Source organism: Pan paniscus, chromosome 3, assembly GCF_029289425.2.
Source record: "Pan paniscus chromosome 3, NHGRI_mPanPan1-v2.0_pri, whole genome shotgun sequence".
Classification (NCBI taxonomy): domain Eukaryota; kingdom Metazoa; phylum Chordata; class Mammalia; order Primates; family Hominidae; genus Pan; species Pan paniscus.
This window is the reverse complement of record NC_073252.2, coordinates 145,450,298-145,584,812: the sequence shown is the minus strand read 5'-3', so window position 1 is coordinate 145,584,812 and position 134,515 is coordinate 145,450,298. Positions and strand designations below refer to the sequence as shown.

The 134,515-nt window shown below is 40.0% G+C and overlaps 2 protein-coding genes and 1 long non-coding RNA gene across 6 annotated transcripts; 2 read left to right on the top strand and 1 right to left on the bottom strand.

Annotated features, from left to right (window-relative positions):
- Positions 1–26,616: 26,616 nt before the first annotated feature.
- PRMT9 (protein arginine methyltransferase 9) lies at positions 26,617–73,873 on the top strand. Of its 4 annotated transcripts, XM_003815854.7 has the most exons (12): positions 26,678–28,449; positions 31,782–31,930; positions 38,383–38,619; positions 39,131–39,298; positions 41,514–41,616; positions 43,617–43,723; positions 51,210–51,402; positions 54,271–54,454; positions 57,656–58,370; positions 69,312–69,465; positions 73,164–73,286; positions 73,503–73,873. In XM_003815854.7, exons 1-12 carry the CDS (start codon positions 28,261–28,263, stop codon positions 73,716–73,718), a joined length of 2,538 nt encoding a protein of 845 aa, XP_003815902.1. In that variant the 5' UTR covers positions 26,678–28,260; the 3' UTR covers positions 73,719–73,873. The 4 variants fall into 4 exon arrangements, 3 of the variants coding, with proteins under 3 accessions (XP_003815902.1, XP_008967130.1, XP_034815115.1); XR_004671224.3 differs by lacking the exon at positions 69,312–69,465 and having other exon boundaries at positions 26,617–28,449; positions 73,503–73,528; XM_008968882.5 differs by lacking the exon at positions 31,782–31,930 and having other exon boundaries at positions 28,311–28,449.
- A 681-nt stretch (positions 73,874–74,554) lies between these two features.
- On the bottom strand, positions 74,555–94,858 carry TMEM184C (transmembrane protein 184C). The gene is made up of 11 exons (XM_008968881.5): positions 94,645–94,858; positions 94,073–94,376; positions 88,188–88,318; positions 88,054–88,090; positions 87,145–87,350; positions 83,808–83,882; positions 82,543–82,636; positions 80,746–80,858; positions 79,245–79,344; positions 78,311–78,482; positions 74,555–78,078 (listed from the first exon to the last, which is right to left on the bottom strand). Exons 2-11 carry the CDS (start codon positions 94,193–94,195, stop codon positions 77,813–77,815), a joined length of 1,317 nt encoding a protein of 438 aa, XP_008967129.1. The 5' UTR covers positions 94,196–94,376; positions 94,645–94,858; the 3' UTR covers positions 74,555–77,812.
- A 48-nt stretch (positions 94,859–94,906) lies between these two features.
- Positions 94,907–109,525, top strand: LOC129397636 (uncharacterized). Its single transcript, XR_008625240.2, has 2 exons — positions 94,907–95,064; positions 102,194–109,525. It is a non-coding gene; the product is annotated as an uncharacterized LOC129397636 (long non-coding RNA).
- Positions 109,526–134,515: the final 24,990 nt, after the last annotated feature.

Genomic DNA, 134,515 nt, shown 5'->3' with positions numbered 1-134,515 from the left:
TTAGAACACAGCCACTTTGCTCTTTTGTAACATAAAACAGAATTTACCAATCAACGGTCCCCATGAAAGATGGAAAGATCTGATTATGTGCTTATGAAAGCTTAAGACTTTTTTTTTTTTTTTTTTTGAGACGGCGTTTCACTCTTGTTGCCCAGGCTGAAGTGCGATGGCACGATCTCAGCTCACCACAACCTCTGCCTCCTGGTTCAAGTGATTCTCCTGCCTCAGCCTCCTGAGTAGCTGGGGTTACAGGCATGCGCCACCATGCCTGGCTAATTTTGTATTTTTAGTAGAGACGGGGGTTTCTCCATGTTGGTCAGGCTGGTCTCGAACTCCCGACCTCAGGTGATCCACCTGCCTCCACCTCCCAAAGTGCTGGGATTACAGGCATGAGCCACCACGCCCGGCCAAAAGCTTAAGACTTTTGTTGTTTTTTGGGGTTTTGTTTTCTTGGATTTTTGGGTTTTTTTTCCAGACTATTTTGGCATTCTTTGAAAAGAAGTTAAAATTCTATTATTTTCTGGGGAGACAGAAAAGTAGAAATTGCTAACATAAAATACGAGTTTCTCATCAGTATCAAAGCAACATTAACTGTAGGCTTACTTGGTGTGTGTGAAATAAGAGGAATGCCTGTTTTGGTCACCTCCAAAGAGATGTATATCGTGTATGTTTATTGAATTTAAAATCTGAATGTAATGACAGATTAAAAAAAAAAACCTCTAAAGAGTATAACAAAGAGACAATCATCCTCTCCTGGAGCTGTATTCAAATCTAAAGTGGAATTTTCTGAATTTATACTGTGGTTTGCAATTTAGGAATTGAGAATTCCTAAGAAATTTAGGAATTTCTTAGGAAGAAAACTACCCTGAAGTCTAAGCTGTTGCTGTTTTATTTGTGATAGTTAATTTTAAAACTATACTTAGCACAAATATGCAGTAGATATTTCATTGCTTTAAAAATGGACATGCTTTTCTAATTCAATAAGTGTAAAAAATAAAAATAAAATTGGACAGACTGCAATCTGTCTAACTACATAGGGGCTGAAAATTGCCATTATCAATAGATTAGATGATCAATGGATTAGATAATGGCAATTTTCAGCCCCTATATAGTTAGGGGCTACTTCAGTGGTATTTGCAATCACACAGAAGTAAAAGGAGCACTTGTTTTCAATACATAGTCATCAAAACTACACAAATAATTAATCCTGAACAAACTAAACTGCTGATATTTGACATTAGGTACTCCCTGCGAATTTAAAGGGCTTAAATAAAGAGGGGATAGGCCAGGTGTGGTGGCTCACATCTGTAATCCCAGCACTTTGGGACACCTGAGTTCGGGAGTTTGAGACCAGCCTAACATGGACAAACCCCATCTCTACTGAAAATACAAAAGTAGTTGGGTGTGGTGGTATGCACCTGTAATCCCAGCTACTCGGGAGGCTGAGGCAGGAGAATCACTTGAACCCGGGAGGCGGAGGTTGCAGTGAGCCGAGATCATGCCATTGCACTCTAGCCTGGGCAACAAGAGCGAAACTCTGTCTCAAAAAAATAGTCATAATAAAAATTAAAAAAAAAAAGATGGTATAAATACTCATTGGTATATTGAGGATAAATTTCATGGACTCTTTATGTCCTTAGTACTGCTCTTGGTTGCTAAGCCTCTGCTATGGTTTGAATATTTGCCCCCTCCAAAACTCATGGTGAAACGTAATCCACAATGTGGCAGTATTGAGAGGGCCTTTAACAGGTGACAGTCTCTTAAGAACTCTTCCCCTCATGAAATGATTAGTCCATTCATGAATTCACAAATTCATGGCTTAATCGATTAATGGATTTTCATGCAAGTGGGACCAGTGGCTTTAAGAGAAGAGGAAGAGAAACCTGAGCTGGCTCAACTCCTTCACCATATGATGGCTCTTTTAAAAAAAAAGATAAATTAGGCCAGGCACAGTGGCTCATGCCTGTAATCCCAGCTCTTTGGGAGGCCAAGGTGGGTGGATCACAAGGTCAGGAGATCGAGACCATCCTGGCTAACAAGGTGAAACCCTGTCTCTACTAAAAATACAAAAAATTAGCCAGGCGTGGTGGCAGGCGCCTGTAGTCCCACCTACTAGGGAGGCTGAGGCAGGAGAATGGCATGAACGCAGGAGGAGGAGCTTGCAGTGAGCTGAGATCGTGCCACAGCACTCCAGCCTGGGCGACAGAATGAGACTCCTCAAAAAAAAAAAAAAAAAAAAAAGATAAATTATAAAAAGGCTTTATTTAAAAAAAAAGATATTCATTTTCAGGTATTCTGTTAAGCATAGAAAATGGACTAAGTCAGTTCCTTTCCCACAAAAACTTAACCTTCTATGAGAACTTTGCAATTTACATATTTAAATTCAGTTGGTCCAAGGTTTCGCCCATCTTTCTTTTCCTTCTTTTTTCCTGGGGATTTATGTTGTATAGACCTCAGAGGCATCTGACTCAGGATGTGCTGGCATGGGCCATTCCCACTAGCCTTTGGCAGTCAGCCCCTTTCCCTGCAGCTCCCTGTCTGCTAGCCTCATTCCCACCACAAGGCCCTGCCCACTTTTACCCACTTCTGTATTGCTTTGGTGGGGAGGCTCCTGAAACTGTGGGATGTTCAGTGTCCTGGAGAGTGGGGAGGAGTATCTGTTTGAGACACCTTCCTCCGTGTGTGGTGAGTGGGGGCCTCTCAGTGAGGCCTGCTGGAAGCAAGGCGAAGACCCTCTCTGCTCTAAAGTCTTCACTATCCCCCTGGGGAATTTCCTGCCTTCTTAGCTGATTGAGGAAAGTGGGAAGGGGGTACAGTTCTTTCCTGGGCACCTACCAGCATCTACATTCTAGTCACATTGTTAGAAAGGGGTCCCAATCCAGACCCCAAGAGAGGGCTCTTGGATCTCACGCAAGAAAGAATTCGAGAGAAATCCATAAAGTGAAAGCAAGTTTATTAGGAAAGTAAAGGAATAAAGAATGGCTGCTCCATAGGCAGAGCAGCCCCATGGGCCGCTGCTTGGGCTGTTCTTATGGTTATTCTCTCTCTCTCTCTCTCTCTCTCTTTCTCTCTCTCTCTCTCTCTCCCTCTTTCTTTCTCTCTCTCTCTCTCTTTCTCTCTTTCGAGTGTCACTCTGTTGCCCAAGCTGGAATGCAGTGGTGCAATGCAGTGAGCTCACCACAGCCTCTGCCTGCAGGGTTCAAATGCTTCTCGAGCCTCAACCTCCCAAATAGCTGGAATTACAGGCACGTGCCACCAGGCCCCATTAATTTTTGCATTTTTAGCAGAGACGGAGGTTTCGCCATATTGGACAGGCAAATCTCAAACTCCTGACCTCAAGTGATCCGCCTGCCGCGGCCTCCCAAAGTGCTGGGATTACAGGCGTGAGCCACTGTTCCCAGCCTTATTTCTTGGTCACATGCTAAACAAGGGGTGGATTATTTATAAATTTTCCGGGAAAGGGGTGGGCAATTCCCAGAATTGAGGGTTCCTCCCCTTTTAAAATCATATAGGGTAACTTCCTGACATTGCCATGGCATTTGTAAACTGTCATGGCACTGGTGGGAGTGTCTTTTAGCATGCTAATACATTATAATTAGCATATAATGAACAGCGAGGATGACCAGAAGTCATTCTCGTCACTGTCTTGGTTTTGGTGGGTTTTGGTGGGTTTTTACCAGCTTCCTTACCACAACCTGTTTTATCAGCAAGGTCTTTGTGACCTGTACCTTGTGCTGACCTCCCATCTCATCCTGTAACTTAGAATGCCTAACCTGTTGGGAATGCAGCCCAGTAGCTCTCAGCCTCATTTTACCCAGCCCCTATTCAAGATGGAGGCACTCTGGTTCAAATGCCTCTGACAACATGCCCTCAGATTCTCTTTCAGCAAGTTGAACTTTTATTTTCTTTTGGTAAACAACTTCATACCTCCTGATGATGTGGTTTATGGTATAATCACTCCGCCCTGAGTCCTCCCAGCTCTAACTTATTTAGAACTTTGAAAACTTGTTTCCTCTCTTAAAACAAAACAAAACAAAAACCTGGCTCTTATAATAAAAAGCCTACTGTTTCACCTTTGATTTTAAAATTCCATTCAGAAACGCAGTTGTCATCTTCGTTCTTGGCTATGTCACCCTTATCCTGAAGCAACCAATTGCTTTGATTTAGTGGGTGAAGAGGGATGCCTGGTGGTTGGGAGAGAAACTGTAAAACCTGTGAAGAAGAGAAATATTAATTATGATATCCGATTGTATCCCACTACATTAATCAGGAAGTGTGTTTATTAGCAAATATGTGATAAATGGCAATCAAGGGTGATACAGGCCCCCTAGTGGGCATTTGGAACTGTGCATGACATTTCTAGTCACAATGACTTCAGGATTTAGTGGCATTTAGTAGGCATAGGGCAGGGATAGTAAATATACTGAAATGTGCAGAACAAGTCCATATACAATGTCAATAGCTCCCTGATAAAAATACGAAAAACATTCTTCTCTGCTGGGGCTTTTCCAGTCTCTGGCCCCATCCATGTTACTATAGGACACAGCCCCAGGGCCCTCTGCTTAGGCATCAGGTCCTACTTGCTTACTTCTGAGACCTGACTCTTCCTCTCCACAATTCCCTGGGACTAGCCTGACTCCCCCACACCGCCCCGCCCCATGACATCTTTGTGTCTGTCCAGCCTGAGTTGTTTGGGAGAAAAGCAAGGTGTCTCACCAGGAGGTATGTTTAGGTGTTCCGTCCTTTAACTTCAGGTTCCTCTTGTATCCTAAATCCATGAAGTGGCTTAAGGATTTTGACTCTGAACTTGCTTAGCCAGTTTCCTATAGAAATGCACAGAAATGGCCGGGTGCGGTGGCTCAAGCCTCTAATCCCGGCACTTTGGGAGGCCGAGGCGGGCGGATCACAAGGTCAGGAGATCGAGACCATCCTGGCTAACACGGTGAAACCCCGTCTGTACTAAAAATACAAAAAATTAGCCGGGCGTGGTGGCAGGTGCCTGTAGTCCCAGCTACCTGGGAGGCTGAGGCAGGAGAATGACGTGAACCCGGGAGGCGGAGCTTGCAGTGAGCTGAGATCACGCCGCTGCAGTCCGGCCTGGGCGAAAGAGCGAGACTCTGCCTCAAAAAAAAAAAAAAAAAAAAGAAATGCACAGAAATTATTCTCCTGGTTCCCACTGTCATTCCGATCATTGCTATGTGCAAGAGAAAAATGTGAAAGATCTTAAATTTCAGGCTGGGCGCAGTGTCTCATACCTATAATCCTGGCACTTTGGGAGGCCAAGGTGGGCAGATCACCTGAGGTTGGGAGTTTGAGACCAGCATGGCCAACATAGTGAAACCCCATCTCTACTAAAAATACAAAAATTAGCCAGGCGTGGTGGCACGTGCCTGTAGTCCCAGCTACTCGGGAGGCTGTGGCAAGGGAATCACTTGAACCTGGGAGGCAGAGGTTGCAGTGGGCTGAGATCATGCTATTGCCTGGACATTCATGAAAAGAGATCAAAATATGAACACTAACAGGAGTTTGAAAGAAGTTCATTTCAGTCCTCATAGATGACTTTGGGGGGATGGGTTCAAGACTTCATTAAAGGAAGTCACTGTAGATGTGGTGGAAATGGCAAAATTGGAAGTGGAGCCTGAAGACGTGACTGAATTGCTGCAATCTCATGACAGAACGTGAACAGATGCTTCTTATAGATGAGCAAAGAAAGTGGTTTCTTGAGATGGAATCTACTCCTGGTGAAGATATTGTGAACATTGTCAAAATGACAACAAACCATTTAGAATATTTATGAAATATTATCTAAATATTCTAACTTGGTTACTAAAGGAGCAGCAGAGTTTGAGAGGATTGACTCCAAGTTTTAAAGTTCTACTGTGAGTAAAATGCTATGAAACAGCATCATGTGCTACAGAGAAATCTTTCTCGAAAGGAAGAGTCAATTAATATAGCAAATTTTATTGTTGTCTTATTTAGAAATTGCCACAGCCACCCCAACTTTCAGCAACATCTACCATGATCGATCAGTCAGCAGCAATCAACATTGAGGCAAGAGCCTCCATGAGCAGAAATTGCGACTTGCTGAAGGCTCAGGTGATGGTTTGCCTTTTTTTTTTTTTAGCAATAAAGCATTTTTTAATTAAGGCATGCACGTTTTTTTAAAGACATAATGCTATTGCATACTTAATAGACTACACGGTAGTGTAAACATAACTTTTTTTTTTTTTGATACAGAGTCTTGCTCTGTCACCCAGGCTGGAGTGCAATTGTGATCTTGGCTCACTGCAACCTCTGCCTCCCAGGTTCAAGCAATTCTCCTGCCTCAGCCTCCCAAGTAGCTGGGATTACAGGCATGCACCATCACGCCCGGCTAATTTTTGTATTTTTATTAGAGATGGGGTTTCACTATGTTGGCCAGGCTTGTCTCAAACTCCTGACCTCAGGTGATCTGCCCACCTTGGCCTTCCAAAGTGCTGGAATTACAGGCATGAGCCACTGCACCCGGCCAGAAATTTAAGATCTTTCACATTTTTCCCCTTGGCTGGTCTTGAACTCCTAGGCTCAAGTGATCCTCCCATCACAGCCTCCCAAAGCGCTGGGATTACAGGGGTAAGCCACCACACCTGGCCTAAAAATGATATTTTAAAACAATAATGACCAGCCTGGGCAACATAGGGAGACCTCATCTCTACAAATAATAAAATTAAAATTAAAATTAAGATGTCTTTTTTTATTATTGAGGTATGATGAAACCAACAGAGCAGGAGATGATTTGCAATATAGTGTCAACCTAAAATAGTCAAAAAGCTTAGGATCTAGTTAAAAGAGTTTATTTAAAAGCCAAGTGTGAGGGCGGCCATCTGGGTAGCAGAGCTACACCAAAGAATGGTGATTGGCACTTGTAATCCCAGCTACTCAGGAGGCTGAGGCAGGAGAATCACTTGACCCTGGGAGGCAGAGGTTGTAGTGAGCCGAGATCACACCACTGCACTCCAGCCTGGGTGACAGAGCACTACTCTGTCACACACACACACACACACACACACAAAATGGTGATTAGTTGCTGGGTGCCGTGGCTCACACCTGTAATCCCAGCACTTTGGGACGCCAAGGCAGGTGAATCACCTGAGATCAGGAGTTTGAGACCAGTCCGGCCGACATGGAGAAACCCCATCTGTACTAAAAATACAAAAATTAGCTGAGTGTGGTGGTGGGCCCCTGTAATCCCAGTTGCTTGGGAGTCTGAGGCAGGAGAATTGCTTCAACCCAGGAACCTGGGAGATGGAGGTTGCCATAACCCGAGATTGCACCACTGCACTCCAGCCTGGGGGGGAATAAAAAAAGAATGGTGATTAGTGACCTGATGTGGAGAAAAATGAGAAATGAGGATGGTTTATATAGGCAAAATAGAGGTGTTGAACAAAATAACATTTTCTATATGAAGACTAACATATAGATATGAGATTTGATGGGCTACTATTGATTACACTCTAACAGGTTTGTTTAACATTTTATTGTAACAGTCATAGGGTCTCTATTTTTACAGCATTTAGTCTAGGTTTGAATTAAGAATAGGGATTCTGGTTAATGTATAACATCTCAACACAAAGTTTAGAAAGCAATGGTCATGCACCAGAGAAGAAAAACAGTCGTGTTATGTGAGTCAGATTTTAGGGTTTAACTTTTCTCTTTATCAAAATAAATTTGGAAAGTCCTAAACTTTTATTTATTTATTATTTAGTATTTATTTATTTTACAGTAGGTTCATTGATGGTAACAAATGCATTACTCTGGTATGGGATGTTGATATTAAAAGAGGCTGCATGTTGCTGGGTCAGGGTCATGTGAAAATTTTCTGTACTTTCCATTCAATTTCGTTGTGAACCTAAAATTGGTCTAAAGAATAAAGTCTTAAAAATTGCCAATTCCAAGGTCATGATGATTTGCACCTATGTTTTCTTCTATAAGTTTTGTAGTTTTTGTTATTATATTTAGATTGTTGATCCACTTTGAAGTTTTGTATATTTGTAAGGCAAGTTTTCAACTTCAGAATAATTTTGGATATGGATACCCACTTGTTTCAACAGCATTTGTGAAAAAGACAACTCTTTCCCCACCAGATGGTTTTGGTACCCTTGACAAAAATCAAGTGATCAGGCCGGGCGCAGTGGCTCATGCCTGTAATCCCAGCACTTTGGGAGGCTGAGGCGGGTGGATCACGAGGAGACCATCCTGGCTAACATGGTGAAACCCCATCTCTACTAAAATACAAAAAATTAGCCGGGCGTGGTGGCGGACACCTGTAGTCCCAGCTACTCGGGAGGCTGAGGCAGGAGAATGGCGTGAACCCGGTAGGCGGAGCTTGCAGTGAGCTGAGATCGTGCCACTGCACTCCAGCCTGGGCCACAGAGCAGGACTCCATCTCAAAAAAAAAAAAAAAAATCAAGCGATCGCTGGCTGGGCATGGTGACTTATACCTATAATTCAAGCACTTTGGGAGGCTGAGGTGGTAGGATCACTTGAGCCCAGGAATTTGAGACCAGCCTGAACAACATGACAAAACCCTGTCTCTATAAAAAATAACAAAATTAGCCGGGTGTGGTGGCATGCACCTGTAGTCCCAGCAACTTGGGGAGCTGAGGTGGGAGGATTGCTTGAGCCTGGGAGGTCAAAGCTGCAGTGAGCTGTGATTGTGCCTCTGCACTCCAGCCTGGGTGACAAAGCAAGACCCTGTCTCAAAACAAAAACAAAAACAAAAATCAAGTGATCATAAAAGCATGGGTTCATTTATGAACTCACAGTTTTATTCCATTGATCTAGCCTTGTGTTAGTATCACACTCTCTTGATGGCTATAGCTTTGTAGTAAGCTTTCAAAATGAAGAAGAGTGAGGACTCCAACTGTGTTCTTTCTCAAGTTTTTTTTGGTTATTCTGTGTCCTTTCCAATTCCATATGAATTTTAGGATCAACTTTTCTATTTCTTAACAAGACAATTGGCATTTTTGTTGTTGTTGTTTGAGACAGTCTCACTCTGTCACCCAGGCTGTAGTGCAGCCTCTGCAGTGAGGTACAGTGAGGTACCTGAACCCTCCTGGGTTCAAGTGATTCTCGTGTCTCAGCCTCCCAATTAGCTGGGGTTATAGGTGCCCGCCACCATGCCTGGCTAATTTTTGTATTTTTTACTAGGGACGGGGGTTCGCTATGTTAGTCAGGCTGGTCTCAAACTCGTGACCTCAGGTGATCCACCTGCCTCAACCTCCCAAAGAGTTGGGATTACAGGTGTGAGCCACCGTGTCTGGTCGACAGTTGGAATTTTGACAGCGATTGCACTGAATTTATAGAACACTTTGGAGTATCACCATCTTAACAATAGTAAGTCTTATAATCTGTGAACAGTAGATGGCTTTCCGTATATTTAGATCTTTAATTTCTTTCAGCAATATTTTTTAGTGTTTAGTGTACAACCCTACTATGTTAAATTTATTCCCAAGTATTTTATTCTTTTAATGCTTTCATAAGTGGGATTGTTTTATTATTTCATTTTCAGATTGTTCATTATTAATGCATAGAAATGCAACTGATTTCTAAATATTGTATTCTGCAACATTCTTGAACTTGTTTAGTAGCTCTAAGAGTTTTTTTTTGTAGATCCTTTAGAGTTTTCTCTATGTAAGATTATTTCACTTGCAAACAGTGATAATTTTATTTCTTCCTTTCAAATCTGTATACCTTTTATTTCTTTTTCTTGTTTAATTGCCCTAGCTAGAATCTTCAGCACAATGTTGAATAGAATGGTGACAGTTGACATCCTTGTCTTATTTCTGATTTCAGGAGGAATGCTTTTAATGTTTCACTATTACATATGTTATCTCTGGGCTTTTTATAGATGCTATTTAGCAGACTTAGAAAGCTTTCTTCTATTTCTAGTTTCTTATGTGCTATTGTCATAAAAAGGATTTAGATTTTGTCACTTTTTCTGGGTCTATTGATAGGATTGCATGGGTTTTCTCCCCCTTCATTCTATTTCTTTGATATGATACATTGATTAAGTTTTATAAGTTAAATCAGCCTAGCATTCCTGGGATAAATCCCACTTGATTATCATGTATAATCCTTTTTATATGCTGCTGGATTTGGTTTGCTAGCTTTTTATTGAGAATATTTGCGTATATACGCATAAGATATATTATTCTCTAATTTTCTTTTCTTCAAATATTGTGTCTGGCTTTAGTATCAGGGTATTACTGGACTCATAGACTGAGTTCTGTGTTCCTTTCCCTTCTATTTTTTTGGAAGACTTTTAGAAAAACTTGTGTTAATATTAAATTTTTTTAAATTGACACATTGTAATTGTACATAAGGATTGGGTATGATTTGATAGTTCAATGCACGTATATATTATATAATTATTACATTAGGGTACTTAGCACATCCATCATCTCATGCATTGATCTTCTTTGTGCTTATTACATTTAAACACTCTCTTCTAGCTATTTTGTAATATGCAATACCCTATGGTTAACCCTAGTTACCCTACTGTGCAATAAAATACCAGAAGTTATGAAATTATTCCTCCAATCTAATTGTAGCTTTGTACCTTTCGACCAAAGTCATCCCCTCCTCCTCTCTTCCTACCCTCCTCTCTTCCTGCCCATCTCCAGTTTCTGATAACCACTGCTCTACTCTCTCCTTTTTTTTTTTTTTGAAATGGAGTCTCACTCTGTCACGCAGCTGGAGTGCAGTGGTGACCTTGGCTCACTGCAATCTTCGCCTCCCGGGTTCAAGTGATTCTCTTGCCTCAGCCTCCTGAGTAGCTGGGATTACAAGTGCCCGCCACCATGCCCAGCTAATTTTTGTATTTTTAGTAGATATGGGGTTTCACCATGTTGGCCAGGCTGGTCTCCAACTCCTGACCTCAAGTGATCCACTCAACTTGGCCTCCCAAAGTGCTGGGATTATAGGCATGAGCCACCGCGCCCAGCCTTCAACTGTGCAGATTCATCTTTTGCGGGGCGGGGTGAAACATGGGTTTGTGTGCCCCCATGTCTCAGTCATTCTGTCAGGCCTAGACTCCAGGCAGCTGGTGTAGTGGTGTTGTAGGCACCTGTGTTTTTGTGGTAGAATGATGACAGGGCCTCAGGGATAGAGAGAGGCAGTGGATATTGGCCTCCAGGGCAGGACACACTTTAGCAGTGGGTCCATATTCAAGATGGCACCATGCTGTAGCACTTTAGGTTGTGGGGATGTGGGTGCACAATATGGGCTCCTACTCTGGAGCAATGCAGCCATGTAAATTCCTGGCAACTCTCTAAACTGGATATGGAACCTGTGAAAACTGGGGGACCCTCCTGTAGGAAGGACTACTGACATCTGTGGTGGTAATGAAGTCTCCAGCTTATCCTTTCCCCATAGAAAGACTTCCCTGGCTCTGAGCCAATCCTGTTGATGGAGAGAGTGTTGTAGATGCAAGGTGCCTTGTGCTTTCCAGTGTACTTCTTCAGTCACTTGAGTTGAAATAGTGCTGTTTATTTATTGTTCTATTCCTTTTTTTTGGAGACGGAGTCTCGCTTCGTCACCAGGCTGGAGTGCAGTGGTGCGATCTCAGCTCACTGCAACCTCTGCCTCTCGGGTTCAAGAGATTCTCCTGCCTCAGCCTCTCTAGTAGCTGGGACTACAGACAGGTGCCACCACACCCATCTAATTTTTTGTATTTTTAGTAAAGACAGGGTTTCACCGTGTTAACCAGGATGGTGTTCTATTCCATTTTTATGGGGAATATGAGCATCAGGCAACTCTTGGCTGTCTTGCTGATGTCAGTTTGTGTTAATCTTATTAAACTATTTGATAGAGTACACTAGTGAAGTCATCTGGTGCTGGGATTTGTTTTTTGAGACACGATCTCACCGTATCACCCAGCCTAGAGTGCAGTGGCATGATCATGGCTCACTCCAGCCTCAACCTCTTGGGCTCAAGTGATCCTCCCACCTCAGTCTCTTGAGTAGCTAGGGACTACAGGCACGTGTCACCACGACTGGCTAATTAAAAAAAATATATATTTTTGGTAGAGACAGGGTCTTGCCATGTTGCCCAAACTCTTGAACTGAAGCAATACATCCACCTTGCCTTCCTAAAGTGCTAGGATTACAGGCACGAGCCACTGTACCAAGCCGAGTCCTGGCTTTTTTTGCTGAAAGTTTTTAAAAATTAGCTTTATCTCTTTCCTTGTTATAGGTTTATTTAGATTTTCTATTTTTTCATAGGTCAGTTTTGCTAATTTGTGTATTTCTAGGAATTTGTACATTTAATCTAGGTTGTCTAATTTGTTGTCATACAATTTTTTCCTAGCATTTCATTATAATTATTTTTATTTCTGTAAGACTGGTAGTAATGTCTCATATTTCATTTACGATTTTAGTAATTTGACTCTTTTCTCTCTATTTTTGTTCAGACTAGCTAAAGGTGCCAGTTTTGTTAATCTTTTCAAGAAATTGGTTTTTAGTTTCATTTATCTTCTCTATTGTTTTTCTATTTCCTAAATAATTTATTTCCACACTTTTGCTTGCTTTGGATTCAGTTTGCTCTTGTTTTTAAAATTTATTTTTTTTGAGGTAGAGTCTATTCTATTTTATTATTATTTTTCTGTTCTATTATTAATAAATAATTCTATTCTATTTTATTGTTAATTTTCATCTCTTTTTTTTTTTTTTGAGACAGGGTCTCACTTTGTTGCCCAGACTGGAGTGCAGTGGCACAATCTCGGCTCACTGCAACATCTGCCTCCTGGGTTCAAGTGATTCCCCTGCCTCAGCCTCCCAAGTAGCTGGGACTACAGACGCATGCCACCACATCTGGCTAATTTTATGTATTTTGGTAGAAATGGAGTTTCACCATGTTGGCCAGGATGGTCTCGATCTCCTGACCTCATGATCCTCCCGCCTTGGCCTCCCAAAATGCTGGGATTACAGGTGTGAGCCACCACCCCCGACCAGTTTATGCATTTTTAGTAGAGATGGGGTTTTGCCACGTTGGCCAGGCTGGTCTCAAACTCCTGACCTCAAGTGGTCCACCCGCCTCGGCCTCCTAAAGTGCTGGGATTACAGGTATGAGCCACCACACCCAGCCTGATTTTAATTTTTAAATCTTATTTAGACTTATTTTATGAGCTAATTATAGTCTATTGCAGAGAATTTTCTATGTGCACTTGAGAAGTGTGTATTCTGTTGTTGAGTGGATCATTACACACATGTTTAAGTCCAGTTGATATATAGTGATGTTCATATCTTCTATTTCTTTGTGGGTTTTCCGTCTAATCGTTGTATCCATTATTAAATGTAAGGTATTGAGGTCCCCTGACTATTGTTTTAAATTGTCCTTTTCTTTTTTAATGTAGTCAGTTTTAGCCTCATGTATTTCAGGGCTCTCTTGTTGGGTGCATATATACTTATAATTGTTATGTCTTTTGATGAATTGACCCTTTTACCATTATATAATGTTCTTCTTTGTCTAACAATTTTTGTTTTAAAGTCTATTTTGTCTGGTATTAGTATAGCCACAACAGCTCTATTATCAGTACTGTTTGCCTGAAATACATTTTCCATTCTTTTGCTTTCAACTGATTTGTGTATTTAATCTAAAGTGAATCTCTTGAAGATAGCATATAGTTGGGAGTTGGGTTCTGTTTTTTTTTTTTTTTTTGAGACGGAGTCTCACTCTTGTCACCAAGGCAGGAGTGCAATGGCGCAATCTCGGCTCACTGCAACCTCCGCCTCCCAGGTTCAAACGATTCTTTTGCCTCAGCCTCCTGGGTAGCTGGGATTACAGGTGCCTGCCACCTCACCCAGCTAATTTTTGTATTTTTAGTAGAGATGGGGTTTTACCATGTTGGCCAGGCTGGTCTCAAACTCCTGACCTCAGGTGGTCCACCCACCTCGGCCCCCCAAAGTGCTGGGATTACAGGCATGAGCCACTGAGCCCGGCCTCTGGTTTTTTGTTTTGTTTTTTTGAGATGGTGTCTCGCTCTGTCGCCCAGGCTGGAGTGCAGTGGCAAGATCTTGGCTCACTGCAAGCTCCGTCTCCCAGGTTCACACCATTCTCCCGCCTCAGCCTCCCTGGTAGCTGGGACTACAGGTGCCCGCCACCACACCCGGCTAATTTTGTTTTTGTATTTTTAGTAGAGATGGGGTTTCACCGTGTTAGCCAGGATGGTCTCAATCTCCTGACCTCGTGATCCTTCCGCCTTGTCCTCCCAAAGTACTGGGATTACAGGCGTGAGCCACTGCGCCCAGCCCAGCCTGTTTTTAAAAATCACTGTGACGTGACAGTTTTATATTTTTATCTCTTCATTGATATTCTCAATTTGACAAGACATGATTCATATATTTACTTTAGTTCTTAAGACATGGCTTAGCTATTGATCATATTTGAAATAGCCAGTTTAAAGTCTGTCTAAAAAAGCCCAAATGTCTAGGCTTTCTCAGGCATAGTTTCTATAAATTTATTTTTCCTGTTTATAGACCATATTTTTTTTATTTCTTGGCATGCCTTATAATTTCTTGTTGAAAACTGGACATTTTAAATATTATAATATGGCAATTCTAGAAATCAGCTCCTCCCCCTTCCCTGGGGTGTGTTGTTGTGCTAGTATTGTAGTTATAGTTTGTTTAGTGACTTTTCTGAACTAATTTTATAGTCTGTTCTTTGTTACATGTGGATCCTGAAGTCTCTGTTACATTAGCTTACTGGTCAGCTGATGGGAGAACAGAGATTTTCTTAAATACCTAGAACCAAAAAATCTTCCAGTCTTTGCAGTGGGGCTCTGTGTATTCGTTGTGACATGCTTTCAATACTCACCAGGCATTTTATAATTCTGCCTTAGCCTTCATATGCTACTTTTTTAGAGCCTCATGGTCAGGAGGAGGGGTAAGTTTAGGGTCTTTTCCAGCTTTCCCAGGGCATTTGCATAGCCCTAAGCATGCATTTGACCTTCTTGATTCTCAGGAATCTGTCAGAACTTTTGAAAACCCTTATAGACCATCTCATTCTCCAGCCTTCCCTCCCAAGCATTTTGATTAGTCTATTGATTGACCTAGCTATTGTCTATCACCACAGGCAGCAGGAACCTATTTAGACATCTTAGGAAAATATTTAGACGTTAGACTAAATATTTTCAGCAAATGCCCTGTGGCAAAAAGCTTTAGCCCTAGGCTAGTTAGAAGTTAGGTGAAATAAAGACAAGCCTTTCAATCAGTATTCCAGGGAGCCACCAAACAGGTCAGAACAGATAATTTGTACATGATGTGCATATTTCCACCTCTGGTACCAGGAATGTGGGCTGTTATTTTCATGCTACTACTGATCTGAGGAGTGGGAGATAGAACAGAGCTTAAGCTGACAGAGGAACAGTGTAGTAAATTGTAATATCGTCCTCTAGTATTCACTCTGTTCTTTCCATGAATATGCAAACTGAAGTGCCCTCTTCCTTGCAGGGAGAGTGTATATCCCTTTCCCTTTGGGGTTGGACTTAACCACAATAATATGCTTTCACCAATAGAGTGTGAGAGGACATTTTTATTTTATTTATTTATTTATTTATTTATTTATTTATTTATTTATTTATTTTTTGAGATGGAGTCTCGCTCTGTTGTCCAGGCTGGAGTGCAGTGGCGCGATCTCCTCTCACTGTAACCTCTGCCTCCCTGATTCAAGCATTTCTCCTGCCTCAGCCTCCCGAGTAGCTGGGATTACAGGTGCGTGCCACCACACCTGGCTAATTTTTTGTATTTTTAGTAGAGATGGGGTTTCACCGTGTTAGCCAGGATGGTCTCGATCTCCCGACCTTGTGATCTGCCTGTCTTGGCCTCCCGAAGTGCTGGGATTACAGGTGTGAGCCACTGCACCCGACCTAGAGAGGACATGACATACATACAGTTTTGCAGAAACTTTAAGAAGCATCATGATTTTTTAGCAGTTCCATGGCTTTCCCTCTCTGCCATGAGAATGAGCAGGTTTCACATAGGAACTGCTTTTTTAATCTGCAATCCAGGATGAGAGAATACATGGTGCAGAGTCATAGCCTTCTCAAAATCTGAGCAGCATTGTAGGCAATTTGTAGTCTACATGTAATATAAGCAAGAAATAGTCCTTTCTTTTCTAAGGTACTTGTTATGGTCTAAATGTGTCCAAAATTCATGTTAAAATTCACTCACCTGTGTTATAGTATTCAAAGTTGAGGCCTTTAGGAGATCGATTAAGTCATGAGGACTTCTGTACTTGTAAATACGATTAGTGATGCTTTAAAAGGGCTGGTGGAGGACAGGTGCGGTGGCTTACTCCTGTAATCCAGCATGTTGGGAGGCCAAGGCAGGCGGATCACCTGAAGTCAGGAGTTCGAGACCAGCCTGGCCAACATCGTGAAACCCCGTCTCTACTAAAAATACAAAAATTAGCTGGGCATGGTGGGGGGGCGCCAGTAATTCCAGCTACTTGGGAGACTGAAGAGATTCGCTTGAATCCGCGAGGTGGAGCTTTCAGTGAGCGGAGATCGTGCCATTGCACTTCAGCCTGGGCAACAGAGCGAGACTCTGTCTCAAAAAAAAAAAAAATGCCGGTGGAAACAACCCAGGCCATTTTTGGCCTTTTCCATCCTTTCTGCCATGTGAAGACGCAGAGTTCATCACTTCTACAGGATACAGCATCGAAGGTGCCATCTTGGTAGCAGAGCCTGGGCCCTTACCAGACACCAAAGCTGCCATCAGTCTGATCTTCAACTTATCAGCCTCCAGAACTGTAAGAAAGAAATTTCTATTATTTATAAGTTATCCAGTCTCAGCTATTTTTTACCAATTGACTAAGACAGCACTGAATTTTCAGAGTTGTTTGTTATGTAGTATAATCTAATAAAAGCTGACTAATGTAAACAGTTCCCAGAAAAAGAGGGAAAGATACTGGCTGGTAAAACATTAAATTACTTAAAACATTGCCTACTATACAGAATGCATTCAATAAATATCAATATATTAAATTATATTTTTATATAGATAACTAGCACTTTTTATTAGAATCAAAACACAGACTGTCCTGGAGAAAAACCACAAAATTCTAACTTTCCAACTTTTACTTTTATCAAGTCATTAAAAAATCCTTATCGTAAAGATGAATTATAATATACAGTAGATCCCCCCTTTCTGTGGTTTCGGTTACCCATGATATAGTGCAATAAGATATTTAGAGAGAGAGAGAAAGAGAGGCCATATGCACATAACATTTATTATAGTATATTATTATAATAGTAATATTAATTTCTTTTGAGACACAGTTTTGCTCTTGTTGCCCAGCCTGGAGTGCAATGACACAATCTCAGCTCACTGCAACCTCCGCCTCCCGGGTTCAAGCTATTCTTCTGTTTCAGGCTCCCAAGTAACTGGAATTACAGGCATGCACCACCATGCCTGGCTAATTTTATATTTTTAGTACAGATGGGGTTTCACCATGTTGATCAGGCTGGTCTTGAACTCCTGACCTCCGATGATCCATCTGCCTCGACCTCCTAAAGAGCTGGGATTACAGGTGTCAGCCACCGGGCCCGCCCTATTATAACTATTCTATTTTATTATTATTTTTCATCTCTTTTTTTTTTTGAGACAGGGTCTCACTCCATTGCCCAGACTGGAGTGCAGTGGTGCGATCTTGGTTCACCACAACCTCTGTCTTCCAGGCTCAAGCAATTCTCCTGCCTCAGTCTCCTGAGTAGCTGGGATTACAGGCGTGCACCGCCATGCCCAGCTAATTTTTGTATTTTTAGTAGAGACAGGGTTTCACCATGTTGGCCAGGCTGGTCTCGAACTCCTTACCTCAAATGATCTACCTGCCTAAGCCTCCCAAAGTGCTAGGATTACAGGCAGGAGCCACTGCGCCCAGCCTAATTTTCATCTTTTACCGTGCCTAATTAAACTTTATCATAGGAATGTATGTATAAGAAAAAACATAGTCTATATAGAGTTTGTTATTATTCGTGGTTTCAGGCATCACCTGAGGGTCATGGAATGTATCCTTCATGGATAAGGAGAACTACTATATTGAGAAAAATGTAATCATTCACATTTTTTATATTTATTTATTCTATATGCTATTGCTCTAACTAGATTTATGAGAGACCCTGGTCCTACTGGCAACTCATTTATAAGCCATTTCTTAAGATTGTTCATTTCTATAAAATCTTATTCATTTTATCCAATATCTTACTTTCTTCTATTAGCAATTTCAGAGGAGGCTTTGCCACTCTTTCCTCATTCTGCATTTTGTGATGCATATTTCCTCCTTCTACACACTTTTCCAGGAGAATTATAATCATTGCTACAACTTCAACCTATCAACTTAGTTAAAACTTCCAGCTGGGTGCAGTGGCTCATGCCTGTAATCCCAGCACTTTGGGAGGTTGAGGCAAGAGGATCACTGGAGCCCAGAGGTTCCAGACCGGCCCATTCAACGTGGAGAGACCACATCTCTACAAAAACCACAAAAATTAGACAGGTGTGACGGCGTGTTCCTGTAGTCTCGGCTACTCTGGAGGCTGAGGTAGGAGGATTACTTGAGCCTGCGAGGTTGAAGCTGCAGTTTGCCATGATTGCACCAAGCCTGTGCAACACAGCAAGATTCCATCTCTAAAAACAAACAAACAAACAAAACCCATCCAAATACTTATATCTAGACCAGATATTTCCAGTGAGGTCTAAACATACTTTCTTACCTGCCCACTGGACATCTTCACTTGATGTCCAGATACCTCAAACACAGCCATTTAACTGATAAGCTATGGGTCGCATTTGTTAGTTTTCTTTAAGGTCTTGTGATTCATGGTGACATCTGTCCCTGAATAAAGAATCTTATGACTTCCTCAAATTGTTGACCTACTGATTAATGTATAACCTACTAACACTAAAAAGAATGCCGATTTATTTTTCAATCATAAAGTTTTTTTTTTTTTTTTTTGAGACAGAGTCTCGTTCTGTTGCCCAGGCTGGAGTGAAGTGGCACGATCTCCACTCACTGCAAACTCCGCCTCCCAGGTTCAAGCGATTCTTGTGCCTCAGCCTCCCCAGTAGTTGGGATTACAGGCACGCCCCACCGTGCCCTGTTGATTTTTTGTATTTTTAGTAAAGACGGGGTTTTGCCATGTTTCCCAGGCTGGTCTCGAACTCCTGAGCTCAGGCAATCCATCCGCCTCAGCCACCCAAAGTGCTAGGATTACAGGTATGAGCCACCGTGCCTGGCCAGAATCATAAAGTTTTACTGATTGTATTGCACGCAGACATTTTAGCCTATATGTTGCAGTCTGTGGCCAATGATTATAACCTCTGTGTTACACCCATCAATGAAAAAACACAACTCCGGTATGAGAAGTCCCCCTACCTTCTCCTACACTGTCTTATAAAAGCTTTCCAACTTGTAACAGACTCTGGAACACTCCCAACTTTGTTGATGTGTCTTCCTGGGTCAATCTTCATATTTGGCTTTCAGTAAACCTTTATCAAATTATTTCTCTCTCAACAGCCTTAATTTTGGTTGACATAACTAATCATTTTTCTCTTCAAATCTGTTCATCTCCCTTCTCTACACTTCATATCCTGGTTAATGGCACCACCTGGTTGCTTATGCCAAAAGTACTGGCATCATCTTCAATTTTTCCCTTTTTCTTTTTTTTTTTTTTTGAGACAGAGTTTCAGTGTTGTTACCCAGGCTGGAATGCAATGACACAATCTTGGCTCACTGCAACATCCGCCTCCCGGGGTTCAAGCGATTTTCCTGCCTCAGTCTCCCAAGTAGCTGGGATTATAGGCTCCCGCAACCATGCCTGGCTAATTTTTGTGTTTTTAATAGAGACAGGGTTTCACCATGTTGGTCAGGCTGCTGTTGAACTCCTGACCTCAGGTGATCCACCTGCCTCAGCCTCCCAAGGTGCTGGGATTACAGGCGTGAGCCACTGCGCCCGGCCTAATTCTCCCTTTTTCTTATGTCCCTGCTACTCCTATCATGTAGTTGTTTTAAGTCCTGCAGTCTTTGTTTTTGTCACATCTTTCAATTCTTCCTCTTTTTCTAGTTCTCCTTAGCGCCTCCATTTCAGGTTAATCAGATATTTAATGATTTCTTTTGTTCTAGTTATTATTTTGAATGCTAGTGGTGAAAAATGAATAAGACATACTTCCTTGAGGCCTAGGAACTCACTTTCTAGTCAGGAGGACAAACAGACCATTTGGACATAATAGGTTAAGTGCTGAGACAGCATTATGATCAGGGGACAATGAGAAATTTTAAAAAGGATGCTTTGCCTAAACCAGGTGATCTGGTTTGGCTCTGTCTCCCCACCCAAATCTCATGTTGAATTGTAATCCCCACATGTCAGGGGAGGAGCCTAGTGGGAGGTGATTGGATCATGGGGGCAGATTACCCCCTTGCTATTCTCGTTCTCATGAGATTTGATGGTTTAAAAGTGTGCGGCACTTCCCCTTTCGTTCTCTCTCCTGCCTCCACGTAAAGAAGGTACTTGTTTCCCCTTCATTTTCTGCCATGGTTATAAGTTTCCTAAGGCCTCACAGTGATGCTTCCAGTTAAGCCTGTGGAACTGTGTGTCAATTACATCTCTTCTCTTCGTCAATTACCCAGTCTCAGGTAGTTCTTTATAGCAGAGTGAGAATGGACCTGGTACAGAGTAGCGCTCAAGTGGATTTTCCCTCATATCGTCTCTGAACTCTGCTGTCATATTATTACAGGACCTTGTACACTGAGAACACTCAGATTCCAAACCCAGCATTGGTCTGGCCATTATTACAATTTTATATTTAAATTGACTTCTAGATTTTGAAATTGCATATGGAACAATTAGAAAAGGGCTGTTATAAAACAACAAAGTATCCTAATTTTAGTTAAATATATTGAATAAGCTGGAAATACTTAGCAGTGAGAATGTATCAAAGTAAATTTCAATCCCAACAGTTGGTCTGTAGCCATAGTATTTTGTTGATCCAATTATAAAATTTTCTCTTCAACAGGTAATTCAGTAAGATGAACATTCTATTCCTCATCGTATAATAATTACTTAAATTCAAAATAATTCAATTGAGAGAATCCTCACAATTCTAACAGGTCATAAAAATTATATTTTCACTCCCTACATTGGCCTTATGTCTTATAATATATCTCTTAAAGAGAGTATCTTTAATTTTTTTTTTCGAGACAGAGTCTCACTCTGTCTCTTTTTCTTATGTCCCTGCTACTCCTATCATGTAGTTGTTTTAAGTCCTGTAGTCTTTGTTTTTGTCACATTTTTCAATTCTTCCTTTCTCTAGTTCTCCTTAGCGCCTCCATTTCAGGTTAATCAGATATTTAATGACTTCTTTTGCGGTGGTGCGATCTTGGCTCACTACAACCTCCACCTCCCAGGTTCAAGTGATTGTTGTGCCTCAGCCTCACAAGTAGCTGGGACTACAGGTGCGTGCTACCATGCCCGGCTAATTTTTGTATTTTTAGTAGAGATGGGGTTTTGCCTTGTTGAACCAGGCTGGTCTCCAACTTCTGACCTCAGGTGATCCACTTGCCTCAGCCTCCCAAAGTACTGGGATTACAGGTATGAGCCACCACACATCTTTAAATCTATAGATAACCATAGCAAAAATACTCATGCCCAGCCCTGTTCCAGGCTAGTTAAATTAGCATCTCTGGGGATGAGGTCTAGGCACTGATACTGTTTAAAAGCTCCCTAAATAATCCTAAAATGCACAAAGGGTTGCGAACAGGGCTCCAAACCAAAAATAAAACAAACCAGATCACAGAAAAATGTATAAACCTCACAGGGCACAGTGGCTCACACCTGCAGTCCTAGGACTTTTGCAGGCTGAGGTGGGAGGATTGCTTGAGGCCAGGAGTTCGAGGGCAGCCTGGGCCGCATGCTAAGACTATCTGTACAATAAATTAAAAAATTAGTTGTGTGTGGTGGTGTGGACCTGTAGTCCCAGCTACTCAGGAGGCTGAGGTAGAAGGATCACTTGATCTAAGAGTTTGAGGCTGCAGTGAGCTATAATCGTGCCACTGCACTCCATCCTGGGCAGCAGAGTGATAGATACCTTGTCTCTAAAAAGAAAAAAGAAAAAGAAAAAAAGAATGAACCAGGCTGGGCGCAGTGCCTCATGCCTGAAATCCCACCACTTTGGGAGATCAAGGCGGGTGGATCATGAGGTCAGGAGTTCAAGATCAGCCTGGCCAAGATGGTGAAACCCCTAAAAATACAAAAAAAAAAAAAATTAGCAGGCCATGGTGGTGGGCGCCTGTAATCCCAGCTACTCGGGAGGCTGAGGCAGAGAATTGTTTGAACATGGGAGGTGGAGGACACAGTGAGCCAAGATCGCGCCACTGCACTCCAGCCTGGGTGACAGAGTGAGACTCCATCTCAAAAAAAAAAAAAAAAAAAAAGAACTTCCACATTTATAAACACAGGATAGTTTGTGTCCAACAAGCTGTTTGTCCCTTGTTAATATGCTATATTTTTCTTTTTTATTAATTAATTTATTTAGAGACCGAGTCTGGCTCTGTCACCCAGGCTGGAGTGCAGTGGCATGATTGGGGCTCACTGCCACCTCCATCTCCATCTCCCAGGCTCAAACAATCCTCCCACCGCAGCCTCCCGAATAGCTGGGACTACAGGCTCATGCCACCACGCCCAGCTAATTTTTGTATTTTTAGTAGAGACAAGGTTTTCACCATGTTGCCCAGGCTGGTCTTGAACTCCTGACCTCAAGTCATCTGACCACCTTGGCCTCCCAAAGTGCTGGGATTAAGGCATGAGCCACTGCTCCCGGCTCCTTTTTAATACACTTTCTACGAGCATTTTTCCCACCTGTTAACCTTAAACTTTTGCACATTGGAAATTTGACTAAGAGCCCTTCAGCTGGTTTTACTTCTGTGTTTGGCATGTGTGGTTTGCTGACAAGGTGCCCGGAATATGATGAAACACAACCACATTTGGACCTGCCTCCCAGTCAGCAGTGGTCTTCTATATCATTGAGGTTTTTCTTAGAATCCTAAAAGAGGGTAAAAAGGAAATGCAAAGGAAGGAACCAAATAGACTCTCAGAGGTAAAGATAATAGTTGTGAGGGGCAAAACGGCTATTGTCAACAAAAAAGTGATGCTTTCAATGTCTCTAAAGAAATCTTTGATTTAGAATAAAAAAGCAGGCCAGGCACGATGGCTCATGCCTGTAATCCTAGCACTTTGGGAGGCCGAGGCGGGTGGATCACAAGGTCAGGAGATCGAGACCACCTTGGCTAACACGGTGAAACCCCATCTCTACTAAAAATACAAGAAAAATTAGCCAGGCATGGTGGCGGGCGCCTGTAGTCCCAGCTATTCCGGAGGCTGAGGCAGCAGAATGGCGTGAACCGGGAGGCAGAGCTTGCAGTGAGCCAAGATCGTGCCACTGCACTCCAGCCTGGGCAATAGAGCAAGACTCTGTCTCGAAAAAAAAGAAAAGAATAAAAAAGTATAACCTACATTCTGCCTTTGTTTTTCATTGTACTTCTGGGTTCTTTGAATATAGGGCTCTTCCAAAAGGCATGAAAGGTAATTACAATAAATTCAGTTAATCTTCATAAAGATGAAGAATCTTAAGTAATTCAGCCTCAACCAGTACTGAGGTAATAAAGGAACAAAAAATAGTAATCAAAATATATTTACTATTCCAGTTTATCTACTTATTTGAGACACAGTCTTGCTCTGTTCCTAGAGTGCAGTGGTGCAATCATAGCTTACTGAAGCTTTGAACTCCTGGGAGATCCTCCCATTTCAGACTCCTGAGTAGCTAGGACCACTGATGTGTGTCACCACATCCAGCTAACTTTTTTATTTTAAATTTTTTGTAGAGGTGGAATCTTGCTATGCTGCTCAGGCTGGTCTTGAACTCCTGGCCTGAAGTGATTCTCCAGCCTTAGCCTCTCAAAGCTCTGGGATTACAGGCATGAGTCACCGCACCCAGCCAATTCCAGTTTCTTTTTTTTTCTTCTGTTTCTGATTTGCTCTGTTTTTTTTATTTTTTAATTATACTTTAAGTTCTAGGGTACATGTGCACAACGTGCAGGTTTGTTACATATGTATATATGTGCCATGTTGGTGTGCTGCACCCATTAACTCGCCACTTACATTAGGTATATCTCCTAATGCTATCCCTCCCCCGTTCCTCCCACCCCACGACAGGCCCAGGTGTGTGATGTTCCCCTTCCTGTGTCCAAGTGTTCTCATTGTTCAATTCCCACCTATGAATGAGAACATGTGGTGTTTGGTTTTCTGTCCTTGCAATAGTTTGCTCAGAATGATGGTTTCCAGCTTCATCCATGTCTCTACAAAGGACATGAGCTCATCCTTTTTTATGGCTGCATAGTATTCCATGGTGTATATGTGCCACATTTTTTCTTTCTTTTTTTTTTTTTGAGATGAGTCTCGCTCTGTCACCCAGGCTGGAGTGCAGTGGCATGATCTCGGCTCACTGCAAGCTCCGCCTCCCGGGTTCACACCATTCTCCTGCCTCAGCCTCCCAAGTAGCTGGGACTACAGGTGCCTGCCACCATGCCTGGCTAATTTTTTATACTTTTAGAAGAGACGGGGTTTCACCGTGTTAGCCAGGATGGTAGCGATCTCCTGACCTCGTGATCCGACTGCCTTGGCCTCCCAAAGTGCTGGGATTATAGGCGTGAGCCACCGCGCCCGGCCATGTGCCACGTTTTCTTAATCCAATCTATCACTGATGGGCATTTGGGTTGGTTCCAAGTCTTTGCTATTGTGAATAGTGCCGCAATAAACATACGAGGGCATGTGTCTATAGCAGCATGATTTATAATCCTTTAGGTGTATACCCAGTAATGGGATGGCTGGGTCAAATGGTATTTCTAGTTCTAGATCCTTGAGGAATCACCACACAATGGTTGAACTAGTTTACAGTCCCACGAACAGTGTAAAAGTGTTCCTATTTCTCCACATCCTCTCCAAGACCTGTTGTTTCCTGACTTTTTAATGATCGCCATTCTAACTGGTGTGAGATGGTATCTCATTGTGGTTATGATTTGCATTTCTCTGATGGCCAGTGACAATGAGCATTTTTTCCTGTGTCTGTTGGCTGCATAAATGTCTTCTTTGGAGAAGTGTCTGTTCATAGCCTTCGCCCAATTTTTGATGGGGTTGTTTGATTTTTTCTTGTAAATTTGTTTAAGTTCTTTGTAGATTCTGGATATTAGCCCTTTGTCAGATGGGTAGATTGCAAAAATTTTCTCCCATTTTGTAGGTTGCCTGTTCACTCTGATGGTAGTTTCTTTTGCTGTGCAGAAGCTCTTTAGTTTAATTAGATCCCATTTGTCAATTTTGGCTTTTGTTGCCATTGCTTTTGGTGTTTTAGTCATGAAGTCCTTGCCCATGCCTATGTCCTGAATGGTATTGCCTAGGATTTCTTTTAGCATTTTTATGGTTTTAGGTCTAACATTTAAGTCTTTAATCCATCTTGAATTAATTTTTGTATAAGGTGTAAGGAAGGGATCTAGTTTCAGCTTTCTACATATGGCTAGCCAGTTTACCCAGCACCATTTATTAAATAGGGAATCCTTTCCCTAGTTCTTGTTTTTGTCAGGTTTGTGAAAGATCAGATGGTTGTAGATGTGTGGTATTGTTTCTAATGGCTCCATTCTGTACCATTGGTCTATATCTCTGTTTTGGTACCAGTACCTCGCTGTTTTGGTTACTATAGCCTTGTAGTATAGTTTGAAGTCAGGTAGCATAATGCCTCCAGCTTTGTTCTTTTGGCTTAGGATTGTTGTGACAATGCGGGCTCTTTTTTGGTTCCATATGAACTTTAAAGTAGTTTTTTCCAATTCTGTGAAGAAAGTTATTGGTAGCTTGATGGGGATGGCACTGAATCTGTAAATTACCTTGGGCAGTGTGGCCATTTTCACGATATTGATTCTTCCTATCCATGAGCATGGAATGTTCTTCCATTTGTTTGTGTCCTCTCTTATTTCATTGAGCAGTGGTTTGTAATTCTCCTTGAAGAGGTCCTTCACGTCCCTTGTAAGTTGGGTTCCTAGGTATTTTATTCTTTTTGAAGCAATTGTGAATGGGAATTCACTCATGATTTGGCTCTCTGTTATTGGTGTATAGAAATGCCTGTGATTTTTGCACATTGATTTTGTATCCTGACACTTTGCTGAAGTTGCTTATCAGCTTAAGGAGATTTTGGGCTGAGATGATGGGGTTTTCTAAATACACAATCATGTCATCTGCAAACAGGGACAATTTGACTTCCTCTTTTCCTAATTGAATACCCTTTATTTCTTTCTCCTGCCTGTTTGCCCTGGCCAGAACTTCCAACACTATGTTGAATAGGAGTGGTGAGAGAGGGCATCCCTGTCTTGTGCCAGTTTTCAAAGGGAATGCTTCCAGTTTTTGCCCATTCAGTATGATATTGGCTGTGGGTCTGTCATAAATAGCTCTTATTATTTTGAGATACATCCCATCAATACCTAATTTATTGAGAGTTTTTAGCATGAAAGGCTGTTGCCAATTCCAGTTTCTTAAGGTGACCAGACGTTCCATGTTATTTGTGTCATTCCATTTTTTCAAAGGACTTATTCTATGTACAGAAAGTCTTGGAAGTTATAGATAAACCACGAAAAAATGCAAATAATTGGCCTGGCGCAGTGGCTCATGCCTGTAATCCCAGCACTTTGGGGGGCTGAGGCGGGCGGATCACCTGAGGTCAGGAGATTGAGACCAGCCTGACCAACATGGAGAAACCCTGTCTCTATTAAAAAGACAAAATTACCCGGGTGTGGTGGTGCATGCCTGTAATCCCAGCTACTCAGAAGGCTGAGGCAGGAGAATCGCTTGCACTTGGGAGGTAGAGGTTGCAGTGAGCCGAGATCGCACCACTGCACTCCAGCCTGGTGTGAGTGAGGCTCTGTCTCAAAAAAAAAAAAAAAAAAAAAAAAAAAAGAAAGAAAAGAAAAAGAAAGAAGAAAAAATCAAAGTCCTTACTTTGCATCATAATCCGCTAGGTGCAAAGGTCACAAAAGTGATTAAGAATAGCTCACAATGTAGTGAACTGGAACCTGAAAAACGGATTAGGATTTACACAGGCGAGTGCTCAGAAAAAAGGGTAGTTCAGATAATTGGATCAGAAGAGAAGGCAAAAATGCATGACGTGTTTTTGAGAATTAGAGGAGCCCTCAAAATGTATTAGTGTGATATGCAAAATGCTCGATTTAAGATATTATCCATTAATGAATTTGAAAATGGGGACAAAAATAACTTTTCAGCCGTAATAACTATGCTCCCCTCCCTTTGAGTTTCGAATCTGTATCTTAGAGGCCACACTTGAATGTGGAAAAACTTTGTATTAATGTAAACACTATACAGTGATAAGACACGGAACAGTGAAATAACCCCTAAGCTCATCTTATAACTGGATAGGTGGTCAGAGAACTTGGATTTGAACCATGCCTATGCCACTAGCTGGTTGTGTGACCTTGAGCAAGTCACTTCTCAGGATATCACGTTTGCCATCATTAAGACGAGTGTGATCCAAAGGTCCACCTAGCCAGGTTTTGTGAGAATGATTTGAAATGCCTGTGAAAGCATTTCCTCTACCACGTCTGAGATGCTTTTGTTATCTCCAGGTTCTTTCAGGTCTTGAAATTTTGTGCATCACGATCCAAAATGTCTTAAGCATCATCACAAATGCTTGACCGTCCCTCATGAGCGGGTGGCGCTTCGCGCTGCCTGGGTCTGTACAACAGGGTCTTGCAGTCGAAAGCCACACACTCCCGGAGTGCAAGAGGGAGAGAAAGCTCTGCTTTCAGCCGGGAAAAAAAAAGGGCGCGAGACCGGACAGGTCCTGCCACAGACGTTCTCCTATGCCCACGCACAGTGGTCGCTCCTGCGGGAATGGGCGGCAGTGACGTGCCCACGTCGGGCGCGCTGACGTTCGCGTAGCGTGCGCCGCTGGCCAGGTGCGCAATAGTGGGGTATGCGTCACCGTCTGCGCCGCCCGCGGAGCCAGGACGGGGCGGACCTTCCGCCTGGGCTGGGGTTGGCGAGTTCACCCGCGGCAGAGGGTAACTTTGCTGTACTGTTTTTTGAGCAGTTGTCTGGTCCCTGGAAGTGTAGCATCGAGAGTTTTCTAATTACGTTTACAAAATATCTTCCCTTTGGCCATACAAGTGGTGACTGCCATGTCGAACTCGCGGCCCAGGTCCCGCCGAGACGCCGGGGGTGGCGCTGGGGCAGCCGGCCGGGACGAGCTGGTGTCGCGGTCCTTACAGAGCGCAGAGCACTGTCTGGGCGTCCAGGACTTCGGCACTGCCTATGCCCACTACCTCCTCGTGCTCAGCCTGGCGCCGGAGCTGAAACACGACGTGAAGGTGAGGGTCCTTTTTTCTCACTTGCTGGCAGATCCAACGTCCTCGTAAAAAAAAAAAAAAAGAAAAAAAAAAAAAGCGGAGGGGCTAGGGTGCCTGGGTGGGTGGTTGCTGTTAATATTTAGGGCCCTTTTTTCTCACTTGCTGGCTGATCCAACGTCCTCGTAAAAGAAAAGAAAAGAAAAGAAAAAAGGCGGAGGGGCTAGGGTGTTTGTTTGGGTGTTTGCTATTAATGTTTACTGTTCACCCTTGACACCTTTCGTTTATTCACACCTACGACCAGCCCAGAGGAAAATCCTGCCGTCTTCACCTTCGAAATATGTCCAGAATCTTACCAGTTCTCACCATCTTCCCCTTTACTACCCTGGTTCGACCTTCAGTCATCTGCCAGCTGTTGCAGTCGGCTCTCAACTGAGCTCTCTCCTGCAGTCTGTGTCAACATAGCTAGCTTTTTGCAACAAAAGTCAAATGTTGTCATTTCTCAGTTTCAAAACTTTCATCTCATTTAAAATTTTAAAGGCCCTCGAATTGGAAATGAGGTCTCACGTGATCCTCTTCTCCTTATATCTAATTTAAGCATGCCCTGGCTTGAGGGCTTTTGGATTTGTTATATTGTGTGTAGTAGGAATATAGTGGGCCTCTAGTTGAATAAAGTGTGTAATTAGCCTAAAGTGATTATCATTTAATGATGCGTTCTTTAAACTTCAATTATTGGATTATTTGCAACAATTACTCTGTTGAAATGCTGTTCTTTTTTGAAGTACTTTTAGAATCTGAATTACGAAAAATGATTTAACTTAAAATTGCAATTACTTTGCTTCATTTAGACTGAGGGTTTGTCAACCTCAGCACTATTGACATTTTGAATGGGATAATTCTTTGTTATGGGGGAGGGGAGGTGTCCTGTGCATTGCAGTATGTTTGGCAGCATCCTTGATCTCTACCCACTAAATGTCAGTAGCATCTAGATGTTTGTAGTTCATGTAAACTTAGTGTAAATTTCAGGACAGCTGTCCTACTTGAGGAGGAGATGATATGTTGAGATACAGTTTGCTTCTCTTGGTAGGCAGCAATAGAAAAATGGATCAACTCAAGTGATCTTTCCTCAGTTACTTGTTTCTTAGTTTCCTCTTCTGTGAAACAGGGATGCAGCCTCTCTTAAAAATGTTTACTGGGTATTAAAAGTATATTTAGACTGGGTGTGCTGGCTCACGCCTGTAATCCCAGCACTTTGAGAGGCGGAGGCAGGTGGATCACAAGGTCAGGAGTTTGAGACCAGCCTGGCCAATATGGTGAAAACCTGTCTCTACTAAAAATTAAAAAATTAGGCTGGGCGCGGTGGCTCACGCCTGTAATCCCAGCACTTTGGGAGGCAGAGACGGGCGGATCACCTGAGGTCAGGAGTTCGAGACCAGCCTCAACATGGAGAAACCCCGTCTCTACTAAAAGTACAAAATTAGCTGGGTGTGGTGGTGCATGCCTGTAATCACAGCTACTCGAGAGGCTGAGGCAGGAGAATTGCTTGAACCTGGGAGGCAGAGGTTGTGGTGAGCCGAGATCGCGCCATTGCACTCCAGCCTGGGCAACAAGAGCGAAACTCTGTCTCAAAATAAATAAATAAATAAATAAAAAATTAGCTGGGCATGGTGGCATGTGCCTGTAGTCCCAGCTACTCAGGAGGCTGACGCAGAAGAATTGCTTGAACTCGGGAGGCGGAGGTTGCAGTGAGTCCAGATTGTGCCACTGGACTCCAGCCTGGGCGACAGAGTATGACTCCATCTCAAAAAGAAAAAATAAAAAAGTATATTTAAAATTTGTAGTGCAATGCCTGACATTCAGTAGGGTAAGCAACTAGTCTGTTTCCTGCCGAACAAAGTCTGTGTTTGTTTGTATGGGCCCCCTGTAAAATGCTCATTGCCTGCTACTCTATTCCCCATACCCAAACTCCGGCCACACCAAGCCACTTATCTGTAGACCCTCTGATCCATTTCATATAATCTGTGCGGGGTTTTTTTTTTTTTTGATAGAGTCTCACTATATCACACAGGCTGGAATGCAGTGGTGCGATCTCGGTTTACTGCAACCTCCACCTCCCGGGTTCAAGCAATTCTCCTGCCTCAGCCTCCTGAGTAGCAGGGATTATAGGTGTTCGCCACCATGCTTGGCTAATTTTTATATTTTTAGTAGAGATGGGGTTTCACCGTGTTGGCCAGGCTGGTCTTGAACTCCTGACCTCAGGTGATCTGCCTGCCTTGGCCTCCCAAAGGGCTGGGATTACAGGCATGAGCCACCGTGCCCGGCCAGAATCTCCTTTCTTATCCTTGTCTCTCTAGTAAACTCCCTCAAGATTCAGTTCCAAGTATCAACGCTTTTGTATAAAATATGCGAAGATGATTTAAAATGTTTTAATGACTAAAGCTTTCCCTCTTTCCACAGTATTGCAGCATGGAGAGTGGATGGAGGGAGATGCAATTGGAATTAGAGTGACAGCGTTAAGGCTGTTGCTGTAGTCCAGCAAGTGGTTACAAGGGCCAGATTAGGTTGTAACTGTGGGAATGGAGAGGAGGTAACAGATTTAAAGATATTGAGAGAGCATTGGCTAGGTTTGAAACAGTATATGTGGAGTTAAGGTACCATTATAAGGTGACTTTGTGGTTTGAGGTTGAGTGGTGTCTTAATCTTACAGCCTGTGTCAGAGGAGTATGATGAGTTCAGTTTAGAACATTTTGAACTTTTCCAAAATTAAATTTCTCTCTATAGGGCCTCTGTGAGGATAAGAACAAGATTTATGTTGCCTCAGTTCTTTGCAGAAGGATTGTTCAGGAAATATTTGAGTTGGACTACATTTGCAATGGCTGGAGATCCATTGCCTGGTTGAAATGACTAATAGGAAGCTGTATCTATGAGTCTGAGGTTCAGAAGAGAAGGTCTTGACTAGAGATGTAAATGTAGCATCCATTAACACATGGGTGATAATAAATGCGTTAGGGATGGATGAGTGAAAAAAGAAGAGGGCCAAGGACAAACTCCAAAAACACAGGAGCCGACAAAAATGAGGCAGTTCTGGAGAATAAGGAGAATGTGATACAGCAGCTAAGAATGGGGGGAGTTTAGAGAGTGGTCAGACTAATTCTGCTTATTATTGCCATGTAGGTGGTAAAATTCATTCATTTGTGCACTTGTTCAGAAAACAGTGCCTACTAAAGTTAAATGAAGTTTAAGGTGATTGTTCAATAGTGATTAAGTTCGATTGCTCGGAATCTTCAACTAATGATGTATATTCTTTCATCTTTTATGTTATTGACTAATTCATAATTTTTTTCTTATTTGTAAAGGAAACTTTTCAGTACACACTTTTCAGATGGGCTGAAGAGCTTGATGCTCTCAGTCGGATACAAGACTTACTTGGTTGCTATGAGCAGGCCTTGGAACTGTTTCCTGATGATGAAGTGATTTGCAATAGTATGGGGGAGCATCTCTTCAGGTTTGTAGTGATTTTAGTATTACTTGTTAAGAATTATTCTGTATTAGTCTGGATAGGGATAAATCATACAGTAATTTTAACAGGGAAAGTTTAATATGGAGAATTATTAAGGAGAATTGAAAAGAATAGCAGATATATAATATCATAGCAGTTTTAATATTTTGTAATATACGGCATAATAGCCACTGCTCTTAGGAGTAAGACAGAATATCCAAGGAAGAGTTCCCCTCACTGGGCTGAGTGCCACCACTTATTGGAGAGGGCACAGCTGTGATTCTTAGGATGGCAGAAAAGTCACTGTAGTGCCTTGCCAGGGAACTTCTTGTAAATTTGTTTTCTGGACCTGGGTATAGTTTTGCCTCTTGGGATGCCAGAGAAAGCCTCATGGGGAAGTATCTTATCAGAGGTACTCCATTACAAAACCATGTAGTAGGGTAAGAAGCCTTGGGGAAGCTGCTGACCCTTGGATGCTGCTAGCTGCCATGCATTTCAGGAGCTTGGTGCTAGACAAGCCCTAAGCAGGAAGCAAAACTCTTTCTTGCTACAGTGTCTCTCCAGCACTGTTTTTTTTGGGGGCAGAGTCTCACTTTGTAGCCCAGGCTGGAGTGAAGTGGCGTGATCTCAGCTCACTGCAACCTCTCCACCTTCTGGGTTCAAGTGATTCTCGTTCCTCAGCCTCCTGAGAAGCTGGCATTACAGGCGCCTGCCACCCCACCCAGGTAATTTTTGTATTTTTAGTAGAGACAGGGTTTCACCATGTTGGCCAGGCTGGTCTCGAACTCCTGACCTCAAGCGATCCACCCGCCTCAGCCTCCCAAAGTGCTGGGATTACAGGTGTGAGCCACTGCGCCTGGCCTCCAGCACTTTTTTTTTTTTGAGACAGTGTGTCACTGTGTCGCTCAGGTTGGAGTGCAGTAGCACCATCATGGCTCATGGCAACCTTGACCTCCCAGGCTCTGGTGATCTCACCTCAGCAGCGCCCCCACCTGCACTCCAGTAGCTGGAATTGCAGTACATGCCACCACACCTGGCTAATTTTTTGTCTTTTTTGTAGAGACAGGATTTTGCCATGTTGTTGCCCAAGCTGGTCTGGAGCTCCTGGGCTCAAGCGATCCTTTGGCCTTGGCCTCCCAAAGCACTGGGATTACAGACTTGAGCCACCGCAACCGGCCTCTCCGCACTTTTTACCAACAAAGCTTACCCTTGTGCCAACTGGTGGGAGAATATTAAAGGGCCAGATACGTTTTTCACAGAGCAGGCAAAAAAAGGGTGAATTTGGCAATAAGTTGATAACTTACATGTTGGGAGTCTTGGAACCACTCCCAGATTTGCTGATTTGCTGGAAGGGCTCACAGGCCTCACCATATAGTCCTAGTCATGGCTCTTGTGTATTACTGTGAATGGATACAAAGCAAAATTTGCAAAGGGTAAATGTGTATGGGGCAAAGTGTAAAGGAAAACCAGGTGCAAGCCTCCAAAGTTCCTTTTTCAGTGAAGTCACGCAGGATGCACTTCATTCCCACGGTGAGTTATGACAGTACACGTGAAATGTTGCCAACCAGGGAAACTCATTAGAGGCTCAGTGCCCAGGGTTTCTACTGCGAGCTGGATACTTGGGTACCCTCTGCCTGGCATATACTAAAATCCTAGATTCCCAGAAGAAAAGCAGGTCAGCTGTTGAGCATAAACCACATTGTTTGTATAATCAGTTTAGGAATACTATCAGTTAGGATAGTGAGAACCCTCCCCAAATCCAAATTCCCAGATGCCAGCCAAGGGACAGTTTTGTAATTAGGCCTTTCAAAGGATGGCAGTCAGACCTGCTATGTTAACTCTGCATATTAGTACATGTGCGTGAAGAATTCTGTGAAAGTACAGGAAATAAAATGAATGGTTAACATTGCTTCTGAGTTTGAACGTTTCAGAGTGATGGGGACTCAGCATGGTTCTGCCAAGTTTGAAAGTGACAATTGCTCACATTCGTAGGAATTTAGTTAATGAATCTCATTTTAAATGTTCCTTTTAGGTATTTTCATGCATTTTCTCACTAATTGCTTTCTCTTTCCCTCAAATCACATCCAGCTAAAAAAAAACCTTAATGTTATGAATAATGAACTACAAAATTCCTAAGTGACCACAGAATTTCTCTTATTAAACGTATCTCGAGTTCATTAGTTGTTAACAATCAGTCTGCTACCTTTGTCTCTGGTGCCCATGGGGCCCTTGCGTGGCTCACTAGACTGTGCAGGGCTAGGGCTCTGGGAATGCAGTGTATGTACTCTGTACAGTTTTAAGACATTAAATTAATAGAGCAATCAACTCAGTATTATGCTTTTTTTTTTCAGTGTGGAGAAATAATGTTTTATAAATAACTTTTAAGAAGAACATGGATCATTAACCTTACAAATGTACTCCCCTGTGATAATTAATGTAAACTCTTTACATGGTCATTCACAATAAGTTGTATGAATATTTATTACAATTTTGGATCGTATGTCTCTCCTCAGAAAACATTTTGAGATTTGATGTGTAGAATTTTTTGTTAACAATTGCTTATTTGAAAAAATTCTAGGTCGGGCATGGTGGCTCATGCCTGTATTCCCAGCACTTTGGGAGGCCGAAGCAGGCAGATCAGTTGAGGTCAGGAGTTCGAGACCAGCCTGGCCAACATAGTGCAACCCTGTTTCTACTAAAAAAAATGCAAAAAGTAAACGGGTGTGGTGGCACGTGTCTGTAGTCCCAGCTACTCAGGAGGCTGAGGTAGGAAAATCGCTTGAACCTGGGAGGTGGAGGTTGCAGTGAGCCAAAATTGCACGACTGCACTCCAGCCTGGGTGACAGAGAGAGACTCCATCTCAAAAAAAAAAAAAAAAAAAAAAAAATTCTACGTGTCAAGACAGAATGACTTTCTGTTGAGGCTGCTTAATAAATTGAAAATATAAACAAAGTAGTAGTGAGTTTTTTATGTATACATAAGTGTTTTTGTAAATGAAATGTAACTTTTTCATAGAACAGCCTTTTTTTTCTTTGGAATTTTTGTGTACTCTCCATAGAAACTTTATAGTTAGGAAAAACTGGTGAAAACAAAAAATTTTTGTTTTGGGTTTGTTTTAATACATCTAATTTCACTGCCTTGTACAAAATAATGGGAGAATTCTTGTTTAGGAAACATGATTATAATGTCCTATTTTATATAGAAAGATCCCTTTACATGTTCAGTAATTGTTCTCTAGTATCATTCTTTTCCTTATTTGGTTATATTAAGTTTTTTTTTTTTTTTTGAGACGGAGTCTTGCTTTGTCACCCAGGCTGGAGTGCAGTGGCAGGATCTCAGCTCACTGCAACCTCCGCCTCCCAGGTTCAAGCAATTTTCATGCCTCAGCCTCCGGAGTAGCTGGAATTACAGGCACAGGCCACCACGCCCGGATAATTTTTGTATTTTTAGTAGAGATGGGGTTTCACCATGTTGCCCAGGCTGGTCTTGACCTCCTGACCTCTAGTGATCCACCCGCCTCGGTCTCCCAAAGTGGCGCCCAAAGACATGAGCTATGACGCGCAGCCAAGTTGTATTAAGTTTTATTCAATGAAAAGTTCTATATAAGAAACACTTTGCCAAACTTTATTAGCTAGTCTCAGTAATGTAACTGCAAGGCATTTTAACAGTCTTAATTAACATGGCCTAGGGAGTGACAATGAATTCTCCTTTAAAAAACAAATATTTGATAGTTTTTAATTGTAGAGTATGTTAATAATTAGAAAAATAAGGCAGATAATTAACTGAGGGTTACTTTTTCATGTTAACAGCTAACCTGATCAGCTACAGCGTCCATTTTCTACAAATTAGCAACCCCTTTCCACCTAAATGAAATTTGTTTGAAAATATTTTTAAAAATCTTTTTTTATGAGTAATCTCCTCAAATTAGTTAAAAAAATCTATATTTTAATTCCAAAGTTTTCTTTTGTTCTTTATATAATGAGAGTTACTCTATAGGATTCAATTATATTTCCAGATTATACACATACGGTGATCATAACATTCCAAGACTTATGTTTCAGGATAAACTCAATTTAACAGAAAAGTGGAACTCTACATACTTTTGACAGATTGTAACTTTTGGTGACCTGTTGTTGTAGGACATTAGTCTGAGCAGTTACCAGTCATTGAGACAAAAAATACTTGGTATTAGTTTGCTTTGGGGAGATGTAACTAAGCAAAATTTCTAATTTGGACGGTAGCAGTTCAGAATTCGGGATAGTGTGAATGTGGCTTTTGCTATAGAATTTACCTTTGTTCTTGACTTACAATGGTTCTTGTTCTATACTCCTTTTGTCATCAAAAATAGTGTATCATTTACTCCCCACCAAAAGAATCTGTTCCAGGAGAAAAATATTTCCAAAGTAAATGATAGCTGCTTCTCCTGACACTTATTTGTGTAATAAAATGTGTCTGGAATGTCTCAACTTCACAACCTTTTGTTAGTCCAGTAGCATCAGATTTAAACAAAATGTATTTAAATTGCTAATCAAGAAGATAATGTTTTTCCTAGTTAAAAGAAAAAGGGCATTATGGCATTCTTATGCTTCACTGATATGTTGTATCATATCAGTGATACATATTGGGTCTTTCAATGAGATATGCTTTAATGGAGTAGATTATATATTTTTTAGATTAGAATTTCAGTTTAAGGAAATTGATAATGTATTAAATATCAAACCTAAGGGAAGCACAAACCCAGGAAATTATTAGGGGTGTGTTTAATACCCATTGCTGAATTAGTCTCACAAAAAATAATGATTACATACAATGTACATGGTACTATACTATGTACAATGGTAGTTGCAAATAAGAACAAGATAGTTCTACCTTCAAGATAACTTAAAATAACATATATTAACTGAAAACATTGAAATTTTCACCTAAATCATGAATGTCTCTTATTTGACATAGGACCATTGCTTTTTGTTAGAGTGCAGTCCCCTGTTTGGACTTCTAGAATGTCTCTTTTGCTTAAACCATACCTGGAATGAATAGTATGATTAAGTTTCTCTAGCTGGGCGCGGTGGCTCACGCCTGTAATCTCAGCACTTTGGGAGGCCGAGGTGGGCGAATCACCTGAGGTTGGGAGTTTGCGACCAGCCTGACCAACATGGAGAAACCCCATCTCTACTAAAAATACAAAATTAGCCGGACGTGGTGGCGCATTCCTGTAATCCCAGCTACTTGGGAGGCTGAGGCAGGAGAATCGCTTGAACCTGGGAGGCAGAGGTTGCAGTGAGCCGAGATCGTGCCATTGCACTCCAGCCTGGGCAACAAAAGCGAAACTCTGTCTCAAAAAAAAGAAAAAAAAGTTTCTCTAAACTTGGCAGAATGCTTAAAGGTACTTATGAAGAACTGTGAATGAAGAGAGTTCTACTAGCTCAGTTCTGTTCCATGTGTGGTCCACACATTGGTGCTCACCCATAGATTACTGGTTAATGACAGGTAAGTATAGAAATTGAGAGTAAGTGTTTGGAAATGGGTGTAGCAACTTGACATTGCTGTAAATCCAAGCATATGGTTAGGAAACTCTAATGCAGAAGAGAGTATATAGATCAGTTTGGGTGCTGCTGAAATCTGATATTACGTGAGCTCCATATGAATCATGTGCAATACAGCCATATCAGTCTGCAAACAATTAGATGTTTAAGAAAGGGAGGATTCTCTCCTTCTCAGTATTGCACTTGACTAGTCTTAAAAATAAAAATTTAAGAAAAAAAGGGAGGAGAGGTTCTTCATTACAGATAGTTTGAGAAGCACTGTTCTAGAGGGTTGGGTAGGTTTTTTTTTCTCCTTTTATTTTTTATTTGCTCACATATAATTAAATAGTACTTAATTTTAAGTGACTTGCCTTTGATTTTCTTCCAGAGCATTTATTTAGCTTAGTGTCTGTAGGCACAGTGGTTCCCTTTCTGCGGTGATATTTATTTACTTAGTATGATATTTAGTTAAAATACGTAATTATAATAACAAGTACAACTGACATAAACTGATCTGGCAGCAAATACAACTGACTCTTGATGACTGTTCAACTCAGTTGCTGAGACAAAAGGCATGCCGGCCCCCACAAAGAGGAGCCTACTAAGCCATAGGCATTAGTGTGTTGTACAGAGGGAATGGAGTTGGCTAAATGGAGGATGACTGTGAGAGCTTCTGCTATACATTAGTATAACAGTAATTTATAGTCAGGTACTTGTTTGTCTCCCAGAATATATAAATGTAGTGGTTCAGAAAAGAAAGAAATACTGAGGCTTGCAGTCCTCACAGACGGCTTCCCAAAAGAGGTAGCACTTGGATTGGCAGGATTTGGGGTGCTGGCATGGAATTCCTAGGCCAAGTGAGTGGCATAAACAAAGGTACTGCAGTTGGTAGCATATAGTTGAATATATTTTGTCTTTTGTCATTTTTTACTCTAGAATGGGCTTTAGGGATGAAGCAGCTGGGTATTTTCATAAAGCAGTGAAGCTAAACCCTGATTTCAGTGATGCAAAGGAGAATTTTTATCGTGTTGCAAACTGGTTGGTGGAACGCTGGCACTTTATCATGCTTAATGACACCAAGAGGAATACAATTTATAATGCAGCAATCCAAAAGGCAGTTTGTTTGGGGTCCAAAAGTGTTTTGGACATTGGAGCAGGAACTGGAATACTAAGGTTGGTAGTAATTGCATTTTAATGGTATATACATGTATTCTAATGTAAATTAAAGATTTTGCCAGATATGGAAAATTTAACATTGGAATTTAAAAGTATTTCTTATAATCTTGTTAGGGTTATTTATGTAACTATTATGATTTTTACTATAACTTTTATCAAGAACTGGACATAACTGCTAAGAAAAATTTGGGATTATTGAAATTTTGAATAATGAATTTGAGTCTTTTTTATGTTAACATTCTGATGGAATCTAGTTGTCTAAGTTAAAGCCCATTAGTATTCATTAAAGATACAATGCCAGTTGTGTCTTTAATAGAGTAGATCCCATGGTTTATTGTATGATTTGTTTCTAGACAAGAATATTAGTTTATTTTTTAATGCAGAGTGAGTAATGGTTGTGTTAAAGAATAAAAGGAAAAACCCCACATTTTAGCATCATCATTTCCTTAAAATTTGAGAAAATACAGTAGATTATTTTTTCTTGATGGAGAACTTTTTTCCCTTGTAGCATGTTTGCTAAAAAAGCTGGAGCACATTCCGTGTATGCCTGTGAGTTATCCAAGACCATGTATGAACTTGCCTGTGATGTCGTGGCAGCAAACAAGATGGAAGCAGGGATCAAACTCTTACATACGAAGTCACTTGACATAGAGATTCCAAAACATATTCCCGAAAGGTATTATCATGTAAACTAATTTTAGTGTTTATACTTCTCTATTTTTAAAAAACTAAGATATATTTCTAGCTTTTAGTCCAAACAAAATGCTACAAAACCCTTATTTTGTAAAGATACGGATATAGGATAGGATAGTTTATTATAAGACATATTTAAATAAAATTATATTCTTTATTAAAAATATTTAAAGATCTTGAGAAAAATTTGTGGCAAGGGATCAAATAAACTTGATCTTAGCAAGTTACTTTACCTTTGTTAATTTCAGTGTTCTCATTTGTAAAAATGGATAATTCATCCTGTGTGGTCAATAACTGCTTAAAAGTTGTATTTAAAAAGAAAACACAAGCAGTTCAGATTCAATGGACTTATCACATTTTGTGTTAATATACTTGTTTAAAATGAAAGCTTTGGAAATGTCAGCTGTGAGTATATTTTGGCATGGGCCCTTTAAATGATTTGAATATAAGTCATATAAGTCTTGGCTTTTTAGTATGTTTTCTCACTCCGATCCATATCACAAGGGTGATGGAATTTTAGAGCTAGAAGGAATTTGAAAATGATCTGGTTCCACACTAGTCATTTTAGAGACAAAGTTTTCTTTATGTAGCACTTACTTTACCTGTCTCTTCTGGGTTTAACTTCCAATCTTACTTCAATTCAGTTTGTATTGAAAGAAGATGTTTTTGTGCCTTATATCAACTATGACTTTAAAAAGTTTTCTTCCATATATATAATAGTATTTATCTTAACATAGTACCTAACACTTTTCAATCGTCTCTACATTTATTCACATGAAAAAATTCCTATTAGATTAATGCAAATGTCATACCCATTTTATAGAAAAAAACACTAAAACACTGTCCTCAGTTGTCTTGTTCCACTTGGGCTGCCATAATGAAATACCACAGACTGGGTAGCTTTAACAATAGGCATTTATTTTCTCACAGTTCTGGAGGCTGGAAGACAATGATCAAGGTGTTGGCAAGTTCGGTTTCTTGTGAGGATTCTCTTCCTGGATTGCAGATTCTGCTTTCTTGTTGTGTCTTTACACGGCCTTTCCTTCTCCAGTATAGTCAGTTTCGGGGTTAAGGGCTTCAGTATGAATTTTGAGAGGGACATGAGTCAGCATGAATCAAAGTTACCTTAATTTAATCTACATTTTTCTCACAGATAATGTTGTAGAAAGATCTATTGGTTTTGAACCAGGAGCTATGGATTCCAGATTAGACTATTATTAATTTATTTTGACCTTAAGCAAATGTCTAGACCTCAAGGTATTGGACCAGATGATTTGAAACACCTTTCACATTCTAAGTGTATGCAATCATAAATACTGGATATTTTCTGTATATAAGAAGTTGGGTTTAGGCACTGTGGAGGATACCAAAGTCATTCTTACCCTCAAGGAACTTACAATCTAGATAGGAAGATAAAGAATATTCATGAAACTTTTCTTATCTTCTAACTACATAAATGAGTGATACTGGCAATAAATGCTGAAGGAGTTCAGAGAAGGGAGAAACTATTTTCGTATGTCTTTGAGTAAAATTTTCTAGAAAGAAAGAATGGACAGAAGAGCAGAGTTCTGTGGACGAGGCTTTTTCTAAGACTCAGGCAGTGGGTAAAGCAAGAGAAGTGATAAGAGAGGCACAGTCAACATATAGGAGGCAAACATGGATGATACAGTATCATAGAAGGTAGAGATAGATTTTGAGAAGGAGGGCTCTCTCCTGCAATCAGTGTTATTTGGAGATAAAAAAATGATAACTGAGAAAGAGGATTCATTTTGATAAGTAGGGAGTTATTGATGGTAGAGAATATTTTTATAGACTGTTGGTGTTGGAAGTCTTCTTGCTTGGCATTAAGGAAGAGACTGATAAAGGTAATGGGTGTGAACCACTCTTAAAGATGTAGGCAATGAAAAAATAACCTGGAGAGAGAACAAGGCCAAGTGAAGTTTGTCATTCCCCACCTCCCCCCACCCTCCATCTTCCAAACCAAGGAGAAGGAGCCAGTGGAGAACAAAGGAGCTTAAGGAACATTCGAGTAAAGTTCCTCAAGATTCAGTAGTAGATCTTAAAAATGAAATGTATTAGGATATTTTACATATGGACTGTTTCTATAATATACTCTTCCTTTCTCCTCTCAGCTTTGACATCTTTATATAATAGCATGATATTTTACTTACATATATCTTTAAAAAATCATTCTATAGAGTGTCCCTAGTTGTAACAGAAACTGTCGATGCAGGTTTATTTGGAGAAGGAATTGTGGAGAGTTTGATTCATGCATGGGAGCATTTACTTTTACAGCCAAAGGTAAGCAGTATGAAAATACTTAAAACTGATTAAGAATTCGTTATTTCATCAGAGATTTATTGAATCCTTAGTATATTTACAAAACAATATGAAATATATTTTCCATTGCCAAGGTGTACATACTGTGTGGTTGGAAAGAAATCTATGCAAAAAACTTTTACTGGCCAGGCGCAGTGGGTCATGCCTGTAATCCCAGCACTTTGGGAGGCCAAGGTGGGATCACCTGAGGTCGGGAGTTCGAGACCAGCCTTACCAACATGGAGAAACCCCATCTCTACTAAAAATACAAAATTAGCCGGGTGTGGTGGCGCATGCCTGTAATCCCAGCTACTTGGGAGGCTGAGGCAGGAGAATCGCTTGAACCCGGGAGGTGGAGGTTGCAATGAGTCGAGGTCACGCCATTGCACTCCAGCCTGGGCAACAAGAGCGAAACTCCGTCTCAAACAAAACAAAACAAAACAAAACAAAACAACATAAAAACATTTACTAACAACATGATTCAATGTATAATTATGTGCCTGAATGAGATATACAGGCAAAAATACTCCAGGGAAGAATTCATAGGAATTGAGATTACTTTATGGACGGACTGACTATGGAATTCTTGAGTAGGGTTGAAAAACGGAGGTACTTTGAGTCTTACAGACCTCACTGCCTAGAATTTTGGCAAATTATCAGAAGGGAGTATAGTAATAGCTGGTTTGGTACTGTTTTCAGGTACCTGTTGAACCCAGGCTATGGCTTGGACAGGACTATTATAATTGCCAAATTATATTTTGCATTGAAATCCTCTATTGTAGCCCACAAATCATTGATTTGGTTTATATGATATGTGTTATCAATGAAAGGATTTTAATATGTAATAAAAATTCAATATTAACAGAAAATTATTTGGATTTAAAATTGCTAGTTAAAGGTTGAAAAGAGCAATTTTTTTTTTTTTTTGAAATAGCAACAGGGTTTCACCATGTTGGCCTGGCTGGTCTTGAACTCCTGGCCTCAAGTGATCCACCTGCCTTGGTCTCCCAAAGTGCTGGGATTGCAGGTGTGAGCGAACGCTCCTGGCCAAGCAATTTATTTTTTAAGTAGGTATTGATACTGATTTCTTGATCAAAGTCATACCCAAGTCCTTTTTTCTATGCAGACTTACAGTCCTTTCCCCCCCGTCCTCCCTCTTTTCTTGTATCCTTTGCATTTGTATTGTGAGAAAAAAAAATATATATTCATACATACATAGCAATGAAAATACTTATTCTGTTTTTTTGAGATGGGGTCTCACTCTCTTTCCCAGGTAGGAGCACAGTGGCACGTTTTTTAGCTTACTGCAGCCTCAAACTCCCGGGCTCAAGTGGCCCTCCCACCTCAGCCTCACAATGTCACCACACTTGGCTAATTAAAAAAAGATTTTTTTTTCTGTAGAGACAGGGTCTTGCTATGTTGCCTAGGCTGGTCTCAAACTCCTGGCCTCAAGTGGTCCTCTCTCCTTGGCTTTCCAAAGTGCTGGAATTGCAGGTGTGAGCTGCCAGGCCTGGCCAAAAATACTTTTTTTTTTTTTAAAGATGGAGTCTTGCTCTGTAGCCCAGGCTGGAGTGCAGTGGCGTGATCTCGGCTCACTGCAGCCTCTGCCTCCTGGGTTCAAGCGATTCTCCTGCCTCAGCCTCCCAAGTAGCTGGGACTACAGGCGCGTGCCACCACGCCCAGCTAATTTATTATGTTTTTAGTAGAGATGGGGTTTCACCGTGTTAGCCAGGATGGTCTTGATCTCCTGACCTTGTGATCCGCCTGCCTTGGCCTCCTAAAGTGCTGGGATTGTATACAGGCGTGAGCTACAGTGCCCAGCCCAAAAATATTTTTTAAGGAAGAAAAAAAAACCTTTAACTTACTTTATCCTTACTTATTGTCTTTTTAGGTTTTTTAAATTATATTTTCATAGCTTATCATTATGCACACACATTTTTACATACATGTGATAACGTAATTCTTATTGTTATTTTTTTTAGACCAAAGGTGAAAGTGCTAATTGTGAAAAGTATGGGAAAGTTATACCAGCAAGTGCTGTTATATTTGGGATGGCAGTAGAATGTGCAGAGATAAGAAGACATCATAGGTAAGTGTATTAGTCCATTTTCACACTGCTATAAAGCACCTCCCAAGATTGGGTAATTTATAAAGGAAAGAGGTTTAAATGACTCACAGTTCTGAATGCTTAGGAGGCCTCAGGAAACTTACAAACATGGCAGAAGGGGAAGCAGGCACGTCTTACATGGCAGCAGGCAGGTTATGGGGGGCAGAGAGAGAGAGACAGCACGAGACCACGTGGGTGAGTGTAGGAAAAACTACCATTTGTAAAACCATCAGATCTTGTGAGAATTCACTCCCTATCATGAGAACAGTGTGGAAGAAACCGTTCTCATAATCCAGTCACTTCCCTCCCTCAACATGTGGGGATTACAATTTGAGATGAGATTTGGGTGGGGACATAGAGTCAAACCATATCAGTAAGTGACTATTTAAATAGTAAATATTGAAAAATAGTAATTGTAAAGAGAATATTACAGAGGTTAGTTAGTGAATATGTATTTGGGTGAGGATTTGTAGTTTTGTGACCTTTAAATTCATGCTCCTTACACTGGTCTTATTCTTTTTTTTTTTTTTTTGCCTATTTTAAATGAAATGTCATGGTTAAAGCCAGTTTTTTTTTTTAAATGGAAAATTAATTTTGATACAACTTAGGACTCTAGTTATGATATATTCATGTAGAAAAATATTAAGTTCTGACTGATTTTAGGTGAAGTTGGAATGAAAGATTCCACTGTGAAAATAAATTTTGGTCTTAATTACTTCAATTTCCCTTTTCTTAATAATTTCACTAATACTGTAATGATTTGTAGTTGGGCTGGATGGAATTTTAGGATCTTTCTAAGCTTCTACCAATAACTTAATCGTAAATGTAGCATATAAATATTTTAGGACATACTGATAAGTGGTTTGAAAAAAATGAAAACCACTGTGAACCCCTCACCAGTAAGTAACTACTTTTCATCTTTGTTATATATTCCTTTACTCTTTTTCTTTGTATGTTACAGGGAGATAGTAAAAATGTTTAGAGATTGGTAGGACACAGGGCACTAACCAGACAGTGGACTTAATTAGCAGATTGGCTGAATTAGAATGTACTGGTTGAATATTAGTTCCATTTAAGTAAATGTAGGTGTGTGTAAATTTAATTTTGTTTAAAAACTCAGTAAATATATTTGCTTTTCTTTTGTGAGCCTTTTCATGTAATAGATTTGGTTCATGACTTTAAAAAATCAACTTCTTGGTGTTGTAGTTACTGGAGTTTAGAATTTTTGGATTGCTTCCACTTTTCTGCTTTTAAGAAGTAGGATAAACATCTTTGCACTTATGTCTTGTGGACTTGTTTCTATTATTTTCTTAGGATAAATTCCTTAATAAGGAATTACTGGGTTAAAGAATATGTACAGTTTTCAGGCTGTAGGGATGCCTTACTGCATTGCCCACCAGAAAAGCTAGGTTGTGTCTTACTGAGATTTCTTGCTGTAACATGGCTGGACCCCTTCCCTCAATAGTTCCTCTTTAGGAGACCACTAATATTGTTTGTCTAAGCAAAGTAGAAATTAAATGGCTGGTATCTACATTTTGAAAAAGAATAACTTTATTATTGACTCACTTATTTAGCAAATGAGTGCCTGATTACAGTAGAAGCACCATAGGAGCTTTTGTAAAAATAAAAAGGGTTTACAGTTTGATTGAATAGGTGTAGGTCTGGATGAATGAGGCCAATATCTTTTTTTTTTTTTTTTTTAAACAAAGTTCAGCATTATGGGTTGAGGACTATGAAGAAAGGTGTTGACAAAATAAATGTGAGTGCTACTGTTTTACCTGGTAGAAACATTTATAAATCATTATTATAAAAATTGCCATTTGGCACCTAATCAGCTGAATTTAATGCTCTTCTCAATAAGCAAATGTTTAAGAATATCCAAGGAAACTAAACTTGCCTTATTAGATATAAAAACCTAGAAGTAAAAAACAGCAATGTATTGATGCAGAAAGACAAATACATCAGTGGAACACAATAAAGAATCTAGATACAGACCTTTGAATTTATATGGATTTAGTATATGATACAGGTGTGATATTTCACATCATTGGGGAAGGGATAAACTATTCAGGAAATGGAAATGGTGTGCTTCATTTGGGGAAAAAAGTTAGATCCTTACTTTTAATTCTGGGTTAGTTAAACATCTGAGGGTCAAAAAATCTGTTTGATGGAGACCTTCCAAAGCAAAACACAGAGTAGGGCCCAGAAGCCACAGAACATTGACAAATGTGACCACATTTTAAAACAATTGAAAAAAATCTATCTGGTGAAGGATACTATAAAGTTAAAAACCAAGTGACAGACTGAGATAAATATTTGCAACTTTTATAACAAAGCATGAATATAATTGTCTATTAATCAGATAAATGGAAATTAAAACCAATGGGATAACAATTTCTAACTGCTTATGTTAGCACATTAAAGTTGTTTGATATCTTATTTTCTCATAGGTTTAGGGAAAATTTATACACTGTTAGTGCAACATTTTAGTAGCTTGATTTGGCCTTTTCTAGCAACACTAAAGATGTTTGTAGTCCTTGATCTAGCATTTCCGTGTCTGGGAATCTATCCTGATAAATACTCATACATGTGTGCAGTGATGTGTGTACAAGGATGTTCACTATAATACTGTAATTGGAAAAATCAAAGCAAACAAATTATCTGAATGTTTATATTAATAAGAAAGTATTTCAATAAATTATGATGTAACAGTCACCTAATGTAGTATTATGCAAAAAAATGGTTAAGGTACATGTATAGACAAGGAAAGAAGTTTATGGCATACTATTAAGTGAGAAAGACAAGGCATAATCTTAGGAGCAGTGAGCATACCTAGAACCCAGATCTTGGTTTTTAAATACCATTTCTCACCAAAAGGAACTATAGCTTCTTGGAGCAATGGCTGATTCCAGTACTGGGGTGGAATAGATTCAATATGATTCTGGGGCATCCTGTATTAGAAAGTGAGGAAGTGCTCAAAAAGGGATTTGGTGGGGGAAAGGGGAGCAAAAGGACACAGCAGCATGCTTGAAGACTCTCCCACTGGCCAAATCTGGGACAATTTAATCACCAAAATAAATAAGGGCCCTAATGGATTGAAACCCACTGAATAAGAATCCCTGAATTTCTATGTATCTTAAGCAGATTAATAAATACATAAATGGGGATAAAAGTACAGCTCGTCCTTACAGTAAATGCCAACTAATAGTATAGAAAAAATGAGGCAGAATTAGTTTTTGGAAGGCAAGAATCATCAATAGATGCTAAATCAATGGAGGGAAATCTGATGAGGATCAGGGCATTTATATAGTTTCAAAGTATCTTTCAAATTACTACAAAAGGAAAGATTGTAAGTATATAGGGAAGAAGCCACACAACATCTTTTTTTGTTTGTTTGTTTAGACAGAGTTTCGCTCTTGTTTCCCAGGCTGGAATGCAGTGGCGCGATCTTGGCTCACTGCAACCTCCGCCTCCCATGTTCAAGTGATTCTCCTGCCTCAGCCTCCCAAGTAGCTGGGATTACAGGCATGCCTGCCACCATGCCCGGCTGATTTTTTGTATTTTTTTTTAGTAGAGAGGGGTTTCATCATGTTGGCCAGGTTGGTCTCGAACTCCCGACCTCAGGTGATCCACTTGCCTCGGCCTCCCCAAGTGCTGGGATTACAGGCGTGAGCCACTGTGCCCGGCCTGTTTTTAAAAAAAATTTAATTTAATTTAATTTTACTTTAAGTTCTGGGATACATGTGCAGAACATGCAGGTTTGTTACATAGGTATACATGTGCCATGGTGGTTTGCTGCACCTATCAACCCATCATCTAGGTTTTAAGCCCTGCATGCATTAGTTATTTGTCCTAATGCTCTCCCTCCCCTTGCCCCTATCCCCCAACAGACCCTGGTGACCACACAACATCTTAACCAAGTGATTAAAGCTAACATCAACAGTAAGATTGCTCCAGATTTGATGCTTTGAGGATGCATTGCTTATACAGTACCACATCCAAAATGTACAGCCTGCAATCTAATTGTGAGAAAACCTTGGACAAACCCTAGTTGGGACCATTCTGTAAAACAATTGGCCTACCTTCTTAAAAAATGTCAGTGACATGAGAGACAAAGCAAAGATGAAGAACTGTTTAAGATGAAAGGAGATTAAAGAGACAGGACAGCTAAATTGAAACTATGACCTGTATTGGGGAAAAAAACTATATATGTATATTTTGATCTTGCTGTGTTGCCCTGGTTGGAGCACAGTGGCTCAATCATGGCTCACTGCAGTCTTGACCTCCCAAGCTCAAGTGATCCTCCTACTTCAGCCTCCTGAGGAGCTGCAACCACAGGTGTGCACCACTATGTCTGGTTAATTTTTTAAAGTTTTATAGAGACAGGGTCTTGCTGTCTTGCTGTGTTGAACTCCTGGACTCAAGGGATCCTTCTGCCTTAGCCTCCTAAAGTGCTTGGATTACAGGCATGAGCCACTGTGCCCTGTCTGCATTATTGATTTTTGATTCAGTTGACAAATACAGAATATGAACTGTAGGTTAGATAATACTGAATTTGATTGCTGTGATTAAGAGAATATTCTCATTTTTAATAAAGATACACAAGTATCTTTTGAGAGATAAATAGGCATGATGAATATAACCTACTCACAAATGATACAGAATGTTTCAGTAATGTACAAATAGAGTGTTATATACAAATATTAAAAAAAGGTATGGAAGGATACACATTAAACTTTTAACAGTGAAGAAATGAGAGGATTAGTACTGTAAAGGTGGACTTTTTACCATATGGCTTGAAGTTTTGACAATATATATTCACGTAGTTTATAATACATTAGCAAGAAATTGTCTGGCTGGGCGCAGTGGCTCACGCCTTTAATACCAGCACTTTGGGAGGCAAAGGTGGGCAGATGGCCTGAGCTCAGGAGTTTGAGAGCAGCCTGGGCAACACAGCGAAACCCTGTCTCTATAAAAAATACAAAAATTAGCTGGGCGTGGTGGCATGCACCTGTAGTCCCAGCTACTCAGGAAGCGGAGATAGGAGAATTGCTTGAGCCTGGTAGATGGAGGTTGTTGCAGTGAGCCAAGATCACACCTTTGTACTCCAGCCTGGGCGACAGCATGAGACCTTGTCTCACACACAAAAAATTGTCACATCTTTTTTGTTTCAACTTGTGACTTTTAATTTTGAGTTATTGAAATCATAGTAGGCCGGGCGCGGTGGTTCATGCCTGTAATCTCAGCACTTTGGGAGGCTGAGGCGGGCGGATCATGAGGCCAGGAGATCGAGACCATCCTGGCTAACACGGTGAAACCCCATCTCTACTAAAAATACAAAAAAGTAGCCAGGCGTGGTGGCAGGCGCCTGTAGTCCCAGCCACTCGGGAGGCTGAGGCAGGAGAATGGCGTGAACTGGGGAGGCTGAGCTTGCAGTGAGCCGAGATTGTGCCACTGCACTCCAGCCTGGGCGACAGAGCAAGACTCTGTCTCAAAAAAAAAAAAAAAATCAGTAGTTCCATTTGCTGATTCATCTTTTGAGAGTGTAATAATCTGTAAAAGTAGATTATTTGAACTTTTGAAATTTTATAAAGGCAAATTCTCTTAAAAAAGTGCCACTGAGATGAGGTAAGGTGAGATGAGGTTGGAGTAGTTTCCTTTTACAAAATGTTTAAATTTTCATTGTAAATTTTCTTTTTTGTTTTTTTGTTTTTTTGAGACAGGGTCTCGCTCTGTTGTCCAGGCTGGAGTGCAGTGATGTGATCATAGCTCATTGCAGCCTTGAACTCCTAGGCTCAGGTGATCCTCCTGCTTCAGCCTCCCAAGTAACTAGAACTCTGGGCACACACCACCATACCTGGCTATTTTATTTTATTTTACTTAGAAGAATCTTGCTATGTTGTCCATGCTGGTCTCTAACTCCTGGACTCAAGTGATCCTCCCACCTTGGCCTCCCAAAGTACTGGGATTACAGGTGTAAACCACCATGCCTGGCCCAATGTAAATTTTTGTTGACATCAAACATTGTTATAGCAAGTGTATAAGCCATAAGTTTATGATTTGATGAATTTTCATGAAGTTGATAGACCTGGGTAATCAGTGCTGAGATCAAGGACCAGAATATTACCACTATATAATATAAAGTGTGCAGGAAGAAACCCCATCTCTTTACCAGTGCCCCACTCTCCCTAGAGAACCTACTATCTGACTTCTAACATCGTAGATTAGTGTTGCTTGTTTTGAATTTTATACAAATAGAACCATACAGTGTGACTTGTTTTTGCGTGCCTAGCTTCTTTTGTGTTTAGTTTGTTTATTCTTATTGCTGAATCATACTCCATTATATGACTATACTAGATTTGTCTGTTATACTACTAATAGATGTTTAGGTTATATCAGTTTTTTTCCGCTATCAAAAGCAGTGTAGCTATAAACATTCTTGAACATTCTTTTGGTGATAATATGTATTAATTTCTGTTGACTATATTCTCAGAAGTGGAAATGCCAAACACTGTGAGGTTCCTACATTAAGAATGAATCTGAATAGGTATGCTCAGCTCGAATTGGTACTACAAAGTAGTCTTCCAAAGTGATCTTACTAATTTTATACTCCAATGGTGTATGAGACTGTATCCTTACCATACTTGCTATTGACTACTTGTTTTTTTCCATTCTGTCAGATGCGTAGTATGCATTGTGAATTTTTTTTTTTTTTTTTGAGATGGAGTCTCGCTCTGTTGCCCAGGCTGGAGTGCAGTGGCGTGATCTCGGCTCACAGCAAGCTCAGCCTTCCGGGTTCACTCCATTCTCTTGCCTCAGCCTCCCAAGTAGCTGGGACTACAGGCGCCCGCCAACACACCCGGCTAATCTTTTGTATTTTTAGTAGAGACAGGGTTTCACTGTGTTAGCCAGGATGGTCTTGATCTCCTGACCTCGTGATCCACCCGCCTTGGCCTCCCAAAGTGCTGGGATTATAGGCATGAGCCACCGCGCCTGGCCTGCATTGTGATTTTAACTCCATTTCCCGGGTGGCTGTTGAAGCTGAGCACCTTTTCTCATGTGCTTATTGGCCATTTGGATATGTTCTTTTGTGAAGTGTCTAAGTCTTTTGCCCATTTTTGTTTTTTATTGATATGTAGAAATTTTAAAATATATTTTGGACATGAGCCCTTTATTGAATATAGTTATTACAAATATCTTAGTTGCTTGCTTTTTACTTTATTACAGGGTGTTTTTTTTTTAGTGAGCAGACATTCTTAATTTTATTATAGACCTATTTATAGTTGTTTTCCTTTATAGTTAGTGGTTTTATATGTGTGTGTATTATGTAGTTATGTTTAAGAAATCTTTGCTCATGAGGTTTTATTTCATTTTTGTATTTATTTTTTCTGGACTCAGTTTTAGATATGTTACTTGATTCTAAAAAAAATCCATCTTCCTACCCCTCCCCTATTTTCTCTCTCTCCAGAGTGGGTATTAAGGACATTGCTGGTATCCATTTGCCAACAAATGTGAAATTTCAGAGTCCGGCTTATTCTTCCGTAGATACTGAAGAAACAATTGAACCTTATACAACTGAAAAGATGAGTCGAGTTCCTGGAGGATATTTGGCTTTGACAGAGTGCTTTGAAATTATGACAGTAGATTTCAACAACCTTCAGGTGAAAAAAATTCAGTTACTATTTTCAAGCATTAAATTTCATGCATTGTTGAAAATAATATATAGGACAGTCTTTATTTTATGAGTTTGCATGAAGATTCCACTTATTGTATGTAAAGAAAATGATTAAAGGGTAATTAGAATTTCTTCCTGAAATTATTTGCTTTCTTTCTTGGTTTCCTTGCTTTTCTTTCCTTTCTTTCTTTTCTTTCTTTGACAGTGTCTTGATCTGTCACCCAGGCTGGAGTGCAGTGGCACCATCTCGGCTCACTGCAGCCTCGACCTCCCAGGTTCAAGCAATCCTCCTGCCTCAGTTCCGCCAAGTAGCTGGGACTACAGGCATGTACCACTGTGCCTGGCTAATTTTTATATTTTTAGTAGAGATGCGGTTTTGCCATGTTGCCCAGGCTGGTCTTGGACTCTGAGCTCAAGCGATCTGCTGACCTTGGCCTCCCCAAGTGTTAGGATTACAGGCATAGGAGCCACTGTGCCAGCCTGCTTATTTAAATACAGAGAAAACCCCTCCTAAGATTGTTGGGAATATATAGGGTGCCAGGTGCTTTCCCTTGTGTTCTTAGGCAGCTCTTATGACATACTGCCATACAATTATAATTATCCTTGTGTTACACAGATGAGGAAATTGTTGCTCACATTAAATAATTTCCCCCCAAGTTATTCAATATGTGAATACAGGGGCAGGAATTCTAACCTAGGTCTTTCTGACTTATCTCTATATCATGCTGCCATTTCAAATTAACAAAATGAACAATAATCCAAATCTCTAGGTTGTATGTGCATTATGGTGACCAGCCTTCATGGTTTGTCCAGGACTGAAGGGGGTTCCAAGACTTGAGACTTTCTGTTTTGAAACTAAGACAGTCCTAGGAAAAGCAAGAGAAGCTGATCACTCTAGTGTGTGTGTTAGTGAATGGTGTGAGGATGTTCTGTATGAAGAAAGTGCCCAGCCAGGCGAGGTGGCTCATGCCTGTCCTCCCAGCACTTTGGGAGGCTGAGGCAGGTGGATTACCTGAGGTCAGGAGTTCAGGACCAGCCTAGCCAACATGGTGAAACCCTGTCTCTACTAAAAAAATACAAAAAAATTAGCTGGGTGTGGTGGCGGGTGCCTCTAATCCCAGCTACTTGGGAGGCTGAGACAGGAGAATTGCTTGAACCCAGGAGGCGGAGGTTGCATGAGCCGAGATTGCGCCATTGCATCCCAGCCTGAGCAACAAGAGCGAAACTCCGTCTCAAAAAAAAAAAAAAAAAAAAAAGAAAGTGCCCAAAGAAATTGGAAAGGTTACATAGAATTCTCTAAAGATCTTTAATAAGTAAGGTTAAATGTTCAAGTACATAAATGTTGTAAGTGAAACCTGTTTGGAGATAGAAGACTTTGTGAGGGTAATTTTAGCCTAAGATTTTTTTTTTTCTTTTTTTTCTTTTTTTTTTGAGACAGAGTTTCCCTCTTGTTGCCTAGGCTGGAGTGCAGTGGTGCGATCTTGGCTCACTGCAGCCTCCACTTTTCGGGTTCAAGCGATTCTCCTGCTTCAGCCTCCCGAGTAGCTGGGATTACAGGCACCCACCACCATGAGTGGCTAATTTTTGTATTTTTAGTAGAGATGGTGTTTCACCATGTTGGCCAGGCTGGTCTCGAACTCTTTTTTTTTTTTTTGAGGTGGACTCTCACTCTGTCGCCCAGGCTGGAGTGCAGTGGCGTGATCTCGGCTCACTGCAAGCTCCACCTTCCGGGTTCACGCCATTCTCCTGCCTCAGCCTCCTGAGTAGCTGGACTACAGGTGCCTGCCACCATGCCCGACTACTTTTTTGTATTTTTAGTAGAGACGGGGTTTCACCGTGTTAGCCAGGATGGTCTCAATCTCCTGGCCTCGTGATCCGTCCGCCTTGGCCTCCCAAAGTGCTGGGATTACAGGTGTGAGCAACCGTGCCCGGCCCCAAACTCTTGACCTCAATGATCCACCCACCTCGGCCTCCTAAAGTGCTGGGATTACAGGCGTGAGCCACCATGCCCAGCTAGCCTAAGATTTTTATAATTTAATAGAAGCTTTCCTTTATTATTTGTTACCACATTGTTCTTGAGGAGATCTGGAACTAATTTAACAATTTGGCCTTGCTTACTGAGGCTGAGCTTTCTGAGCTTCAAGAGCATTCCTTACCTGTTACGATTTTCAATAGCAAGTAACATGTTTGTAGCTGCCATTTATCCCCGAACTATCCTTTTATTATTTTAAGGCTTTTAAAAATTTTAATTTTTCTTAGCCCCACACAAATCTTACTAAGGCTTTAATTTCAGAAGTCATGCCTGCCTGTTTAAGACTTTCAAGCAATACAGGATAGAAAGGAAAAAGTCCTAGTATTTTTCTTCCTTTTTAAAATCTCAACCCTTTCCCCAGGTCACTAGTTTGAAGTACCTCTTTCCAGACTTTCTTTTCTGTACACACACACACATACACACTCACTCTCTCTCTTTCTCACTCTCTCTCTTAAACACACACTCTCTCACTACTCCCTCTCTCTCTCTACCCCCCTCCATCCCCCTCTATTTTCTAAACAAAACAATCTCCACTGCTTTGTCACTTAACCTTTTCAATTCAACAATATATTATGGACTTCTTTCCATATCAGCAATATATATCTGCTTCATTCTTTTTAATAATAGCTGCATGGTATTCCAATAAAATAGGTCAGAGCTTCCCAACCAGTGGGCCTTACATGGTTATAGGTGTGCCAAGATACTGAATCCCTAAGGGAGCTGGGCAGGACTAAGAACTCCAGAGATGGAAAATGGTAAGATACTGAGGCAAGTGTATATGAAATATATAAAACCCTTTCATTCCTTCTACATTTTTCTCAGGAATTAAAAAGTCTTGCAACTAAAAAGCCTGATAAGATTGGTATTCCTGTTATTAAAGAAGGCATACTAGATGCTATTATGGTTTGGTTTGTGCTCCAGCTTGATGATGAACATAGTTTATCCACAAGTCCTAGTGAGGAAACATGTTGGGAACAGGCTGTCTACCCCGTACAGGACCTTGCAGGTAGGTCTTGTCCATTTTTTTTTTTAACCTCTTGCTTTAATCTTCTAAGTATTCGAGTCAGTGGCAAAAAAAAAATTACTTTGGATATGAAGTTTTCAGTCAAAGGAGGTTGGTTAAATCTTTCAGAACTTCATTTTTTTTCAAAAGAAATTTGAAATAGGTAATATTTGTGGTTAAGAGAGACAAACACAACTCTGTTGCATAGCATTTGAAAAACCTATCATTATTTCTTCAGCTCTGATTTTTCTTTTTTCTTTTCTTTCTTTTTTTTTTTAACGACAGAGTCTCGCTCTTTTGCCCAGGCCGATTGCAGTGGCGTGATCTCGGCTCACTGCAAGCTCCGCCTCCCAGGTTCACGCCATTCTCCTGCCTCAGCCTTCCGAGTAGCTGAGACTACAGGCGCCCGCTGCCGCGCCTGGCTACTTTTTTGTATTTTTAGTATAGACCGAGTTTCACCGTGTTAGCCAGGATGGTCTCGATCTTCTGACCTCGTGATCCACCCACCTCGGCCTCCCAAAGTGCTGGGATTACAGGCGTGAGCCACTGCGCCCGGCCGATTTTTCTAGTTATCAGTAGATGAAAGAAATCCTGCTCCATTATTTCATGGAAAGTACTGGAAAAGTATTGCTTTTAGTGCAGGAGTTCTTACTCCTTAGAGAAGCCGATAACGTCTGTGGAGCCCTGCATCATAAAAATGTACACACTCATATAAGCACAAAATTTTTCAGTTTTAGAGAGTTCATGAATCTGAACTTCCCTAGGGAAGTTCTGTATAAAGATTTTTTTTTGTATGGAAATTTTTTTTACAGTGATTCGATGGGTTTCAGTAAGTTTAAAGTAGTTGAATTATATAGAAAAACTACCCTTTTTAGGCTGGGTATGGTGGCTGACACCTGTAACCCTAGTACTTTGGGAGGCCCAGGTGGGAGGATTGCTTGAGGCCAGGAGTTTAAACCAGCCTGGGCAACATAGCAAGACCTCATTTCTTTTTTTCTTTCTTTCTTTTTTTTTTTGAGACAGAGTCTCGCTCTGTTGCCCAGGCTGGAGTGCAGTGGTGCAATCTCAGCTCACTGCAACCTCCACCTCTTGGGTTCAAGTGATTCTCTTGCCTCAGTCTCTTGAGTATATGGGACTAGAGGTGCATGCCACCACGCCCAGCTAATTTTTTGTATTTTTAGTAGAGACATGGTTTCACCATGTTAGCCAGGATGGTCTCGATCTCCTGACCTCTTGATCCATCCACTTCAGCCTCCGAAAGTGCTGGGATTACAGGTGTGAGCCACTGTGCCCGGCTGCAAGACCTCATTTCTACAAAATGAAAAAATTTAGCTGGGGATGGTGGCAAGTGCTTGTAGTCCCAGCTACTTGGGGCACTGAGGAAGAAGGATCGCTTGAGTCCAGGAGGCTGAGCCTGCAGTGAGCCAAGATTATAACACTGCACTCCAGCCTGGGCAACAGAGGGACATCCTGACACACACACACACACACACACACACACAGAAAAACTCTACCCTTCTTAAACTGGAAGTTAATACATCTATTTCTGTTTAGTTTCTTAATCAAGGATCTAATTTGGCAAGGTCATAAAGTACTGGAATCAGTATATTGTTGTAGCCAGTATGTTGTTTTTGGAGTTCGGTAGATTTGGATTCAGTTCTTGTCTCTGCTACTTATTCATTCCCTCCTGGCCATCCTTGCCACTTGTTTCTCAGAGCTTTTGTTGTATCATATATAAAAACGGGATGATACCATTTATCTTGCAGCACTGTTTTAGGGATTCTTAGAGATAGTGGGTATAAAATGCCGACCACAGTGACTGGCACTCAGTGAATGACATTTTTTACTTGTGTTTATTCTAACTCTCTTATACCTGTAGTAACTTAGACAGATGATCTTTTATTTTTTAATCCTTCTTAGAGAAAGGACATTTACATGTTTAAGCATAAGAATAGCAATTTATGGCTGGGCTCAGTGGCTTATGCCTGTAATCCTAGCACTTTGGTATCCTCCTGCTGAGGTAGGAGGATGGCTGGAGTTCAGGAGTTTGAGACCAGCCTGGTCTCTACTAAAAATATTTAAAAATTCAGGCATGATGGTGAGCGCCTGTAGTCCCAGCTATTCTGAAGGCTGAGGTGGGGAGGATAGCTTGAGCCCTGAGATTGAGGCCACAGTGATCATACCACTGCACTCCCGCCTAGGCAACAAAGCAAGACACTGTCTCCAAAAAACCCAAAAAAGTATAACAACTTGTATTTTCAACTGGTTCCAGGGTTAATGAGAAGGAATTGCGATTATACATTTACATTTTAAAATTTTACCACATGTAGGCCAGGCACAGTGGCTCACGCCTGTAATCCCAACACATTGGAAGGCTGAGGCAAGAGGATCACTTGAGCCCAGGAGTTCAAGACCAGCCTGGGTAAAATAGCAAGACCTCATCTCTATTTAAAAAAAAAAAAATAGCTGGGCCTGGTGGCATGTATCCGTAGTCCCAGCTACTTGGGAGACTGAGGCAGGAGGATCACCTGAGCCCAGGATTTGGAGGCTGCAGGGGACCATGTTACACCACTGCATCCCAGCCTGGGTGACAGAGTGAGATCTTGTCTCAAAAGACAAAACAAACAAAAGTTTTCCCATATATGAAGGGAGTATCATATGGTCTTTATTGTCTTATACTTTGAAGTTCCTAGACATGCAAGAATGTCTAAAATACTTACAGTTAACAAATATAACTGATACGATTCTGTTGAGTGTTACCTTGTTCTTTTGGAAATTTCTCTTAAAGAATGTCCCTTTAAGCTAAAGTGAGGTTTGATATTTATCCCTGAATTTTATCTTTGTTGTTGTTAGCCTTTATTACCAAAGATGATAGAGTCCCCTGCAGTACTCCACCAACACCCCAATTTGGGGATATGGAGAGACCTAGTGATGGCATTAAAAACATTATCATACTGATAGTCTCAGGGTCAATAATGGAGCTCTCAAATGTCTCCATTATGCTACTGGTTAATTGAGTATTCAAATTTCAGTTTTTCCCTAAGTAAATCTGGTAGAGTTTTCCTAGTTTTTTGTATATTAAATGAGTATTTGTAATCCTTTCTATAGTGATGTAAAGAATGGGGGGCTAGATGGAGATGTTTATGTGATCCTCTGGCTTATAAGTACTCCATATTTTTTTTTCTTTCTTACTATTTAATGAAGACTACTGGATAAAGCCTGGAGACCATGTGATGATGGAAGTATCTTGTCAAGACTGTTACTTAAGAATCCAGAGTATTAGTGTCTTGGGTTTGGAATGTGAAATGGATGTTGCAAAAAGTTTTACCCAGAATAAAGACTTGTTATCGTTAGGAAATGAGGCTGAACTTTGTAGTGCCCTCGCTAACCTTCAGACCAGTAAACCAGATGCTGTAGAGCAGACATGTATATTGGAATCTACAGAAATTGCTTTGCTTAACAACATCCCATATCATGAAGGCTTTAAAATGGCAATGAGCAAAGTTTTGTCTTCACTGACTCCAGAGAAACTGTATCAGACCATGGATACTCACTGTCAGAATGAGATGAGCTCTGGAACTGGACAGAGTAATACTGTACAGAACATCCTTGAACCTTTCTACGTGTTAGATGTGTCCGAAGGCTTCTCTATTCTGCCTATTATTGCTGGCACACTTGGGCAGGTTAAACCATACAGTTCTGTGGAGAAAGACCAGCATCGTATTGCTCTGGACCTCATATCTGAAGCCAATCACTTTCCTAAAGAAACACTTGAGTTTTGGCTGAGACATGTGGAGGATGAATCTGCTATGTTACAAAGGCCAAAATCAGACAAATTATGGAGCATAATTATATTGGATGTCATTGAGCCATCTGGGCTCATTCAGCAGGAAATAATGGAAAAAGCTGCAATATCCAGGTAAAACACAAAATAATAACTTTTGGCTTTGTTTTTTTTTGAGGTCAGATTTTATGTAAATTCCTTAAGTTCTTTAATCGCTTAACTGTAAAAATAAGTCAAGATCACTGTATGCTCCTCAAGCATTACTTTTCAGGATGTGTGACTTCATTTGCTGCTAAAATCATCGCTGGTTTGGCCAGTGGGAGGTCCTCTAAACTAGTTCCTGTGTCTTTTTGACACGTTCCCATAATTCTTTGAGCATGTTCTTACTTTGGTGCAACCAGATGTTTTACTTTCATCTTGAATTTTTCTCAACCCCAGCCTTAGGATTAGTCTTTCTCCAAGGGACTCTGGTTCCTTTTGGTTCCTTTTAGTGGAGAACTATATTTTGAAACCAAGATATATATATATATATATATTTTTTTTTTTTTAAGACGGAGTTTCGCTCTTGCTGCCCAGGCTGGAGTGTAATGGCTCAATCTCGGCTCACTGCAACCTCCGCCTCCTGGGTTCAAACGATTCTCCTGCCTCAGCTTCCCAAGTAGCTAGGATTACAGGCACACTCCACCAGCTAATTTTGTATTTTTAGTAGAGACGGGGTTTCACCATGTTGGTCAGGCTGGTTTTGAACGCCTGACCTCAAGTGATCCACACCCCTTGACCTCCCAAAGTGCTGGGATTATAGGCATGAGCCACCACGCCCGGCTGAAACCAAGATCTTAATGATAGGTCTGTATGCTTATTGCTACTGGTCATTGCTTTTAGGCTCTCTGAGTTGAAAAAGCTAGGAAGAGGATGTGTGTGTTTTTGTGTGCATGTACACACGCATGAATCCATATATATGTGCACAATCACACATACAGGTATTTTTAATTTATCTATTTATATAAAATCATGAGTGAATACTGATACCTTCAGTTCTAATCCACTATCACATGGTACATTATAGTGTTCCCTTTTTTCATGTTTATATTCTTTCTCCAGCAATAAAAGCCTGGCTCTCACTAACATGAATATACTTACTCATTTGCTCATAGGGAGAATCCACATAACATTGTTTCAAACTTGGTAACACATACTACTGTGGAAAGCAAAACTACCAACGAGAGTTCAGTATTAGTTTATAGTTTTTTTTGTTTTGTTTTTTCGTTTTCTTTTTTAGACACGGGGTAGGGTAGAATGGGGTCCGGTGGGATGGGGTGGGGATAGGGTGAGGTTGTGGTGGTTCTCACTGTGCTGCCCAGGCTGGTCTTGAACTCCTGGGCTCAAGTGATTTTTCCACTTCAGCCTCCTGAGTAGCTAGGGTTACAGGCATGTGCCACTGCTTATAGGTTCATAGGTTTTAAAGTATACATACTGATGAAATCCTATGTGTACAATTAGGTAAGTTTTGATAATTGAGTGATTTTTTTTTTTTTGTTTGAGATGGAGTCTCGCCCTGTCGCCAGGCTGGAGTGCAGCGGCGTGATCTCGGCTAATTGAGTGATTTTTATCAAAAAGTTTGTTTTTGAAATTGCCTTCGTAACAATACATTGATTAGGAGAAACAGCAGTGGCAAAGGTGGTTTTATTTATTATTTTTTATTTTTTGGTAAATAGCCAGAAATTTTGTGGAGGCCTTTTTATAATGTCATTATTCAAATTTGGTAAGTTCAGTTTTTTTTAAATTAATTAAATTAGAAAGTAAAGAAATTGGTTAAATTAGTACCAAAGATGTATTTCAGACATGTTTTGAATAATGGACCATTTTGGGGATCTTCTTTTGTTTTTGTTTTTGTAGTTGCAGTGTGACTGTTGAGAATGGTGACACATGAATTTGCAAATTCTTCTATGTGTGCGAAAAAATTCAGTATAATCACTTTATAGCCACATTTTATTTTATTAAAAATTGTTTTGAAATTATGATAAAATATTCCTAAAATTTAGTCAGTCATTTTTCACTTCATTAGTGTGAAGTATATTCACCTCGTTACATAAATTATCTCCAGAGCTCTTTCATATTGTAAAACACTCTATACTGAATAAATGACAATTTCCCATACTCCCCTCCCACCCTGGGTCCTGGCATCCAGCAATCTACTTTCTGTTTCTATGAGTTTAACTAACTCTTGAGACCTCAAACAAGTGAAATCATACAGTATTTATTTTTCCTTTTCTGACTGGGTTGTTTCACTTAGCATAATGTCTTCAAGGTTCATCCATGTTGTAGTATGTGTCAGAATTTCCTAATGATTAGTGATGTTGAGCATCTTTTCATACACTTTTTGACCATGTGTACATAGTTTGGAGAAATATCTATTCAAGTCTTGCCCATTTTTTAACTGGGTTATTTTGTTATTGAGTTGTAGGAGTTATTTCTGTATTCTGGTTACTAACCCCTTATTTCATGTATGATTTGTAAATATTTTTTTCCCACTTCATAGGTTGCCTTTTCACTCTTTTGATCATTTCCTTTGATGTGCAAAAGTTTTAAAGTTTGATTTAGTCCTATTTGTCTACTTTTGCTTTGGTTGCAAAACAGCTTTTGATATCATATCCAAGAAATCATTGCTGAATCCAGTGTCCTCAAGCTTTTCTCCTGTATTGTCTTTCAGAAGTTCTATAGTTTAAGGTCTTATATTCAGTTGTTTAATCCATTTTGAGTTAATTTTTGTATATGGTGTATACAAAAATATACATGTTTTTGTATATTTTGGAAAACATATTTCGGATATGTTTTCTGAACATAATTTGTGGGTTTATTTATATGGTCTCTTGTTTCTTTTTTTTTTTTTTTTTTTTTTTTTTTTTTTTTTTTTGAGATGGAGTCTCACTCTTTCGTCCAGGCCAGACTGCAGTGGCGCTATCTCACCTCACTGCAAGCTCCACCTCCCGGGTTCAAGGGGATTCTCCTGCCTCAGCCTCCCGAGTAGCTGGGACTACAGGCGCATGCCACCACAGCTGGCTAATTTTTTGTATTTTTAATAGAGACGGGGTTTCACCGTGTTAGCCAGGATGGTCTCGATCTCCTGACCTTGTGATCCGCCCGCCTTGGCCTCCCAAAGTGCTGGGATTACAGGCGTGAGCCACCGTGCCCGCCTTGGGCTCTTGTTTCTAATTCCGTTGGTCTGTATGTCTGTCTTTATACCAGTACCATACCACAGTCTTGATTGCTGTTGCTTTGTAGTTTGTTTAAGGTCAGGAAGTGTGAGGCCTCCAACTTTGTTCTTTTTCAAGACTGTCTTGGCGGTTTACAGTTCTTTGAGATTCCATATAAATTTTAGGGTAAATTTTTCTGTTTCTACAAAAAACACTCTTTGGGTTTTGATATGGATTGCAGGTGTTCCAATCCATGAACACAGTGTGCCTTTCCATTCATCTGTGTCTTTAAATTTTTTTTTAAGCAATGTTTTATAGTTTTCAGTGTACAAACAAGTCTTTTGCCTAAGTATTCCTAGGTAGGTTTATTCCTAAGTATTTTATTTTTTAGATGCTATTATAAATGGATTCTTTTCTTAATTTTCTATTTAGCTTAGCCTTTGCTAGTACATGCAAATGCAGCTGATTTTTGCATGTTTATTTTGTATCCCATAATTTTGCTGAAGTCATTTATGAGTTGTAACAGGTTTTTGTTGTTGTTTTTCTTTTGAGTTTTCTATATATGACATATCATCTATGAATAGAGATAATTATACTTCTTCCTTTCCAATTTGGATATGTTATTTTTTCTTGTGTAATTTCTCTGGTGAGGACTTCCAGTACTGTGTTGAACAGAAGTGGAAAGAGTGGGCATCTTTCCCTTGTATCTGATCTTAGGAGAAAAGCTGTCAGTCTTTAAGTGTGGTGATGTTAACATGATAGTTGTGGGCTTTTCATATATGGCTTTTATTATGTTGAGGTAGTTTCCTTCTATTCCTAGTTTGTTGAATGCTTTTATAATGAAAGTGTGATTTTTGTCAAATGCTTTTTCTGCGTCCATTGAGATGATCATGTGGTCTTCATTCTGTTAATGTGATGTGTAGTAACTGGGCTCCTGCCTTGGCTTCCCAGAGTGTTGGGATTACAGGTGTGAGCCACTGTGCCTGGCCTGCAGTTGTTTTTAAATGTTCATTCTTGCTGGATGTGGTGGCTCATGCCTGTAATGCCAGCACTTTGGGAGGCCAAGGCGGGCGGATCACCTGAGGTCTGGAGTTTGAGACCAGCCTGACCAACATGGAGAAACCCCGTTTCTACTAAAAATAAAAAAAACGTAGCCAAGCGTGGTGGCGCATGCCTGTAATCCCAGCTACTTGGGAGGCTGAGGCAGGAGAATCGCTTGAACCCTGGAGGCGGAGGTTGCTGTTAGCTGAGATCGCGCCATTGCACTCCAGCTCTGGGCAACAAGAGTGAAACTCCATCTCAAAAAAAAAAAAAGTTCATTCTTAAGTTCTGTTCACTCATGCTAGTTTAAAATACAGATGAAAGCTTGAAGGTTTGGTAAGCTCTTTCGTTTTTTGTTTTTTTAAAAAACCATGGCTATGGTTTGAGTGTCTCCTCCAAAGCTCATGGGTTGGAAAGTTAATCCTCAGTGCAACAGTGTTGAGAGGTGTGATACTTAAGGGGGGATGAGGTCAGGAGGGCTCTGCCCTCATTAGTGAATTAAGGCCATTATCATGGGAGTGGGTTTTTTTTACAGGATGAGGTCAGCCCTCTTTCCCTTTCTCTCTCTCTCCCTCTTCTCTCTCTCTCTCCCTCTTCTCTCTCTCCCCCTCTTCTCTCTCTCCCCCTCTTCTCTCTCTCTCTCTCTGCCCTCTGCCATGAACAGTCAGCCAAATAAGTTTCTGTTCTTTATAAATTACCCAGTCTGTTGTAGTTTGTTAGACTTTTGAGTTACAACGTTATTTTTTTCATTGCTGAAGGCATGGATGGTTCTGAAGTATCATTTAGCTTTGCAAAAGATTTCTGAGGAGCCTAGCAGTTGCAGTAATGTAAGTAACAACAAAACACTTAATGTTAGTAAAGATAAGCAGAGTTTCAAGGCAATGGTCATTTTATCTGAACATAGCTAAGATCTGACACTATCTTTTAGCCCCCAACCTAAGGGTAGGGAGGGGGCCTTAGTCACCATTAATCTCATTCACATACATAAGTTGAGTTGCAAGGATAATAACAGAGAAAAAAAAATTGCAAGCATAGATAACAGAGAACTAAACTGATTATCACTTAGTTGATAGTGTCAGGTCCCACAGGTTGAGGGCTCAGTTCCACAGACTGCCCCCTACTTCAGATGCCAGTTACAAGTATGTCACTTGTACTTCTTACAGGCTGTAAATCGGAAGTTCCTGAGACCACCTCTTCGAGTTCCATTACTTTGCTAGAGTGGTTCACAGAACTCGGGGAAACACTTTACTTATGTTTGCCCATTTCATTTATTATGAAGGATATTACAAAGGATACAGATGAAGAGCCAGATGAAGAGATGCATAGAGTAAGCATGTGGGAAGTGGCATGGGGCTTCCATGCCCTCTCTGGGCACCCTCTAGGAACCTCCATGTGTTCAGCTACCTGGAAGCTCTCTGAACCTTGTCTTTCTGGGTTTTTATGGAAGCTTTGTTATGTAGGCATGACTGATTACATCATTGGCTATTAGTGATCAACTCAACCTTCAGTGTGTCTCCTCTCTCTGGAGGCTAGTGGGTTGGATAGAAAGTCCCAATCCTCTAATCTTGCCATGGTCTTTTAGCCCCCAACCTAGGGCTAGGTAGGGGCCCTTAGTCATCATTTATCTCATTAGCATACAGAAGACACTCTTACCATTCTGTAGGTTCCAAGGGTGTTAGGAGTTCTGGGGCAGGAAACAAGATGAAGACCAGATATATATGTATCTTATTTTAATCACAATATCATATTTGCCCTATGTATACTTTATATTCGGCTATTCCTGAGTTGTATCCTTTGTAATAAATCCGTAAATATAAGTAAAGTGTTTTTCTGAGTTCTGTGAGCCATTCTGGCAAATTATTGAACTCAAAGAGGACATTGTGGGAACCCTTGATTTGTTACAGCCTGATGGGTTCTTCTTACCCACTGCCCAGGAAAGCCAATACAGTGAGAACAGCAGGAGTTGCAGTAGGGAAAGTTTAGGTGGGTTCATGCCTGTAATCCCAGCACTTTGGGAGGCCGAGGTGGGTGGATCACTTGAGGTCAGGAGTTTGAGACTAGCCTGGCCAACATAGTGAAACCCCGTCTCTACTAAAAATACAAAAATTAGCTGGGAATGGTGATGTGTGCCTGTAATCCCAGCTGCTCAGGAGGCTGAGGCAGAAGAATCGCCTGAACTTGGGAGGCAGAGGTTGCAGTGAGCTGAGATTGTACCACTGCACTCCAGCCTGGGCAACAGAGTGAGATTCCGTCTCAAAAAAAAAAAAAAAAGAAAAGTGTAATTATCACAAGGCAGCCAAGTGGAAGAATGGGACATGTTTTTCAAATCCACCTCCCTGAGAACTCAGAGGCTAGTTTTAAAGGATAATTTGGTGGACTGGTGGCTAGGGAATGGATACTGCTGATTGGTTGGGGATGAAATCATAGGGATGTCAAAAACGATCTTCCTGTGCTGAGTCAACTTTCTGGGTGGGAGTCATAGAAGTATTTGAGTCTGAAAAATGTCTCAAAGACCAATCTTAGGTTTTACAGTACTGATGTTATCTATAGGAGCAATTGGGGCAGTTATACATCTTGTGACCTCTGGCTCCATGATTCCTGAGCAGTAGGGCATTATAGAAAAACAAGCTAGGGTACAATGACTGGGTATCATTTAACTGTGCCTACATTTTAGCAGAATTCAGGCTCCTCCCATAATCCTAACCTTGTGGCCTTTCCTTAGTTTTACAGTGGCTGTTTTGGTCCCTGAACAAGGAGGGGGTTCATTTCAGGAAGGGACTATTATCATCCATGCTTTAAACTATAAACTAAAATTTCTCCCACAGTTAGCTTACCCTATGCCTGGGTCTGTCAGTTTGTGAGGTTAGAAGCAAAATGGAGTGAGCTATGTTAGATTTCTTTCACTGCCATAATTTTTGCAAAGGTGGTTTCAGTTTTATAGATGGCCAAAAGTACTGAAAGTCCAGGACCTACAATTGGCATCAGAACTGGGGGCATTCATGTGGGACTGAGCTTTTATAGCACCTGATGCTAACTCCAGGTAGTGTCAGAATTGATTTGAATTGTAGTACACTCAAAAGGTGTCTGAGAATTTTTTTGGGGTGGGAACCTCCTCCCTGCACCCCCCTCCCCCCCCCCCCCACCCACCACCACTTCGTGTCAGAAGTTTTATTTTTATTTTTTTTAGGCAGGCTCTTACTCTGTCACCCAGGCTGGAGTGCAGTGGCATGATCATGGCTCACTGCAGCCTTGACTTCCTGGGCTCAACCTATGTTTTATAAATAGAAATGGTTCCTAAGACTACCTAAGTGACTCACATGGTATCGTTCTCCAACTCTCTTTCTCCCATAGATTACATAGCTACAAGGTTAGCTTTTATTAACCTGTGTGCTTTTTTAGCTTGCTAATTTCATAGAATGATACCTCTTTGGCTATTTGGGGAGTGGAGGGTTGTTAGTCAAGCAACATAAAGTTCTGTGGCTAGTCTCTCCTTTCAGAGACCTTTGTGATCTTGAAGAAAATTAGATCTGATTTTCACTTAAATGGATCACAGTTAGCAGATAACTTCAATTGTTCAGATAATAACATGAGTTTTCAGGATTAAACTTGATCCTTTTGAGGAAAAAAGATTTTTCCAGTGATTTGGGAAGACATAAAATTTTAGCCAGTTTGGTAAAGGCATAGATAGGAATTTGGTTAAGAGCTGTGCAATTTTATTAAGATGTGTGAAATTTCACTAACTGTGGAGACTGAATTTCTACCAGACTACCTATTATGACAAAAAGTTGATAGGAAAGGAATAGCAACAATGAGTAAAGCACTGGGGTCAGGGTGGAGTCCATTTTTAGGCTAATTTATGAATATAGGATTTATTACAACTCAGAAGGATCATGTTGTTACATTTAGTGGGTGAAGAGAGATTATCCTGGTTCAGGAACATGACTTATCTTTATCAGTCTGGTGCCATTACACTTAGGAGTCATCTCTAACTTTCCTTGCTGAATCTGTGCTCCTCACATCACGGCTGGGGATATGGCTTCCGGTTAGCTTGTCTTTAGGAGAGAGTGAGCTGTTACAAGAGCAGACTGTTTCCTTGTTAACTTTTCCTCAAATGTATTATTTTGAAAATTTTCAAACTTAGGAAAAATTGCAAGAATAACAACAGAGAACACTAGATTATTGTTTAGTTTACTGAACCATTTGATAGTTGATTGCTGGCATCATAAACTTCTTATTTTCTTTAGTATTTAGCATGTGTTTCCTAAGAACAAATGTTTTCCCCTACATATCACAATAAAATTATCACTCAGGATATTTCACATTGATAAAACACTATTATATAATATATAGTGCATATTAAAATTTTCCATTACCCCAGTAATATTCTTCATTGCTTTTCTTCCCAGTCTAGTTCTAATCAAGAGTCTTACATTGCATTTAGTTGCCATGTCTTGTCATTATAATTTAATTGTCCTTGCTTTAGATATCTTTAAGTGGTTATAAAATTGAGATAATCAGTTTAGTAAGAGACCAGAGAATTAATTTAAATCTAATTCAAGAGCAGTAGTGCCAAAGTAGTTTTGAGGAATGGGGTGTTTTATAGCTTAGCTTGTTTAGGTTTTAATGATCTATTTAGGGAGACTACATAGTATATAATTTTGGAAATGTATATGAATTACTTTTTAAGATATGAACAAATGTGTTGGTGAAATGTTTAGTTCTGTATTTTTATAAGTGGATTCTTACTCTATTTAACTTAGGAGTAAGAACATACTGTGAAATGTACATATGATAATATAAAGTTCACCTGCCTAGTATCCTGTTCTAGAAATTCAAGTAGGAACAAGCTTGGAATATTCAGTAAAAATGTAGATTTGACATTTGATTGTAAATGTGGCAAATGAAAATAATTACTTGGTTTAAAGTATCCTCCACCTCTATTTCACTGGATGTCAGTAGGTGGCCCACCCACCCTTCTCTCCCTTCCCACATAGCACATAGCTCAGGTGTGAGGAAACAAGATTATATAGGTAGGTGTGGAAGCTGCCTTGACTTAACAGCCCTTAGCTTCATATAGCAACTCTTCTCCCATGGGCACAGCTTCCACGGCCTAGCAATATGAACACCTGGTTACACTCTCAGGGAAGCCCACATGTGATATGGGTTCCCGTCAGGCATTTATCCTTTGTTTGTAGTTCTCTCCATCCAGATATAGTCTACCTATTAAGAGGCATTTTTTTTTTTAACCATAAGCAGTGTTCCTGATAAACACAGCTGACATTCTATTCTTATAAGATTTTCAGGGAAAGAGAAGGTAAACCCAAGGTCAACGTAGGAAGAGAGAGGATTTTGTTAACCCTTGACTCTCTCTCCTCCAGTATTAGAGTATTTGGACTTTTTTTTTTTTTTTTAAATTTTGCATTTGGAGTGTTTAACCTTTTATTTTGAAATAATTTTTAAGCCTTTGGAGAAGTTAAAGAATAATACAAAGAACTTACCATATACCTTACACTCAGATTCACAAACTATTACTATTTTGCCACATCTGCTAAATTGTTCAGGAAAAAACATTTCAGGCTCTTCCCCTGAACCATAGATACAATGTGTCTTTACTCCTAATACCTTGGAATGCATAGGACATTCACTGATATAATCACTGTACAATTATTAAAATCAGGAAATTTACAGGGACACAATACTGTTATCTAAGCTACAAATCTTATCCAGATTTCACCAGTTGTCACAATAATGTCCTTTGTAGCTTTTTTGTTCCTGGTCTGGAATCCAATCCAGGATCATATATTCCATTTAGTTTTCATGTCTCTTTAGTGGTGCAGTCACTGCTTACTGCAATGTGGACCTCCTGGGCTCAAGCGATCCTCCCATCTCAGCCTGTTGAGTAGCTGGGACTACAGGTGTGCACCACCACACCTGGCTAGTTTATTTATTTGTAGAGATGGGGTCTTGCTATGTTGCCCAGGCAGGGGTTGAAGTCCTGGGCTCAAGCAATCCTCTCACCTTGGCCTCCCAAAGTGTTGGGATTATAGGCATCAGCCACCGTGCCCAGCCTGTCCCATTGTTTTTGATGTTAATACAATCACATGGTTTAAGTTGTATCTACACATTTCTCCATTCAGTAAGTTACTGTTTCCCCCTTTGTGATAAGTCATTTGTGGGGGTGATACTTGGAGACTGTAAAAGGATATTTTCCTAATCAAACTTTGACCTACTAGTTTTAGCATCCATTGATGACTCTTTCCTGAATCTAAAGACGTATGTCCATTTAAATAGCTAACCTGTCATTTTTCTCTTTCACTGATCAGTAGTTACTTTGACTTGGGAAATTATTTCTAGTGGTTTACTATTCTGAAATACCAGCCATGAATAACAGAAAGTCCATTAGACTCCATGTAATCTGTAGCTCTTTACTAATTTATCATGATTCTTAGTTACTGATGTTTATACAATGTAGGAGATTACAAAGGGTTTTTTTTTGTTTTATTTTATGTTTTTTTGAGACAGAGTCTCACTCTGTCACCCAGGCTATAGTGCAGTGGCGGGATGTTGGCTCACTGCAACTGCTACCTCTTGGATTCAAGCAGTCCCCCTGCCTCAGCCTCCCAAGTAGCTGGGACTACAGGTGCATGCCACCTGTGGATCTAGTTGGCTAGTTTTTGTATTTTTTGTAGAGATGAGGTTTCGCCATGTTGCCCAGGCTGGTCTTGAACTCTTGGGCTTAAGTGATCCACCCACCTTGGCCTCCCAAAGTGCTAGGATTATAGGCGTGAGCCACTGTCGCCCTGCCCCAAGAGCTTTTTAAAATATGTACTTTTTTTCTTAGGTGTTTACTACAATCTGGAGGCAAGATCTTTCCTCAGTATGTGCTGATGTTTGGGTTGCTTGTGGAATCACAGACACTCCTAGAGGAGAATGCTGTTCAAGGAACAGAACGTACTCTTGGATTAAATATAGCACCTTTTATTAACCAGTTTCAGGTAAGTGTCTAGAGGAGAAGTTCAACCAGGATGCTGTTGAACAGTCTACCATCGCTCTCTCTTTAGTCACTGTTTAATCTAGCTAAACACAGTGACTAAAGTTTAGCTGGATTAATCACAGTGACTAAGAGCACTTAGATTTTTACCTATAATAAGTTCCTAGAACAAAGGAACTTATTATAGGTAAAAATCAGCCTAGAGGTTACAATAACCAAGGAATTTTGTCATGACTGCTGATAAAAGTTTATAGATATTTGGCCAGGTGTGGTGGCTCATGCCTGTAATCCCAGCACTTTGGGAGGCCCAGGCGGGTGGATCACTTGAGGTTAGGCGTTCAAGACCAGCCTGGCCAACATGGTGAAATCCCACCTCTACTAAAAATACAAAAAAATTAGCCAGGTGTGGTGGTGCGTGCCTGCAATCCCAGCTACTCTGGAAACTGAGGTGGGAGAATCGCTTGAACTCAGGAGGCAGGAGTTGCAGTGAGCCGAGATCGTGCCACTGCACTCCAGTCTGGATGACAGAGCGAGACTGCATCTCAAAAAAAAAAAAGTTTTTAGATACGCCTCCGAATCACTGTCATAAATGGAAGAAGGGTCCTAGGTTTTAATCTTATGAAAAAGAGTGGTCTTTGTCCAAAAAAGATCTATGTTCTAAACTTGAACCCTTACATTGAGACCTCAGGCTGGCAGCTGATAAGTATCAGCAGCTAATGCTCAGTTTCTAAGAAATCGGACTGCAGAGAGCAGGAATGCAGGAGCCTAGGAAAACAGAGCTCAAGGAAAAGGGGGTTAGCCTCTGTTTAGGAAATAAGGAGTCAAGACTTAGAAATGGGCTGGGCATGGTGGCTCACACCTGTATCCTGGCACTTTGAGAGGCAAAGGTGGGGCGGATTGCTCGAGCTCATAAGTTCAAGACTAGCCTGGGCAACATGGGGAAACCCCGTCTCTACAAAAAAATACAAAAATTATCTGGGTGTGGTGGTGCATGCCTGTAGTCCCAGCTACTTGGGAGGCTGAGGTAGGAGAATTGCTTGAGCCTGGGAGGTGGAGGTTGCGGTAAGCTGAAATCACGACACTGCACTCCAGCCTGGGTGATAGAGTAACAAATTTTTACTGAATGTCTACTACATGTACATTTAGATTTGGGGAATAGGGCTATGAAATAGAGAAGTTTACTCTCTCGTGGATTTAGCATTTACATTGGAAGAGACAATAAACAAGTAAAAAGACTGCTATGATGGTGAGAAGAGCTGTGGACATAAAGCAGGTTAAGGGAGTGTGGCGTATGGGATATACTATTTTATATAAGTTACACCTAAGGAAAGGACTCATGGGTAAGTGATAAACAGAGGCCTGAAAGAAATAAGGGAGCAAATCACACAAATCAAAGGATCAGCAAGTGTAAATAGCTAGAGGCAAGATCACGATTGGAGTATCAAAAACAGCAAGAAGCAACCAAGAGGGAGAGTGATGAGAGATGCAGTCAGAGTATTAGGGGCCAGATGTTGACCTTCTGGCCATTTGTAAGGACTGTGGCTTTTGCTCTGAAAGGGGTAGGAAACAACTGGAGGGTATTGAACAGAGGCTTGACATGATGTGACTTATGTTTTGAAGGGCTTGCTATGGTTGCTGTGTTAGGAATAAAAGACTGGTGAGACCAGGCAAAGGCATGAAATTATTGTAGTAATCCAGGTGAGAGGTGTCAGTGGCTTTGACTGGAGTGGTAGCAGTGAAAGTGCAAAAATGGTGAGATCCTCGATATATTTTAAAGGTAGGGCTGGTGTGGTGGCTCATGCCTAAATTCCCAGCACTTTGGGAGGCCAAAGTGGGAGGATTGCTTGGGCCCAGGAGTTCAAGACCAGCCTGGGCAACAAAGTGAGACTGTCTCTCTACAAAAATTAGCTAGGCATGGTGGTGTGCCCCTCTAGTCCCAGCTACTCGGGAGGCTGCGGTGGGAGGACGGCTTGAGCCCAAGAGGCTGAGGCTGCTGTGAGCCAAGGTTGTGCCACTGCACTGCAGTCTGGGCAACAGCAAGACTGACCCTGTCTCTAAAAATAAATAAAGGTAGAATTTTTGATAAGTTGGATGTGGGCTATGAAAGAGGACTCCTTTTTTTTTTAGGTGAAAGCAGCTGGAAGAATAGTTTCCATACTGATAATGGGGAAAATAGGATCAGGCTTTGTGTGTAGCTGTGGTCACTGAGCAATTGGGTAAGAATTCAGAGAAAGCTCTGGGCTGAAGATTTAAATTTGGCAGTTAGCAGCATGTAGCTGGTATTTAAGGCCATAAGACTGGATGAAATAGCTTGGGGGCATGTAGATAGAGAGGGCTGGGAACTGAACTCTAGAGAACTCATAAAGTTATGAGCTTGGTTTGGTTGGTTATATAGAAGGAACTGGCAAAGATGACAGGAGGGCCGGGCATGGTGGCTCATGCCTATAATCCTAGCACTTTGGGAGGCCAAGGAGGGCAGATTGCTTGAGTCCAGGAGTTTGAGACCAACCTGGGCAACATGGCAAAAACCCATCTCTACAAAAAATACAAATATTAGCCAAGTGTGGTGGTGGGCACCTGTAGTCCTAGCTACTTGGGAGGCTGAGGTGGGAGGATCACTTGAGCCCAGGAAGCGGAGGTTGCAGTGAGCTGTGATCGTACTACTGCACTCCAGCCTGGGGAACAGAGTGAGACCCTATATTAAAAAAAAAAAAAAAAAAAAAGACAGGAGTGGACCAGTTAGTGTGAGAAATAAAAGTGGGGGCCGACTATGAGGTATGGGTTCAGCAGTGTGGGGATTAGGAGGCAGGTGATAAGAGGTGACATGAGAATCTAAGGCTTCTTCTGGTTTGATGTAAAAATAGGAACAAAAGGCATAACAAGGAGTCTTAGAAATGGTATGGGGTTACTGTTGAGTTTTTATGGGGAATAAAGGCTGGATGCTTTCAAGGATGCCCAGGGAGAGGTGAATGTATCTGTGTCCTGTTTCGCCTTATACAAGGAAAAGTGGTTTTTAAATGACAGTTTCCTTTGTTTCAAATGAGGATGAGGCTAAAAATCATTAGTATTAATAGTAGCATTCAATTGCTACTAAACTTGATAGAACACTTAATAGTGATTCTCAACTTTGTACATTGGAAACATCTGGGGATCCTAACGCCAGATGGTTTGGGGTGTGGCCTGAACAGTTGGGCTTTTAAAAAGCTCCCCAGGTGATTTTAATTTGCAGCCAAGATTGAGAGCCACTGCCTTCTGGAAATAAACTTATTTTCCAAATGAAATCAACTATTGTTTGATTGAATCTGCCATCATTTCTGAGACAATTCAATTAGTGTTGTACCATTATTTCATAAGCAAATCCTTGGGTTAAAAATTTTAGAGCTGTTTGGCTTAAGAAAAAATTTAATCTGCTCTCATCCAAATGAAAGATCTACAGGTAATGGAAACCAGAGCAAATTATCTAACCTGCCTAAACCTTGGTTTGTTCATTCTTTTTGTACTGGAACAATGAAAGTTCTAATGAAAGCCAGCCTTAGCTTGATGTGGGAATATAAAGGAGGTAATGTAAAAAGTATTCTATCAAGTACTATTGAGTCAAGTACAAAGCAATCCCTGACCACAAAAGGAATGTGTAAAAGTGAAAAACTTGAGCCCTGACCACAAAAAGAAAAAGTGAAAGTGAAAAATTTATACTTTCTCTAGGTACCTATACGTGTATTTTTGGACCTATCCTCATTGCCCTGTATACCTTTAAGCAAGCCAGTGGAACTCTTAAGACTAGATTTAATGACTCCATATTTGAACACCTCTAACAGAGAAGTAAAGGTAAGGACAACATGCAAAGTGATTTCGTTTGTTATTGTTTAGAATAATTATCTTAAATTAGGTAATACTTTTATACATACTTTTAGCTACTTTAAAGATTTAAATCTAGTGAAATGTATTTTAAATTTTTGTATTTAAAAGTAACTAAAAAGAGAAAGACTTATCTAAGTCTACTCTATGCACTCTGATATTTTCCTAATTTCTTTATTTTCATAGGTATACATTTGTAAATCTGGAAGACTGACTGCTATTCCATTTTGGTATCATATGTACCTTGATGAAGAGATTAGGTTGGATACTTCAAGTGAAGCCTCCCACTGGAAACAAGCTGCAGTTGTTTTAGATAATCCCATCCAGGTTGAAATGGGAGAGGAACTTGTACTCAGCATTCAGCATCACAAAAGCAATGTCAGCATCACAGTAAAGCAATGAAGAGCAGTTTTCCAATGAAAACTGTGTAAATAGAGCATCAACAAGTACAAAATTCTTGTCTTAATTAGTGGGGGTATATAAAAATTCCTTGTAATGGTCAAATATTTTTTAAAATTGACATTAATAAAGCATATTTAAAAAGATTCTAAATAAAAGGGTAGCATTATTATAGAAATACTGCTGCAGATTTGCTTTCTGGAAAAGGATACATCACTAGTTTTTTAAATTAGGAAACTTCTTTTGCTCGATTTTACAGAATAGGGATTTTAAAAGTCTTATCATTATTGACGTGTAAGTAAAGCAAAACTTTACTTTTGTAGGCATCTTGGCCTTTTTTTCTTAAATCCAAACTTGTAATTGGGAAACACTGAAAGGCTTCCACTGAAGACTGAGGGTTATGGTTACCTGTAAATTCCAATCTTGCTTCCTTTAAATACTCAGTGTACATCTGAAACATCTCAGGTTTTGTTTTGAGAATGCAAGCTTGAAAAAGAATTTAAGCTATAAGCTAAATGTAATTAAAACAGTAAAGGAGTTAGGGAATAAATCTTCAGGAGGCAGCATTTTTCTTGGTCTACTTTGGCAAAAGAACATTTAAAAGCTGGTAACAAAACAAAGTTAAATTGAAGGAAGACTTAATCCTATACTATTTTTCAAAGTTTTGATTTGGATGTACAATAAGTACATTAATTGATCCAATTTTTACAAACTTTTGAAATAAAGGAAGATCATTATTATGCCTCCTCTACACTGCATGCTCTTTGTAAGTCACAAATAAGACAGATCTTTGCTCCAGACTACCTGTTCTTGTTACCTCTATTATTATACTACCCAGCTTTATTTTTAAAATAAATTTTATTGCATACATTTAAGGTATACAATGTGAAGCAAATTAACATATCCATCATCTCAGTTACCCACATACTTTTTGTTTTTGACAACAGCAGCTGACATCTAGTCATTTACCATGAATCCCAAATACAGTACAAATTTGTTACCTAAAATCCTCATGTTGTACATTAGATCTCTAGACTTATTCATCCTACATATCTGCTACCTTGAATCCTTTGACCTACATTCCCCATTTCTCCCTACCCCCCTATAACCAGTTTTGCTCTTTATATATTTAAATTTTTTTTTTAGATTCCACATATATGTGAAATTATGCAGTATCTTTTTTTCTGTCTGGCTTATTTCATTTAGCACAGTGTCCTTCAGGCCCATCCATGTTGTAGCAAATGGCAAGATATCGTTGGTTTTTTTTTAGGGATGAATAATATTCCATTGTGTGTAGGCATATATATACACAGTTTCTTTATTCATCTGTCAACGAACACTTCAGTTGTCTCCATGTTGGCTACTATGAATAATGCTGCAATGAACACGGACTGCAGATATATTTACAAGGTGGTGATTTCATTTGCTTTGAGTATATGCCCAGAAGAGGGATTGCTGGATCGTATGGTAGTTTTATTTTTCTTTAGAAACTTTCATTCTGTTTTCCATAATGGCTGTACCAATCTACATTCCCACCAACAGTGCACAGAGTTCCTTTTATTCCACACCATCACAACATTTGTTGTCTTTTGTTTTTTTTTGATAACAGCTAGCCTAACTGGTGAGAGGTAGTACTTCGAGTGGTTTTTATATGCATTTCCTTGATGATTAATTATGTTGAGCACCCTTTTATATACCTGTTGGCCATCTGTGTGTCGTCTTCGGAGAAATGTCTTTTCAGGTCTTTTGCCCATTTTTAAAATTGAGTTGTATGAATTCTTTATAAATTTTGGATACTAACCCTTTTTCAGATATATGCCTTACATATATTTTTTACTCAATCTGTAGGCTATTGTTTCATTTTGTTGACTGTTTCTTTTACTGTCAGAAGCTTTTTGGTTTGATGTAGTCACATTTGTTTTTGTTTTTGTTGACTGAGCTTTTGGTGTGATATCCAAAAAATCATTGCCAAGGGTCAGTGTCCAGGAACTTTTCTCCTATGTTCTCTTCTATAGTTTCTGGTGTTACATTTAGGTCTTTTATTCATTTTGAATTGATTGTTGTGTAGGTCTAAGATAAGGGTCTGATTTCATTGTTTTGCATGTGGAAGTGCAGTTTTCCCAGCATCTTCATTAAGAACACTTAATGAAGACTGTTCTTTCCCCGATGTGTCTTCTTGGTGTCTTTGTCAAAAATTAGTTGACTGTATATGTTTGGATTTATTTCTGGACTCTTTCTTCTGTCCCACTGGCCTGTGTATGTGTTTTTATGCCAGTACCATAATGTCTTGATTACTATAGTTTTGTAATATAATTTATAATTAGGAAATGTGATGTCTCCAACATTTTTTCCTCAGTATTCTTTTGCCTATTCAGGGTCTTTTATCGTTACATATGAATTTTAGGATTTTTTTCTATTTGTGTAAATAATGCCATTGGAATTTTGATAGGATTGCATTGATTCTGAATTGCTTTGGGTAGTGTGACCATTTTAACAGTATTATTCTGATCCGTGAGCACGGGATATCTTTCCATTTATTTGTGTCTTTCTTTTCTTTCATCAGTGTTTCATAGTTTTCAGTGTACATACAGATCTTTTACTGCCTTGGTGTTAAATTTATTCCTAAGTATTTTTTTTATGCTATCATAAATGGCATCTTAATTTTTCAGTTAGGTCATTATTTATGTATAAAAATGCTAATGCTTTTTGTATGTTGATTTTGTATTCTGCAACTTTACTGAATTCACTTGAGTTCTAACAGATTTTTTTGGTGTGCGTATCTTTGGGGTTTTTACATAGAGCCCAGTTTTAGTTTTAATAGAAATGTTTATAATAGTGGACGGAATAAAGACTTTGTATGATTACTGTGAACCACTATATCTCTCTCTATATATAGATAGATATGAATGAGTATGTGTATAAATACATAAAGCAAAGGCTTTGAGAAACAATACTCATCTTTGCTTTCTGTAACATACTATGGCACTTTCTGTTTTATTATTTTCATTATAAAATGTCAAACATGACCCAGTGGGGTTGTGATTAGCAATTAGAGAAACCCCATCCTAGGTAATAAAAAGTTTTCCCAAATAGCACCTATATGTCTTTCTGACTGTGGTTTAATGAGTAATTAAGACCATTCAGCCAAGATTTACATTTGCTGCCACCTTTAATAGCACTGATGAAAAGTAGTACTTTTTTTTTTGACTTTTCACTGTGCCTCTAATCAAGAAATTTTTGTTAAAATATTAAGGGTTTTTAATGTTTAAAGAATGAGACATAAAAAAGTTGCAGAAAATAAATGATAAATTCTTATTTATTGAAAGACATTCAGTTGAGGAATAGGGATATAACTGTTTGTTTGTTAGGTAAGCTTATATGGCACATGATTAAGATGATTAAGTTCCACTAATTTGTATTTCTGCATTATGCTTTCTGATAATTCCGGAGCATTATACTCATGCAGCAGTGGTAGGAAGTACTGATGTTTTTTTAAAAAATGTCCATTCTTGGCCAGGCGCAGTGGCTCATGCCTGTAATTCCAACACTTTGGGAGGCCGAGGTGGGCGGATCACGAGGTCAGATCAAGACCATCCTGGCTAACATGGTGAGACCCTGTCTCTACTAAAAAAAAAAAATTAGCTGGGCATGGTGGCAGGTGCCTGTAGTCCCAGCTACTTGGGAGGCTGAGGCAGGAGAATGGCGTGAACTTGGGAGGCAGAGCTTGCAGTGACCCGAGATTGCGCCACTGCACTCCAGCCTGGGTGACAGAGCAAGACTCTGTCTGTCTCAAAAAAAAAAAAGTCCATCCTCTTGATAAAGCAGTGTAACATCAGGAAGATTTAGTTGGGGTCATTGTCTACCATTTGAGTATGTGATACCCTAATGTTAAGAAATCAAGTCTAAGTCTAGGAAATTTAGACCAATTATTTTTGATATACAAAACTTACATATATAAATGCAGTAGTTGTACCTGGCTTTCAGCTATTTTTGTGTTGACATTTTCCATCATTTATGGTCTGTCCCAAGCACAAAATCCATGGGATACCAGGTAATGATATAATATAGTAGTTGCACAGTTTGCTTTTCCATACTGTTCAGGAATCAACGGATTTATCTGAAGGTTCTTTTTTCTCTCCTATAGTATCACTAAGGATTTCATCAGATATCTTAGCTGTGGTAGGTGTAGTCTGGGGAGTCACAGTGTGTCCAAACCCTTGGTAGTGACCCATGGGTGAAGGTGGCATAGAAGAAGCAATGGAAATTGCATCTTGTGATGATGATGATAATAAACTTGTATGTTCATTTTGATCTTGATCCTCGGGAAACAGTTTTTTCCTGGGATGTCCCCTGACTGTCCGTCCTTTAATATAAAGTTTTCTGTTAGTCAAAAGTTATTTTTACCATTATAAACTTACCATTCTAAAAATAAGCTCCCCACTTCCCCTTCTCCCACTCCCCAAAGTTGATGAGCCTGCACTGTGGTACTGCTTTAAAGTCTCTTTTCATCTCTAAATAGATAATAAATTGCCCTAGTAGGAGAAATTCAATATCCTACCCAACCTATTTGGTTGAATTAAATAGCTGGTACTTACCAACATGCCTTACTTGTTCAGAAATATCATCTCTAATATCTGAGACATCCCACATGGCAAGAAAGGAATCAAAGCATGAGCCCTCTTCTGCTTCTTGGACATATGGTTTATATGAGAATGTGTAATGATGAGCAATGGCAGCGAGGAACATCTCAATACAGATAATAAAATCCTATGAGAACAACAATAAGATAACAGCCACCTTTGGATTTAAATCTAGTTTTGTAGAGTGCTATCTTTCTCTACTTGCTTTTCAAAAGTGCTAAGATAAACAGCTGTGTTTTTTCTTCTCAGATTATATTCATTTTTCCATTTTCTAAAATAATTATTTTTGACCCCTTCAAAAAAAGACAAAATGCCAAAATGTGAATCTATTTTGCACTTCCTCAAGTAGCAGCCTTGAACTCCTGCATTCAAGCAATCCTCCCACTTCAGCCTCCCAAGTAACTAGGAGTATAGGCATGTGCTGTCATGCCTGGCTAAGTATTTTATTTTTTAGTTTTTTGTAGAGATGAGGTCTCTCTTTGTTACCCAGGCTGATCTCGAATGCCTGGTCCAGTGATCCCCCAACGTTGGCCTTACAAAGTGCTAGGATTACAGGCGTGAGTCACTGCACCAGGCCAGCCTCAAGTATTTCTTAGCAAAGTACATTTCATTCTCAATCACATCAAGTATATTGCATTCCACCACCCAAGGACTACAAGGAGAAATGTGGAAAGAGAATTGGACTTAGGAATAATGAAATCCAGGTTTTATTCATGGATCTGGTACAAATTAGTAATTATGGCCAATTTCTCTAGGGTTCCCCTGTTTTCTCACCTGTAAAGTGAGGATAATAGCCCCATACCCTGTGTGTTGTCAGGTTTAGTGGAGATATGTAAAAATGCTTAACAAATAGTAAAGTTCTATTGAATTCAGAGATGGCACTACTTACCTGGAGTCCGGTGGCCACAGCTTCTACAGTTTGCCATTCCCACGTATGCTTTTCAGAAATAACGCCAACTTTTACCAACAAAGCAATAACTACTGCTTGCCTATATGTTAGGAAAAGGTAAACGCCAAATCTATATCAAGCATAAAATGAGCAGTAGTTTTAAAAATGTGCCATTAAAAAAAAATCCAGTGCAACCTGTGTACCACCACCACCCTGCCTTTACAGCATATTGCTGAAGAAACTCTATGTTAAATATATTAATTTGCTTTACAAATTCATTTTTCTAGTAGTTTTGTCTCAAGATAGGGAGTCAAGCTGAGCATTTCAAGCAAATCTAGAGATAATGGCCCCAGGTGAAATTTAAACAGCAAATAATGACATGGACATGCTTTCATAGTTGTATACATAAGAATATTCACTTCAGTGTTTCTTATAATGGTAAAAAAATTAGGAACAACCTGAATATCAAAACGAGATTAGTAAAAAGTTATATCCACATAACAAGAATACTAAGCAAAAAAAAAAAAAAAATAAAAATCACCCCCCCCACAAAACAAAATAATATTTCTGTTTACTGACAAAGAACTGTATCTACAATATACTACTGAACATTGTCGAATTCCAAAAATTTTTATAGTATGAAACTTTCTCTGGAGTTTTATATGTGACACAGGTTTACCAAGATGTTAATCATTCTTTTCTGGGTGGTGGGATTTCAGGGATTTTTCTTTTTCCCTTTTTGTATTGTTTCTAGCTTGTTAAATTTGGTGTATTTGTTTCTAGGACCCCTATTACCCACCTCTTTACTAAATTCTTTTTTTTTTTTTTTTTTTTGAGACAGAGTTTCACTCTGGTGCCCAGGCTGGAGTGCAGTGGCATGATTTTGGCTCATCGCAACCTCTGCCTTCCGGGTTCAGGTAATTCTCCTGCCTTCCCTGCCAAGTAGCTTGGATTACAGGTGCCTGCTACCATGCCTGGCTGATTTTTGTATTTTTAGTAGAGACTAGCCATGTTGGCCAGGCTAGTCTGGAACTCCCAACCTCAGGTGATCCACCTGTCTTGGCCTCCCAAAGTGCTGGGATTACAGGCGTGAGCCACTGTGCCCGGCCCTCTTTACTATATTGAACTATGTATAGTTTTACCTTCTGTTTTAAAAAGATTTACTGATTATTTTCCCATATAATTAAATATTCTACATCATGCTTTCTTCCAAACTCCATAGTATTCTATTATATGACAGGGCCATGATTTATTTTAATAATTATTCTAGTATTGACATATTTAGGTTGTCTCAAACTATTTTCTTCATATAAATGTTACAGCGACCATCTAATTATTTCTTTTGAAAATCGTAGAAGGGCTAAAAAGATGAACTTTTTAAAAGAGAAGTAGAGACATTTTAATCTATCTTCCGCATTAAGACTGTTTAAAAATCCTCCTTAATCAACGGTTTTTACTGCCCTTAAAAAAATGAGAACATTTAAAAAAAAGTAACACTTACCAAAAAGAAACAAAAACCACCAGCTTTACACAAAGAAATTTGCCAACAGGTTGGATTGGGCTCAGTTCTTCTTTTAGTACTTTATAAAAGAGCAGGAGACAATACATGGCAAACTAGAAACAAGATTAACATTTAAACTTGTTCAGTAATAGATATGGTAATAGAAATATTAAAGTTACATACCAGAGACCTGGTACAGAGTAATGTTTCAGGCAAACTTTTCTAGGCTTTATTATTCTATTTTTAGATTAACAAGCTTTCATAGTTTACTATAGATGAATATATACTACATACAACATCTTCCGTAAAAATGTTTTTAAGTGTTCACTTCCTGGGTTCCATAAAGGGAACAATAAACAAATGATTGACATAAATGGAAGAAATGGCTCTTGTTCAGCCAAAATAAAAAAATCCATCTGTAACGGCTTTTAAACATAAATGACCACTCATTTTATGAGGCTTTAGCTTATTACCTAGTCTATCCTATGTAACTAACCCATTAAACAAGTACAATTTCAATAAAATTGTGACTATGAAATCTGAATGTAAAGAATCAAACAATTTTTCCTGAGAACAGTGTATTAGTTCAGCTAGATTTATTTTTTAAAATGAACAAGACTTACTAACTTTTTAGAAATCTGTAATAACCTAGTGTAGTGCTGAATAACAATAAACATTTTCCTGAAAGTTCAGTATTCCCTATTAAAATCATATAAAATGCGAATTCAAAGTATTTTAGAATATGAAACCAGTAAAGAAAGAAAGAATAAAGTGATTCATGGTGTCCAATCATCCTTTTTACACATAAGCCAGTTTTTAAATAACTGTCATGAACTAATTATAAAATTTTATTGCCTAATGTTTTTTCCACTTAAAATACATAACTTCTATATGTTTCATCAGGCTTATTTTTAGTAACTGCCTAATATTTTGGCCAATGGAAAGACCACAGTGCATTCAACTAGTCCCTAACATTGGGTTTTGGATTGCTTTCAGCCTTTTGTTATTTACAAGTAATAGGCTTTATATACAAAGATACTTTAGGCAAACATACTTTTGAACACTTCTTTAGAATACATTCCCAGAAACAGAATTACTGGTTCCAAAGAGGATGAACATGTGGGAAAACTTTAGCTACATGGACATTTAATTTTTATTATAAAGCTCTAATACCAACCATGCATACCACTGCATCTAAATTATTTTGCTGACAGCATTAGTCAAAGAATTTAAATAAAATGCACATTTTTTTAAGCTTGTAAGATCAAATAGGACATTACATCATAGGTCTTTGGAACATACAGTTTCTAGAACATCATCCATTTTTTTAAACTTGGCATTCTCAATTTTCCTTTAACTTCAAATATATGATAACAGAGAATTTTATTCTCACATTTTTATTCAAACCCTGTACCATCAAATACCAATTTGATATTTTCTCTTCTGAATATGTTCAGTATATGTGGGCGTGTGTGTGTATTTTTTTATGTAGCACTGTGCTTTTATTTATGACATACTCATACAGCTATGCAATGAGCAACAGAAATAAATGAACAAACATGGTCAACATGTGAGGGTATAAGTTGCCAAATAATAAAGATGTTATTATATCTTTATATATGTATTAAGATATATATTAAATTTTTTTCAAGTCTTTCTATAAATTAAATTTCAGATTTAATTTATAGGAAGATTAAAAAGAAGCAAGCCTTATCCTAAGAAGAAACTTTGTCTAAAGAAATTTAGTTATAGATACGAAATTTAGTACATTTTAAGAAAAGTGAACATTTTACTTACCAACTGTGACATGTTGTTTATTATAACTAAGTAAGTCCAAGCATTTGAAAAGCTAAAGTTCCCTTCGTCATATATACCAAGCAGCTCACAGATTCTAAAAATAGTAAAAATGAGATATCTCTATGATTAAATCAAAATCGTACTTCAAAATACAGCAATAGCAATACTTAAATTTAGAAGTCAGTTTATTTGAGATCTCACTGACAATCACTTGACTTTGGACACAGAGAATTTAGAAGTCAGTTTATTTGAGAGATCCATTGACAATCACTTGACTTTGGATCTAGAGGTGGTTCAAAAATGAAAAACCCATTTTTTTCTAGAAATATTACTATATTCCTTCAACTTGAAGGAAATCCCAAATAAGACACATAACACTTAACTAGAAAGAGTACTAAATTAAAAAAAAACCAACTATGCTGTCTAATTTTGGGAAAGCTTGATTGTTAAACATAATATAATGCAGGTGTATATAACTGTAGTTGTTAATTTTTTCCCCTCAATTGTCTTGGAGGTAAATTTTATGAAGACCCAGATCCCCTCAAGTAAGTATTACCATCAGTATTGTTATAATCTTACCCAATTTCTAAGCTGCAGGGAAATAAAGCATGCCTTCATAATTAAATGGCTAAATAATTGCTAGCTCAAAGGCAGAATAAAGAATTCTTTCACAAGTCTTTCTTTCCACTTTTCCTCTGTGAGCATGCAAAATGTTAGTAACAACTAGGAGATAAAACATGTAATCTATTGGCATTAAAGTATTTGATGTTCTTGAATTTTTAGGGAATAGTTTTGCCAGGTAGCTTAATGATACCCCATTTTACCTCAATTCTAAGCCTTGATAGAATGTATTAAAAGAAAATATGGCTTCTTTCTTAGAGTACTTCTAATATATTCTAAATTAACTATGTAGAAAATAAAACTGTAATTAACCTAAAGTAGCATACTTTAACTTCATGCAATAGGGTTTCTGTAAAGCTGTGTATTTGAAAAAGAAAGTATTTTTTTTTTTCAAAGTGCTTCACAGCAAGCTAGCTCTAGAGAGGATGTAAATGTTTAGAAGACCCCTGTGGTGATTCTTTGCCTATAAATGGTCATGTTATTTATTTTAATAGAGTGAGTTTCTATATAGTGTTTTTTTTTTTTTACAACAGACTAGACCTGCATTATAAATAAGCACATTAACACTATGTTTTCTACTTAGTTGTTCCCACATAAGATCACAAGGATGAAAAAAAAAGTTCATATAAAATCTGAGTACTTACAAAGCAACGATGGTGGTGAAAGGTCTGACAACTGTGTACTGTAATACACCTAGTTTGCACCTAAACAGCAATACTCTGCAAAAGAAAAAGAACTTAGAATTTCAACTACTCATTTAAATAGCATCAGATTTTCCCCAAAGCCTCCAAATTAAAATCACTTTGATGAATGATACCATATTTACAGTTAATTCTTTCAATGTAGTCATCCTTAATAGCAGTGGCAGAAGAATGTGGATGGCAGGAAACAAATTATCTAAATACCTTTTTTATTTTTTGAGATATAGGATCTTATTCTGTTGCCCAGGGTGGAGTGCAGTGGTGTGAACATGGCTTACTGCAGCCTTGACCTTCTGTGCTCAAGTGATCCTCCCACCTCAGCCTCCTGAGTAGCTGGAACTGTATCTGCATACCACCACACCTGGCTAATTTATTTTCTGTAGACATGGGGTCTCACTATGTTGCCCAGGCTACTCTTGACCTCCTGGGCTCAAGTGATCCTCCCACCTCAGCCTCCTGAGTAGCTGGAACTATATCTGCATACCACCACACCTGGCTAATTTATTTTCTATAGACATGGGAGTCTCACTCTGTTGCCCAGGCTACTCTTGACCTCCTGGGCTCAAGTGATCCTCCTGAGTAGCTGGGACTGTAGGTGTGTGCCCCCACCTCAGCCTCCTGAGTAGCTGGGACTGTAGGTATGTGCCCCCACACCCAGCTATTTTAAAATTTTCTGTAGAGATGTGGTTTCACTGTGTTGCCCAGGCTAGTCTCAAACTCCTGGGCTCAAGCCATCCTCACGCCTGTAATCCCAGCACTGTGGGAGGCCGAGGCAGGCGGATCACTTGAGAGCAGCCTGGCCAACATGGCAAAACTCTGTCTCTACAAAAAAAATAACAAAATTAGCCGGGCACGCCTGTAATCCCAGCTACTTGGGAGGCTGAGGCATGAGAATTGCTTGAATATGGGAGGTGGAGGTTGCAATGAGCTGAGATCACGCCACTGTATTCTAGCCTGGGTGACAGAGCAAGACCATCTCAAAAAAAAAACACAGTAATCTTTGAAAATGAAATTTAGATACCGGTTCTCTGCATAATATCCTATAAATGGTTTCTCATTTGACAAAGACTCTCATTTAGACAAACTTTAGACAAGCCTCTGATGCCTCTTTTCAGCTTGGCTTCATCCTTGGGCCTTGTCCTTGTCCTGTGTCAGTCAATCTAAAAGAATCTTGCTAAGTCATTCCCCAGCCCCCTTTGATATCTGATCACCTTTGACATCCGATCAAATTCCTCAGCACCCACCTTGGATGACTAAGGCCTTGACCTGCCTTTAGCAAGAATTCTGTTCAGTTTAGTGAGAATCCTCCTAGCCCTGATGTCCCCTCTTCGTAATTCTGCATTCGCTGACCCCCTCAACATGCTCTAGCTATAAATGCCCATTTGTCCTTGTTGCCTTCAGAGTTGAGCACAATCTGTCTCCCTTGATAACCAATCTATATTAATTTGTCATTACCATTCTCTCATGGCCTCCTGTCCTTCTTCCTTCATTGCATTTCCTGAAATAACTAACTATATATTTGTGTCTTAATTCCTAACTCTCCTAACCAAACTAAGTTCCATGAGGTCTATGTCTGTTCTGTGCACTAAGGTATTTCTTTATACTAGCACGTACTTGGTGCTCAACATATATTTGTCAAATGAACACATTAGTAGCTTATTATTTTAAAAAGCCAGGTAGCTCCCTGTCATTTCAAGGGTGTAAATAGAGACAAAATTTGTCAGGACGTTGTACAAATGGTCCTGTACTGCATAGGAGGCAATGCACCCATTCTTATGTTGTATGTCTACACTGATCACTCTACCTCCATTTACCTTGGCTTGTAACTTCCACCTTATTCCTCATTTATTAGTGAAACTGCCTTTGCAAAATTATGACTGAGACAGTGAAAGAGATAACTTAAACCGACTCCATCTTGTGTCTAACCTCCAAGCTGTCCTTGTTCATTCCTGGGCGTAGGCTGAACTAACTTTGAGAGAAACTTAGTTTATAGTTTCTCCCAAAGCTATAGAAATAGCCCTGCCCCAAAGCAAACCTCCTTGCCTGGGGACTAGATTGCCTTTGTAGGACTAACATTAGCCATAAGATTAGAAATTATGGTTTAGGAGTCATGCAGCTGGAGGCTACAAGATTCTGGCCCTCCCTAAACTGCTCCTAAGATCAGTGCTTGTGATATTTTGCAGACCCTGCATTTGTTGAATCAGCTGGCACCACCCAGATCAATAAACTGGCTCATCTCACCTTGTGGCCCCCACCCAGGAACTGACTCAGTATAAGTGGACAGCTTTGACTCCCTATGATTTCACCTCTCTCCAATCAGCACTCATGGCTCACTGGCTTCCCCCTACCCAGCAAATTATCCTTAAAACTCTGCTCCCTGAATGCCTAGGGAGACTGATTTGAGTAATAATAAAACTCCTGTCTCCCGCACAGCTGGCTCTGTCTGAATTACTCTTTATCTTTTGCAATTCCCGTCTTGATGAATCGGTTCTGTCTAGGTGGCTGGCAAAGTGAACCCCTTGGGCGGTTGCATTAGTGGACATGTCCTATTGATTTTTCAGTTGCATTCTCTTATTGCCTTTCTTTTCTATTCCAATCTCATCCCCCTTTTCAGTTTTATTTCACAAATAGATTATTATAAACTCCTAATTTATTTCTCCATCTCTGGAATCTTCTTCCCTCCAATTCATCCTTTATGATATTGCAAAATTAATCTTTCTAAAACACTGTTTCCAAATGTTTGCTTGCTGAAAAATACCAAGTGGTTCATTTCTATAATAAATGCAATTGTAAACTCAATTTATTTTTCAAAATGAAATGACGTAAGTTTTAATGTCCTACATGAACATACAATAAGGCAAGCTGATGTATTATGTTACCAAACACTGTTACTTATTGCTCCTACTTCATATCATATGCGGTTCTACAACCTACATTATCTTGTCTTTGTCTTTTAACTAGCTGTGTGTTCTTACATAAGATCTGCAGACCTTGGTTCTCAACTGCAAAAGCATATTGATTAAATGATTACTGTTTTTACCTGCAATACTTTAATTTTTGGATTTGGGATTAATAATGTAAAAAAGACTAACATATATGTGGGATTACAAAACTGTTTTGTTAGCCTTCAAACAACTATGAACTGCATCAGGAGCTGTCTTATACTTATTGTTCTGCTATTAATACTTAATGCACTGCCTTGTAAAGAGCTGATTGCTACTTAAAAACTCTGCTTAAATGAAAAACCAAAACATAAAAGAATTAAACCAAACATACTTACTCTCCCATAGCCCATGGTGGACAGCAACATAAAGGAGGGAAATGTTTCTGTTGATCTTTGGCTTCAAGGATTAATACCAGATTTGGATACCGGTTAGTTAGATAATTGGTAAGGAATCCCATAAAGTTGTAAATTACATAAGCTTCATAGCATTCTCTGCAGGTATCCACATATATTGCAATTCCGGGATATTTCAAAGCTATCCACTATGAAAAAGCACAGATGTTAAAGATAGTTGCAGCTAAGATAAAATGAATCACCACTCCATTCATGGTATTCACAATAAGCTAATTTTTATGCTTGAGATGTCTTGTCATATACTTACATGGGACTCTCTAAAATTTATCATTATGAGGGCTATCAATCTGTGAAATGAATGTTTAAAAGCAATAAACATCTTAGATATTGGTAAACAAAAACAAGTGTTTGAGGGGTAAATAATGAATAAAGAGAGAAGCTAAAGTAAGTACTTGTGTTCTTAAATCTGAAGTTTTTCTTAATATGATCATAGATAATGCTGCTAAAGATATTTCCTTTAATATTTACTCATATTAGAAGCAGTCATCTACAACAATTTCATGTGTATCCATTGGGGATGGTTTTTAAATTTTTGATTCAAATAAAAGACGTAATAAATAAAAAGTAGTAATATAATTTAAAATATTACATTCTTTAACAATCTGAAAGTTTAAAAGAAAGCAAACAGCTATAGATTTTTAAACATTTATAATATCACATTTTACATTTTTAATTATACTTTATATTCTCTATCATGAGAAACAAGTGAACCTTTTTACTTATTAATCTGACTCCTTGTCAATAACATACTTTCATTATCTTAAGCATTCTGTAATTATAGTATCATCAAACAAGTTCTTAGTTAATGAGATAAAAATGAAACATACTTACACTATCTAAACTGTAAATAGGTACCATCCAAAGAATCCTATTGGAAAAGGAAAGCAGAAATTTAAAACATTTTATGTCATATTTATGAAATAAGCCAACACAACAGTAGTGGAATCAAAATTATTAAGACGTACCTTATTATTGGTTTTTGTAGTTCAGGTTGTGTATAATGCACTAAGTGTTGCAATATCACCCACAGTGATATAGGAATAGTCAACAGCAAAAAGATTCCAGCAATAAACCAAGCCTTGGTGTGTATTCCAACCTTAAGAAACAAAATAACATGTTAGTATAAATTCTGATATTAAAACAAAAGAGCTTGGCCAGGCTCAGTGCCTTGTGCCTATAATCCTAGCACTTGGGGAGGCCGAGGTGGGAGGATCGCCTGAAGCCAGGAGTTTGAAACCAGCCTGGGCCTACAAAGTGAGACCCCGTCACTACAAAAAAAAAAAAATTAAAAAATTGAAAAAAATTTGCGGGGGAGGGGGGACTTTTATATTAACTTGTAATCTTGCCTTGAAGAGTATGAATCTTTTTTTTTTTAAGGGGAAAAGGTGGGCATTTATTTTTGATGCTTGAAGGGTTGAGCAGTTTACAATTAAAATAGAACTAAGGTCTACAACCTTAAGTATCACTGTTTTTCTTTTTCTTTTTTTTTTTTGAGACAGTTTTGCTCTGTTGCCCAGGCTGGGGTACAGCGGTGCGATCTTGGCTCACTGCAACCTCTGCCTCCAGGGTTCAAGCGATTCTCCTGCCTCAGCCTCCCAAATAGCTGGGATTACACACCCAGCTAATTTTTTTGTATTTTTAGTAGAGACGGGGTTTCGCCCTGTTGGCCAGCCTGGTCTGGAACTCCTGACTTCAAGTGATCCGTCCTCCTCGGCCTCCTGAAGTGCTGGGATTACAGGCATGAGCCACCGTGCACAGCCCAGTTTCACTGTTTGAACAGGACTTTTTCTTCCTCTACCAGAGGCCAAAGATAAAAGAGGTAGAAAACAAAAGTATGGAGAACAAATGCATTTTTACAACAACAAATTTCCACATTAAAACGTATAGAAAGCTTGAAAAGGGCTGAGTGAGGTGGCTCACGATTGCTTGAGCCCAGGGGTTCCATCCAGACCAGCCTGAGCAACATGGCGAGATGCCATCTCTACAAAAAATAAATTAGTGAGGCGTGGAAGCATGTGCCTGTAGTCCTACCTACTAGGAAGACTGAGGTGGGAAATCTGCTTGAGCCCAGGAGGTCAAGGCTACAGTGAGCCATGATTTGTGCCACCGTACTCCACCCTGGGCAACAGAGTGAGACCCTGTCTCAAAAACAACAAACCAAAAGCTAATACAAAGTCTTACTGATTGTGGGGGCGTTAATCAAACAGTAAATGAAAAGCAAATATATGGAGGTGAAGACTCTAAAAGGAATGTCTAAGCACTCATATTACAGGGCTTTTTGCTTTTATCCATTTCATTTAAAATTGAGTACAGTAGTCCCCACTTATATGTGGGGATTAGGTTCCAAGACCCCCAGTGAATGCCTAAAACTGTAGATAGTCCCAAATCCTATATGCATATACTATGTTTTTTCCTATACATATATACTTATGATAAAGTTTAATTCATAAATTGGACACACAGTAAGTGGTTAACAAGAAAATAGAACAATTATATATTGTAATAAGTTATTTAAAACTTATAAATTACTTATTTCTGAAATTTTCCATTTAATATTTTCAGACCATGGTGGACAACAGGTTACTGAAACCAAGGGAAGTGAAATTTCAGTGATGACCTAAGAAAATAATAATAGGATAAGCATATTCTAGATCTCCTTTATTATAAAGTGATCGTTAAGAATGGTACTGCGGCCAGGCGCAGTGGCTCATGCCTGTAATCCCAACATTTTGTGAGGCTGAGGAGGGCAGATGGTTTGAGTCCAGTAGTGTGAGACCAGTGTGGGAAACATGGCAAAACTCCATCTCTACAAAAAATACAAAAAATTAGCCGGGTGCCAGAGGATCACTTGAGCCCAGAAGGTCAAAGCTGCAGTGAGCCATGACCGCGCCACTGCACTCCAGCCTGGGTGACAGAGCGAGACCCTGGCTCAAAAAAAAAAAAAAAGAAAGAAAAAAAGAAAAAAAAGTATTGCCAAGTAATTGCTTATTTTGATTGCTTTAGTTCCAAAAACTAGAACTTGGTGGTACACTTAAGAGAAAAATGATGTGCTTGTGACTAATGAAGGTCAAGTGTCCTCAGTGTGCTATAAAGAAGAAAGTTGTTTTTGTTTTTTAAACAATCATAAAACAAGTGACTAGAGACTTGGTCACTGCAGGCCAAATTTTAAAATCCTGTACCACATAGTATCATTTTTACAGTGCAAGTGGTAATTTAGTTTCAGAAAAACATCATCTCTCCACATTAATGTCATTAATTTTAATTATTGGTTTTACAGTTGTTTTGATTTTTGAGCTATATAAAAGTTACATGCACAAGAAATTTAACCTATTTTATGTGTGTATATATTTAAGTAACATTGTAATAGAATAACTCAACACTAGCTATCTGCAGAAATTATCAATATAATTTTTTAATTTTATGTTTACATCTAAATAATTTATTCAAATTTGAGACACATTGATATAGATACCAGTAATATTATTCTTAATCTTTATCAGCCATGAGTTGAGTTTTTGGGCTCACGAAATGAGGAGGAGATAAACAGATTTTTTTTCTAGGGTAACTTGAGGAAAGAAGAGAGGAAAGAAAAAACCCTTAAAGACAAGCATTCAAGAATAAGTTAACTCTCCCTCAGCAAAATGCTTCAAAACAGAGAGTGGAGATGAATAGGAGAGAGTGCTTTCTGGGCCAGGTCTTCCTGAGGGGAGAGAGTAGAACTGACCTAAGGGCATGAGGTAAATGTGCTGAGGTTAAAAAAAAAAGTGTGCTGAGGTAAAAAGACTAGAGCAGCATGCACATTCACTTCAGGTATACATGATCAGCCAAGTGAGTGGGAAAAATAGTTTAAACAGTGCAGATGGTCACCCTACCATTCCAATAAATGGGTATATGCCCCACCATGGGCATGGGATGAGCTTCCAGAACTGTGAGAAAATAAATTTCTGTAGTTTAAGCCACTCAGGCTATGGTATTTTCTCACGGCAGCCTGGGGACACCAAGATAAACTCTCACATTTGTATCTGCAGCTCATATCTTTCTGAGCATTAGATGTGCATATCCAACAGCATATCTGACATGCCTATTGAATGTCTCTTATTAAACTAAATGTCCGTAACAGAACTCAATTTCTCTCAAACCTGTTCCTAACCCTCAATTTTCTATCTCAGTAACTAGCACCACCATTTACAGTTGTTCAAACAAAAAACTTCAGAATCATCTTTGATTTGTTCCTTTCTCTCACTGCTTCTCCTCTGGAATCCAATCTTCCTGCTAAGTCTTGTTTGCTCACTTCTAAGGATACTTACAATTCAGTTTTCCATTTCCACTCCTGCTATCCTTACCGGGGCCATAAACCATCATAGCCCAGGCACCCACCACCTCTCACTACCATAAAGAGCTTTCTAACTTCCCTTCACTTCTGCTTTATTTTCCATAGCTGGTAGAGTGGTCTTTTGAAGTTATGCAATTAGACTGCCCTGCATGGTAACTTCTCAGATCTTTTCTGGTTTCTTCCACAGCATTTTATACACTTTTATTGATTTGTTTTTGTTGGTCCCTTTTGTCTCCACCACTAAGTTCTATGGAGGTAAATGTTCTCTCATATAGTATACAAAGCCTGATTCATCACTGGGACTCAGTCATTTGGGCAGAAAGAGGGGGAAAGAAAACAAAGTAAAATATGTATGGTGGTAGATGGTGGTAAGTCCTATGGAAAAAATAAAGCAGAGAAAGGAATATGAAGAGTTGGGGGGGGAAGCTGACAATGTTAAATAGAGTAGTCAGGTGACATTTGAGTAAAGACCTGAAGAACATAAAGGAATGAGAATAATATCTACGGAAAGGAAATTCTGTGAAGGGGAAACTTCGTGCAAAGTTTCAAGGAGGGAGCATGCCTGGGATTTTTGAGCAAAGCCGTGCAGTGGAAGCCTAGGACTTGAGGAGAAAAAGTCAGAGGGGGATCAGGTGGGAGTGGTGTCAGATCATGTTGGACCTTGATGGCCACAGTGAGGAATATTGGCCTTTACTCTAGGACTAGAAGTGATTTAAGATGACACACATAATGTGCCAAGTTTTAACTGGTTACTCTGGCTGGTGTGTTGAGAAGAGTCCAAGCAAGACATGTTGAGAACTTGGCTTAGGACAAGTACAGACTACAGATTCCAATTTTTCTTAAAAGCTAGTGGTACCTAAAAACTACATTTGAAACTAACAACTAAGAGAAGTCTTAAAACTGGACTGATATTATGCATATAATTAACTTTTAAAGTGGTTCCTATACCATACTCCACGGAAATATTTCAAAGTAAGAAAATCCCATTTGTATTAAGATGCTTATACCTAAGTTTTTGTAGACAAATTGTGGAAATAACCTAAATATCTAACAAATGGGAAATATTGAATGTAGCAGAATATTACATGGCCATTAAAAATAACTATATGGGCCGGGCGCAGTGGCTCATGCTTGTAATCCCAGCACTTTGGGAAGCCGAGGTGGGTGGATCACAAGGTCAGGAGTCGAGACCAGCCTGGCCAACACCGTGAAACTCCGTCTGTACTAAAAATACAAAAATTAGTTGGGTGTGGTGGTGGGCACCTGTAATCCCACCTACTTGGGAGGCTGAGGTAGGAGAATCACTTGAACTTGGGAGGCAGAGGTTGCAGTGAGCCAAGATTGCGCCACTGCACTCCAGCCAGGGCGACAGAGCTAGACTCTGTCTCAAAAATAAATAAATAAAAATAAACAACAACAACAAATAAGTATATGGGGCTGGGTGCGGTGGCTCACACCTGTAATCCCAGCACTCTGGGAGGCCGAGGACAGATCACCTGAGGTCAGGAGTTTGAGACCAGCCCGACCAACATGGAGAAACCCCGTCGCTACTAAAAATACAAAATTAGCCGGGCGTGATGGCGCATGCCTGTAATCTCAGCTACTCGGGAGGCTGAGGCAGGAGAATCGCTTGAACCCAGGAGGCGGAGGTTGCGGTGAGCCGAGATCTCGCCATTGCACTCCAGCCTGGGCAACAGGAGCAAAACTCCGTCTCATAAACAAACAAACAAAAAACTATATGGACTATGCTAGTATGGGAAAGTCATCAGAAAATAATTTAGTGTAAATAGAGAACACAAATGTATATTAAATACAGTTTATGTAAAAATCATTTCCACAATAAAGAAGGGCCTAAAATAGTCATGGTCTTATTATAGTTCTTGTAATAGGTGTTCCTCTGTAAAAGTACTTGGTGGGTTTTACTAACTCCGAATTTAAAGTTCATTATATAATATTTATATCTGAGTTATTTACCTTGGGGTTTTCCAGCTTGTAGTACATTACTGATGTCACAATAAGCATATGACATCAAAAAATATATATAAGGGACTTTTTGCAAAACCTTTGTTGGGTAAGAGCTAATTTCCACAGTAAAAACAGACACCAAAGTTAAAACAACTAGAACGCTTTGATTCAGGAAGCTAGTTAAAAGCTAATAAAATTCAATACATGGTTTTCAAGGTAGTTTACTTGACCTAGTTTCGTCCAATGTCTGAACAGATCAGATTTCAGCAATAAAATTACCTTACTTTCAGGGAACTGATGAATACTTGCAAAACAGTGCCCTTCTAAGCAGCTATATTAATATATTCTATTTTCTCGACCCGGTCCCACCTCCACCTGTAGCATGACTTGAAGAACCGTGAACAAGAAATTAGGTTTATATCCTAAGAGTAGGCTCGTTTACATTAGATGGTTTTCAGGACTATCAGGGCAGAAATGGGGGAAGGGTGTCTCTTTCCCAACCATAGATGGGTAGAAGAAAGTGTACAGGCTGATGGTGCAGAACCCTCTTACCTCCAGTTTCTGTAATTCCCACACGCATAGGGGAACCGCAACCACTATTGACACCAGGTAGATGACCGCTACTAAAGGTCGAATCCACTGTCTCCAGTTCCTCCAGGTACAAGTGCAAGGCATGTTTTCGCACAAATCAGATCCGGTTAGCAAGGGAAAAGATCTCGAAAAGATTGTAATGGGTAACCCTGTTCTCTGGCTGTTTTGTCAACTCGCATACTACGGAGAAAAAGCTGTCGGGCGACTTTACGAACAGCTCGAGCCGCCTCCTGGACCGGCGCTGTGTCTTCTTCTGCTGCTGCTCCTGCAAATGTAGCCGCTCAGGGTGCTATTGGCGAGCAGTGCAGGCAACATCCTTTCTTCCCCACCCCGCATCTACCCGGTTGTACTGCGGTGGAATCCCAGGCAGAGCCGCTGCCCTCACCTGGGGATCGCCCTGAGCTCTGCCTGTACCATGGCTTCCAGGAGAGCAGCACCGACCAGGAACCGGCCTCTAGGGACCCTGCACACTCCGGTTCTGTCTCGCAGCTGCCTGCCCACTCACTCTTTTCTTTGGGGATCGAGCTTCCTACCTCCCGCACTGGCAGGCGTCTCTTCACCCGATTCCGCTAGTAGGTAAGGCCCCAGGATCTCCTCATTCTTTCGCACGGGACCTCCCCTACAGCGGAACCCAAGGCCAAACCAAGACTTTCAGCTCTTTTCCGCTTCCGCCCCTGCTGTCTGAGGCAGGTGATTCGTCGTCAGCGCCAAACTGGGCCCGCCCCATCCGCCTCACTTTGCGCTCTCTGATTGGTCAGCTGTGGGGGCGGGGCTGCAGGATTGCGTACTGGGGTTAGAAAGAAGAGCAGGTGCGTGGAAGTGGGTGGAATTGCCGCAGATGGTCCAGCGGGCTATTGCAAGGATTCTGGAAGCTGCGGGAATTATTTGACGACACTTGAAGCACACCTACTACATTCTTCTGCTGGCGTTATTCCAGTTTAAAGAAAGCTTGGGTAAGAGGCGGTTACTTCAGAGTTGGACTGGAAGAGAGAAGGCCCATCTCTACACAAAACATCTCCTATTCAATCTAGAGTGGATACAGAAGCCCGCTGGAGTAAGAAGACAAGGAAGAATGGGAAACCTCCACCTAGTTTTCTGTCAGTTGCTAGAATCTAGGGGCTAGGCCGCTTGGTTATTTCTGGATCCTACAGAAGGATCATTCTAAAGGTAGCTTAATTTTAGAATTAACCGCAAATAGGGAATGCCCCTTCCACATTTGGAACTTGTGTTAAAAATTTGCACTCATTTAAGTTTTAAAAAGTTGACATTCCATCTGACAAAGGAGTTTTATATGCTTAAAGCCTTTAGCTAAACCAATAGAGTAAACAAATATCTACTACTCAATTACATATACAAATGCGTTTTATATTGTAATTGTAATTTTCAGGGGGACAGGCATTGTACTAAGTTCATTACCTATATTATGTAAGTTGTTCTGCACAAAAATTTTGAGAGGTAGGCATTTTTCCACTTTACAGATGAAAAAGTCAAGTGGCTAATAAATTTGCCCAGGCTCACTGAGCTAGTTAAGTGGTAGTGTGGAGATAGCAACCTTGGTCTTTCTGACTCCAAAGGGCATTATATTTAAGCATTTGACCTGCTAGTACCTGCCACCTGGGGAATTTCCGCCTAATGACCATACGGATAAGGAGGCTTGTAACATTGAGTACACCTAGCCCAGGAGTCTCACAGAGACACCTAAGGAATATTATGAGCCCCTTTTTTGGTATCGTCTGTTTGGACTTGACTTCACTGCCTACTTCTCAGTTATTAACATTTGTATTTTACAACCTGACCCAAACTACTTTCTACCGGAAAAATAGGCCTTATGTTTGTTCTTCCTAAGCTTACTTTAAAAATGGAAATTAAGGCTGGGTGCAGTGGCTCATGCCTGTAATCCCAGCAGTTTGGGAGGCGGAGGTGGGTGGATCATGAGGTCAGGAAATCGAGACTATCCTGGCTAACACAGTGAAACTCCGTCTCTACCAAAAATACAAAAAATTAGCCAGGTGTGGTGGCGGGCGCCTGTAGTCCCAGGTACTCGGGAGGCTGAGGCAGGAGAATGGCGTGAACCCGGGAGGCGGAGCTTGCAGTAAGCCGAGATCAAGCCACTGCACTCCAGCCTGGGCGACAGAGCGAGACTCTGTCTCAAAATAAATAAATAAATAAATAAATAAATAAAATTAATTAAAAAAACAATTCCTGATCATTAAATTAATGCTTGCTCTGTTAAAGTTCATAAAAAAGAAGAATAATGAAGAGAAAGTTAATTTTACTCTACGGCCAAGTATAACTACTCTTTACTTGTTTGGTACGCAGTAGAGGTTATCTTGGATATGCTGTATGCGTAGATTGTCTCTGCGCTTTCAGCTACAGCGTTTTTGCTGCCTATAATCTTTCCCATTCTTTCTCATGGGCAAACTTTTTTTGCCTAAATTTGTGAGACCTTCCTTTATTTTTGTTTCCCCATGTATTCTTACAGCATTTATATGGTATTATACTCATTTACTTATTTGTCTTGTTTAGATTTTGAATTCCTAAAGCAAAAATCTAAATCCATTAGAAAAAAGCAAAAGAGAGAAGAGATGAGACAGATGCACAAATGATTTCACATACCAGTTTGCGAACTGGAATTCTTCTATGGTGAAATTTCTTCAGCTCAGCAGAGAAATTAAAAACAAAATTACAGATTGAGTATGCCAAATCTGAAAATCTGAAATTCAGAATGCTCCCAAATCCAAAACTTTTTGAGTACTTATATGATGCTCAAAGGAAATGCTCCTTGAAACACTTCAGATTTTGGATTTTCAGATTTGAGATGCTCAACTGGTATGTATAATGCAAATGTTCCCCAATCTAAAAAAATCTGAAATCCAGAACACTGCTGGTCCAAAGTATTTCAGATGAGATATATGAATTTTTCATTTAGTTAAATTTCTTCACTCTTAAGGACCATGTTTTATTTTGAAATTGTCTATCCTATTTTTTAATATGATAATAGATAGTAGTTGTTCTTCAGATATTTTTACTTTGGAGAATAAAAAGTTGATAGCTTTATTTGCCTACCATTTGTTTCATTTTTTTCTCTTGACCTGTAAGATCCTAAAGTCTAGTAAGGATAGGGAATAGGCCATAATGCTCATGTGATCCTAATCTACTTGCTTTGCTTGCTATAGGCATTCTCTGCATTCTTTCTGGATATGAGAGCCTAAGCCTGAAGGTGTTTCTGAGCTTGATGGTGTTTGAAAAATAAGAAATGGTTAAAATTGGCAGATGGTGCTAGGGTCAAAAACAAGCTATTAGTCAACTTTGATGCAAGTTATAGAGGTTAATTGAAGTTTGTTACTGCTGCATCACATGAAAATAGGTGGAATTTGCTATTATTGAAGGATAAGTTTGGATTAATCTGAATTAAGATAATAGATTAAATGCACTTTGAGGGATCCTGGGGGATGGACACTGTTAACCCTTTGCCATGTATCTCCATTTCTCTATAAATATGTCCATGGTAGTTTTAAAACCTGGCTGCAACTTCTTTGATACTCATCTGATAACAAGATAGAGTCTGTGTTCCCTCTCTTTACATGTATGTGGGCTTGTGATTGATTTTAACCAATAGAAGTTGGTGAAAATGGTCACAGTCACCATATGTGACTTCTGAGGCTAGGTCATAAAAGACCATGCACTACCACCTTGTCTGCTGGAACATTTACCTTTTGGAACTCCCAGCCTTCCTGTGAGAAGTTCCACTGCCTGAGGCTGGCATTTTGTGAGAAAGCCCAAGACAGACAGAGAGACCCTTTGAAGGTAATACTGATCAACAGTCACAGCTGAGCCCAGGCTTTGAGTCAGCCCAGCCTAGGTGCCAGTCATGTGAGCTGAGAAGCTGATTCCAGCTCCTAGCCATTCTCGCCGCTCAGCCATTTGGGTCATCCCAGCTGAGGCCCTCATCATGGCCAGAGACATACAATGCCTGCTCTGCCTTGTCCTAAGTCCTGACCTGAAGAATTCATGAGGGTAATGATTGTCATTTTACTTCAGTGAGTTTAGGGTTGTTTGTTACACATCTCTTCCAGTGAATAGATAACTGAAACAGTTGTCTTTTGTCTATACATTTATGTACTATTTATCTAATCTGAAAGAAGTTTCTTGCTTATAGTGACGTTTTTTTTGCCTGCAGCCTACATACAGTCCGTTAGGTTTTTCTTTTTTTAGGGATAGGTTGGCTCCAGAGTCTGAGATTGTGCTAACTAATCCATGAGTTAAGTGAGTTTTAGATTTAAAGGTTGCAAGCATGCAGGGGAGAGATCTGAGTCTTTACAGTATGCTTAATTTTCCAATGTTTCCTTTTTTCTCCTTTCCAACACATGGGAGGGGAAATGGTCTACTGTGTACCAAATGAGTGCAGAAGAAAATAAAAGTAGCACAAGTGGTAAAATTAAACTTTCAAATCTGAACCTTGAAGCTATTTCTGTCCACTTCTAAGCTTCAACTTTACCTACCACTGTATTTCAGTGGCATTAACTGCATTTACATTTTGCAATTATCACCCCCGTCATCCCCAGAACTTTTTTATCACCCAAAGAGAAAATGTGTACTCATGAAACAACTCCCCATTAGCCCTTGCCTCTGGCCCTGGTAACCATTGTTCTGCTTTCTCTCTTTATGAATTTGACTATTCTTGGTAACTCATATATGGAATAATATAATATTTGCCCTTTTGTATCTGGCTTATTTCACTTAGCTTGATGTTTTCTAATTTCATCCATGTTGTATCATACATCAGAATTTCATTCCTTTTTAAGGTTGAATGATATTCCTTTATGTGTATATGCCACATTTTGTTTATCCGTTCATCTATTGATATGACACTAGGTTTCCACCCTTTGCCTATTGTGAATAATGCTGCTGTGAACATGGGTGTACAAATATCTGCTCAAGTGCCTGCTTTCAGTTGGTTTCTACATTTTTAAAGAGTTGTAAAAGAATATTTTAAAATATTTACTATGGAACTTTTATAGAAAAAGTTTACCAACCCTTGATTTAGAGTAAATTTTAAAATTTTGATAATGGGCTATTATGAAGTTGCTGAGTGAATCTTTCCATAAAGTTCATTCATTTCTTCATGAGGAAGGTGATACTTAAGTCTTAGTAGAATTTCTCTAAATATTTGAGGAACTCTGTTTGGTCCCAAGACCAACACTGAAAAATTACTGCTTTGTTTTTGTTATTAAGGAAGAACGAAATTCGCTGGTTTGAAAGCAAGGTTCAGTGATTTTAAGGGGCTCCTGCAGGGAATTTAGAATGAGAGAGCACAAGAGTTTTTAGAGCTAGCATTGAGCTATGAAAAGGCCCCACTGTGTATAATTAGGTATACAGAAGCTAGAGGCACTGTCCTTTCCACTTTTCATCTGCTACTCTAATTTTACTCTGAGTAGGCAATGTCCTTTGAATCCTAGCATGTCCCTAAGGCAGAAGTTTCCAAACTTTCTTGTTTCACGGTGCCCTTAGAATCTCACTAGTTTTTTCATGGTGTCCCTTAGCCAAAGAAATATCTAATAGTTTCACTTATTAAGTAATTAGTTCCAAACACCTAATTACAGACATTCACATACGATCTGACAGATGTTTTTGTGTTTCTTTTAAAAGTATAAAACATCCTAAGGTGCTTCTGTGAGTTCACTCCAGCACGCTGTCCCTCTTCAGCACACGATTTGGGAGTTGCAGTCCCATCTGTGCTTCTGACCTGGACTAGCCTTTGTCCTTGGCCTTGCTTCTTATTTTATTCCAGATACTGTTCCCCACATTTTCAGGCTTGCCCGACAATTGTTTCTCATGGCTTCCTCTGCTTTATAGATTTAAATTTTACATTCTTGATTCACATTTATTCCCCCAGTATATTAACTTTTATATTGGGTTTTCTTTATAAAGGTTCTTTGTTTAAACTACTGAAATAAATATTTAAATGAATAGAACATTTGCCCTCATCTTTAAAGATGTGTTACTAGAATTACTGGATTAATCACTATAGTGCTGTCTAGTTTCCTCACAAGAAAGGTGATAAAGCAGTTTGAGCACCCAATAGGCCTTAGAAGTATATGTGGTGTTTTGTCACTGAGCGAAGAAGATACTTTGAACGGTGCAAACAACTTAACATAGTAAATAATAAATTACCTTTTCTATAAATTATTACTCACTAAGTAAGCTTTCTAGTAGCTCTATCTGGTGGGGAAGTTTCTTTTTTTTTTCTCTTTCTTATCTCCATTGATGTTTTATTTTCAGACCAATTTAAGAGATACTTCTAGAATATCAAGTTTCAGGTTAAAAGGAACTAGAAAAACTTAAATTACTTTAACAGATTTAAAACTAGGTAATTCAGTAGATTTGGGAGAAAAGGTCTTTCTGGTTAGGAAGAAGATTCTATGTATTATTAAAAATGTGAGAAAGGAAAAATATTTTTGTACTGAGACAAATTCTTTTAGGATTTAAATCAAAATTATTATGCACTGTATTTGTCCATTAGATGCTAGCCTGTGGTGATCCCCATAGAAAGAAGGCTTTGACTTACACAAGGTAAAGAGAATTCATGGGGAATTTTGTCCTAGTGTGGAGGAGTTTTCTTCTTTGAACATGAGGAGTGGTCTCTATGAAGTTTGAGTTTTACCTTTACTTTGTTTGTGTATTTAAGGCTGTTGAGCATCCTTGTGTAAACTCATGAACACCTGTTCTAGATGGTTTTCTATGGGTGGGATGTGTGTGTTCGCATGCCTGTGTAACTCCTCCCACACTGTAAAAGGAATGTTCTGTGCATGCAAAGCTCTGAATAGAGTCCATCAGGCTTGGGCCATAAATGGTGCCTCTACTTATGAGGTATCTTTACTATGTAGAGGTAGAACTAGATATTTTTCTCCAATAGTATAAATTCTATGATTTGCATTTTCCAATTTTCTTGTTTGGGAAATGAGAGGGAAACAGAAGAGCAAGGTCTTTGTTTTTTCTCTTCTTGCTTCATCCTCTCCCTGGAACCATGTGTAGGTCAGGATATAAGAATCTGGCAATTGCCCTAGAACCAAGCTTTTAAAATGCTCTCTATTCTCAGAAATACCAGCTTTGTGATCAATGTCCCCAGGGAAGAAGATTTAAGGGGAAAAGCATCTTATCTGATGTATAAGATACATCTGTTTTCCATTGTCACCAGAACAAATGAACACAAACTTAGTGGCTTAAGTAATGCATATTTAGTATCTTACAGTGCTGGAGGTCAGAAGTCTAACATGGATTTAAAAGGGCTAAAACCAAGGGGTCAGCAGGCTGCATTCCTTTCTGGAGGTTGTAGGGGAGAATCTATTTCCTTGCTCATTGAAGTCAGTGGCAGAATTCAGTTCCCTGCAGTTGTAGGACTGAGGCCCTGCTTTCTTTCCTGGCTGTCAGCTGTGGGTCATTCATAGCTTCTAGAGAATGTCCACACTCTTTGGTTCATGGTCAGTCCCCTTCCTCCACCTTCAAAGCCAGCAACAGAGAGTGGAGTCCCTTTCATGTAATATCCCTTCTTCTTCATCTTATACTCCTAAGGACCCACGTGATTAGATTGAGCGCACTCAGATAATCCAAGATATTTTCCCCAATTCTTCTTTGTTATTGGTTGATTGATTGTACAAATGGGTCTTGCTATGTTACTCAGGCTGGTCTCAAACTCCTGGGCTCAAGCAATCCTCCTGCCTCAGTCTCCCAAAGTGCTGGGATTACAGATGTAAGCCACTGTGCCTGGTCAATGTCTTAATCTCAAAGTTCTTAACTTTAACCATGTCTACAAAATCCCTTTCTGCTCTGTGAGGTAACATATGCACAGTTTCTGGAATTGGGACATGGACATCTTTTGGGGGAGGATGGTCATTATCCTGCTTACCACACTGGTGATGTTAAAAAAAATAAGTCTTCAATTTTCAATCATTCCACAGGTCTCAGTTTTGTATATTGTGTATTAATATCCAGAGCTCCTTTTCCTATGCTAAATTTAGACTTTTCTACACACACTGATAAGCATTCGAAGACAATTCTTTTTTTTTTTTTTTTTTGAGACAGGGTCTTGCTGTGTTGACCAGGTTGGAGTGCAGTGGCATGATCTCAGCTCATTGCAACCTCTGCCTCCTGAGTTCAAGCATTCTCCTCTCTCAGCCTCCCAAGTAGCTGGGACTACAGGCATGTACCACCACACCTGGGTAATTTTTGTAATTTTTTAGTAGAAATGGGGTTTCACCATGTTGACCAGGCTGGCCTTGAACTCTTGACCTCAAGTGATCCACCCACTTCGGCCTCCCGAAGTGCTGGGATTACAGGCGTGAGCCACCACATCTAGCTGACAATTCTTTTATAATATTTAATTATATAGAATAAAGGGAGAGAAATAGTGAGGGGGGATATGGAAATGAGTTTTACTTTTCCTCCCAAAGTGGAAGAAAATAACAACAATCTGTGAACATGTTTAAATGCTGATGGGAAGGAACTAACTGGTAGAGAAGGAGAGCTGAATGTGGGGAACTGGAAATTATTCCTTGAATCTGTTCTTCCTTTCTGTCATAGTAAAAGAGTTTTAGTTAGGCACCTGGCCATCCAGCTAGAAACTACATTTCCCAAACTCCCTTGCAACTAATGGTCTGAATAGTGACTAGGTTCCCCTAGTAATGCACTCTCTTGGTATGCTGGAAGGCAGAATGAGGTATCCAGCACAGTTGTGGTCTTCCGGTGGAATGCTAGGGTTCATCATTCAGAAACTGGTGGCAGTGGCTTTTAAATTTGTCTCTTTAAAGCCCTGTTATTAGCAACCAGCTCTGCTACTACCTAGCAGGAGGTTTGGAGAACACCTCTTCACCAAGCACTGGGGAAGGGGCCTTCCTTGGTAGCTGTCCTCTGACTTCCAGAGAAGACAATGGAAATGCTGCAAAAATGGCATGTCCCAATTACAACGAGAAAATGGGATTCCAGAGAGGTAGAGGGTAGGTGGGAGTTGTTAATAGACAAAGACAAATTTATGTGCAGTTAGCACAATGCATCATGGAGAAGGAATGGTCATGGGAGTGTTTTGACATGAAATCAAGGGGCAGCTTACTGAGGTCCACTGAGTAGACCTAGACCTCTAGGACTACTGGGCAGAAACAAACTAGACACCACGTTAGGATTCATGGCTTCCTACCAGAGTCTCAGAACTCAGCCAGTGGACGGATGAAGCCCCTCAACAGAGACGGAGGCCAGTTGCCTCTGAAGAAGAACTCTGTACTTTAGCCATAGTGTATCCAGTGGATTTCCTCCCAAGTCTTCCACAGGGTGACCTGGAGCTATTCACCCAGGGGTCTGTGGACGGGGAGAAGGGAATATAAAACCTACTGGGAAGTATCACATACTGGCTCTGATTTTACACTTATGCCACAGACCAAAAACATTACGATCATCTGCCAAAGTAGGGCTTATGGATGTCAGGTGTTAGATGAATTTGTGACTCCAATTCATGTAACAGTGGACCTACTGGGATTGCAGGCCCATCCAGTGTATATTATCCCAGTCCCAGGATATCTGGTGGGAATACGTACACATGCACACACATATGCATACAGGTACACATACACATGCATGTACACATACACATGTACATGCATATGCATACACATATAGTTGGTAACTAGCAGGGTACCATTCTGGTTCCCTGTCCTGTTGAGTGAAGGCTACTATGAAAGGAAGGACTATCTAGGGCCACTGGAGCTCTTCCCAAACAATTCACCAAGCTAGTAAACAGTAAGTGATCCTGCTAGGGGAATTGTAGAAATTACTGCTGCCATAAAGACCTTGAGAGAAGCAGGGGTAGTAATTCCTACTATATCTGCATAAAACTTTTCTGTTTGGCTGGAACAAAAGCCTAACGGGCCTTGAAAATGACAGTGGATTATTGCAAACCTAATCAGGTGGTGACGTTAGTTGCAGCTATGGTTTTGGATACAGGATATTTACTGAAACAAATGATCCCCCCAGGCACCTGACATACAACTGTTGTCCTGAAAATGCATTCTTTCCCATCCTAACCAGTAGGCAAAATCAAAAGCAGTTTGCATTTATATAGCAGAGACAAGGGTATATCTTTATTGTATTCTGTGGAACATCACACGAGTTCTTTACATTGATGAGCATGTTGTTTGTTGGACCTAGTGAGAAGGAAGTAGAAAATATATATGCTAAGGGTGGGAGATAAACCCTCTGAAAGTTCAGGGCCCTGCCACCACTTTGGTGACGTGTGAAAAGAGGCCAGTGGTTTGTAGCATGTTAGGAAATCACAAATGGCAGGACTTTGCACCCTTCACCACAAAGAAAAAGGCACTGTATTTGATAAGCCTCTGGATTTTGGTGACAACATATACCACATTTGGGCATGCTGCACTAACCTACTTAGGAAATAACCTATACGCTTCCAGTCTTAAGGAAGTCCTGGAACAAGAATAAGACTTGCAGCATGTCCAGGCTGGGTTGAAAGTTGACATGCCACTTGAGTCTTATGACCTAATGGATTCAATGGCATTGGAACTGTAGCATGGCAGCAGAGATGCTGTTTGGAGACTCTGGCAAGTCCCAGAACAAAGCACTTGGTTGTCTAGTGACTGGACAACCTAAAACACCTACCACAAACTAACTATCATCTGATCACAACCATAAAACTTGGCATGCCCAGTAGTATTCCATTGTAAAATGGAAATGGCAATTACCAGACGCAGCCCTAACAGGTCCAGAAGGTACCAATAAACTATTTTGTAAACTGAGCATGAGCACAAGGCTCAGACTCATGTCTTATTGTGAGTTGGTATCAATTCAGACATACTGTCACCTGAAACCTGAAATATTAGTATAGTTACATTTAAGATGTGGGAAGTTGGGAGGGAGAAACAACTAAATAACACAAAGTACAGTGACTACAATCCTCCAAGTTGAAAACTGTATGAATATTGTAACTTTTCATCACCTTTGACAGCTCTAAGTTACATGGTTGTGATGCTCACACATATCTAGTTTTTTTTCTCCTCTTAGAAACCTGAAAGATTACACTTTGCTGTCCTCCTCGCAGTTGGGGCCATGTGGTCCTGGCCAATAGGTTATGAGGTGAAGTCACATATATCACTTTCAGGCTGAAGTATTTAATTGCTGGTGTAATAATCTCTTGCACTCTCTTCTCTTACTTCGGCAAATCTTGCTATCTGGAGCAGCTGGAGTGATCCTAGATGACTGAAACGTGTAATGTGTTGGTCAACACTAAATAAAGTCAAAGTACTTAAAAATCTTTCCTTTTATTTTTAGTTGATGCATAATAATTGTCTATATTTATGTGATATTTTGATACATGTATACAATGTGTAACGATCAAATCAGTGTAATCGGCATATTCATCACCTCCAGCATTTATCATTTCTTTGTGCTGTGAACATTCAAAATTCTGTCTTCTAGCTTTTTGAAAATATACAATAAATCATAGTTAACTATTTTCACCCTAATGTCTGCAGAACACCAGAACTCATTCCTCCTCTCTAGCTGTAATTCTGTATTCATTAACTAACCTCTCCCACCGTCCTCTCCCACCTGCCTTTTCTAGCTTTTAATATCCACAATTCTACTCTCTGCTTCTATGAGCCTACATATGAAAGAGAAGATAAGGTGCTAAAATTTCCTTGGCATAACATAGAGGGAGAAATGTAAAGATTTTGGAAATAAAGATACTAGAGTAGATTTTTCATGTGTAGCCCACCCAATCACCCTCCCTCTAACGTTATCTCCCCAAGAAGGGGCCTGATATATAGTGATGTTTGTGATCATAAATATCAAAATAGAGTCACTTAGGACAAGTGACTCAGGCCATGGTCAAAGTGGAAACCATGTGCAGGGTGAAGGGAAGTAGACACACTTTATGTTGTTGTCAAAGAATTGTTTTGGGTGAACACTGTGGAATAATTTTTAGAAACGATTAGTGATCATATGATTCAGTCAAGAGTCCAGCTGAAAACACATGGTAAATTAAATTGAGTGATTTGAAGAGAGTTTAACAGGTTATTCACAAAGGCGTGGGCGAAGAGTATGGAAACCATTTGGGATGGTGCAGTAATGGGACCAAAAGGAGGAAGTAATGACCTCTAAAGGGAGGTAGACAGGCTGTGTGAATGAGCCATCTGAAAAGAGCTGTGACCTTCTGTGCAAGAATGAGCCCTTAGAGGGGAGCTGAAACAATGAATGCTCAACCTCACTCTCCTCCCTTGTCTGATCTCTGGTTACTGCCTGCTCTTGGCCAAACCTGGTGGAAGCCAGAGGACAGGGAAGCCTGTTGTAGTCCAAACAGATCAGCCTCCCAGGGCACGGAGCACAGCAGAGAAGGGGAGAGGATGTATTTGGTGTGACAAGTGGAAGAATTCCAACCTGACATAATGTAACAGAAAATATTTAAAACATACTGTAACAGAAAATATTCCAATTCCCTGATGCTTCCATTACTGCATAACATTTTTTTCCTTTTTTTTTTTTTGTGAAAGGGAATGAGCTGGAAATTAGATGTTTGGGACATAAATCTACCTACATTCATATGATACAGTATTGTTTATTTTTATTCTGCACCTATATAAATATTAATTATTTACATTTTTCTTGCTAGTGTCCATCTGAAATTGGCTGATACCACATCATCATCATTCCTATTTTACCCACAGAGAATGTGATTCATTATGATTTTTGAATGTGCCCTCATTCTCCTGTGGCCTGCTGCAGATTTGACCCAATTATTTCAACCATCTTCACGTTTGATTCTCATCACTATGGGTTGAATGAACTCTGTGGCCATCGACACTGATTATGAAGGGGCTTGCAGGGATAAGGTTGGCTGTGCCACAGAATAATAATCTGGCACAGAAGCATTCTCAAGACTCTGTTTAGATAAAAATCAGTGGAAAAGAAGATGCTGATCTGTTGAAATTCTTTTCCATTTGAATTTTCAGCTACACTGTCACCAGTATTAAAAAAAAAAAAAAGTAAAACAACAGGCCAGGTGTCCTGAAATAGGCCCCCTTTGTCTTTGGAAAGAGCAAATGGGTGACAATATCCAGATCTGAAGGTTACAGCAACACGAAGCTGACCAGTCTGGTTTTGCTCAGGGAACCCAGAGCCGTGCCTTGTGTATTTTCTGAAAGAGGCGAAGGAAGGCAGAGCGAAAACAAAGTTTGAAACCGAAGACTAGTATACTTTTATGCAAAAAAGCATAATACCAAAATGAAGCCTGGTGGCCCAGTTTTCTTTCGAGTTATAGGTAATTCCTAATATTTCTAGTAATGAGCCATTATTGTATTGTATTGCATTGCATTGTATTGTATTGTATATTATTGTATATTGCATTAGCCATACCATTGTTGTCTTTATCCATGACCTGAAAGAATTTCAGCTTTAAGAGGAGACTGTAGTTTCTTAATTAGATTAGTTTAAGTGTGGGAGATTATATGTGTGCGTGTGCATATGAATATACAGTCACAAACTCTTAGATCTAGCAGGGTTTTGTTTTTTCCCCAAAGATGGTTTATGACACTAGACACTTTCTTGTTGTGAAAGCTTATTGATATTAACTCATATTTCTGTTTATAATATTTATATTATTTGTTTTTATAAACATATCTTACATATTACATGTATAATATGAAAGATCATATTTATTTTGGAAACCACATAATCTAGTTTATTGCTGATTTAATAAACAGATTTCTTTAGCCTTACCTGGCAGCTCTTTTTTCAAGAAAAGGTTAGAAATCTTACAACTTATCTCTTAGTTGCTATTTTAATCACTGTTTTCTTTTCTTTTTTTTTCTTGAGATGGAGTCTCACTCTGTTGCCAGGCTGGAGTGCAGTGGTGCAATCTCAGCTCACTACAACCTCCACCTCCGGATTCAAGCGATTCCTCTGCCTCAGCCTCCTAAGTAGCTGGGATTACGGACACCCACCACCATGCCCGGCTAATTTTTTTCTTTTTTTTTGTATTTTCAGTAGAGACAGGTTTTCACCATGTTGGCCAAGCTGGTCTCGAACTCCTGACCTCAGCTGATCCACCTGCCTTGGCCTCCCAAAGTGCTGGGATATAGGCATGAGCCACCGCTTTTTTCTTTTTCTTTTGCTCAATAGGAATCCAGTACTACTTTTCAAGCTTTTCCACTTTTATATCCCTAATGGTGGAGAAGATTGAACGCCTGTTTCCCAGGGGTCTGAGTATTGCAGGGAGATTCCACAAAAGGCAAATTTATCTCAAATCTTATATTTTATTTGAATAATTTATTGGAACGTTGCGATTTATGTACATATGTATACCCATGCACTTATATATAACATATATGAATATATGTTTGTTTTAATTTTTTTTTTTTGAGACAGAGTCTTGCTCTGTCACCCAGGCTGAAGTGCAGTGGCACAATCTCGGCTCACTACAAGCTCTGCCTCCCGGGTCCACGCCATTCTCCTGCCTCAGCCTCCTGAGTAGCTGGGACTACAGGCACCCGCCCCCACACCCGGCTAATTTTTTGTATTTTTAGTAGAGACGGGATTTCACCATGTTAGCCAGGATGATCTTGATCTCCTGACCTTGTGATCTGCCCGCCTTGGCCTCCCAAAGTGCTGGGATTACAGGCATGAGCCACCGCACCCGGCCTGTTTTAATTTGTTTAGAGTTTTAATTTACTTACCAATAAATCTGGTAAAACTATGTCTGTTTTTGTCTTGGTGCTCTGGATATTCCCTAAGACACTGCTACTCCTTTTATGCACCAAGTTTGAGAGGCCCTGGGCATGCAGGTGGCCTGAATGTCTTTCAGCCATCCAATAAAATATTTACCGAGCACCCACTATTTCTCAGCACTGTACTGAGCACTTAAGTTACTGTGGGGAACTAGACGTCCTTTTTCCTGGCTCTGCACATCTGCCTATGTCTGCCCCTTGTTTACAATGCCCAGACGGACATGGTAGCTCGTGCCTGTAATCCCAGCACTTTAGGAGGCTGAGGCAGGAGGATCTCTTGAGCCTAAGAGATTGAGACCAGCTTGGGCAACATAGTGAGACCCTGTCTCTAAAAAAAAATTAGGCAGGCGTGGTGGTGCATGCCTGTGGTCCTGATTACTCAGGAGGCTAAGGTGGGAGGATTGCTTGAGCCCAGGAGTTCAAGGCTGCAGTGAGCTATATTGCATCACTGCACTCCAGCCTAGGTGAAAGAGCGAGACCCTGTCTTAGAAACAAAAAAAAAAGGCCTTTGGAAATAAGCCTGGGCAACAGAGGGAGACCCCCCATCTTTACAAAAAATGAAAAAATATATTAGCTGGGTGTGGTGGCACGCACCTATAGTCCCAGCTACTTGGGAGGCTGAGGTGGGAGGATTGCTTGGGCCTAGGAAGTTGAGGCTGCAGTGACCCATGATAGCACCACTGCACTTCGGCCTGGGTGACACAGAGAGACCTTGTCTTAAAAAAAAGTGCCCACAGCAAAAGAAACTACCATCAGAGTGAATAGGCAACCTACAACATGGGAGAAAATTTTCGCAACCTACTCATCTGACAAAGGGCTAATATCCAGAATCTACAATGAACTCAAACAAATTTACAAGAAAAAAACAAACAACCCCATCAAAAAGTGGGCGAAGGACATGAACAGGCACTTCTCAAAAGAAGACATTTATGCAGCCAAAAAACACATGAAAAAATGCTCATCATCACTGGCCATCAGAGAAATGCAAATCAAAACCACTATGAGATATCATCTCACACCAGTTAGAATGGCAATCATTAAAAAGTCAGGAAACAACAGGTGCTGGAGAGGATGTGGAGAAATAGGAACACTTTTACACTGTTGGTGGGACTGTAAACTAGTTCAACCATTGTGGAAGTCAGTGTGGCGATTCCTCAGGGATCTAGAACTAGAAATACCATTTGACCCAGCCATCCCATTACTGGGTATATACCCAAATGACTATAAATCATGCTGCTATAAAGACACATGCACACGTATGTTTATTGCGGCATTATTCACAATAGCAAAGACTTGGAACCAACCCAAATGTCCAACAATGATAGACTGGATTAAGAAAATGTGGCACATATACACCATGGAATACTATGCAGCCATAAAAAATGATGAGTTCATATCCTTTGTAGGGACATGGATGAAATTGGAAACCATCATTCTCAGTAAACTATCGCAATAACAAAAAACCAAACACCGCATATTCTCACTCATAGGTGGGAATTGAACAATGAGATCACATGGACACAGGAAGGGGAATATCATACACTGGGGACTGTGGTGGGGAGGGGGGAGGGGGGAGGGATAGCATTGGGAAATATACCTAATGCTAGATGACGAGTTAGTGGGTGCAGCGCACCAGCATGGCACATGTATACATATGTAACTAACCTGCACAATGTGCACATGTACCCTAAAACTTAAAGTATAATTAAAAAAAAAAAAAAGTGCCCAACCCCTTTCCCCTCACCTATCCAACTTCCATCTGTGAGTCTATCCTCCCATCTCACCTTACTCTGAACTACATTTCTGAGAAGACTTAAGTTATCTCGTTCCTTGATGAGCACAGTGGCCCTCCCTCAACAGGGCAACAAGGTGGCTGAGCAGGGAGGGGTATAAGTTTCAAGGCCTCTAGCTGAACCCAGTGCTGATATGCAAATTAATATCTGAGAAAGGACATTTTTTTTTTCTTGTACTAGCTAGGCTGGATTTCCCAAATTGTTTGAGTGGTCCCTGCCCCTCTTAATGCTTCTGTAAGAATGCAAGGTGTCAGGGGACCTGTGTCCTTCTCCTGGAGCACAACCATGGTGTGTCCTGTTATATTCTTTCCAACAGTTGGATGGCAAGAATCCTGAGTACGCATGTATCATGTTCCCCTTGTACCATTTCTTTGAGCCTACACTGTGTGATACAAAGTCCTCTTGTTACACAACAAGGACTATTTGGACAAAGACATTATTTAAATGTTTTGTGAGTCTTTGCAGACAGTGACCAGAATTTTACTTCATTTAGGGATCTAGCAGAGTTCTCAGCAGGTAAGAGACACTCAACAAGTGACAGGTGTATGCAAGAGCAGAGTACACTGCACATTTGAATTGAAATGTTCTGCCAGTGGAATCGTATTATCTCCCATAACCCATAACTCTCATGCCTCTTATCCAGGTTATACACCATTGTCCCTTTACTCTTACATGCATTAAGCATGACGCCCAACTGAAGAACTATAGAGTGAATGAGCAAATTATTGAATGACTGAAGGAATACATGTTAGATAAAATCCAGGCTTCAATTCCTACCTCCTCCTGATAAATTTTCTGACTGTTGCAGTCTCCAGAGATTACTTCCTATTCTGTATGATTCACTGAGTGTATTCATTCATTCATAGGCTACCATAAATGGTTGATTATACAGTCTATGTCTGTGTTCTATCCACTCAATCAGATTTTTTTTTTGAGATGGAGTCTTGCTCTATCACCCAGGCTGGAGTGCGGTGGTGTGATGTCAGCTCATTGCAACCTCTGCCTCCCATGTTCAGATGATCCTCCCACCTCAGCCTCCCGAGTAGCTGGGGATTATAGGCATCTGCCACCACACCTGGCTAATTTTTGTAATTTTTAAGTAGAGATGGGGTTTCACCATGTTGGCCAGGCTGGTCTTGAAAGTCTGACCTCAGGTAAACCACCTACCTTAGCCTCCCAAAGTGCTGGGATTACAGGCGTGAGCCACCACACCCAGCCCACTCAGCCAGATTTTAAAAGGCTGAGATTATGTCTTACACACTTACATCTATTCATTATGCCTGGCACAGTGTCTTGTAATAGCATGCTCAATATGTATTATTGTCCATAACGAAATTCTGTGAGGACAATAATGAACTTCCAAGCTGTTGTTCCATTTTGCTTTGACCTTTCTGGTAGAAGTTCTTCAATCTGAAGTAGTGTCAATAGTAATTTACATGATTATAGCACATAGGAATTTTAGCTTTGTTTATGCTAAACTAAATGTACTCCAGAGTGAACACATTTTGTTCTATGAGAAAGAAATTAAAAGTATCTTTTTATCATATTTACTGCAGTGGATGGTCAAGGGTGCAAGGCAGTGTGTAATAAGGAAAAAAGCACTGTGCCAGGAGGCAGAGTTGTTTCCAGGTGTGTAGATTGGTGGTAATTTTGTGTCTCTGTCACCTGTGAAATGAGAAAGGACACAGTAGAGTATAGCTTGGGAAGTTTGTTAATATGCAATATTGGGGGAAAGCCCACGGCATAATGACAAACAGAGTGACTGGAGCCCCTTGGAACACTGGAAGTCAACAAGCCGTCTTTGGAGCCAGGCCAATCTTACTATAGCTAGTTTTGGGACTTAAGTAAGATATAACCTCTTTGTGTCTCAATTTCCTTATCTGTAAAATGGGAACAATAATGGTAACAACCTCAAAGTCTTGAGATATGCACTCAGTGAGATAATGTATGCAAAACTCTTAGTATAGAATCTGTTATATTGTAAGTACTAATAAATAGACCTTTCCTCCTGCAGTGGATGCCTATGGAGCTGCTTTGCTCCACATTTACTTTCTTCTGAAAACTGTTCTCCCCTTCCCTATCCACATGGCACAGCAGGAGCAGCTGTGGTACCATGTGACCCAGTCCTCTGGCCAATGAGTCCCTTCTCAGAATTTATTGGACTGGGCATGAAGAGACAGAGCTGAGAGTCTCTCTTCCCTTGACACGTCTGAAGAAGCTGCAGGGAATCATGCTTAGGGGTTGTCAGCAATTAGATTTCCTGCCGTGGAACAGGCCGGTCTAAAGGGAGACAGGTAAACAAGCAGGTAACTTGAGAGCAGCAAGAGAGGCAAGATACCCAGAGAGCTTGATGGCATCTGAACTCCTGTTTCCAGCTAATCTGAGATCCAATCTCATTCCTGTCCTCAGTTCTGTGAGGAGCCCCAGGACTCTAATAACAAATTCATCTTTTGCTTAGTCATTGTGCTGGATTACACCATGGCAGGTGGGTTAAGCTGGGAATTACATTCCATGCATGGTTCTGGGTTAGAGTTGGCCATAGAGGAAGATGCACGAGATTTGGAAGGTGGAAAAGAAGCAAAGACCATTATTCTTGGAAGGTCTCATGGTCAGATAGATAGACACAGAGGTGTCTGGGTCCCCACTTGTTCTTCCTCTCCTCCACACTGTCCAGCTCGGCTTCCTGATTGCCAGCCCAACTCACCAAAAGCAGACCTACTCCCTCCTCCCCCTTACCCAGATGCTTGGCTGCAAACCCATAGAGGTGGTAGCTACACAGAGGGAACATCTTCCCATAGACCTCTCTGAGAGCTCCTGCTTTGCAATCTCAGTAAAGTGGCTGGGTATATCTGGTGTCGCAGATTTCCCTGAAAGCTCCAGCTTACCTACTCATGCCAGTGCTTTCAGAGGATTCATTTATGACTCTTTCTTAAATTCTCTGACTTTCACTTTCTCAGCTGCTCTCACATTTGTGTGAGATCTAATTCCTATAATAAATCTTTTATTCCCATAATAATCTGGTGGCTTTGCTTCTCTGATTTAACCCTAACTGCTATAGCTAGTTTGTGTTTCTTTCACAAGCCGAAATGATAGCAATCCTAGATATTTTGCATTCTTAAACAAAAGGACACAAAATAAAGGGAAACATCAAGACAACACTTTGAGAAAATATATAATAATAATAGTGATAATAATCTTTTTGAGACAGGGCTTGCTATGTTTCCCAGGCTGGCCTTGAACTTCTGGGCTCATGAGATCCTCCCACCTCAGCCTCCAAAGTAGTTGGGACTACAGGTGCATGCCACTGCACTTGACTTTATACAATGTTTTTAAAGGAAACAAATTTTAGATTTTCTTGCAACATTTTTTTTTTTTTTTGAGATAGAGTCTGGCTCTGTCTCCCAGGCTGGAGTGCAGTGGTGCGATCTCGGCTCACTGCAACCTCTGTCTCCCGGGTTCAAGCAATTCTCTGCCTCAACCTCCCAAGTAGCTGGGATTACAGGTGCCCGCCACCATGCCCAGCTAATTTTTTTGTATTTTTAGTAGAGACGGGGTTTCACCATCTTGGCCAGGCTGGTCTTGAACTCCTGACCTCGTGATCCACCCACCTTGGCCTCCCAAAGTGCTGGGATTACAGACATGAGCCACCGTGCCCGGTCAACATTCTTTGTATATATAAAGGACAGATTGATGATAACTCATGGTGATTTTATTAAAATTGCCTAATATGTCCTGAAATTCTTGAACCAAATTGAGAAAGATAGGTGTGACTTTTGCCTTTCCCAGGCAGATAGAAAATGACACTTTAAGGAAGGTATATTATGAGAACATCAAGCCTTGGGGTAAGGTGGATGCACTTTGAACATGGATTAGTGACAATGACCTCAACTTTACCACTATAGATTGAGCCAGAGGAGCAGAATCACCAGGAAATGTGTGCATGTGCATGCACGCTAACGCACACACACACACTCACACTCACACTGTTTTTATTTTGTTTTATTTTATTTTAACAGTTATTTAACCTGATGTGTTTGGAATAGCTGGTTCAATAGTCTCTTTAAAGGCTTTTGTCTTTGTGTTTGAGGATGGAGCTCCAAGTCCAATCTTCCTGAGGCTTGATACCTTCCTCTGCAGTATACCAGGAAAGTTCTTCAGACCAAGATATACTAACTTCCTTAAACACAGTTGGAAGAGCTGCTTCTCTTGACAAAGAAGGCTCAACCAAATTTAGAGGTTCAGGTCCCCAACTTAATTGGAATCTGCCAATATGTCTCCATTCCAATTTTCTAAGGGCCTACTCATTTTGGGCATGTGAAAATATCCCTTCCGAGGTGAGGGACAAGTTGTTGCATCTGTCCTCTATAAGTTTTCTATTGCTAAGTCACAAATTACCAGAAACTTAATGGATTAAAATAACCCATATTTATTATCTAACAGTTTCTGTAGGTCAGATGTTGGGGTATGGCATGGCTGGCTTCTCTGCCAGGTATTTACTTGGATGCAATAAAGATATTAGCTGGGACTGTGATTGTCATCTGGGCTTGGCCATTTGTTGCTTTGCTTTTTTGGAAGGTGTTTTGGAGATCTTCCTTTGTTATTGGCCTCACATAGGAGCATGTGCAACTAGAGCAATCTTTTACAAGTTCTTCAAGGTAACTGCAAATAAACTAGGCATGGAAGGCAGAGAGAGGGGAGGAGTAACATACTTGGGGTGGTCAAGGAAGGAAGAACTTCAGTAATGTGATTTTTAAGATTGAGCTGTGGGCACAAGCAGAACACATTTTGATAACAAGCTAGTAAAGCTAGCTACATTAAACATTTTTTTTGGTAGCAAGTGATCCAAATTTAATTTTATTTCCTTAAAGAAAAAAATTTGTTGACGTAGTTGGAAAGTTCAGAAGCTCAGCCAACTTCAGATGTGGCTGGGTCTAGGGGTTCATAGTGTGGCTGGGTACACTTGTTGTCTCAGATTTCCCTGACACCGACAACAAATTGGGGATTGTCAGCAGTTAGGTTTCCTACAGTGGAACAGACTGGTCTACAGAGAGGCAAGCCTGAGAGAGTTTCTCTTCTCCAGTTTTAGCCAGGCCCTTTCCTAGTCTGCATCTCATCCTTTAATCTTTCAGTGTTAATTTTGAGCTCCTACCTCCTAATATGGACTTTAATTGTAGCAGAAAGAAGTGCTTCCTGTTACTTCTCTAGAATAATTTCATGGATAGTGATTGGCTTGGCTCCAGCCACATACCTCTTTCTGAATCACTGTGCTATGCACATGGCATGGGATAAACAAATTGGCCAGGTCTGGGCTATGTGCCCTTTTTTGTAGCTGGACAAGGGGTGGGAGGAGATTGATGGGGGCAGGGTAGAATGGGTCCAACTGCACCTGTGCTGCATGGAACGCAATCTCTACAAGAAATACAAATGGTGTTTCCAGGTGCAGGGGGAAGGGATGTTTAGCAGGCAGAAACAGCAGATATCTTCTACACTCAGTAACCATTGGCTTTAGTTCCATAAGGTCATGGAGAGGGCTGAGGAGAGTGGAGGAGAGATAGCGCCTCACCCAAAGGTTTGAGTTACTTTTGTCCACCAAGGGGGAACACATCCATAATTCCACATCATTCAGAAAAATCTTCCCAATGTATAATTTTTAGGGAAATGATGATATATTGAGTTATTTTAGTCATTTTCTTATGTACAACTTTCTAGTTTCTTGTTCATGGTTCCATTTTCCCCATTATCCAGGTACAGTAAAGGAGCTTTCTTTATTCTTTCTCCTCTCTGACCCATCAGTGACTCAGATTTGACAACTCTTGCTTTGTAATGTAGTTTACACCTTCCTGTTCATTATTCTGGGTTAGATCTTTATTACCATAGGCATAGCCTGTCAGGAGTCTACTAACTATTCTCTTTACTTCAAGCAATCCTGCCCTCTACTGCCAGATGAATCTGATAAAATCTTATTCTGATCATGTCAATTTTCTACTTTCACAGCCTGCATTTGCTCCACATATATATTCAGACGAACTCCATATTTTTTACCTGGTGTCTTAATCAATAATCTTATAACAGAATAACTGAAACTGAATAATTTATAAAGAAAAAGAATGTATTTCTTATAGTTATAGAAGCTCGGAAGTTCAGGGTCAAGGGACTGCATATGGTGAGGGCCTTCTTGCTGATGAAGACTCTCTGCAGAGTCTCAAGGTGGTGCAGGGCATCACTTGGCAAGGGGCTGAATGTACTAGCTCACGTCTTTCTCTTCTTATAAAGTCAGGAGTCCACTCCTGTGATAACCCATTACTCCATTCACCCCTTAATCCATGAACGGATTAATTCCTTGATAAGGATGGAGCCCTCATGATCTAATCACCTCCCCAAGGCCCCACCTCTCAATCCTGCCACATTGGATTAAATTTCAATATGAGTTTTGGAGGGGACACATATTCAAACCATAGCTCTTGGCATCCCCAGGCCTCTATAATATGGCCTGGTTCCTGCTATCCTGTCCTCAGGCCATCTTTCTGTTTACAGTCACAGTAAACATGCCCAGTGCTGCTTCTGCACGGTGCCTACTCATCCTTCTCACTCACAACTCTCTCCTTTCCCTGAGTCTCCCATTTGAATCTAACTCATTCACTCCGGCTCAGCCTAAGTCCAGCCACCCATGAGATTTCTCTAATATTCCCAGTTGACCCTTATCTCTCTTCTGAACTCCATAGGGGTTCTTCTCTGAGCTGCCTGTCACACATTTCCCTTACTCTCTTGGGTCACGAGTTATTTTTTCATGTGTAAGTGTTGTGTATTCTCAAGTCACTTTTAAGTACTTCAAGAGAGGCGTGTCCTAAAGCCTGTTGTATTATTGTCTGTGGGTCTCAGGGAGGTGGTGTGTTGCAGGAGGATGGCACTCCTTTTTTTTCTTTTTTTTGAGACGGAGTCTCGCTCTGTCGCCCAGGCTGCAGTGCAGTGGCGCAATCTCGGCTCACTGCAAGCTCCGCTTCCCGGGTTCACGCCATTCTCCTGCCTCAGCCTCCCAAGTAGCTGGGACTACAGGCGCTCGCCACCATGCCCGGCTGATTTTTTGTATTTTTAGTAGAGACAGGGTTTCACTGTGTTAGCCAGGATGGTCTTGATATCCTGACCTCGTGATCCGCCTGCCTCGGCCTCCCAAAGTGCTGGGATTACAGGCGTGAGCCACTGCGCCCGGCCCTTCTTTTTTCTTTTTTTTTTCTTTTTGAGACAGAGACTCACTCTGTCACCCAGGCTGGAGTTCAGTGGCGTGATCACAGCTCACTGAAGCCTTGAACTCCTGGACTCAAGAAATCCTGCCTCCTAAATAGCTGGGACTATAGGCATGTCACCACACCCAGCTAATTTTTGTATTTTTTGTGTGGATGGGATTTTGCCATGTTGTCTAGGCTGGTCTCAGACTCCTGAGCTCAAGTGATCTGCCAGCTTTGGCCTCCCAAAGTGCTGAAACTTCAGGTGTGAGGCACTGCTCCCTATCCAAAGATGGCATTTCTATGACTGTGTGACTCTGGAAAACCCTCTGAGCATCAATTTCCCCATTTGCAGTTTGAGCATAATGATAGCTACTGGGCAGGATGGTGGAAAGGGTTAGCCAAGATGCATGTAAACGGAGAGTCCCAGGGGCTGGTACATGATAGGAGCACAGTGCTTGGTAGCCAGAGGCAGTGCTGAGTAAGGGCTGAATGAGAAGGCTCATCACTATCCATCTTGGTGCCTTCAGCATCTGGCATGCTCCCTGAACCTCTCATCTGCAACTGAGGATTTAATTCAATAAGCATTTTGTTTTAGTTTGAGTTCCCTCAGAAGCAGACCATGAGACAATAATGTAAATGTGAAGGTTTATTTGGGAGGTGACTCTAGGAATCATGGAAAGGGGAGTGGGGAGGTGAGGTAGGGAAGGAAAGGAAACCAACACAGGATACGTTAATGGGCAGGTTACCACTGAGGGCAGCTGGGCTCCAACCTACTGGGACCATCTGAAAGACTTTGTAGAACATGCTCAAAATCATCACCAGAGAGACAGGAAGTGAGTACCTTTACCACCAAACTCCATCCGCTGTGGATCGTCGGCTGCTCACAGGGGTGCTGACAGCCCTACTCTTTTGGACTCTTCCTCCCTACCGTTGAGTTCCTGCAGCAGAGGGAGCTCCTGGGCAGAGAAATTCAGGAAAGAATTGCCAAATTTAGCCAGCAAAAACACAGAATGCCCAGTTAAATTTGAAATCTAGGTTAACAACAAATACTCAAAAAAATGTGTGTGTGTCCCATATTATAGATATTTAAAAATCATTTTCATGGGATATACTTAGAGTAAAAAATTATTTATCTGAAATTTAAATTTAACTGAACATTCTGTATCCTACCTGGCAGCCCTAATTCAGGGGCTTGCTTGGGGGATAAAGGTGGAGTAAACTGTCTTCTTTTATTGAGTACTTACTATGGGTCCAGAGTGAGATTTATCGTGGGAATGCAGAATTAATGAATAAGTCTCCAGACCCTGCCTTGCCCCTTGAAGTTGTAATTAGATTTGAAAGAAAGATGTGTGTAGAACTGCTTTGAAAATGATAAATGCTGCACAAATGACAAAGAAGTATTCACTTTTAAAATGTATTTTTAAAAACACTAGTAGTGTGTCTAGCATAGTAGCTGCTCAATGTTTGTCATGTCAAACTGAATTATTATTATGATTTTTTTATTCTTTTATTTCTATTATATTTCAATAGTTTTGAGGGAACAGGTAGTGTTTGGTTGCATGGAAAAGTTCTTAAGTGGTGATTTCTGAGATTTTGGTGCATCTGTCACCTGAGCAATGTACACTGTACCCAATGTGTACTTTTTTATCCATTGGCCCTCTCCCAACCTTCCCCCTGAGTCTCCAAAGTCCATTATATCATTCTCATGCCTTTGCGTCCTCATAGCTTAGTTTTCCATTCCTGTTTGGTTTTCCATTCCTGAGTTACTTCATTTAGAATAATGGTCTCCAACTCCATCCAGGTTGCTGTGAATGCCATTATTTTTTTCCTTTTTGAGGCTGAGTAGTTATATATCCCACATTTTCCTTATCCACTTGTTGGCTGATGGACATTTAGGCTGGTTTCATATCTTTGCAATTGCGAACTGTGCTGCTAGAGACATGCGTGTGCAAGTGTCTTTTTCTTATATTGACTTCTTTTCCTCTGGGCAGATACCCAATAGGGGGATTGCTGGATCAACTGGTAGTTCTATTTTTAGTTCTTTAAGGAATCTCCACACTGTTTTCCATAGTGGTTGTACTAGTTTACATTCCCACCACTAGTGTAAAATGCACTCTTTTCACCACATCCACACCAACATCTGTTATTTTTTGATTTTTAAATTATGGCCATTCTTTCAGGAGTAAGGTGGTATTTCACTGTTGTTTTGATTTGCATTTCCCTGATAATTAGTGATATTGAACTTTTTTTTCATATGTTTTTTGGCCATTTGTATATCTTCTTTTGAGAATTGTCTATTCATGTCCTTAGCCCACTTTTTGATGGGATTATTTGTTTGTTTGTTTTTTTTCCTTGCTGATTTGTTTGAGTTCCTTGTAGATTCTGGATATTAGTCCTTTGTCAGATGCATACAGACTGAATTATTATTATGGGCAAATAATACTATTATTTGTTGATTACTGTCATGAGACTCAGGCAAGGTTGTTTTAACACCTCCCTAGGTCCTAGATCCATGCTTATTTTTGGAGTCTTGCTTCATATTATTCATATTAAAGTGAATATTCATATTATTCATAATATTCATATTAAAGTGAATATCTCACACTAATCAAGGGAAACATATATATATTGCTTAAGCATTTTTTGACAGAATTTAAGAATTTTAAAATCGTTTAGTTTTTGAAAAGATTTAGCTGTGACTCATTTAAGATTAGCTTTGATTTCTTAATTCAGGAGGGTAAGAAGGTCCATGAACTTGGATGAAAAAAACTGCTTTCGTTAACTTCAAACTGAAATTTGTAATTTTATTTATTAAAGAATATAGGCCATACATCACATTAATATTAACAATATCTCTCTCACCAATAGAAACAATAGATATATTCATGTCACATTACAGGGATTACGAATATCCCAAAACATCATTTATACTAATTGCTACTTTGAATATATAGTTGTGACATTGTTATTAAATCTTGTTATTAAATGCATTAATAAATAAGCACATATTTACAAATTAGTATTTTAAAGTTTTTTTTTTTTTGAGATGACTCTTGCTCTGTTACCCAGGCTGGAGTGCAGTGGTGCAATCTCAGCTCACCACAACATCCGCCTCCTGGGCTCAAGAGATTCTCCTGCCTCAGCCTCCCAAGTAGCTGGGATCACAGGCGTGTGCCACCACACCCAGCTAATTTTGTGTGTGTGTGTGCGTGTGTGTTTAGTAGAGATGGGGTTTCACCATGTTGGCCAGGCTGGTCTCAAATTCCTGACCTCAGTGATCCACCCACCTCAGCCTCCCAGAGTGCTGGGATTACAGGCGTGAGCTACTGCGCCCAGCCAAGTTTTTAAAAGTTTTTTGAAAATTTTATTTTAAAATAGTTGGCTTTCTTTGTGGGGCATTTTTAAAAAGTTCCAGGAGCTTCACTTAGGCTTCCAAAGGGATCTGTGGCACAAAAGTGGAAAAGATCCCCTGCTAGGGCCTCGTGGGTAAAACAGCCTGGGGCTCAGGCTCTGGGTCACTCTCGCCTGGTATTTTTTCTTTGTTCTTTTGTAGAAAATAGTGGGGACTTAGCAGGCTCAGGAGAGTGCAACTGCAGGCAGAAACAAGAGAAAGTTCAAAATATGTCTAAACTTTACTGGAAGATTTACTGGTTATCAAGTCAGAAGACTTTGGATCCAGTCCAGGCTTACCTTTAATATTCTCACAGTAGATGCATTTGCTCATTGAATCAGCCAACCTTTAAAAAGGGCCTATCACCAGCCTGACCCTATGCCTGGGCATTGGAGCAGGCAGGCCCAGGGTTGAGTCCATTCTGTCACTCACCAGAAGAGTGACCTTGAACAAGTTATTTCATATCCTGAAGCCTCAGTTTTCTAATCTGTAGAATGGAGATACTGATTCTGAATTTAACAGGGTGGTTGAGAGGATTAGATAAGATGGGTGTAAAGTACAATAAACACATAGAAGATTACAGTTACTATGAATCACCATTTTGTCTATAAACTCTTGCATCAATGTGCTGCTAGTTGTGAAAGAAAAGCATATAAAACAGTCTTCTCTTGTATCACTGATTAAATATTTTTTTCTGTTAAATGTTTTTGAAACATTGTTTAGAGAACTGTAAAAGTAGTTAAAAAGAGGAAATATGAGTGAAAATTCATATTCCTGAAAATATATGAATGTTAAAAATTGTATCAGGTGATATAATGACTCATCAATAACCTTACTAGATTATTTATTCTTAAAAGGTATATTTGGTCAGGCGCAGTGGCTCACGCCTGTAATCCTAGGTCTTTGGGAGGCCGAGGTGGGCGGATCTCTTTGAGTTCAGAAGTTGGAGACCAGCCTGGGCAACATGGTGAAACCCTATCTCTACAAAAAAATACAAAAGAAAAAAATAAAAAAGAAGTGGGTGTGGTGGCTCGTGCCTGTGGTCCCAGCTACTCGGGAACTGAGGCTGGAGGATGGCTTGAGCCAGAAAGCGGAGGTTGCGGTGTGAGCTCATATCACGCCACTGCACTCCAGCCTGGGCAACAGAGCGACACCCTAAGGAAAAAAAAAAGTATATTATAGTTAAAAAACTTTTAAAAAGTTCTATCTGTAATTATGATTCTAAGAGAGCCATCCCACTGTTTTCTTTCCTGATACTATATTTTCTAAAAGTCTAAACACAAGGCTTTCCTTTATTTTGGTTTTGAAACTTTGACCATTTATTCATAAACCATGCTAAAAACAGCAACTACCACCAGGTCGCGCTGTAGTTCCACAATGAAAACAGGCTGGGGTCTAAGGAATTCTCGAAGGTCTTAGTTGTCACATCATTTCTGTTTTTTGAAGCAAAGAGGGGTGGAGACAAATATTTAAAAGGAAAAAGAAAAGCTTTTGCTGAAAATAAATAATTTCAAATTCACTATAATTTAAACGTTGATATTCAGCAAAAAAGATTTTATCTGAGAATGTTGCTATTGCTACTTTTCGAAAAAATTGCTTTCAACTCAGTCCTGTTATTTTCCGGATGGAAAAATATAAAATAAATAAATAAAAACCGTGCTGAAAGTTTTCTTTCCTATATTCTCTAGTGGTTGATGGATACTACTATTTTTTTAAAATCCCAAGATGAGGTATATTTTATTTAAAAATTATAGTGATAGCTTAGATATAAACCAGGCTTTAGAAAATATATAAACACTTCATCTTAAAAACAGTTTTTTTTTTTGTTTTGAAAAAGCCCTTTTTTCTTTTTTGGTCTTATTTTTCCCAAATGTCAATATTTATGAGTCAAGGGTTGTGGGAAATGTTACCTAGAGCTACAAGGGCCGGAGATTGCCCTCTTGTATCCCTGGGGAGTTGAGCATGAGTGCCAGAGGGCAATGTTTGGCTGGAAGGACCCAAGCCTGCCTTTCTTTGCACCCCACAGTATGCCCTTTGAAGTGAAAGACATTTCTGTACTCAGCTCTACTTCATAGGAATTCAACTCAGGATGAGCAATGCACACAAATTTCTGTATACCCTTTTAGTATAAAAACAGAGGCAGACTAACAGAAAACCAAAAAAGCCAGAATTAATGCAGGCCGTTTGGAGTTTTGGAAACTCTTCTGATAACTTAAGTCACAAATCTAAATTTCTGGATGAGACTATTTTTTGATCATGTCACTTTCAGAACATCAGTCACTTGAAGTTTAACCCCTTTTAGGATTTGGGTGGTATTATTAGGAGTTTTGTCAATGGCAAAGACAGAAGTCCATGGGAATGAAATCCTCACAGAAATAAGGTAAAAATCATGAAATATCAGTAAATTATGAAGCTTACATTTGTTTTGAAAATGAACCCATCAGCATAATGAAAAAAATGCATTATTTAATCCAAGTGTTTTAGTTTGCTTCCTTACAAATTGTCCATTATTAGGGACTGAACAAGAAAATAAAAGCTGAAAATGAACAAGATTTACTGAGTGGAATACAGGGGAACTGGGAAATATGCTGGCAAATTGGAGCCATTAACAAGTTAAAAAAATCAGAAACAGTTTTGAAAACCAGAAAGTCACCAGTAAAATATATCTCTAAGGTCAAATGAGCTGTCCTGATGTTGATTCTCAATTTCCTCCTGCATTTATTTGAAGGAGCTTCTCTTTATTATTATTATTTTTAAATTTAAATCTTTAACCCCCATAGATGGCTATGTCTCCTAGTATCTTTCAGCTGAGGATTATAACTTTTTCTTTGCTTTATGAACTTTAACAGTTCTTTATTTAGCTTGATTTATTTTTAAATGTCCCACCCAAATACTTAACTGGTTCAAGCACTTAACTGGTTTTCAAAGGCTTGTTGTATAAATAACAAGATAAAAATTCATAGAACATTTTATTTTCCCACATTGGGAGGTAATAGTCCTGTTTCATTTTTGGAAAAATATGGCAAAGAATTATTGAGGTTAATGAAAAATTAAGGGAAATGATAGCATCAGGTTTTTTGGGGAAAAAAAGATTCTCTCTGGGAAGAGACTTTCATTTCATTTTCTAAACACATGGGTGTGGCCTTTGGCTTTTTTCTCCACCCATTGATCAGCTAATTCTAAATGCGTTTTCTCCACTTGCCAATGGTATGCCAGCATTCTGCTGTTTACATTCTCTAGCCTAGTTTTTTATTTTTTTATTTTTTTTCTGTAAATGGGGATTAAAATATTTAGCTCGGAGATGTTGAGAGCATTTAAATAGTAACATGTTCAGCCCTTGGTGTACAATAGGTATTCAATGTGTGATACTTTCCTTCCTCCTTTCTTCATCAACAGGAACACACACACACACAAAACACCAGTTTACCCATATTAAATACCTCTATGAGAATGTAACGCCAAACTTGTTTAAGTTAATTTGTACAGCATTTACCGTTCAGCATATACCATTCTTGCAACCCAGTTATAGACATGCTTAATGAAATTAGCATTGGAATCAAGACTCTGAAATTAAAAGTAAAATTCAGGTGGGTAGAGTTGGCATTTAAATATTTTGTATATTTAATTAATATCCATATGCATATTTATTTATCACTACATTTATGTTTAATTTATTATTTATCTTAATTTATGTATAGTATATATTCATATGTATATTTATGTTTATCAGTTGTGCATAGAATATACACTGATTTCCAGATTTTATACGCCTGTGAATGTTTTAAGTCTGTTTTGGAATAGGTCACTAAGGCATGGTTCTATGAAGGTATTTCAGGTTTTGCGCTTCTATTCACTTCAAAAATGAATTGTTAAATAAAATTTGATACTGTAGGAAGCTGAAAATAGTCAACTTCCCTTAGCTAGCCACCAATAACATAGAGTTTTTGAGAAAATCAAGCAAGGCAAGGATGGCCTATTTTTCTCTAAGAAATACATCCGTGTGTTCAAATGAATGTCATCCTTTTCAGAGAAGTTGCTTTGGGAGTCTAGACACTTCTTTCAACTGTACTGCTATTGCACTAAACGTTTTAGGAACTTTTTTTGGAATTACCTTTAGGGCTAATTAAGGAATCAAAGTAAAAGCTAGTCTCATTATATTGTAGGCTACAGCACTTCTATCCAGTCAGTTACCGTCTGCCTTATTAAATGGCTTGGTTGTTTCCAAAAATGAAACTTACCCTGATGAAAAAAAATATTTTTAAAAAACTACCCTGACATTCAAAGCAGTTCCCGTAGTGTGTGAAGGAAGAAAGTTCCTAACTGGAGTTTCAAAACTGTTTTGAAAATCGCTGGAATGTTGCTGCCTACTTTGATGGGGACATCATTCATTTGTATGGATAAATTCAAGTATATTTGTTCAAACCCAGTGTCATTGTCTTACAGTCATGTCTTTTGACAGCAACTATTTATAATGTGAAATAGGGATCCTTTTGAGCTGAGAGACCTCATCAAAAGACAAATGCTATTATTTAAAAAGGAATCATGGTGAATTTTTAACTAGAGTCTGCTGCGTTCAGTTACAGGCTCCAGAAACTTCTGAAAACAAAATGAGAAAAATACAAAGGCCTTTGTGCCCAGATCAGGCCTGTGATGTTCCTTTTATCCTCACATGGATTTGTTTAGCGAGTTACTGCAGTGCTTGTGTATATGATTAAATTTAAGCCAGTCATCATGGAATAGAATTATAAAGGCTGCGGGGTCCATATTTTGAAACAAGCAGGAAAACAACATGAACTTGTTAGAGGATGAATCCAGACTTTGATCTTAGCAAATACATAAACAGTAACAAGATGGAAATAAAAGGTAAAAATATTTGTAATATATTTATGTTTGGTTATTAATAAAAATGGAAATTGGTGAAAAAGGCAAAGCCAAAAAGAAAAAAAAAAAGCCTCTGCTTAGGTACTTCGTTAAACCACATAAAAACTGTGAGAGTCCTGAGCAAATGAAATCTGTGACACAGACTGAAACCCTTGAGCTGGGCCTCCAAGGGCTTCATGGTTTTAAAGAGGCTGTTACAGACCTGGAGCTTTTCTGGCATGCCAGTCTCAGACCCTCCAGACTCGGGGGCTGCCAAACTGCTCATTTCCCACAAAACTTCAGCAGACTTGTAGTCTCTGACCATCCATCCATGTGCTACATTCCCAATAAAGCTATGCATCCTTTCAGATTACCCATATTGTGGAAACCAGTATCTGAACAAATCTGGGACCCTTTTAAAAAACTCGGTTGCTGTACTGTGCAAACCACGAATGCACTATTTCCCATTTGATTAGACATTTTCTTCTGGAAATGATTTTTGGAATTGATGTGGTGTCTATTTTTTTTTTTCAACAAAGCTGTCTCTCTTTTAAAATAAATCCCATGAATAATTTACTCTGCTGCCAGAGATGTGCTTGCTTTTATTTTTATTAAGGCCTGAAGTGTCTGGGATCAGCATCCTTGTGCCCCTCAGGGCTGTATGACCTTATGACCTGCATGGTCCTGCCAGGTCGCTTTCAGGGAAGGAAGGCCTCTTGATGGTGCAGAATGAGCCTCCTGAAGTGTCCACACATTCTCCATCCTGGCCCAGTGCCAGCCTGTGTTCAGGCTGCCTCAGACCTCCACAGAAAGAGTTAATAACGCCCAGCAGAATGTCCAGGCAGATGAATAACAGATGAGTTTCCCAAATCTTGGTAAAACAGTGATGTAGAAAGTTGGTGAGGTTTTAGAGATAACTCCCAAATGTTTATATCATAAAATATTCTCCTTTCCATTTTTCACCTTCCCTAGCTAAGGAGGCTAAAATTCTTTACTAAGTGAAGGAAGTCAGATACAAAAGGTCACATATTTATATGAACTCTCCAAAATAGGCAAATCTATAGATACAAAAAGCAGATTCATGGTTACCAGGGGCTGAGGGGAGGGAAAAGGGAGAGTGACTGCTTACAAGGTTTCCTTTGGGGTGTTAAAAAATGTTCTGTAACTAGATAGTGGTGATGTTTGTAGAACATTGTGAAGGTAATTAACAGTTATTAAAATGGTAAGTTTACGTTATATGTATTTTACCACAATAATTTTTTTTCTTCCTTAGGTAAAGTACAGGTGAAATGCAAATAGGAAAAGTAATTGTTAAGTCATTTGCACTCATCAATATCTTAGTAATTTTTAGGGCAATTAAGGGGTCGCCTAGTAAGTCCCTGATTATTGGGTAAAACAAAAAAATTGGTTATTGGTGAAAATGGATGAAAGGGCAAACCTGGTGTAGCACGTGTGAGGAAAGGACAAGAAGGCAGGTCGGGGTAAGACTGACCTAGTGTAATGGTGAATTTTATGTGTTAACTTGACTGGGCCATGGGGTGCCCAGTGCCTAGATATTTGGTTAAACATTACTTCTGAATGTGTCTATGAGGATGTTTCTGGATCAAATTAACACTTGAGTCAGTAGACAAAACAGATTCCTTCCCCAGTGTGGGTGGGCCTCACTCAGTCCATTGAAGGCATGAAAAGAACAAAAGACTGAATCAGAAAATTTTTTTCTCCCTGCCTGTCTTTGAACTGGGACATTGGTCTTCTGCTGTTCATCTTTGACTCAGACTGGAACATACACTATTGTCTCTCCTGGTTCTCAGGCCTTTGAACTTGGACTGGAACTATACCATCGGTTCTCCTGGGTCTCCAGCTTGCTGACTGTAGATCTTGGGACTTCTTAGCCTTCATAACTTCATCAGCCAATTCCTTATAATAAATATCTTTATATTTTTATCTGTATCTGTGTATGCATTTCTAACTATGGATATATATATTTCTATCTCTTATTGGTTTTGTTTCTCTGGAGAACCCAGACTAACACAGGTTTTGGTACCAAGAAGTGAAGTGTGGCAGTAAAAGATATCTAAACATGTGGAAATGGCTTTAGAGCTGAGTAATGGGTAGAGGCTGAAAGAGTTTTCAGGTGCATGCTAGAAATATGGATATAAAAAGAGATTTTGATGAGGACTCTGATGGAAATTAGGATCATGTTATTGGAAACTGGAAGGAAGGAAATTCTTGTTATAAAGTGGCAAAGAACTTGGCTGAATGGTGTTCAGGTGTTTTGTGGAAGGTAGAACTTGTGAGCAATGAAATTGCATATTTAGCAGAGGAAATTCTTAAGCAAAGTGTTGAAGGAGCGTCTTCGCTCCTCCTGAGTGCTTATAGAAAAATGTGTGGGCTGGGCACAATGGCTCACACCTGTAATCCCAGCACTTTGGGAGGCAGAGGCAGGTAGGTCACTTGAGGCCAGGAGTTCAAGACCAGTCTGGCCAATATGGCAAAATCCTGTCTCTACTGCAAATACAAAAATTAGCCAGGTGTGGTGGTGCATGCTTGTAATCCCAGCTACTTGAGAAGCTGAGGCAGGAGAATCACTTGAACCCAGGAGGTGGAGGTTACAGTGAGCTGAGATCATGCCACTGCACTCCAGCCTGGGCTACAGAGCAAGACTCTGTCAAATGTGAGAGAAGAGAGATGAATGAAGAAGAAATTGTTAAGCAAAAATGAACCAGAGCTTTAAGGTTTGGAAAACAATCAGCCTATTCATTTTGCAAGAAACCGAGAAAGCATGTTCTGAAGAGTATGCCAAGGGTATGGCTGGATTATGGTTTGAGAATGAGTTTATGGGATGATATGAGCAGAAACACTGCCAGTTTGAACTGAAGGGGATGGAGATGTAACAAAATGAAGGAAGGCTGTTGGAATTCTTGGATTCTGTGAAAAGGACTGTATAGCTATTTGGCTGTGAATGCATGCTATTCTTCAAGGAAAAGGAAGAATGACTTCAAATGTGACTCAGAGATCATCAGGGCTGTCACTCCTACCACAGACCTAGGGGATAAGGCTATCTCCTCTTTGGTTTCAAAGAGTGTGACCACCTCTCTTGTTTTAGAAGGTGAGAAAAGCCCTACTCAGTGCCTTAGGAGTGAGCCCACAAAGTGTAACCTTGGGAGCAGGGCAACTCAGAGTCTCAGGTGCATTACTTTTTTTTTTTTTTTTTTTTGAGACAGGGTTTGGTTCTGTCACCTAGGCTGGTGTGCAGGGGTGCAATCTTGGCTTACTGCACCTCTATCTCCTGGGCTTAAGCCATCCTCCCATCTCAGCCTCCAGGGTAGCTGGGACTGCAGGTGTGCACCACCACGCCTGGCTAATTTTTGTACTTTTTGGCTTTATTTTGTTTTGTTTTTTTGTAGAGATGGGGTTTCACCATGTTGCCTAGATTGGTCTTGAACTCCTGGGCTCAAATGATCTGCCTGCCTCAGCCTCCCAAAGTACTAGGATTACAGACTTGAGTCACTGTGCCTGGCCTTGGGTGCATTACTTTTTCAGTGGGTCCTGAAGGTGGGAGTGCTACCTTACTGGGCACAGAAGGCAGAGCATGGGACCAAAGAGAATTATTCTTGAGCCTTAAAATCTGATGGAATTCACCTTGCTAGGTTTTAGATTTTCTTGGGACTTGTCTTCCATCTTCTGGCTTCTCCCTTTTGGAAGGAAAATATCTATCCTATGCCTGTCCCACCATTGTATTTAGGAAGAAAATAGCTTGTGTGGTGAAACTAAATACCACTTAAGTCAGATATGTCATATATGAGTGAGACCTTATCTTTGGACTTTAGACTTGATGCTGGAATGAGTTAAGGCTTTTGGGGCTATTAGGATAGAATGAATGTATTTTGCACACTAGAAGGATATAAATTTTCGCAGTCCGGGGCAGAATGTTACGAACTGAATGTTTGTGTCCCCTCAGAATTCATATGTTGAAGACTTACCTGCCAATGTGATAGCATTTGAAGATAGGGACCTTGGGAGGCAATTAGGTTTAGAGTAGGTCATGAAGGTGGGGCCCTATTAAGAAGAAGACTTTTTTTTTTCTTATTCCACTTGAGCACAAAGGAAAGGCCATATAAGGGCACAGAAAGAAGGTGGCCATCTGCAACCCAAGGTCAGAGACCCCTCACCAGACACCAACTTTGCTTGTGCCTCAATCTTGGACTTTCCAGCCTCCAGAACTGTGAGAAATAAATTCCTATTGTTTAAGCTACCCAATATATGATGTTTTATTATGGCAGCCTAAGCTGACTAAGACACCTGGTGCATCTCATGGGGAAGACAGAACAAAATGAAAGTGTGCATGAGCTGGGAGAGGGCCAAAGGCAAACCTGCTGCCTTGTGTTTGTTCAGGGCTTGTCCTGCTTTGGAGTAAGAGATCTCAGATTTGGGCAAACATGTGGGTTTATCAGAATGGCAGTCCCTCCTGTAAGGCTCCACTCATCAGAAGTTCACCAGGCATGGGGAGGCATGCCCTGCAGACAGCCCAGTAATAGCCATTTACCAAGGTGACTAAGACATCACCAGTCCGTAAGTACCACAAGAGGCCAAAACTGATCACAGTAAATACAAATTTGAAATTCTTTGATGGGGAATGACCATGTTCTAAAACCCAAATTCTTGAGTTATTAATACACCATAAAGTATTTAAAGGTTATTGCAATTATGCATGTTTATTTCTGATGATGATTGCTCAATGACTTCTAGGTGCTGGGAGGAAGTGGAATATGGGGAAGAAAAGATTCTCACTCCCATATATTTTCATGGGGAAAGACAAATGAAAGGTCCCAACCACACATCCATTTTCTATAATTGTAGTTTTCAGCAATTAGGGTCAAATGACTTCTTAGTATTTGTCTGCTATTAGTTTAAATGGGTAGCTCAAAGGAGAAATAGTCACATCTCAACGTTTCGTTATTTCGTTACATTATAAAGCAGCAGATTGGACAGAAGCCTCCTTTTGTGAGCTCCCTGACAGTGCAGGGGTAGATTGGCCCTTGCAGTCTAGCTTTCTCTTATCTTTAAAGACTTGTCCCCTCCTAAGCGTTTATCTTCCTCCTGTCCTCCATCCTACACAGTCCCCTTGCTGCTGCCACATTGAACTACTTAATCCCCATCCCCAGAATTCTGGGGCCGTTTGAAGAGTCCATGCTTTGCACATGCATTTCTTTGGCCTGGAAGTTCCTCTTGCCTTCTCTGTCTGACACAATTCCTACAACCTCCTAACACCCCAAGACATTTTATGAGCTCTAAGAAACCTTAGAAATCACATCACACTGACCAACAATGTTGGTAACAACTCTTGGGAGAATCTAATTTGGCTTTCTTACTGAGTCATTACTTTGGGTAGACAAGTTATCAACTGAACTCTTAACTAAACTGAGTAAAAAAATATACATAAAAGCATTTCATAACAGCGGATTCTGTAAGGGAGGCTGACTTTGCAGATGCTTGCTGTGTTGTGGGAAACACAAGGAAATAATAAAACACCCTGAGTCTTACCACACAGGCCTGAGTGGTCTTCTGTAGCCATTTGTGCTGCTATAACAAAATGCCACAGACTGGGTAATTCATGAACAATTGAGAATTATTTCTCATAGTTCTGGAGCTTGGGATGTCAAGAACAAGGTGCTGGCATCTGGTGTCTGGTGAGGGCCTTCTTGTTATGTCCTCACATGGCAGAAGGTGGAAGGCAAAATGGGGCCTTTAGCCATATTATAAGGCATTAGTCCATTTACAGGGATGGAACTCTCATGATTTAATCAACTCCCCAAAAACCCCACCTCTCAATACTACTATGATGGGGGTTAAGTTTCAACATAAATTTTGAAGGAGGAACATTCAAACCATAGCATCCACGGAAAACAAAAAGTAAGCACGGATGTGCCCCTCTGGGGAAGGCTGAGGGTCTGAATGTGCTTCTGGCAAGAGAAATCATGGAGGAATAAAAAGAAAGCACATTACTTGTGCTATTATCTACCTCTGGGTTAAACTGAACAGTGAGATCAAAGTGGTTTGTTTGTTCTACTTGTTTGTTTTTTAGTAAAGCACTTGTTTATTTTGTTTTGAGGTAGTTTCTCTGGAGGGATTGAGGGCAAATCTGAGTGGAAATTACTTGTTTTTTCCATGTAATCCTATAATAAGTACAAGTTTTTTTTATAGTCGTTTGATTCCCACAAAGAGGTCTGTATTCGTGTGTGTGTGTGTGTGTGTGTGTGTTGTGTGTGTGTGTTTTGGGAGGTGGGGAGACAGGAAGCTGAATACAGAGGAGCTAAACGTTGAGAAAGTAAGAGTAGGAAAATAGGACATGGTATGTTGGAAGGTGAAATAAAGAGAAGTAAACACAGGAGTATCAGGAAAAAGGAAAGAGAAGCTCACAAGGGATAGTGTGGGGAAAGGACATAGAGTAGGTAACACAGTAAATCAGAAGGAAGCAGAGCTGAATTGAATAGTGATGTGGTTTGAATCTGTGTCCCCATCCAAATCTCTTGTTGAATTGTAATCCTCAGTGTTGGAGGTGGGGCCTGGTGGGAGGTGATTGGATGATGGGGGCAAATTTCCCCTTCGGTGCTGCTCTTGTGGTGGTGAGTAAGTGCTCTTAGGAGCTGGTTGTTTTACAGAATGTGTCACCTCCCCTGCCTTCCTCCTGTTCTGGCTGTGTAAGACATTGGCTGCTTCCCCTTTGCCTTCCACCATGATTGCAAGTTTCCTGAGGCCTCCCTGGAACCTGTACAGCCTGCAGAACTGTGAGCCAATTAACCCTCTTTTTTTTTTTTTTTTTAAATAAATTACCCAGTTTCAGGTGTTTCTTTTTCTTTTCTTTTTCTTTTTCTTTCTTTTTTTTTTTCTGAGACAGAGTTTCACTCATGTTGCCCAGGCTGGAGTGCAATGGCATGATCTCGGCTCACTGCAACCTCTGCCTCCTAGGTTCAAGCGATTCTCCTGCCTCAGCCTCTTGAGTAGCTGGGATTACAGGCACATGCCACCATGTCTGGTTAATTTTTGTATTCTTAGTAGAGATGGGATTTCACCATGCTGGCCAGGCTGGGCTCGAACTCCTGACCTCAGGTGATCCACCTACCTTGGCCTCCCAAAGTGCTGGGATTACAGGCGTGAGCCACCGTGCCCAGCCTCAGGTATTTCTTTATAGCAGTGTGAGAATGGACTAATACAAATAGTAAAGAGTGTTGAAGCCATCGTCTTCATTTTGAAGATGAGCGAACTGAAGCCCATGGAGGCTATGTGAATTAGCAAATTGGTTAAGGCCAGAACTAAGGTGAGCCCTTGTCTCCTGTTCCATGAAGTACATGGCTGTGTGTGGTGGGTGGAGGTGAGAGGGGAGACCGCTGAGCTAAAGACAGAACCATGATGTGATTTTTTTCCCTGTTCATTATTGTTAAAGGCTAATTTTTAAAAATTTATTTTTACATTATTATTATTATTATTATTGTTATTATTATTATTTTAAGATTCAGGAGGTGCATGTGCAGGTTTGTTACATGGATACATTGTGTAATGGTGAGGTTTAGGCTTCTAGGGTACCCATCACCTAAATAGTGAACATTGTACTCAATAGGTTATAATTTTTTTTGACATTTATCCTTCTCCCCTTCTCCCCATCTTTGCAGTCCCCAGTGTCTATTATTTCCATCTTTATGGCCATGTGTACCTGTTGTTTAGTTCCCACTTATAAATGAGAACACGTGGTATTTGATTTTCTGTTTCTGAGTTATTTCACTCAGGATAATGACCTCTAGCTCCATTCAGGTTGCTGCAAAGAACATGACTTCATTCTTTTTTATGACTGCATAATATTCCATGATGTATATATACCACATTTCCTTTATCCAGTCTTCCATTGATAGGCACTTAAGTTGATTCCATGACTTTGCTATTGAGACCAGTGCTGAAATAAACATGTGAGTGCAGGCATCTTCTTTATGTAATGATTTAAAAGGCTAATATTTTTAAAAGGTGAACGTTTATATCATGCATCTGATATAAATATAAAATGAATACATGTAACAAATTTTAGTTAACTCACTAATTGTTGAGGGAACCCATAAAATGTTACTGGTTGAAAGAATTCAAAGTACTGCATACATACATATAAGCATATAAAGAATGCTTAAATGAATAAGTAAATGTGACTTGGCATAGGTTTTATTTAAATCATTAACTATTGAGAGAACCAGTAAAAACTTACAACAGGTTGAAAGGAGAATTTAAAGTACCATACACATATGTAAGAAGATAAAAAATACTAAAATGTGCTGTGTGCAGTGGCTTGTAATCCCAGCACTTTGGGAGGC

Bases quoted from the DNA above. Each gene is read 5' to 3' on its own strand.
- TMEM184C (XM_008968881.5), bottom strand. From the start codon at position 94,195: ATGCCTTGCACTTGTACCTGGAGGAACTGGAGACAGTGGATTCGACCT. The intron at 88,319-94,072 runs GTAAGAGGGTTC...TTGTTTCTTAAG, and splicing joins GGGAATTACAGAAACTGGAG to GTTGGAATACACACCAAGGC. The intron at 80,859-82,542 runs GTAAGTAAAATG...TCTTGTTTCTAG, and splicing joins TAAACAACATGTCACAGTTG to TTTGCCATGTATTGTCTCCT.
- PRMT9 (XM_003815854.7), top strand. From the start codon at position 28,261: ATGTCGAACTCGCGGCCCAGGTCCCGCCGAGACGCCGGGGGTGGCGCT. The intron at 28,450-31,781 runs GTGAGGGTCCTT...TTATTTGTAAAG, and splicing joins AGCTGAAACACGACGTGAAG to GAAACTTTTCAGTACACACT. The intron at 39,299-41,513 runs GTATTATCATGT...ATCATTCTATAG, and splicing joins CCAAAACATATTCCCGAAAG to AGTGTCCCTAGTTGTAACAG.